Source organism: Aethalodelphis obliquidens, unplaced genomic scaffold (assembly GCF_003676395.1).
Source record: "Aethalodelphis obliquidens isolate GAN/ISIS:26980383/991018 unplaced genomic scaffold, ASM367639v1 scaffold73, whole genome shotgun sequence".
Lineage (NCBI taxonomy): Eukaryota > Metazoa > Chordata > Mammalia > Artiodactyla > Delphinidae > Aethalodelphis > Aethalodelphis obliquidens.
In genome coordinates this window covers 2,037,110-2,181,288 of record NW_020838017.1, presented here as the reverse complement: position 1 = coordinate 2,181,288, position 144,179 = coordinate 2,037,110, and positions in this window count along the sequence as shown.

Genomic DNA, 144,179 nt, shown 5'->3' with positions numbered 1-144,179 from the left:
TACCGCAAAAAAAAAAAAAAAAGGGTGGAAGACCTAAATAGACTTTTCACCAAGGAAGACATACAGATGACCAAGAGGCACATGAAAAGATGCTCAACATCACTAATTATTAGACAAATGCAAATCAAAACTACAATGAGATATCACCTCACACTGGTCAGAATGGCCATTATCAAAAAAGCTAGAAACAATAAATGCTGGAAAGGGTGTGGTGAAAAGGGAACCCTCCTACACTGTTGGTGGGAATGTAAATTGATATAACCAGTATGGAAAACAGTATGGAGGTTCCTTAAAAAACTAAAAATAGAAGTACCATATGACCCAGCAATCCCACTACTGGGCATATACCCTGAGAAAACCAAAATTCAAAAAGAGTCATGTACCACAATGTTCATTGCAGCTCTATTTACAATAGCCAGGACATGGAAGCAACCTAAGTGTCCATCAACAGATGAATGGATAAAGAAGATGTGGCACATGTATACAATGGAATATTATTCAGCCATAAAAAGAAACGAAACTGAGTTATTTGTAGTGAGGTGGATGGACCTAGAGTCTGTCATACAGAGTGAAGTAAGTCAGAAAGAAAAACAAATACCACATGCTAACACATATATATGGAATCTAGAAGAAAAAAAGGTACTGATGAACCTAGTTTCAGGGCAGGAATAAAGAGGTAGACATAGAGAATGGAATTGAAGACATGGGGTGGGAGGGCGAAGCTGGGGTGAAGTGAGAGTAGCACCGACATATATACACTACCGAATGTTAAACTAGTTGGCTGGTGGGAAGCAGCAGCATAGCACAGGGAGATCGACTCGGTGCTTTGCAATGACCTAGATATGTTTTATGGCATGTGATCTACACATGTTTCCTTTGTCTATTCTAATTCTTGTATCTTTGGGGATTTTTAACTACTTTTTATACCAGTCTTTCTATTTCCTTATTTGGAACAATTAAGTGTTGTTTTATAAAATGTTACTCATATTCTACTTTACATTAGGTCTCTGGATAATTTTTTCAATGTTTAGTTAATCTTCATTATTCTGTAAAACCAATTCTAAGTGTTGAGTTCAATACGGTGTACTTTTTATGAATGACATAAGCCGAAATTTGTTTCCTCTTTATTCTACTTGAAGTTCTTCATTCTAGAATCATTCCTAAGTAACCAAGGTTAGAAATATATGCATTATCTCATTAAAGACTTCCTGACATGGCTAAGCACTGAGCTTCTAAAAATCACTTTTTGCTATTAAATGTTTACAGAAATCTGTGACCGGAACGTCAGCGTGCTTTTTGAACCATTTCCTGTTCTTGTTCCCGTGCTCATGAAAAAGAGGAATGCTTTAGATAAACCAGCTGCTGGATTTCCTACAATAGTAAATTATTCTAACACTCCTATTTGAGGTGATCCTGCCACACTTTTTTCTCCAGCAGGATTTCCTCATTTTTCACAACTATTTGTTTCCACTTTAAGTTAGCTTCCTACAAACAGCCTCTTGTCAAATGCATACCTAGCTATCCACACAGTTACCATAAATAAAGAGACCCTCCAATTCACTACACCCATCTCCCTTTAATTATAAAGTCACAAAACACAGCTTTTTCACTGACATTTTGCCTCCGTGTCTTAAAACAGGTCACTGCTATAATATAAAAATATCAAAATTCTATGAGCCCATTTGGAATTCTGCATGATTATTGAGTTACTACACTGTTAAATGCTTTGGATTAAAAAACAGCAATCATGAAAAGTCATTCAAATATCTGGAGAACTAGTATAAAAGTAATTCAGATTTATTTCTAGTTTTTTAGCTTAAGCCATTCTTATCTCTTTTACCTTTCCTATTTTCCCCAATATTGGTTATTTTAATGACATTCTGATGACTCTGTATTAAGTTAGCTATCTGAGAAACTAACAGTTCGATGCACGCTCACCTTCCTGATTTGAGGTAAGCTATGTCTGTGATGATCTACTTATTCTTGGAAACAAATAAACACTCATAATTTTGATTATATAAACTGAAGGAGACAACTTGCACCTGGATAGACCTTTTTACGGTCTCTTTTCTTTTTGCTCCACATCCACCCTGGAATAAGGAAAACATTACCCTTCTTGAGAAGGTAGGTAAGCCTCTGAGGTTGTAAGCATTTCTAGAAGATAACATAAATTCCATCAGTGCAAATTATAATGATGTGATTATATTAATGGCATAAATAAAACATCTGTTAAAATTTTCAACAGCAATTTATTGTTTCTTTGCCCATATAAATGATGAATTCCAGTCTCGTCTATTTCACTACCTGTGTAACTTTACATAGTAAAACAAATATTTGAGTCTGTGGAAATCTTCTAAAGGAATGACACTTGTCTCCTTTAAAAATGCTCTGAATAGAACACTAACATCCAGAATCTACATGAAATTTAGTCATTAAGTCTCAGGAAGTTTGGGTAACAGACACAAACCTTTTCTTCTTATGATGTTGTACTAACAGTTTCTGGGTTTGGGCACCAGCAACCCTGGGTATAGATTTCAGTTCTATGACATATTAGCTTCACGAACCATAATCTCAAAGGCTGTCTCTTCATCTGACAAAAGGGAATAGTATCTATCCTATTGTTAGGAGGATCAAATGACTTAAATGTAAATATGTAAATGAAAAACAAATAATGAGGATGGTCCCTAACATTTTATCTCACTAAACGGGTCCCCACTTTCTTTATACTTTTCTTACAGAAGTCATCAGATGCATGTGGCCTACAGGGACTGGGTCAGAAGTGACTGCAGCTTCTAATGAAAAAGATTTTCAAACTTCCAAATGTTTTGACCCCATATGTAGACACTAATATGGAAATTAAAACAATTGCTTAAACATGGTACAGTGAACTCGCAAAACGCATTTATGTATGCAGTGTTGGGCAGGGAGTGCAGTAAAGTTAGTCCTGCTGTACAAGGGTTGGTGGGAAGGAAAACTGGTATTTTGGGGTATGGGGACTATGGATTAACAGGCAAAACACTTCTCCCAAGGCCAAAGGTATACAAGCAAAAATAAACAAATGAGACCTAATCAAACCAATAAGCTTTTGCACAGCAAAGGAAACCGTCAACAAAACAAAAGACAACCTATGGACTGGGAGAAAATAATTGCAAATGATGCGACCAACAAGGGATTAATTTCAAAAATATAAAAACAGCTCATACACATCAATATCAAAGAGGTTGACAACCCAATCAAACGGGCAGATGACCTAAATAGACATTTCTCCAAAGAAGACATACAGGTGGCCAACAGGCACATGAAAAGATGCTCAACATTGCTACTTATTAGAGAAATGCAAATCAAAACTACAATGAGGTACCACCTCACACCAGTCGGAATGGCCATCATCATAAAGTCTACAAATAATAAATGCTGGAGAGGGTGTGGAGAAAAGGCAACCCTCCTATACTGTTGGTGAAAACGTAAATTGGTGCAGCCACTATGGAAAAGAGTACGGAGGTTCCTTTAAAAAAATAAAAATAGAATTAACATATGATCCAGCAATCCCACTCCTGGGCATACATCCCGAAAAGATGAAAACTCTAGTTCAAAAACATATATGCACCACCAATGTTCACAGCAGCACTACTTACAATAGCCAAGATATGGAAGCAACCTCAATGTCCATGGACAGATGAACAGATAAAGATGGATAGATATGTATAATGGGATATTACTCAGCCATAAAAAAGAATAATGCCATTTGCAGTAACATGGATGGACCCAGAGATTATCATACTAAGTGAAGACAGACAGACAAATATCATATGATAGCACTCATATGTGGAACCTAGAATATGACACAAATGAACTTATTTACAACACAGAGCCTCACAGACTGACAGACATAGAAAATAAATTTATGGTGACCAAAGGGGAAGCCAGGGGAGGAACAGATTTGGAGTTTGAGATTAGCAGATACAAATTACTATATATAAAATAGATAAATAACAAGATCCTACTATATAACACAGGGAACTATATTCAATATCTTATAATAAACTATAATGGAAAAGAATCTGAAAAGCATATACATATATATTGTATATATATACACATAGCTGAATCACTTAGAATTAGTTTTTTTTTAATTAATTAATTTATTTTTGGCTGCACTGTGTCTTCGTTGCTGTGCACGGGCTTTCTCTAGTTGCAGTGCGCGGGAGGTACTCTTCATTGGGGTGCGCGGGCTTCTCATTGCGGTGGCTTCTCTTGTTGCTGAGTATGAGCTCTAGGCACGCGGGCTTCAGTAGTTGTGGCTCACGGGCTGTAGAGCGCAGGCTCAGTAGTTGTGGCGCACAGGCTTAGTTGCTGCGCGGCATGTGGGATCTTCTCAGACCAGGGCTCGAGCCCGTGTTCCCTGCATTGGCAGGTGGATTCTTAACTGCTGTGCCACCAGAGAAGTCTAGCTGAATCACTTAGGTGTACAATAGAAACTAACACAACATCGTTAACTATACTTCACTTAAAAATTTCTTTTTGACTGAGAAATTCTATTTACACAATTTATAGTAGTAAATCTTCATGGATTTATTCATTTATTTAGTAATTAATTAGTGTCTACCGCACAGTAAGCTCTATTCTAGGTTCTAGGGATAGAGCTGTGAGTGAACAAGACCAGGCTCTTTCTCTGCTTCCATGAAGCTTACATTCTGATGAACAGATGTACTGTATAATAAGCCAATGCATGAGTGTTTAAGAAATGGTACATATATGAAGGAAACACAATGTGGAAGTCTGTTTAGAGTGGCTGGAGTGCTCCTTTTGCACTCAACAGGCAGGAAGCCACTGAGAGAGATGACATCCATTGAATCCTTAACAAAAGGGAAGAGGCATCTGGAGTGTGAGGGGACAGCATTCCAGCCCACAAAGACAGAAAGTTGCCAGCTTGGTAGATAAAGAGGGAAAGTGGAGGATGGTGGGAGGAGATGAGAAACAGGCAGGTCATGATCACAGGGAGCCGTGACAGCCATAAAAAAGTTTAGATTGTATTCAGGTATTCTGAAAGCCCCTGCAGCACTGTGAGCAAGTGAGTGATATGACTGACACAAGAGTGGTCATGGGAGAGCAGGAGAGAAGGGACCACCTGGAAGGGTCCAGGCAAGACTGATGGACTAGATGGAACTGGCAGAGTTGGAAGAAAGAGGGCAGATTCACAATGTGTTTTGAAGACTGAGTCAATAAAAGTTATGGATGAACTGAACGTGGGGAATGAGGAAAGAAGAAAAACATCTAGCCTTTGGTCTGGATCCCCTGGGAATAAAGTCTGGAAAAGGGAGATTAGACAGATGGGGGAGAAGCAAGTTTGGGGTTAGGTGGGCAAAATCTACAGAATTTTTTTAAATTTTTATTTTATATTGGACTATAGTTGATTTACAATGTTGTGTTAGTTTCAGATGTACAGCAAAGTAATTCAGTTATACATATACATATATCCATTCTTTTTCAGATTCTTTTCCCATATAGGTTATTACAGAAGGTTTTTTTTTTTTTTGCCGTACGCGGGCCTCTCACTGTTGTGGCCTCTCCCATTGCGGAGCACAGACTCCGGACGCACAGGCTCAGCGGCCATGGCTCACAGGCCCAGCCACTCCGCGGCATGTGGAATCCTCCTGAACCGGGGCACAAACCCGCGTCCCCTGCATCAGCAGGCAGACTCTCAACTACGGCGCCACCAGGGAAGCCCTACTGCAGAGTATTGAGTAGAGTTCCCTGTGTTATACAGTAGGTCGTTGTTGATTATCTATTTTATAAATAGTAGTGTGCATATGTTAATCCCAACCTCCTAATTTATCCCTCCCCCCACCTTTCCCCTTGTAACCACAAGTTTGTTTTCTGAGTCTGTTTTGGACAAGTTAATTTAGGCATTCAAGTAAAGACACCATCTTTGTTGCATGGAATCTTATTGACAGAGAAGGGATCAGAACTGGAACTGTCATCTGAACCTAGACACAGTCAAAAAACGTATGCAAGGGGCTTACGTTACGGGTTCGTGTCCCAGTCTGGGAAGATCCCACATGCAGCGGAGCGGCTGGGCCCATGAGCCATGGCCACTGAGCCTGTGCGGAGGCTGTGCTCCGCAACGGGAGAGGCCACAACAGTGAGAGGCCCATGTACCGCAAAAAAAAAAAAAAAAAAAGTATGCAAGGATGTTAAAGAAAGTTGTAATATAGAATGATTGAAAACAAACTAAAGTATCACCATAACACACCATAACTTATGATATATCCATACAATATGTTATGTAGCCCTTATCTTCTAGAATAATATTTAGAGGAATGCAAAATGGGAATGCACTATTATACTTGTAAGACGAAAAAGGTACAAGTACTGTGATCCCACATTTGTATACATATATATAAGTTTTAGAAGACAAGAATATAAAACTATTTGAAGAGAGACTTTGGCTGACCGCGACTGAGGTGGCAGCTGCGCTCCTTCCTGAGAGCTTCGGGTTCTCCGGACTGCCTTCACTAGTTTCGGTGTCTAGAGCGAGACTGTCTTTCAGTTTGCATACATCAGAAATACATGTACACGTGGAGCAACTCCTACAGAACACCTACTGAATGCTGGCAGGAGACCTCAGACCTCCCAAAAGGCAAGAAACTCCCCACGTACCCGGGTAGGGCAGAAGAGAAAAGAATAAACAGAGACAAAGGATAGGGACGGGAGCTGCACCAGTGGGAGGGAGCTGTGAAGGAGGAAAGGTTTCCACACACTGGAAGCCCCTTCGCGGGTGGAGGCTGCGGTTGGCGGAGGCGGGAAGCTTCGGAGCCGCAGAGGAGAGCCCAGCAACAGGGGTGAGGAGGGCAAAGTGGAGAGAGTCCCGCACAGAGGATCAGTGCCGACCAGCACTCACCAGTCCAAGAGACTTGTCTGCTCACCTGCCGGGGTGGGCGGGGCTGGGAGCTGAGGCTCGGGCTTCCAACGGAGCGCTGGGAGAGGACTGGGGTTGGCGGCATGAACACAGCCTGCAGGGGGTTAGTGCACCACGGCTACCCAGGAGGGAGTCCAGGAAAAGTCTGGACCTGCCGAAGAGGCAAGAGACTTTTTCTTCCCTCTTTGTTTCCCGGTGCGCGAGGAGAGGGGATTAAGAGTGCTGCTTAAAGGAGCTGCAGAGATGGGTGCGAGCCGCGGCTAACAGCGCGGACCCCAGAGACGGGCATGAGACGCTAAGGCTGCTGCTGCCACCACCAAGAAGCCTCCCTTCCGGGGAGACTGTGCAGCCCGCCACTGCCAGGGTCCCGGGATCCAGGGACAATTCCCTCGGGAGAATGCACGGCGCGCCTCAGGCTGGTGCAACGTCACTCTGGCCTCTGCCGCCGCAGGCTCGCCCTGCATCCGTACCCCTCGTCCCCCCGGCCTGAGTGAGCTGGAGCCCCCAAAACAGCGGCTCCTTTAACCCCGTCCTGTCTGAGAAAAGAACAGGCGCCCTCCGGCGACCTACACGCAGCACGTGGCCAAATCCAAAGCTGAACCCCGGGAGCTGTGCGAATAAAGAAGAGAAAGGGAAATCTCTCCCAGCAGCCTCAGGAGCATAGGATTAAATCTCCACAATCAACTTGATGTACCCTGCATCTGTGCAATACCTGAATAGACAACGAATCATCCTAAATTGAGCAGGTGGACTTTGAGAGCAAGATTTATTATTTTTTCCCCTTTTCCTCTTTTTGTGAGTGTGTATGTGTATGCTTCTGTGTGAGATTTTGTCTGTATAGTTGTGCCTTCACCATTTGTCCTAGGGTTCTATCCGTCATTTTTTTTTCTTACTTTAAAAAAAAATTTTTTTTCTTAATATATTTTTATTTTAATAACTTTATTTTATTTTCTTTTATCCTCTTTCTTTCTTTCAACTTTTTCTCCCCTTTTACTCTGAGCCATGTGGATGAAAGGCTCTTGGTGCTGCAGCCAGGAGTCAGTGCTGTGCCTCTGAGGTGGGAGAGCCAACTTCAGGACACTGGTCCACAAGAGACCTCCCAACTCCACGAAATATCAAACAGCGAAAATCTCCCATAGATCTCCAACTCAACACGAACACCCAGCTTCACTCAACGACCAGCAAGCTACAGTGCTGGACACCCTATGCCAAACAACTGGCAAGACAGGAACACAACCCCACCCATTAGCAGAGAGGTGGCCTAAAATCATAATAAGTCCACAGACACCCCAAAACACAACACCAGACGTGGACCTGCCCACCAGAAAGACAAGATCCAGCCTCATCCACCAGAACACAGGCACTAGTCCCCTCCACCAGGAAGCCTATACAACCCACTGAACCAACTTTAGCCGATGGGTACAGACACCAAAAACAACGGGAACTACGAACCTGCAGCCTGCAAAAAGGAGACCCTAAACACAGTAAGATAAGCAAAATGAGAAGACAGAAAAGCACACAGCAGATGAAGGAGCAAGATAAAAACCCACCAGACCTAACAAATGAAGCGGATATAGGCAGTCTACCTGAAAAAGAATTCAGAATAATGATAGTAAACATGATCCAAAATCTTGAAATAGAATAGAGAAAATGCAAGAAACATTTAACAAGGACCTAGAAGAAATAAAGATGAAACAAGCAACGAGGAACAACACAATAAATGAAATTAAAAATACTCTAGAAGGGATCAATAGCAAAATAACTGAGGCAGAAGAACGGATAAGTGACCTGGAAGATAAACTAGTGAGAATAACTACTGCAGATCAGAATAAAGTAAAAAGAATGAAAAGAACTGAGGACAGTCTCAGAGACCTCTGGGACAACATTAAACACACCAACATTCGAATTATAGGGGTTCCAGAAGAAGGAGAGAAAAAGAAAGGGACTGAGAAAATATTTGAAGAGATTATAGTTGAAAACTTCCCTAATATGGGAAAGGAAATAGTTGATATCAAGTCCAGGAAGCACAGAGAGTCCCATACAGGATAAATCCAAGGCGAAACACAAGACACATATTAATCAAACTGTCAAAAATTAAATACAAAGAAAACATATTAAAAGCAGCAAGGTAAAAACAACAAATAACACACAAGAGAATCCCCATAAGGTTAACAGCTTATCTTTCAGCAGAAACTCTACAAGCCAGAAGGGACTGGCAGGACATATTTAAAGTGATGAAGGAGAAAAACCTACAACCAAGATTACTCTACCCAGCAAGGGTCTCATTCAGATTTGATGGAGAAATTAAAACCTTTACAGACAAAAAAAGCTGAGAGAGTTCAGCACCACCAAACCAGCTTTACAACAAATGCTAAACGATCTTCTCTAGGCAAGAAACACAAGAGGAGGAAAAGACCTATAATAACAAACCCAAAACAATTAAGAAAATGGGAACAGGAACATATATATTGATAATTACCTTAAATGTAAATGGATTAAATGCTCCCACCAAAAGACACAGACTGACTGAATGGATACAAAAACAAGACCCGTATATATGCTGTCTACAAGAGACCCACTTCAGACCTAGAGACACATACAGAGTGAAAGTGAGGGGATGGAAAAAGATATTCCATGCAAATGGAAACCAAAAGAAAGCTGGAGTAGCAATTCTCATATCAGACAAAAAGACTTTAAAATAAAGGATATTAGAAGAGACAAAGAAGGACACTACATAATGATCAAGGGACTGATCCAAGAAAAAGATACAACAATTGTAAATATTTATGCACCCAACACAGGAGCACCTCAATACATAAGGCAAATACTAACAGCCATTAAAGGGGAAATCGACAGTAACACATTCATAGTAGGGGACGTTAACAGCCCACTTTCACCAATGGACAGATCATCCAATATGAAAATAAATAAGGAAACACAAGCTTTAAATGATACATTAAACAAGATGGACTTAACTGATATTTATAGAATATTACATACAAAAGCAACAGAATACACAATTTTCTCAAGTGCTCATGGAACATCCTCCAGGATAGACATATCTTGGGTCACAAATCAAGCCTTGGTAAATTTAAGAAAATTGAAATTGTATCAAGTATCTTTTCCAACCACAACGTTATGAGACTAGATATCAATTACAGGAAAAGATCTGGAAAAATATACAAACACATGGAGGCTAAACAATACACTACTTAATAACGAAGTGATCACTGAAGAAGTCAAAGAGGAAATCAAAAAATACCTAGAAACAATGACAATGGAGACATGACAACCCAAAACCTATAAGATGCAGCAAAAGCAGTTCTAAGAGGGAACTTTATAGCAATACAATCCTACCTTAAGAAACAGGAAACATCTCGAATAAACAACCTAACCTTGCTCCTAAAGCAATTAGAGAAAGAAGAATAAAAAAACCCCAAAGTTAGCAGAAGGAAAGAAATCATAAAGATCAGATCAGAAATAAATGAAAAAGAAATGAAGGAAACAATAGCAAAGATCAATAAAACTAGAAGCTGGTTCTTTGAGAAGATAAACAAAATTGATAAACCATTAGCCAGACTCAACAAGAATAAAAGGGAGAAGACTCAAATCAATAGAATTGGAAATGAAAAAGGAGAAATAACAACTGACACTGCAGAAATACAAAGGATCATGAGAGATTACTACAAGCAACTCTATGCCAATAAAATGGACAACCTGGAAGAAATGGACAAATTCTTAGAAATGCACAACCTTCCGAGACTGAATCAGGAAGAAATAGAAAATATGAACAGACCAATCACAAGCACTGAAATTGAAACTGTGATTAAATATCTTCCAACAAACAAAAGCCCAGGACCAGATGGCTTCACAGGCGAATTCTATCAAACATTTACAGAAGAGCTAACACCTACCCTTCTCAAACTGTTCCAAAATATAGCAGAGGGAGGAACATTCTCAAACTCATTCTACGAGGCCACCATCATCCTGATACCAAAACCAGACAAGGATGTCACAAAGAAAGAAAACTACAGGCCAATATCACTGATGAACATAGATGCAAGAATCCTCAACAAAATACTAGCAAACAGAATCCAACAGCACATTCAAAGGATCATACACCATGATCAATTGGGATTTATTCAAGGAATGCAAGGATTCTTCAATATACGCAAATCAATCAATTCAATACACCATATTAACAAATTGAAGGAGAAAAACCATATGGTCATTTCAATAGATGCAGAAAAAGCTTTCGACAATATTCAACACCGATTTATGATAAAAACCCTCCAGATAGTAGGCATAGAGGGAACTTTCCTCAACATAATAAGGCCATGTATGACAAACCCACAGCCAACATCGTTCTCAATGGTGGAAAACCGAAAGCATTTCCACTAAGATCAGGAACAAGACAAGGTTGCCCACTCTCACCATTCTTATTCAACATAGTTTCTAAGTTTTAACTGCAGCAATCAGAGAAGAAAAGGAATAAAAGGAATCCAAATAAAAGGAATAAAGAAAAGGAATAAAAGGAATCCAAATCGGAAAAGAAAAAGTAAAGCTGTTACTGTTTGCAGATGACATGATATTATACATAGAGAATCCTAAAGATGCTGCCAGAAAACTACTAGAGCTAATCAATGAATTTGGTAAAGTAGCAGGATACAAAATTAATGCACAGAAATCTCTGGCATTCCTATACACTAATGATGAAAAATCTGAAAGTGAAATCAAGAAAACACTCCCATTTACCATTGTAACAAAAAGAATAAAATATCTAGTAATAAACCTACCTAAGGAGTCAAAAGACCTGTATGCAGAAAACTATAAGACATGGATGAAAGAAATTAAGGATGATACAAATAGATGGAGAGATATACCATGTTCTTGGATTGGAAGAATCAACATTGTGAAAATGACTCTACTACCCAAAGCAATCTACAGATTCAATGCAATCCCTATCAAACTACCCTTGGCATTTTTCACAGAACTAGAAAAAAAAACTTCACAACTTGTATGGAAACACAAAAGACCCCGAATAATCAAAGCAATCTTCAGAACAAAAAACGTAGATGGAGGAATGAGGCTCCCTGACTTCAGACTATACTTCAAAGCTACAGTAATCAAGACAGTATGGTACTGGCACAAAAACAGAAATATAGATCAATGGAACAGGATAGAAAGCCCAGAGATAAACCCACGCACATATGGTCACCTTATCTTTGATAAAGGAGGCAGGAATGTACAGTGCAGAAAGGACAGCCTCTTCAATAAGTGGTGCTGGGAAAACTGGACAGGTACATGTAAAAGTATGAGATTAGATCACTCCCTAACAACATACACAAAAATAAGCTCAAAATGGATTAAAGACCTAAATGTAAGGCCAGAAACTATCAAACTCTTAGAGGAAAACATAGGCAGAACACTCTATGACATAAATCACAGCAAGATCCTTTTTGACCCACCTCCTAGAGAAATGGAAATAAAAACAAAAATAAACAAATGGGACCTAATGAAACTGCAAAGCTTTTCACAGCAAAGGAAACCATAAACAAGACCAAAAGACAACCCTCAGAATGGGAGAAAATATTTGCAAATGAAGCAATTGACAAAGGATTAATCTCCAAAATTTACAACCAGCTCATGCAGCTCAATAACAAAAAAACAAACAACCCAATCCAAAAATGGACAGAAGACCTAAATAGACATTCCTCCAAAGAAGATATACAGATTGCCAACAAACACACGAAAGAATGCTCAACATCATTAATCATTAGAGAAATGCAAAGAAAACTACAATGAGATATCATCTCACACCGGTCATAATGGCCATCATCAAAAAATCTAGAAACAATAAATGCTGGAGAGGATGTGGAGAAAAGGGAACACTCTTGCACCGCTGGTGGGAATGTGAATTGGTGTAGCCACTATGGAGAACAGTATGGAGATTCCTTAAAAAACTACAAATAGAACTACCATATGACCCAGCAATCCCACTACTGGGCATATTCCCTGAGAAAACCGTAATTCAAAAAGAATCATGTACCAAAATGTTCATTGCAGCTCTATATACAATAGCCAGGACATGGAAACAACCTAAGTGCCCATCATCGGATGAATGAATAAAGAAGATGTGGCACATATATACAATGGAATATTACTCAGCCATAAAAAGAATTGAAATTGAGTTATTTGTAGTGAGGTGGATGGACCTAGAGTCTGTCATACAGAGTGAAGTAAGTCAGAAAGAGAAAGACAAATACCGTATGCTAAGACATATATATGGAATTTAAGGAAAAAAAATGTCATGAAGAACCTAGGGGTAAGACAGGAATAAAGACACAGACCTAGTAGAGTATCAATTTGAGGATATGGGGAGGGGGAAGGGTAAGCTTTGACAAAGTGAGAGAGTGGCATGGACATATATATACTACCAAACGTAAAATAGACAGCTAGTGGGAAGCAGCCGCACATCACGGAGAGATCAGCTCGGTGCTTTGTGACCACCTAGAGGGGTGGGATAGGGAGGGTGGGAGGGAGGGAGACGCAAGAGCGAAGAGATATGGGAACATATGTATAACTGATTCACTTTGTTATAAAGCAGAAACTAATACACCATTGTAAAGCAATTATACTCCAATAAAGATGCAAAAAAAAAAAGAAAAAACTTACTTTGGAGTTTTTCATTGCTAAGATTAGAGGTGTTTGTGTTACTTTTTGTATTTTCAAGTTTATAAAAATATGGAAAATTAATGGTCATAAAAACAAATGTCTTTAAAAATATCAGTTACCTTATGAGTTACAATAAAACAGCTGAAGGTACTAAAAGAGATTTAGCAAAAATAGTTTAACAGTATTTCATTTTGTAAACATTACTGTAAATTTATTAACTAAGAAGTATTGATGCATATTCTAATTAATTTGCTTGTATATCACTTAACAATTTTTACAAAACAAAAATTTTCTATGTTTTGTTCCTGTTGTTCGCATACATAAATGTTTGGTCCCAGGGAATTCTGCATACAATGTGTCATACTTCACCGTTTGTACCTTTTATTATGAATAAGTGGTACGTAGTTAGTTCATCCATCACTCTTAAATTTACTTGGAAAATTGCAATGTGACATCCACTGCTGTTAATTCCAAAACAAACAGACTAGGGACATGCAATGTTTTATTCCTCTTAATGGCTGATTTGCACGCCACATTGGGAATGATCAATTGTTTGAAAACTGGCTCTGCAAGGACAAAAAGGGGGAAAGAGTTGGTAAGGTATATCATAGTCACTGGACTGGTGTTACATATATCTGCAGTTAAGGAGTTAATGCAATATCTTCCTTTATAAAATATACATTCCCATGATCATCCAGTGAAATGTAACAATATAATTAACTCAGGCACAATAAATGTTAATTAGCTTCCTGCACTAACAGTAATGTCTTATTTACCAAATTAACCCAATCACTGTGCTGTCTTGAAATTCTACCTAATTTTTCCTGAAATCTTATGAGGGAAATCTTATATTTATAAAAATCAACCCCTCTGAATTTGGTGTTAAAATCTGATGCAATAGTTTAATACGTCAGCTGTTGGCATTTAATTAAAAACGTTTGACTGTAATGAAGAAATTAGGGAAAATGTGTTATATAATGGTATTCAACATCAAGGTTAAGGTCAAAGTTAAGCTGAAACCCAAGATTTGATTTTAAATATATGTGTTTAGATAAGTATTCAAGCTCATATTAGAACATTCCTTTAGGAAATACACCGTAGGGATACTCTTACCAGACCTATGAATTGGTGAATCCATATAAAAAGATCATAACCCAAGTTCAGAGCTTTCACTGGTTATCAGTGGCTTTCTACAGACAATAACGTAGACAAACTGCTTTGCTTATATGATCTTTTCACAGGTTATAAAACTCACAGTCTTAGGGAAAGAAAGGAAAAGGAAAAGTGATGGGGAATGGCTGTGACTGTTCTTAGATGTTTCTGAGACAAGAATTCACTCAGCCCATGTTTACTGAGCATCCTCCAAGTGTCCAGCACTGTGATAGGCTCTATCTAGGGTTACAATGGAGAACTGAAAATACTTCTGCAGGAGAAGCTCAGAGTCCAATTAGGGACGGGAGGATGAACATACAGACAGCGAAGGATTATCAGTTCCCTACATACTTAGTAAGTAAGAGCAGAGGAGCTGACTCAGGTGACTCAATAGTCTTACATGAGGCAAAACCTTGACCCATATGTTGACGGATGTGTAGTCATTTTCCAGGCATAAGAAAAGGTGATGTTGGGCTTCCCTGGTGGCGCAGTGGTTGAGAGTCCGCCTGCCAATGCAGAGGACGCGGGTTCGTGCCCCGGTCCGGGAGGATCCCACATGCCGCGGAGCGGCTGGGCCCGTGAGCCATGGCCGCTGAGCCTGCGCGTCCGGAGCCTGTGCTCCGCAACGGGAGAGGCCACAACAGTGAGAGGCCCGCGTTCCACAAAGGAAAAAAAAAAAAAAGAAAGAAAAGGTGACGTCATTCTAGGCAAAGAGGAGAACATGCGTTAGTCCACTGGCCGAGTTATACAAAAGACTGTAACTCAGGTAATAGTTTAGAATGCCAACCCAAGTTCAAATGTCTGGTGCATGATAGGGTGTGGCTGGATACATTTGGAGTATATCTTGAAATCAGATATTGTAGGGCATTTTATTCTCATTCAAATGTGTCTGGATTGTAAATTTCAAGGCAAAGGGAGTATGGCTACAGGAGATATTTACCCAAAGAGTAAAATATTCAGATTTGTGTGTCCGAAAGAATCCCAACGGCAAGGGCAATGACATGCTAGTAGGGAGTAGTGCTGGAGTCAGATAGATATTAAAATGTTTATGGCCACAATCTAGGTATAAACTGCAGGGCCACATAGTAGTCATGGCAAAGTAATGAAGAAGATTGTTTTAAAGGCTATTAAGTGATAGAGTCACCTGGGTTGGTCACTCATCTTGATTAAAGAAGCCAGGGAACTGAGAAAATGACTCAAATTCTAAAGTGTAACTGCATGGTGGCAACTGCCAGTTATCATAATAGGGTTTAAGGGAAGAGAAAAAGGGTGAAATTAATAAATAAATTGGCATTTGGACTCACAAAATTGTAGTTCTTTTTAGAATACCATTAATTCATTCCTTCAAACAACAAACATCTAGTGAGCACTTCTTCCAGTTCTCACTATACTAAGAGTTGGCTATAAAGATGAAGACACTGAGAAACTAAAGAGCTACTATCTAAACTGACAGAAAAAAGTAAATGAGGTGAAGATTTTGAAAATGTATGAGTTACAAAGGACAAATTACCCAAGAAAAAAGGCTGAGAAGAATTTAAGCGGATTAGATTAATAACACTGGTTTTCTGTTTTGACTGTGACCCTCAGTAAAAAACACATTTTACCATGTAAGTCAGGCACACATGTATATACAAGTTATTAAAAATAATTATGGAATATAGTCTTTAATTTATTATATTTCATTTTAAAATGCTGATGATAACATACTAAATTGATTTTATGATTGATTCTTAGGTCATCCCTGAAGTTTGAACAACACTGACAGAGAATTTAGATGGCAGGACTAGTTTTGTTCAGCAGCCAGCAAAACAAAGAAGTGTGGGTGTCAGGAACAATGTGATCAAGTCGCCTTTCTCACCTTTCTCATTAGCAGGAAGAAGAGAGTCTGAACAAAGGAAGAGGATTCTCTCTCTTAATTATCTTTTCCTTACTCTGCACAGCCCTTGAGGGCCCCCTAGCCCAACACATGAAGGAAATAATGAGATTGAAGTCCATGACCCAGTTACTTTTTAAGATTAAAAAAAATAAACACTTTTATTAATGTATTCTAAACTTGTAGCTGATCTCTCAAGTTAATAAACAGGAACATCATTCAATTCATCTAACATTTATTTCCTTCTCCTATGTGCCCTGCTTTGTGTTAATTTTCCAGGGAGAGCTATAAAAAAACTGAAATAAACAACCTAGAACTCTTTATATATACAAGGGTTTTTCTTTGCCTTAAATTTGCCACCTCTACCTTGCAACTTACATGCCTCTTCCTTGTGAAAGGTGCAGATGCAACCCTAACCTAAGTAAGGAAGCCTCTGACATTACCATAATCTGTTTAATGTATTTTAATAGGCTTAATATTCAGAGTATTTCAGTCGATTTATTTTTCTGCATTATTGGATATGATTATACAGTTTTGACACTCAAAAAAATTCAGTTTTAATTACTCTATTATTCAAGTGCTACATTTTGCAGGTTGTTAGTACCTAGGGTAGGGACCCAATTTGTCAACAGTTTTTACTTTGGCAGACATTTCTTTATTTTTGCTCCCTAAATGGAGTAATGAAAAACAGCAGAATTAGCAATGAGGCACTATTGGCGTTACTCCACCTCAACACTCTTTTTACCCCATCATCAAAAAGCCATTAGACCTAATCATTTGACATTATTTTCTAACCTAGATTTTTTTTAAAAACTAAATTCAAAAATGAAGTAAGAACAGCTACGAAATCTTTTGTGGCACATTTGTGTATCAAGCACTGATTTTTACATCAGTGGCATTAAAGTTAAATGATCTTGATTTGAGAAAGTCACCAAAACCATGTATTCAGAGTTAAAAAGGAGGTAAGTTTTCAAACATGAACCTGTGATTCATGGAAAGAAAGAAGTATTTTTTAAATGACTGCACTGTTATAAGGTTTTTCGTCTTCCCCCAAAGGAATGGTCTACTTTATCTATCATTGCAATCAAAGTAAACAGAGTTTAATATCCACTTACTTGCTGAGCTTAATAAAGAGGTCATTATATTGTATCCAAAACCACTAAAAATGATTGACTCACTGTCCAGTTGGAAAACTGGCTCGTAACAGTGAATGCACGGCTGACGCTTTGTTTTTCCAATTTTTGAATTGTTCCTTTTGTCACAAGCACTAGGTGCACGTCTGATATCACACTTCTTATTAAATAACCTATATGAAACGAATCTGGTTCCATAACCAACTTTCGTGCAATTAGGTAATACAAGCACAACATGCCCGCATTATTCCGTGTTTCAACACAGAGAGGACTTGAACTTCGATTAAAGAACAAAAAAAATTTAGAAATCGCTTCTCTTCCTTCAGTGTAATTTTTCCCCCTTTGGGTCTCACAGGGTTCAAGTTTTCTGTCCCCCATCAGCCGACTGCACTCTCAGTGCAACCTGGTGATGTACAAAATAGTCTCGGGGATTTCTCCTTTAGATTCTGGAACACCTACAAATATTCTTAAAATGAATAAAGAAAATAAGATAGCAAACATATGAACTATTTAAAAATAATGACTGAGATATGTTATCAGAATTTCCCTTTCTGGAAATGATTAAAATATGAAGTTTTGGTGAGTAAGAATTTCAAACTCTGTAATCTGAAACTGAGAAAAAGTTCAAAACAAGAATTCTTTTTGCTACAGAAACGCTTTAGAAAAAGTTCAAAACAAGAATTCTTTTTGCTATAAAAGAAGTGGCTTTTATTTAAAATTAAATTTATTACTATTTGTATATACATGTATTTAGTGATATATATCACTCTATATAAATATATGTGTATACGTGTGTGTGCGTGTATATATATATATATATATATATATATGCATAAGCGCACACATATTCTATTCTACTTCCTTTCTTTCCACCACCTGCCCCCTCACTCCCCAACGGCTACCTAGAAATATAAACTCCATGAGGACAGGAACTTTGTTTATTGTTCATAGCCCAGGGCCTACTACATAGAAGTAAGTCCATGAATATTTGTTGAATGAATACATGGGATACCTAAGTTCTCCAGTTTCATATATTTAACTAACATAATTTAAAACATGACTTTCTTTTCAGGTACCTGTCAGCCCATTTTCCTCTCTTAAAGATGTCTTTATTAGCTTAATGCTTTCCACTTATCTGTCTACAGCCATCTGTGAAAGCTGAATGGCTTGAGATACCCTGTGCTACTTATAACTCTTCCTAGTCAGCCCATATTGACTCCTCTGTGTATGACTGATGTACACTAAGTAACAAAGATGAGAGTCAGAGTGTTTCCATACTGATTCGGTGGACTTAACGGGCTTTCCTGTTAGAACAGTACTATTCAAGAATATTTAACCTAAACAATTTTAAGTCCTCCTCTGAGTGATATACAGTTACCGAAATAAATTTCAGATAAAATTTCAGTTGGCTCTGTAACAAAGGTTTTGTTTATTGACTTAGAGGGCTTTTGGGGATTTGGTTATGTTTCCCTCTAAGTTTTTTTAAAAAACAGCTTGAACCTATAGGAACCTTTGATTACACTTGATATATTCCTCCTCTCGCAAATAAAATTAGTAGTTGACACCCTCTATGAACATGAAATATGTATGCGTGTATATATATATATACACACACACATATATGTAGTAATGTATTATATACAATTAATATAATAATATAAAACCCTAAGAACTGTTTTATTGTTGTCTTATTAATTTACATGGAGGAAATCATGCTAACTTCAGTCAAGATGAGGTCAAATAATTCTCGTCATTGTTGAAATGTTGTTCTAAAAACAATATGCTTAATGATAAACTACTAAGGAAGTCAGTAGGGTGAGTTATACATTTTCAAAATTCCTGTTACCTTTGGCTAAAAATGTTGAAATGATACAACCTTCATGGTATGCTGAAAGTGACCACTTTTCATTTTTCTGTTTATACTTTTTACTGACTTACATTAATAACAATTTTACTGACAAGACAAGGAGTGCCCTCAATAAACCAAGAATGTAACAGGAAAGATGGATACTGCTATAGACTGAACACCCCATCAAATTCATATGTTAAATCCTAATGCCCAGTGTGAGAGTATTTGGAGGTAGGGCCTCTGGGAGGTGATTATTAGATGATGAGGGCGGAGCTCTCATGAATGGGATTAGTGCCCTTATGAAACATAAAAGAGGCTCAAGAAAGCACCTTTGCCACTTCCACCAGGTGAGGACACAGCAAAAAGATGGCTTTCTAGGAAACAGGCCCTTACCATACATAAAATCTGCCAGTGATTTGATCTTGGATTTCCCAGTTTCTAGAATTGTGATTAAATTTCTGTTGTTTATAAGCTACTCAGTTAATGGTGCTGTTTTAGCAGCCCAAAGAGACAAAGACAGAAATGTCAACCAATTATTGCAAAAGAAGTGAATGTGTTCTATCAAAGAGGCATCTATACAGTACAGAGGTTAAAGAAAAGGAGGCAACAGTCAATTTTAAGAGGATTAAGGAAGTTTTCATAGGTGGCAGAGCAGGTAAAATGAGTCTGGAAGGAAGCATCAGAGTTTGATGGGCAGTATCTGCAAACATTAGGAGGCTTGCGGTGTCACACAGGTAAGGCTGGGGTGCTTCTAGGTAGGGCTTGGTCAGCAAACAGGTGGCCAGCAAACAGGTGGAGGGGTTCTGCAGCAGGAAAAGAAGAGGGGGCCACATAAAGCCCCCCCAGGGCACTCACAACTCATCTGATTCCACTTCCGGTGACTCTGCAGCAGACATTCAACTTTAATGGACTCATCTTGTGCTTGTCCTCGAATACCTCCCGCTCATTCACAACTGTGAATGGGAGGCTTAAACTGTTCCCTTTATCAGGATGATGCTACGCTTAGACTTATAGCCTGACAAAGTGTGCCTGTTGTTAAAGTCCCACTGATGCAGACACTTCATCTATCTCTGTCTCCAAATTACAGGAGACTTCAGTTCTGAATACCCGAGGTCTCCTCCAAACTCTGGTACTTCTCTCTAGTTTTTAGAGATATTGTTTTATGAAGTACTAGACTGACATCTAAGTCAGACTCCTTTAGAAGGAGACATCTAAAGTCACGAACAGTTTTTAAGATTAACATCACAAGTCCATAATGGTCATGGAAATAAGGACACATGAGCATCTATCTGCTCAGTACGAATGTGTTCCAACATCATGACCCTGCTTTTTCATTTTATTACATCCTAAATCCTAATATTAGAGGTCAAAATGTGAACGCTGGCCACATTAAAGGACTGCAAGTATGGAATGAGGCAGGGCCCAGGGGAAGCAGGACAGAATAAGCACCATGGTCATCTCTCACCCGGGGCCCCAAGCAGGGTCAGCAAAGCAGCAGTCCAGCCTAACACCACATCCATGGTTTGTGGGCTCCTACCTAGGAATCCACCTCCAAAACCTTTACCCTCAAAAGCCTCCTCCAGAACCATGATTTTCCATGTCAGGCACAAACTCTATAAAGGTTAAAGGTATTGCAAAAATAAGCAACAAGAATAAAAGGGAGTGCGCACAGAAGCATTCAGTAATGTTATAATCTGAGTTACAGACAAGTCACATTCCATTGACATGCAAAAGACTCTCTGGCTGCTGATTTAGATGGATACAGAGATGGACCAGACCCAACACCGCCATTGTTTCAGATGGTGTATAATTAACACGTGAGAGAAAGAGACTGAGCTTTCTGTTCTGACTGATATATAGCAGCCAGACAATCTACTCTTGGATTACGGCCCCAGCTTATCAGTATTTTCCACCTTGGAAACAAATCGTGACTCATTCGAAAAATGCCACCCATTCCAACCACTGAATTTTGTCCAATACAAACCCAAAAGACAATACTTGAAATTTCTTCATAACAAGAACAAGTAGAGAGTCTGTCTTAGAGCCTAGGGTTATGAAAGTGGAAGTTCAAACCCTCCCTCTCCATTGTTTTGTGACACATATTCTACATTTCCATCTCCTTTCCTCTTTCTTCCTTTTCTTTCCAGAAAGTCATTTTAAATGTGGTAACAGCCCAATCTTCCTAACAAATTAAATAATGAGCTGATGTTCTCTGTTAGGCCTAAAAAAGGCCAATGGATTTTTGTCACCTTTATTTTTTAAATCAGGACGCCGTGTTTGTTATGTTTGTACTTGTAATTTGATTTAAATTATTGTCTGTCTTTTTTGAAATTCTGGATCTAACAAAGCAAATCCTATAATTGAACACATTTCTAAAAGTCCCCTAAATACAACGTATTGCAAAGACACTTTCAGAATCAGAGAATCTCTCATTTACATTACTTTATAATTGCCTTACATAGTAATTTGCAATTATACCTTCACAATTCCCAATGGTGATAGCCTACCCTTTCTTGCCAGATGCTGTGTTCCACCATCCTAACAAAAGCATTATGGAGTATATTGTAATTATTCCCATTTTATTTCTCATAAACCGAGGCTTCAAAAAGTTCAGTAACTACTTTAGATTTCACCATTAATTCATAAATGGTTTTGAACCTAGGACTTTCTGATTCCAAAATCTATAGTCAGCACCAAAATCCCATGCTCATCCAGTGAATAATAATCACTAATGCTGATTGGTTACTTACTGTCACACAGTGCTCCTAAGAGCTTGACCACATTAACTCATGTAATTCACACAACAACCCTATGAGATAAATACTCTTATTATTAGACCCATTTTACAGATGAGCACACTAAGGCACAGAGACGTTAAGTGACTTGTTCAACACTGCAAAGCAGGAAAATGATGAAACTGGGTTGTAACCCCAGGCAATCTGACTCTACCACTCCCTGCCCCACCCCTGGCCCCACCACCATACTTAAGGACTACACTACAATATCAGCAAGTGAATGTATGTTACCTATTTTTAAGATTTTTGTTTCACTTATATGTAAAAATTTTATTTGTGTAATAAACCATGGCCTCTTCAATGGTAATCATAACTAATTTCTGGAAAAGAATTTCCAAACCAGTTTTATTGCACTGACCCGGTTACGTAATAATTTGTTTAATTTTAGTGGAAAAGTCTTTCTCAATATCACTAAATATAGTTGTCAAGATTTTCATTTACAGTCTTTTATTTTAAACAGGCTAGCTGTATTCTGTTGGCTAAAGAGAATGGTCAGATGAGGTGTTAAAGAGATTTCAGTAAACAAAAAAATTAATACATTAAACTGAAGGAGTAATATCTGATCGAATTTCTATGTTGCTCCCTTGGGATCCTGAAATTAAATGATACATAATAAGTATCTAGTGTATCTTGTCTCCTCCAAGAATAAAACACCTAAAAATAAACTATAATAGAGTAAACATCCTGGAGATCAGAAGTAGAAACCTAATTATTATGGTTGGTGGGGATTTGTGTGTGCAGTGTGTGTGAGAAACGTGTTTTTTCATATTTCGTTTAAACATAACTTTCTGAAATACAAAAAATAATTGGGGTCATGAGTTAACGTTAAGTGTAATTTTATCATTTATCTCTTAGGTGAATAACTAATAAAATGTTAGACTCTATTAACCAATTTAAAAAGAACACTGTGGTCACAACTTTATTTCCAGCTCCCTACTTGTAATAACAGTCAGCCACAGACGATATCTATTTTTATGGGGTTTTACTGTTAATAATTTCACATTCATTATCTTATTTGTCCTTTAATCTTGTGAATTAGGTAAAGCAGAAATTCTTCCTCTCATTTTGCAGATGAAGAAACTGAGCCCTAGATATTTAAGGGACTAGTCAGATGATAAATGTTGGAGCTGGAACTAAAATTAAGGGAATTGAGTAGAATTTCCTAATGACACCATAAACAACCTATGTCAATTACCCGTATGATACTTGTGTAAGTGCAAGTGTATTAGATACCCTGTTAGACAAAACTGCAATAAAACTGAACTGTTTCACAATATTAAACTAAGTAAAATTTTCAGGCTTACACTGATTTATATGATATTAAAGAACCAAAAGACACTGAAACTTTTTATTCAGTTAAAAGAGAGGTAAAATTCTACACTTCTAAACTCTGCCTATTTAGATATATATTACCGTATCAATATGCACACATATACATAACAGATACATCTAAACCTATTTTTTCCTTTTGCAGTTGGTTGGTACATAGACTAAGTCTAGCCAATTTCATAACAGCAAAACAAACGCAAGTATTTTGTACACTTCTTGCAAGGTAAGTGCATACTATGCTGAAGATCTCAATATATAACCATGTAAATGGTACTGAATAGAGAATACTTACTAGTGAGGAGCCTTGGTGGTGTACATCATGATGGGAATGGGTACAGTTCAGTCAATCCACAGTCCACTGAGCGACTCATAACTGAAACAAGCGCCATCACTGTTCAGACCTAAGCAGGCACACAAAGAGAGGACAGTCAGTAAACACCATTTCATACCATTTGCACAAGAGCATCTTTCCAACCTGCAGCATTAAAAAAAAAAAGTCTGACAAGCAATCCAATGAAAGGGCTTTAATTTACACACCTCTGTTTTCCATATTATGAGCAATATAGCAGTGGAAACACACTGTACAGTCAGTAAAGAAGTAATACATTTAGTGATTATGTAGCAATTAGGAAGTAATAAATTTAGTAGTAAACTGGTATCACATTACTGGAGGCTATAAACTTATCAATAACAAACTAAACCAAAAAAAATAACATACTCTGATGTATATTTTTTGGGGGGCGGGGCTATGTGCTGAGCATTTATAGCACATCTCTGTACAAAATTTCATTTAGTCTTGACAACAAAACTGCAATGTAGGTAATCTCCTCACTTTACAACACTTAAGGCTTAGAGGAGCAGGGCGGTTGGTCCAAGTCCCTATTCTATAGCTTATGCTTCTTCCCCGTATCATGTGGAGTGTGCCAAGCACACACTTTTTCCTATGCTTACTTGTGCTCCATGTAAATTACAATATGAAAAGCAGATACCAAGAGGATTATATAAAGACGTATCTTTGTTTCCCTGTTAGAAACTGTTAAAACTGTCAGAAGACAAGCACTGTATTCTACTCATCTTTGTATGCCAAAATGTAAAGTGAGATCTTGTTTTGGGATACAGTACCTGGCACACACTAATATTTGCTGAGTAAATAAATGAATAACAGCATCAACAGAAGTAGGAATTGGCAAATATCTTTTGTCCCAAGTCACACTTTTCACTTTGTCAGTCCTTTCACTTACTTGCCAAACTTGTCTTCCTGTTTGCAACACAATCTCAGGAAAAAGTAGGAAGAAACATGTAAAAATCATGTGAATGAAGTTCAAATAGAATCATTCAAAGAATTACAAACTAGTCAGTAGTCAGTTTAATTTAGTTCAATTGGAGAGGTTTCTGAAGAACAGCAAAAGGTAAAGTAACAAAAATTTTCCAGAGAGGGAGAAAAGAAAAAATCCACCTTTCACTTCTAGGTCGGCCATCAGCTGGCTAACAAAACCTAATCCCCTTTCCTGTGGTCAGATCCCAACAGAGGAGAAAACTGAAATGACTGAAGACTCCAGGTAGAAACTTCATGATCACAGGAAACTAAGAAGTGCTGCTTTGGATTGGAGATGCTGTAGAGAAGCAGCCACACTGGAGACTCTGATGGTCAGACCCTAATTTACCCTGCAGACGAACAGCGTCTCAGCACCCTGCCTATGTAGGGCAGGGCCTGGCAAACCATAGCCTGCTGCCTGTTTTGGGGTAGCCCATGAGCTGAGAATGGTTTTTGCACATTTAAATCGTTGGAGGCAGTTAAAAGAATCATATAAGTGTAAATTATTTGAAATTCAAATTTCAGAGTCTATAAATAAAGTTTTATGAGAATACAGCCACAACCACTCACGTACATAGTGTCTCTGGTTACTTTCATGCTACAACAGTAGAGTTGAGAGGTTGTGAAAAAAATAGTATGACTTGCAAAGTCTAAAATATATTTATTATTTGACCCTTTCCAGAAATCATTGGCTGATTTCTGGTCTAGGAAACTGTTAGTTCTCAATTTGGAGGGGATGATACTAGAGAAAGGGGCTGCTTCAGGGCAGAATGGAAGCAGGAGGTAGGAATCCACTTCCCTACAAAGACCCACGGACAATGCAATATTATGAATATAGCAGGAGTTTTTCTGGGGGCAGTGGGGTTCTTCCCTGGAGGAAGCACCAGAAAGGAAGGTAAATTCAGCCACACTCAATCTGGCACACAGGCTGGGCCAATGAGGATGGATGGAGAAATCTGGCTACCAGGATGTCAGTTTTCAATATAGCAGAATGAAGTTCTCATGAAGGAAATCAAACCTCCAGGGCTCTGATTCTCTTCCCATATGTGCCAGCCTCAAGAAAGGCAGATAACTCAGGCAACCAGTTTTGTTTTGTTGTTTTTGCTGAAGGTCTGAAGAAGAAGATTACGAGAGCAAACGGAGAAACCCTACGCAGGTAAAAGACACTCCATCTATCCCACAGAAGGGCAAATGCTGGGCCACATCTAAGGATGGATAAACAGATGATGAAGCAAAACAAAACAAAGCACAAAGACTATATAAAAAAGAATCTGCTACATAACACAAGGAAACCATAGATGAAGTATTTGCATTTGAAAGATATCAAAGAAAGTTAAAATAATGTTTTGTGCTTTTGATGAAGTTTGAGACAACACAGGATAAAATCCCAAAGATTTATCTTTAGAGAAGTTAATTACACCCCAACAAATGGAATGACACTTAAGTGGTTTCCCATTTAAATTTTAATTGCATCTCGATGAAGAGAAGAGGGATTTTGATCTCAAAGACTTGGGTCTGAACATCAATTCCACTTATTTTCTTGCTGTACGACCTTGGACAACTTACTTTCTAAGTCTTATTTCCATCACCTCTTCAACAGGGTTATTCTGAGAGTTGTAGGACAAAATATGCATAAGACTGCCTGTCACATGGGAGGCACAGGATACTCAGCAGCTTCGTATGTTCTTTCTGGCCCTGCTTACTTTCTCACCCTCTTGTTCTAACAGCAATCAACTACCGCGATCATTACCTGTAGGAAAATGGCTGCCGGACACGTAGGTCTCATCTATGCTGTCACATTTGACTTTGCACCTTATTTTCTCTAGGTGGACTACACCTTTTAACTTTGGGCTCTTCTCTATTTAACTGGTAAGACGGTATTCACTTGAAAAAGAATTTAATTCAGAAGGGAATTCTGTAGCCATCCTTAATCCCTTAGGCAGAAATATACAGCCACAAGATTTTGCGCATTAAATCTATTTTTATGATTAATACTGTATTATTATTTATTTACATGTGTCTTTCCCAGGAGGCTATATCTTGGTCAAGTGCATTGATAGGATACATCAAGAGGAAAAACTATGGTCTCATGGGGAAGACAGACATGGCAATGGAAACACACACACACACACACACACACACACACACACACACACATACACTTGGCCTACATTTCTGCCTATTCACTGACCTCGCAGTGGACACTGCCCCCAAGTCTTTTGATCCTTACTGAATGGACAGCACCTCCTTCAGGCAAGATGCAACCTGGAGTCAAACAGTGACTTCATCAGTGCTTGGTGAACAACAGGCTCTATTATTTTCTTAAGGAATAAATAAAGAATGATGGAAAGGTAAAGTTGGTGAGGATTTGATACATAAAAAATGGACATTTAGAACACTGTTGGTGACCCTGACCACTTAATTATCCTGGAACACCATTTGGAAATATGCACAAAATCGTACAAATGTCTTCATTTTACACACTTGGTTATTAAATCATCTTTAGAAGTAGTCCCCAGTGACAAACTTCTCCCATATCTTGAACATCTACCATGTGCCAGACTCTGGTAGGTACAACCTCTAAGTAGCTATTATTATTCTTTTTTTTTTTTTTTTTCCAGAGGAGAAAATTGAAGGTGAGGAAACAAGAGAATTTTTTCTTGACTAGTATCACACAGGTAGTGGAGACTTAAGTATATCAAACTCTAAAGTCTAGGCATTGCCATATAAGAAACTAAGCTTGGTCTCTACATTGTAAAAAGATGTTCTTAACAGAACACTAATTGTGCAAACAGTTGATAAATGGTAGCTGTTATTACTACTATTATTAATACCATAACCCAACAAAAGGGAATCAGTTCAACACTATGGAATGTTACATTGTTAAATGTATATGATGCTTTATTGCTATAGTAAGTATGAAAGTTATGCTGATATAAGGAAATGTGTACATAAATGCAGAATACAAAATATTACATATAGATTCATTAAAATTACAGGCAGTTCCACATAGGGTAGCTTAACAAAAATTAGAAGACAGTGTGATACATATAATAAAATTTTCGATTATAGGTAACTTATTTGAAGTTCATCAATTCATCTGAGAAAGTGAAAATTTGCTTGAGTTCAAATTTATGTTTAAAAAAACAGATATGTATATACATTTCTAAAAGTGGTGATAACATCCTAGACCTTCTCCACATTTGAAAGCTCATTTTTTTCTCCGAGCAAGATAATATATTACTATTGTTTCAGTAAAGAGCTGTTTGTTTGTCCATTTATTTATTTTGCTGTTAGGAGTGGAAACATTTAGGGGCTGATTTAAAAAATAAGAATGACTGAAGTTTTCTTTGAAATGGAGTCATTTAAACCACCTACTCTAATTAAAACAGACATCATTTACTTTAATATTTCCCAATTAGCATAAGCAATCAACATATGATGCTAACTCCTATACACAAAGGTTTTTTATGTATATATTATATATATGTGATACATACACACACATATATATGAGAAAAAGAGACAGCTATTTCAGCAGAACTTCAAAAAGAATAGTGTCAAAAGTCATTATCCAAAAAAGGGTGAGAATATTCGACAAGAGCAACAGTTGAGGCTCAAAAACGTGTGGATTTGTGCTCAGACAGCTATCTGAAAACTAACCCCACCAGAGGCTATCCAGCTCACTGCTCTTTTTAGTTTCAGACTTTCCTCTGAAGGCAGTTCTAATCAGTGTCACCCACTCACGAAGCATATAATGTTCTTTTATTCTCATCACATTATAAGAGAACAAAGGTACAAAAATTCAAAGAATTCTGTTTGATCAAAAGCACCTTTTACCAGTGAAGGTGCAGGAAAGTGACCTTGATTGCAAAGCTATGAAACCTACTCATCTAGGAATCAGAAGCGTCTCCTCCTGTGTGAGTGGGTGGCTTCTCTTCCCTATGATGATTATGTCAAGAGTTTAACTCTTGATTTATCCATGGTTTGAGCAAACTAATGGTTAGGTCTGAGGCAAATAGTGATATTCTGGATGAAAATATACATTTTAGCTAGGTTTTCCATAACTTGAAGACTATTTGAAGAGTATTTTTTCTTTCTTCGTTGACTCTAAAATTATTTTTCACCAGGCTTAACTATTTTAGTAACTGCATTTGATAGCCACAGTGGTAAGGTAGAAAATAATAAACCAAAAAGAATGACAGCCTCGGTGAAAAAGGCTCAGGCATAAGCAAAGTAGGAGGTATATCTCTAAGTCTGGTTTAAATTGCTACTGGGCAGGTTTATATGTGTGTTTACATTTGTAATGAGGCAACTGTCACTTCATGTTTACGTTTATTGGCTATTAGAGTTTAAAGAATAGTTGTACTGAAAATTAACTTCTATGTTTAGTCTACATTTGCTCTCCTAGTGTCCCAGTCATCTTCTCTCTTAAATTTAACTAAAGGACAGTTAAATTAACTAGACAAAAATCAGTGGATTATTTTTCATATGTAGTTTACAAAACAGAGACAGCCGGCCTCCAACTCTATTTAAATTTTAAATCAAACTCCAACGTTATCTAATTGGGTTGACACAACCATTAGACAGACTGTGGATAAAGGGCTCTCTTATGAATCAGTGCTGTCACGATGGTACAGAAGTGGTTAAACTGTCAGACGGAGGGGACAGGGGAGGTGAGCTAATGCAGAAAGGTCAAAAGTTAGGGCAAAGCCAACACAGAGAAAGTGGGAAGCAGTTTCTATTGGCTTCTCCTTTAAAAAAAAAAAAAAAGAGGAAAAACCACCTTTCAGAGTCTCTCATCATGCTTTGTAATTGCACTGTAGGTGAGAACTATGTACATGAAAGAAAGAGATATTTGGAAAGCCCTCCCCAAATGGTACAATCTCATTATTTCAGCCACTACACGCTCCTGCTCTCCCCTTTCTTTTTTCTCTTCTGCTTCTCCCCAACCCTCGCTTCTCTTCCTTTTCCTCTTCTACCTGTCCTTTTTAATTTTCATTTATTTTATTTTATTTTATTTTATTTTTTTTGCGGTACGCGGGCCTCTCACTGTTGTGGCCTCTCCCGTTGCAGAGCACAGGCTCTGGACGCGCAGGTTCAGCGGCCATGGCTCACGGGCCCAGCCACTCCGCGGCATGCGGGATCTTCCCGGACCGGGGCACGAACCCGTGTCCCCTGCATCGGCAGGTGGACTCTCAACCACTGCGCCACCAGGGAAGCCCTCTACCTGTCCTTTTTTAGCAGAAGCATCATCATAATCAGTGTTACTTATGTGCCTTCCCCTGTGCACAACACTTTGATGGGGGCTTTACACGCGTATCTGTTTTCTTTTCAATGTCTTCCAGAATTGCTATTACTATCCATCTTTTAAAAAGCTGCGGTTCTTATCAAGTGAATTTTACAGCCAAATAGCCAGTGAGTGAGCAAATGTAGGAATCAAATCTGATTCAATCTAATTCTTTTATTAGTAAAAGAAAGATTCCTGGGAATAGAACTCTTTGCAAATGCAGAATTTAGCAGAACATCACAGACCCTGAGCATCTAAGGTATTAGGATGTTAGGTGGGGTGGTGGAATCTGGGAGCTGAATTAAGTTATCCTTCAAAACACAATTCCATATCAGAGAGCTATTCACTTAAACATTCTCAAATAACAGCAACAGATAAGTTTGGGAACAAATGAAAGTAATTTCTGAACCTTATTGTTAGGAGGGACAATAGGGTCAATGTACCAGTTAACTTATGGATGATAAAAACAAAGACAGACAATTGTTACTAGACCAACAGATATGTAAACAGGCAGGGTAGTTAAAGGGGTATTTCTTTACCAAACTGCAACAAAATTAGCAGTCTATGACTACCTCGGCCACCTGAAATATGCTAGGAATATTAGAGATGGAACCCAAGAAAAGCAAACTTAAAAGTCACCTTTGAAACCTAAGAAATGAAAGAAAAGAAAAAACAAAGAAAGAAAAGCAAGCTTAATTATTACCTTAAGACCTCATAGGACCCACTATTGGAATGAGGAAGCTTTCTACCGGAATACATCCACAGAGGCAAAATATTCATTTACATTGAGATGGAAATGGCGCCCTTACAATTTCTAAGCTGTCTGCTAGAATGCATAATTACTTTCAAGTACTTGAGAAGCCCGTGCACTCTTGATTCTGAAACCTGAAAAGGCCTTTGGTTTCCTGGAAGCACAGTATGAAGGAAGACAGCCAAAAAAGCATAGAAAATATTCAGGTTGGGGTTTTCTCTTTTCACATTACCAGCCTGGACTTTTAGATGGCTATCTTTGTGCATGTCTTTGGATACTTTCCTAGTTTTGTCTTGAAATGAAATGACTTATGATTCAGAAATCATAGTTAGCTCAAGTGGATATGACGATTTTCAAAAAGTTGAGGGCTTCCTAGTATCTTGGGTATAGAGATGCCTCGGGTATGTTTTGGAGTTAAAATATTTACAAATTTCACAAATGCTATTTAGTCTTTGGAAGTGATCGCACTTCCTTTAATCCCAGGGCACAGTTAAAAGACAAATGCGGTAAGCATTCCTTAGTACTAACATTCAGATCTCTCTTGACTAAGTGAGAAAGACTGCAAGTAAACAGGGCAACAGGATACTGTGTGCTTAGGGCAGAAAGAGGACAACCTCATCACTTAGGATGGCAGCAAGTGTGGCTTTTGCATTCACTACTTCAGATGCATCATTTCATACAGCTGTCTCTCTTAGCCCAAGTCTCCTCTAACCTCTACATTTAAGCAAGGGAAGTATCATTTTAAATAAGGATAAAAAGAGGGCCTTCCCACTTATATATTAGAGAAAGTACGTTTTAGGTTACTTACAAATTGATATCAAGGATATTATTAAGAAACAAAGAATAAGCAATAATCCTAAAGTAGAGGGCACAATAAAGGCTTTGGATAGGAACTCCTCTACCATATGTGTATATACACAGATTGTTCTTAAACTATGCATTTATACAGTGAGGCCAACCATTAAGATTACTGACCTTCCTGGCAGTTACCCGCTGAATTCCATAAGCCTCCAACTTCCTGATGGACATAAGAACACGAGCTGACAGCCCCACCAGTAAACTCTAAGCCAGTTAGTAGAATGCACTCTTCACAAAGTTTCCCTTCTTCCTCAGTCACAGCTCATGAGTATTAATCTTGAAGCTATGTTCCCCATCCCAGTAGAGACTGTTTGCCATTGGAGGAGAATGCCTTTAGCCAAGAGAATGCTAGTAACCATGTCCTCCAGCTAGGACTAGAAGTAAATTATTCAGCCAGAAATAAATTACTGAGATAGAATGGGGAGTAGTCAAACCACGTTCTCCTCTGGACATTCTGGGAACTGGAAAACCAAAGCCAAGGTTAGAATTTAGGTAATTCATCCAACGAAAGGAAACGTGACACCATGAGGATAGTCACATAACCCTAAACCAAATGTTATTCCTGCCTCCTGGACTCCAAATACAGAATGGAGTCGGGAGCAACAGACTTAAGACGCCTCACGGGCTTGGAACTAGCAATGCATTGTTGAAGTCTAAAGCATGCTTTCTCATACACACGGCAGGCTTGCAACTTGAAAACAGTGCATGCTGTTCAAGATACCTAATCTGCCTCAGCCTCATCAGCAGTGCCAGGTGAGGCTGCATCCCTCTGGTTCAAGGTCAAGCTGCAACAGCCTGTACCCAAAGGCCCGGATGACAGCCTCTTTCACAGCTCTTGCCTCTACTCCAGCCTAACCGATGGCCCCGCCCTCAAAAGCCACTGACCTCCATGAGGCTGACTCCTTGATTCTAGGGAACAAGCTTCAGAAGTACCAACAACAGGTCCAGGCCAGGAAAACGGCTGAGATTCCCAAACGAAAAAACAAATGTAGGGATGAGGGGAAAAAAGATCTTCCCAATAGGACAGGATTCTTAGGCCTAAGCAAAACCCAAGGGCAACACAAGGAGCCTGAAGAAGTTGCTGACAAGAGTGTGAAAGTGTTTTCACAAGGTAGATCCCACGCTCAATGCGGGTCTGGGGTTCTAGAAACACAGGGCCTAAGGGGGAAAAAAAGAAATGCAAAGGACTTAAAATATACTAGATAGGAAAGAAAGGTCTCAAGTAAGACCTGGTGACTGGGGTTCCACTGAAAGTTGGTAATATGACAGCAACATGATGAACTTCCCTTTTAGGAGAGAAGAGACAGATAGATTGAGATCTTTTTGCCCCAGATATGCTGAGTGCATAATACCAATATTAACTAACAGAAAGATTTCTCCCAAGTTTTAATCTATCTTCCTTCCCTCAACAAAGATTTGGTGCTGAATTAATTCTACTACTCAGGTTCTGATAAAAGTATAAGCATTTGGTGGAAGAAAGTTGTAAAAGCAGCCCAGGCTGCAAATGCTAAAGACCAACCTAGAATGTAAGCTGCATGAGAGCAGAAGCTCGCTCACTGCTGCCTCTACAGCATGTAGCACAGTTGCCTGGAAGGTAGTGGAATATCTTTGGATGGATAAGCATGTTATAGAAAGACAGCATCTCCTAAGTAAGTCTTCACTGAAGTTTAGCAGCTCCTAGCAGTGGTATTACACCCTTCAATCAATGACAGCTTTACTACAGCACAGATTATTATTTTTATTATTCTGTATCACTTAGTCATCTTCTCCCGCGAACTAGGTAAAATGCTAGCTGTTCCAAATATGGACTGTATCGTTTAATCCTTATCACAACCTTGAAAATATATATTAGCCTCATTTAACAGATTAAGAAACTGATGATTCAAACTTAGGTTGAATTTTGCCAAATTTCATTCACTTTCCACCATACAATAATTTATCTTTTGTCACAGAGAATGTTCCTGAAATCAGAAATAATAGGTAGACTTCTGGAGGTGAGAGGTGGCAGCAAATTCTGGCATCGTGATGATGTTGTTATATGATAGTAATCTAGCCAGGGATTCACTTCCCAATCTATGAAATGGGGTAAAATAAATTAATAAACACGTGAAAATGCTTTGAAGATTAAGGATGTAGAAGCGTATATCAGTGTGTGTGTTCTCTAACGAACATTTCCATTCTGACACTCATGTAACGGTGAGGGAAAGTAGCAGGGGACAACCAGCTAACCAGCCAGAACGGCTAAGTCAGCCTATACTCAATGGGGCAACAGAGGTGGCAGGCAGATTAGCCTCACTGCTAATGTAGTAGTCTACCATCATGGAAGACTGAGCTTAATTACGGAGGTCTTATTCAGTAGGTTTTATTATCATATTCACATAAAAATTGAGGAATAGGAAGAACAGAATGCTTTTCTTTTCTAAAAACAGAGTGATTTGGCCTTTTTTCCCCCTAAAGGAGAATGAAAATGTTCCCAAATATATGACTATTGAAGGCTTTAATTAAGGGGGCATTTTGCAAAAATAAATCTTTTGTTTCATGCAACTAATAGAGTGAAAATTTAAAAGACATAAATAATATCTCAGCTGAATCTGCTTGAATCCTTTTCGTTCTCATTTCGTTAGAGGTGATTCTGCATACATTTATAGCAAAATGATATTAAACTACCAGGCAATCCTTTCTCTTACATTTTTCCAGTATATTCCTGATGACTTTCATACTTAACCTCCCAATTTTCATTACACTTTGCTTTTTTTGTTTTTTTTTTAGGATCTTAACGTTAAACTTTATCAGGTAGAGTGAACTCCTACATATCTTGTAAGAAAAATTCACCTTAGAAGCCCATTCTAGAGCCATTCTTTTCTACAAGACAAAGTAAAAAGGAGACGTATTTTCCTTAGAATTAATTAAGTGCACGGTATCCTGTAACACTTAATCCACAAAAATTCTATTTTAAGTAGAGTCACAGAAAATGCTTCTAACATTTTATGACACCTGACATGATCAAACTATATGAGTTATACTCAATCCCTAAATATAGTCATTGGCTCCATTAAACTATTTTTTAAGTTTCTTATCAGATGCTCTCATGATCCTCTAACATTTTAAAATATAATTTTCCTGTACACCTTAAACTTACACAGTAATGTATTCAATTATTTCTCCATAAAACTGCGAAAAAAATGTAATTTCCCTCATCTAAATTCATCATCTCTATCAAATATGTAGTTTTTTCCTGTTTTTTGGCCCCAAAGCTTTTAAAAAATAATGGTCAAATACAATAATGAGAAACAAATTCTGAAATGAGTCCTATTTATTCTTTTATCATTACTATCAAACTCATTAACAGAGTGGTCCTGGTACAAAGCTTGACTCTAGTCACCCTGAGGCTCATATATGGCTTGGGTAGAGGAAATCTTGTTCTTCTAAAAGTATACTAAGCAATGGACTGAGATAAATTTTGATATAACTTTATGAAGTGACACGAGACAAATAATTCAATGTATAAAAGAAATCACATGCATACAAATTTCCATACATGTGAATGAGGGGGCTACTGAAGAGAATGAGATGATGTGCACATCAAATTGGGTTGATTGAGGAAAGCCTCCCAAAATACATCTATTTGAACTTGGACTTGATGAGAGCAGAAAAATTCGAGAAAAGGACAGCCGGTGCCGTACATGGGAGAGAGGTTTTGTTAGTGATGGCAAGTCAGCTAGTCTAGTGTAGAAAACTAGGTTGCCTGCATTAGAGAATAAGGTTTGGTCAACAGGATAAGCAAAGGGAAAATAAATGCACTCCTTTCAAGCCTTTTATCTTTGAAATGGCAAAAACAGAAAAGACAAATTTAAAAAAGAATCCCTCAACTTTCAATTCTTGTTTTCTATATTTTAAGATAAAGCACGAAGAAAATACAAAATTATGTGCATTTATTTAGAAATAATCTACATACGGTGGAATGCACCCTTTTTTAGTATACGGCTTGCTGAGTTTTCATAAATGTTCACTGTAGTGTATCCATGCCCACAATCAAGATACACATCTCCACTGCCCTAGGAAGTTACCTGTGTCCTTTGTAGTTAGTACCCTTCTACCTCCCCAGCCCTGGCAACCACTGCTCTGCTTTCTACTCTTGCAGTTTTTCCAGAATGCCTTACAAATTAAACGCTTTTGTGTCTGGTTCCTTTAATTGGGCATATGTTAATATGTGGAAGACTCATAATTGTACGAGTTTATCTCTAGATTCTGAATTATGTTCCATTGATCTGTATATCTGTCTTTTTAAAAAACTTTTGATTATTTTGGGTCCTGTGAATTCCCACATAAATTTCTGGATCAACTCATCAACTTCTGCAAAAATCTGAGTGGATATTAATAGATTTTAACTGAATCGACTGATAAACTCGGAAAGAACTACCATCTTAATATTAAGTCTTTCAATCCATGATCACGCGATGGTTCTCCATTTATTCAAATCTTCATGAACTTCTTTAAGATAACATGTTCATTCTTCAGAAAGTTCCCTCAGAAATGTTTTGTAATTTTTGATGTATACATATTGTACTTCTTTTGCTAAATTTAATCCTACATATTAATTTTTTGTGAATAAAATTATTTTAATTTCATTTTCAGAAAGTTCATTGGTAGTATATAGAAATACAGTTGACTGCACATTGATCTTATATTTTCTGGTTTTGCTGAACACTTTACTAGTTCTAATACTACTTTCATGGATTGCATAGGGTTGTCTACATACAGGATCACATCAACTGCCAATAAGCATAATTTACTTCTCTTCTAATCTGGATGTCTTTAATTTACTTATCTCTATATTTAATTTTGGCCTTATTGCAGTTGCCAGAATGTCCTGTACAACTTTGAGTTTTAAATTGAGCGTCTTGTCTTTTTTCCTATCATAGGGAAAAAAGATTGTCTCTCATTCTTTTTTTTGCAACATCTTTATTGGAGTATAATTGCTTTACAATGGTGTGTTAGTTTCTGCTTTATAACAAAGTGAATCAGTTACACATATACATATGTCCCCATATCTCTTCCCTCTTGCGTCTCCCTCCCTCCCACCCTCCCTATCCCACCCCTCTAGTTGGTCACAAAGCACCGAGCTGATCTCCCTGCGCAATGCGGCTGCTTCCCACTAGCTATCTATTTTATGTTTGGTAGTGTATATGTCCATGCCACTCTCGCACTTTGTGCCAACTATCCTTCTGCTTCCCGTATCCTCAAGTCCATTCTCTAGTAGGTCTGTGTCTTTCTTCCCGTCTTACCCCTAGGTTCTTCATGACCTTATTTTATTATTATTATTTTTTAGATTCCATATATATGTGTTAGAATAGGGTATTTGCTTTTCTCTTTCTGCCTTACTTCACTCTGTATGACAGACTCTAGGTCCATCCCTCTCACTACAAATAACTCAATTTCGTTTCTTTTTATGGTTGAGTACTATTCCATTGTATATATGTGCCACATCTTCTTTATCGATGGACACTTAGGATGTTTCCATGTCCTGGCTATTGTAAATAGAGCTGCAGTGAACATTGTGGTACATGCCTCTTTTTGAATTACGGTTTTCTCAGGGTATATGCCCAATAATGGGACTGCTGGGACGTATGGTAGTCCTATTCTTAGTTTTTTAAGGAACCTCCGTACTGTTCTCCATAGTGGCTGTATCAATTTACATTCCCACCAACAGTGCAAGAGGGTTCCCTTTTCTCCACACCCTCTCCAGCATCTACTGTTTGTAGATTTTTTGATGATGGCCACTCTGACTGGTGTGAGATGATATCTCACTGTAGTTTTGATTTGCATTTCTCTAATGATTAGTGATGTTGAGCATTCCTTCATGTGTTTGTTGGCAATCTGTATATCTTCTTTGGAGAAATGTCTATGTAGGTCTTCTGCCCATCTTTGGATTGGCTTGTTTCTTTTCCTTATATTGAACTGCATGAGCTGCTTGTAAATTTTGGACATTAATCCTGTGTCAGTTGCTTCATTTGCAAATATGTTCTCCCATACTGAGGGTTGTCTTTTTGTCCTGTTTATGGTTTCCTTTGCTGTGCAAAAAATTTTAAGTTTCATTAGGTACCATTTGTTTATTTTTGTTTTTATTTCCATTTCTCTAGGAGGTGGGTCAAAAGGATCTTGCTGTGATTATGTCATAGAGTGTTCTGCCTATGTTTTCTTCTAAGAGTTTGATAGTCTCTGGCTTTACATTTAGGTGTTTAATCCATTTTGAGTTTATTTTTGTGTATGGTGTTAGGGAGTATTCTAATTCCATTCTTTTACATGTAGCTGTCCAGTTTCCCCAGCACCACTTATTGAAGAGGCTTTTTCTCCACTATATATTCTTGCCTCCTTTATCAAAGATAAGGTGACCATATGTGCATGGGTTTATCTCTGGGCTTTCTATACTGTTCCATTGATCTATATTTCTGTTTTTGTGCCAGTACCATACTGCCTTGATTGCTGTAGCTTTGTAGCACAGTCTGAAGTCAGGGAGCATGAGTCGTCCAGTTCCATTACTCTTTCTCAAGATTGCTTTGGCTCTTCGGGGTCTCTTGTGTTTCCATACAAATTGTGAGCTTTTTGTTCTAGTTCTGTGAAAAATGCCAGTGGTAGATTGATAGGGATTGCACTGAATCTGTAGGTTGCTTTGGGTAGTAGAGTCATTTTCACAACGTTGATTCTTCCAATCCAAGAACATGGTATATCTCTCCATCTATTTGTATCACCTTTAATTTCTTTCATCAGTGTCTTATAATTTTCTGCATACAGGTCTTTTGTCTCCTTAGGGAGGTTTATGCCTAGATATTTTATTCTTTTTGTTTCAGTGGTAAATGGGAGTGTTTTCTTGATTTCACTTTCAGATTTTTCATCACTAGTGTATACGAATGTCAGAGATTTCTGTGCATTAATTTTGTATCCTGCTACTTTACCTAATTCATTGATTAGCTCTAGTAGTTTTCTGGTAGCATCTTTAGGATTCTCTATGTATAGTATCATGTCATCTGCAAACAGTAACAGCTTTACTTCTTCTTTTCCGATTTGGATTCCTTTTATTTTTCTTCTCTGATTGCTGTGGGTATAAGTTCCAAATCTATGTTGAATATACTGGTGAGAGTGGGCAACCTTGTCTTGTTCCTGATCTTAGTGGAAATGCTTTCAGTTTTTCACCATTGAGGACGATGTTGGCTGTGGGTTTGTCATATATGGCCTTTATCATGTTGAGGAAAGTTCCCTCTATGCCTCCTTTCTGCAGGGTTTTTATCATAAATCGGTGCTGAATTTTGTCGAAAGATCTCTCTGCAACTACTGAGATGATCATATGGTTTTTCTCCTTCAATTTATTAATATGGTGTATCACATTGATTGATTTCTGTATATTGAAGAATCCTTGCATTCCTGGGATAAACCCCACTTGATCATGGTGTATGATCTTTTTAATGTGCTGTTGGATTCTGTTTGCTAATATTTTGTTGAGGATTTTGCATCTATGTTGATCAGTGATATTGGCCTGTAGTCTTATTTCTTTGTGACATCTTTGTCTGGTTTTGGTATGAGGGTGATGGTGGCCTTGTAGAATGAATTTGAGAGTGTTCCTCTCTCTGCTATATTTTGGAAGAGTTTGAGAAGGATAGGTGTTAGCTCTTCTCTAAATGTTTGATAGAATTCGCCTGTGAAGCCATCTGGCCCTGGGCTTTTGTTTGTTGGAAGATTTTTAATCACAGTTGCAATTTCAGTGCTTGTGATTGGTCTGTTCATATTTTCCATTTCTTCCTGGTTCAGTCTCGGAAGGTTGTGCATTTCTAACAATTTGTCCATTTCTTCCAGGTTGTCCATTTTATTGGCATAGAGTTGCTTGTAGTAATCTCTCATGATCCTTTGTATTTCTGCAGTGTCAGTTGTTACTTCTCCTTTTTCATTTCTAATTCTATTGATCTGAGCCTTCTCCCTTTTTTTCTTGATGAGTCTGGCTAATGGTTTATCAATTTTGTTTATCTTCTCAAAGAACCAGCTTTTAGTTTTATTGATCTTTGCTATCATTTCCTTCATTTCTTTTTCTTTTATTTCTGATCTTTATGATTTCCTTCCTTCTGCTAACTTTGGGTTTTTTTTGTTATTCCTTCTCTAACTGCTGTACATGTAAGGTTAGGTTGTTTATTTGTGATGTTTCTTGTATCTTAAGGTAGGATTGTATTGCTGTAAACTTTGCTCTTAGGACTGCTTTTTCTGCATCCCATAGGTTTTGGGGCATCGTGTTTTCATAGTCATTTGTTTATAGGTATTTTTAGGTTTCCTTTGATTTTTTCAGTGGTACCTCGGTTATTAAGTAGTGCTTTGCTTAGCCTCCATGTGTTTGTATTTTTTACATATTTTTTCCTGTAATTGATATCTAGTCTCATAGCATTGTGGTCAGAAAAGATACTTGATAGATTTCAATTTTCTTAAATGTACCAACTTTATTTGTCACACAAGATATGATCTATCCTGGAGAATGTTCCATGAGCACTTGAGAAGAATGTATATTCTGTTGTTTTTGGATGGAATGTCCTATAAATATCAATTAAGTCCATCTTGTTTAATGTATCATTTAAAGCTTGTGTTTCCTTTTTATTTTCATTTTGGATAATCTGTCCATTGGTGAAAGTAGGCTGTTAAAGTCCCCTACTGTGAGTGTGTTACTGTCGATTTCCCCTTTTATGGCTGTTAGTATTTGCCTTATGTATTGAGGTGCTCCTATGTTGGGTGCATAAATATTTACATTTGTTTTATCTTCTTCTTGGATTGATCCCTTGATCAATATGTAGTGTCCTTCCTTGTCTCTTGTAACATTCTTTATTTTAAAGTCTATTTTGTTTGATATGAGAATTGCTACTCCAGCTTTCTTCTGATTTCCATTTGCATGGAATATCTTTTTCCATCCCCTCACTTTCAGTCTGTATGTGTCCCTAGGTCTGATGTGGGTCTCTTGTAGACAGCATATATACAGGTCTTATTTTTGTATCCATTCAGCCAGTCCACGTCTTTTGGTTGGAGCATTTAATCCATTTACATTTAAGGTAATTATAGATACGTTTGTTTCTTTTTTTTTTTTTTTTTTTTTTTTGCCGTACGCGGGCCTCTTACTGTTGTGGCCTCTCCCGTTGTGGAGCACAGGCTCTGGACGCACAGGCCCAGCGGTCATGGCTCTCGGGCCCAGCCACTCCGTGGCATGTGTGATCCTCCCAGACCGGGGCATGAACCCGTGTCCCCTGCATCGGCAGGCGGACTCTCAACCACTGCGCCACCAGGGAAGCCCATGTATGTTTCTATTACCATTTTCTTAATTGTTTTGGGTTTGTTATTGTTGGTCTTTTCCTTCTCTTGTGTTTCCTGCCTAGAGAAGTTCCTTTAGCATTTGTTGTTAAGCTGGTTTAGTGATACTGAATTCTCTTAGCTTTTGCTTGTCTGTAAAGGTTTTAATTTCTCCATTGAATCTGAATGAGATCCTTGCTGGGTAGAGTAATCTTGATTTTAGGTTTTTCTCCTTCATCACTTTAAATATGTACTGCCACTCCCTTCTGGCTTGCAGAGTTTCTGCTGAGAGATCAGCTGTTAACCTTATGGGGATTCCCTTATATGTTATTTGTTGCCTTTCCCTTGTTACTTTTAATAATTTTTCTTTGTATTTAATTTTTCATAGTTTGATTAATATGTGTCTTGGCGTGTTTCTCCTTGGATTTATCCTGTATAGGACTCTCTGTGCTTCCTGGACTTGGTTAACTATTTCCTTTCCCATATTAGGGAAGTTTTCAACTATCATCTCTTCAAATATTTTCTCAGTCCCTTTCTTTTTCTCTTCTTCTTCTGGGACCCCTATAATTCGAATGTAGGTGCTTTTAATGTTGTCCGAGAGGTCTCTGAGATTTTCCTCAATTCTTTTCATTCTTCTTTCTTTATCCTGTTCTGCAATAGTTATTTCCACTATTTTATCATCCAGGTCACTTATCCGTTCTTCTGCCTCAGTTACTCTGCTATTGATCCCTTCTAGAGAATTTTTCATTTCATTTATTGTGTTGTTCATCACTGTTGTTTGCCTTTTAGTTCTTCTAGGTCCTTGTTAAACGTTGCTTGTATTTTCTCCATTCTATTTCCAAGAATTTGGATCATGTTTACTATCAATATTCTGAATTCTTTTTCAGGTAGACTGCCTATTTCCTCTTCATTTGTTAATGAAGTTAACACCGGGGAAGTTGTCCCTGGATCCCGGGACCATGGCAGTGGTGGGCTGCACAGGCTCCCTGGAAGGGAGGTGTGGAGAGTGACCTGTGCTCGCACGCAGGCTTTTTGGTGGCGGCAGCAGCAGCCTTAGCGTCTCATGCCCGTCTCTGGGGTCCGCGCTGTTAGCCGCGGCTCGCACCTGTCTCTGGAGCTGCTTTAAGCGGCGCTCTTAATCCCTTCTCCTCACGCACCAGGAAACAAAGAGGCAAGAAAAAGTCTCTTGTCTCTTTGGCAGGTCCAGTCTTTTCCCCGGACTCCCTCCCGGCTAGCCATCGTGCACTAACCCCCTGCAGGCTGTGTTCACGCCGCCAACCCCAGTCCTCTCCCTGCGCTCCGACCTAAGCCCGAGTCTCAGCTCCCAGCCCCGCCCGTCCCGCCGGGTGAGCAGACAAGCCTCTTGGGGTGGTGAGTGCCGGTCGGCTCCGATCCTCTGTGCGGGAATCTCTCCGCTTTTACCTCCGCACCCCTGTTGCTGTGCTCTCCTCCGCGGCTCCATGGCCTCCCCGCTCCGCCACCCGCAGTCTCCACCCGCGAAGGGGGTCCTAGTGTGTGGAAACCTTTCCTCCTTCACAGCTCCCTCCCACTGGTGCAGGTCCCGTCCCTATTCTTTTGTCCCTGTTTATTCTTTTTTCTTTTGCCCTACCCAGGTATGTGGGGCGTTTCTTGCCTTTTGGGAGGTCTGAGGTCTTCTGCCAGCGTTCAGTAGGTGTTCTGTAGGAGTTGTTCCACATGTAGATGTATTTCTGATGTATTTGTGGGGAGGAAGGTGATCTCGGCATCTTACTCTTCCGCCATCTTGAAGCTCCTCTCTCATTCTTAGTATAATGTTAGCTGTAGGGTTTTTTGTAGATACCGTTTTTCACAGGCTAAGAAAGTGTCCTTCTATTCTTAGTTTGCTGAAAGTTTTTTGTTTTTGTTTTTAAATCAGGAATGGATGTTGGATTGTGTCAAATGCTTTTTTGCATCTACTAAAATGATAGTGTGTTTTCTCCCTTTATTCCATTAATTTGGTACATTACATTAATTGATTTTTTTTCCTATTAAACCAATTTTGCATTCAAACAACTTACACTTAGTTAATTTATACATATTGGTTAATTTATATATTAATTTGGTTTGCTATTTTTGGTAGAAGAAAAGGATTGAGACTAGCACCTGAAGCTAGTACTGAATCTGCATCAGGTAACTTCTGAAGATGGATGACTATAGGGTTGATGTAAAGATGAATGATAAATGGACTGAGGTAGGAAATACATCGTCAGTGAAAGTAACAGAAAATTAACAAGACACCTCATAACTATCAGCTATCTAAGCTTCAAAATGAAAGGCATTTTAAATTAGAGCTTTCTATACTCACTTCTCAGACTATCATATCAGAGCAGATGGTACTCACTAAACTGAAGATATGCTATATTCCATGATGTATTATCCCTGGAAACAGGGCAAGATTTGCAAGTATTTCTTCAGTAACAATTTTTAAAATCTTGTTTTCTTTCCTCAAAGGGAACCATTGCTGAAACACTTCAAGTACTAGAAAAAGACATCAGTGGGTTGAAAAGTGAATGGAAGAGGAGGAAGAAGATCCAGCCAGTGTAGACTAGTCTTTTAAGACTGAATAAGAAGGGGAATATCCATAATGGTTTTTTGAGTTATTCCAGAAGAAAATATGTTGTTACGACTGTCTCCATCCCAAGCTAAATGGAGGCTCTTTTATTTCCATCTCTAACCTCTGCTGTTCCAGGATCTACAGGTCCTATTTGTACCAAAGATTGTCAACTACACTTTTCAAGTCATGTTTTGGCATTTACTGTAGCTGGATCACTAGAATTTAGAGGAGGACACCCTGTTTACTCTGTCATCCTGATGACCTGCACCTTCAAACAGATGGCCAGCCAAAAGCCCAGTGCAGAACAGAAAGGATCTACAGAAAGTGTTTATCCTGTTGTCACAAGAGACATTCAACAAGACGTGCCAAGCCTCTCACTGATCAATACATCACATACTCCCTGCACGACAGCAGGAATCAGTCCTGCTGAGTACTAATGAGACAGAATCTCAAGACTTGTCATATCCCATCACACAACAAGGTCTAGCTAAGAGATGGCTGACATGGACAGCTGTGATCTGCCATCATCTCAGTATAAGACAAAGAAAGCAGCAACATGAAAGGGTTTTACTCCCTCTTGAATTCATCCATCCATTTACTCACTTATTAAATAATGATAGCTACTGACATTTATTAAAGGCCTTCTATGCTAATCAGTTTTACATTTTCTCTTAATCCTCATATCAACCCTATGAGCGTTTTCATTTTGGAGATAGAGAAGTTAAGGAACTTGCAAGAGCTCACAGGTTTCCATTCTGTGCTGAGCACTTGGCAAAATACAAAAGTACAAAATACATGTCATCACACCCATCATTATAGAAATTAACTGTATAGTATGAGAAAACAGATTTTTAAAAAACTATCTACAATGAGATGGTAATAAAAATAGTTAATATTTTAAAAATGCTTTCTAAATAATATGCAGTTGTGTATCTTTCATTATCTATCTTTTAATATTCATAAGCCTCTGAGATAGGTTCTTTGATTATCTTTAACTTCACAGATGAGGAAACTGCGGCTTACAGAGGTTAATTAAATTGTCAGAAGTTTTCAGGTAGTAAGTGATGAATGCTGTGATTGAGATATTTACCGTATGCTGTAAGAACACAGGGAAAAGAGCAATTAACCAACTTGGATGCTCAGTTAAAGCTTCAAAGAGAATAGTTCGACATTTGAACTGAGGCTTGAAATTTGTGAGTGGGAGTTCACCTGGAAGGAGAGAGGAAAAATTTCACACTTAAGGAACAGCACAGGGAAAGATATGCAGTTGTCACAGGTTCAGGGAACAACCAGTAGGTCGGTAGTGCTTGAGGAAAGGGTGGGTGAAAGTGGCAGTGAGTGACAACACAGAAGGATATAAAATGGAGTTTGGGAGTAGGTTGTTTGAGGGCCTTGCATATTTTTTAAGAAGCCCAGTTTGAACAACACAATGGTTAACAATTCAGGCTCTGGGAATAAAATAATTCTAGGTTGGAATCCTCTTAGCTCTATCATTTATTAAATATGTTACCTTGACAAAGAAACTTTATGTAACCCACTGTTTCTTCATCTGTAAAATGGGAATAAGTATAGTAACTATTTTGTAGGTTGTTACAGCAGTAAATGAGATATAGCACTTGTAGAAGACATTTTGGTATGTAAATGTAAAAAGAATCCAATGAAAGTTATTCTCATCATTATTCATATGCTTATTATCATTATGGATGAGACAGACGTAGTTTGCAGCTGGTAGAAAATAAAAGGAAAAAAGGAAAAATCTAATAAATGAAAAGGGGTCCCTTTCCCCTGCTCCCTACTATCTGATAGGAGTCGGTCCTCAAATATAGCATCAACATTTCACTTGCACTTAACTGCAGCAAAGGAATCAGAGCAGGAATGTGTTTGCTGAGGCCAGAAAATGTCTTGCTTGTTAACGCTATGGGAGCCCAACCCAGCCAGGGGCCGCTAGCAATCATTGGTACCCAGGCCAGCCTCCATATTCAACACAGAGGTCAAATCCAGTGGGCAGGGTGTGCCTTGGTACCTGTAAAAACACTGAGACAAAGTAGAGTTGTTGGGACTCTAATGTAAAAATACCAGTTATTCATTGAGAGTACAACTTGAGCCATAATTTGGAGGTTCAGGAAGCAAGATTTAGCTCTGCAAAGAAAAGGAGCAGAAAAAAGTACACAAGAAGAAGATAGACATTGATCATACTGACTATAGAGGAAGAGGGACTACTGGGTAAGGAGCCCTGTCTTATTGGTTATTCCAATGTGGAGACTAGATGGGTGAGGATGTGGACAACAGGAGAAGAGTCTGGGGTGAGGCAGAGTTTGCTTCAGCACAAGAGATCTGAGTAAGGCAGGCAATACCACTTAATTTTGATTGCCCCGTAAGACGGAGCTACGACTACTTCTCTCCTTCCAATCCCCCATCCAACCAAGCTGAAACTCCCGATCAGTGCTTCCTAAACCTGGCTGCCCAGTGGAATATCATCTGAGAAGATTTAATAAGTACTGATACCTGATTACCACTCCTAGGGACGCTGACTTAAGTGGAATTGGGGTGTCTTGAGCACTGGGTTTCTAAAAGGTCCCTGGGTTGATTGTAACATTCAGCCAAGGTGGAGAACCGCTGGGGTGGACAATACGTTATGCATAGTATCTCATCTCCTGCCTACTTGCCATTATTCCAAATAATGATAAAACAGACAGAAAGTTGCCCTGTTGAAAAATGCATCACCCTGAGAGTGAGTAAAGAGCCACAAATTTAATCTACTTTCAGGCATTAAAATAAAAAAAATATACGCTGTCATGAGATAGTGGGTTGGGGGAAGGTGAAGTGGTACATATACGTATATTGCCAGTTAATTCATTTATTTTCTCTAAAGAACAATCTGGGAATATGTTATGATTTGCATTATTCAACTTAAATTGAGCCTTTGAATTAAACCCAAATAAATAGCTGAATCTGTACATAATTGTTAATACTATACATGATTAAAAGTTTTTTAAAAAGAGAGAAAACCAAAATGCCTAACAATATAATAACCGGTAATCAAACTAGGATACAGCAATACAACATCATGTGGCTAGGAAGGTAAACATTAGGCTGACTATCTTAATACATGGATATCTGTATAAGAAAAATGAAGCCAAAAATGCACAATAATGTATTCTGGTTAGTATTTTGTAAAGGATGTTGTGTTGACAGATTGGAATGCTTGAACTTGCTCTTATTTTCATTTTACAAAACTCAATATAAAAAAACTTCTTCATTTATCCAAGTATTAAAATAAGGGATTAGATTTTTTTTCCCTAAAAATATGATAGATTTGAGAAAAATCAAAGAATAGTGATTGGAAGCAATTTTTCTTGATCAGGCCTCTGAACTAAGCCAGGCTACTGGGAAGAATGCTAAAGAAGCTGCCGCTCAAATAATCTACTTACATTTTATCATTTTCTTTTTTCAAAATTTTATGTTTATTTAATCATTTAATTTTATTTATTTTTACTGTTGAGGTAACACATGGTTCACTCTGATTAAAATTTAATAGCCAAGACATAAAAGCAACATAAATGTCCATTAACAGATGAATGGATACAGAAGATGTGGTATATATACAATGGAATATTACCCAGTCATATAAAATAATGAACTAATGCTATTTGGAACAACATGGATAAACCTAGAGATTATCATACCAAGTGAAGTAAGTCAGACTGAGAAAGACAAATATCATATTATATCATATATATATATGTGGTATCTAAAAAAATGATAGAAATGAACTTGTTTACAAAACAGAAACAGACTCGTAGACATAGAAAACAAATTTATGGTTACCAAAGGGAAATTGTGGGGAGGGATAAATTAGGAGCTTGGGATTAACAGATACATACTACTGTATATAAAATAGATAAACAACAAGGTCCTACTGTATAGCACAGGAAACTGTATTCAATACCTTGTAATACACTATAACGGAAAAGAAAAAATATATATTATATATATAACTGAATCACTTTGCTATACACTTGAAATTAACACAACATTGTAAATCAACTGTACTTCAAGTAAAAAAATAATTATTAAAAAATAAAATAAAATTTAAAACTGGAAAGGAAACTTGATTTTCATGCTCAGGTTATGACTTCAGTCTGAGTAATTCACTGATTATATTTAACAGAAAAACCCCTATGATAACAATTTTCTTGGTTACATTTATGAAATTTTAGCTGGATAATAGCCAACCCAAAGGATGGACCTGGCAACAAATAACTGAGTTCTTTGTCCATGTTTTAAAAAAACTATACCTCTATATAGATACAGAGCAATGTTGGCTGTATTGGCTGGGATGTTGGCTCAAGTATTACAAACAGGAGAGGAAGTGACTGAAATCACTTGGGATGTTGGGATGTTGGGATGGGATGTTGGCTGGGATGATGGCTCAAGTATTACAAACAGGAGAGGAAGTGACTGAAATCAAATGCCAAATTGCTGGAAACAACAATGACAAGGAGCTGTCTTCTTGAGAAGATAAAAACATACGCTGTCAATAAAATTTGCACTTAGTTTGAAAGTCATAGAAGGCCTGCTTTTGGAAAAAAAAAATAGCAAATAATAATATGCAAAACTGGTATATACATTTTTTATTTAAATCAGTAGGAATCCAGAATTATAACAGGTGGGGTTATTGGATTTTCAAAACTGTTGAAGGGTAGGGTGCAGGCTTAATGATTTGGGTGGTTTTAACACTTAAAAGCTGAGAAATGTGCCTTGAAATTATACAGGCATTCCACAACTCAGGCCCTCCTGTTATCAGTTCCATCCTATAGATCCTACTTTCTAACAAACTTAACTGATTTAATATACTCATCATGAATATCTCATTTATTAATTTATTCTTTTATTTATTCAATTTCCTGATCTGACCACTCTTTTTCTGATTGTAACTTTTGTACTAAATCACAAAAATCTGAACAGCAAGGTTTTATGTGACACCATTACGCTGTTTCTTGCCATTAATTTCATTCTACCTCTATCACTTCAGCTATACTTTTGGCCCTTCTGAAACACTGTTCTACCAAACAGTGAATAGTTTCTTGCTAATTGTTACTGGATGCCTCTATGGTACCTTTTATGTTCCTGGTTCTATTTTGATCAAGAAAATAAACTGAAATAAGAATTTCAGAAGTAGAATATGACAATAACAGAGACATAAAGTAAGAATATAAAAAAAATTAAGATAAAACATTTTCACATACGGGGGACAATGGATTCAGATTTTTTTTTTATCTTAAACCACATGTGTCACTCTGATTATTTGCATTCATCAGCTTATCTGGAACTGTGAAATGATATTTTCATTTGCAAAACATCACTACTGAGAAATTAATTTCCTATTGCAGTGCTAGCATCTAGAGTAGAGAGTTGTGAGCTTGGACACAAGCTCTTGCTTGGACATATGTTACTTACTAATGATGTGTAATCCTGGGCATTATCTTTACATTTAAGACTTCTAACTCCACCATTAAATGACCAAGCAGGACTAAAGAGATCATAAGGCTACTTCAAACTTCAAGAGTGTAAGTTTCAAGGATTCTTACTATGTTGCCCCTTCCTTAGTAAGAAGGAACAGACCAATATACAGAACTGACTTGTTTACTATAGTATATTCTGAGATAACCAGCTGATGAAACAACAGGCTGAAATAAAAGCCAACTATTCAACAATTCACCAAATATTTAATGGGTACCTACTGTGTGCCAAGCCCTCTGCTAGGAGCTAGGAGTATATCATGGAATAAAATTTACCTGTTCCTGATTTTGTAGAGCTGACATGCCAGTGGGGAAGATAGATGATACCCAAGTAAACAAATACCTCAACAGGTAATTACACTGTGACAACTGCTAGGAAGAAAATAAAGAGAGCAATGAAGCAATGGGGGATGGGATGACTTCTTTTCTAAGGGGGTGACTTTGGGCAGGATCCTGAAGGATGTTAGTGAACTAGTCATGTGCAGAGGTGGAGGAAAAGCTTTCCACGAAAAGGAAACTTGGACAAGTACACACACACGTGTGCCTGTCTCTATGGTGCTATATTCACGCACTGTTATTTAACTGCCCGATCTCATGAAAGGCCCCCAAATGAAAGGTTCAGAAATGCAGGCAATAAAGAAAATTAACTACATCAGAAGAATTGTATTCAATTTCTTAGAATTAAGTTGATCTCATTTTGAAATGCTGAATTTAGTGAAACATTCCAAATGTAACATACAAGTTTTAACTTTTCTAAAAGTTATCTTTTAACATATTTGTGGAAGGCAAAATATGAGAACTCCTAGAGCAGGCTGAAACTGCTGGATGGCAGCAATGATGATTTGCAAATGAAAACGGCACGGCATTTTCACTCAATAATATCCCATTTATTCCACCTTGGAATGCGTGAGAGATTGCTATGGAAAATTTGGGGGCAGTTTTGAATTGCACTGTGTGGACACTGTCCATATTTTTGATAAACCATTTTTGACAATACTTACTCCTATCTGAAATCACTAGAGAAATGTTTTTGATAAAATAATTCATTAATAGCAACTTGGTATAGACAGATATTCTCTTTTCCAATAATCTGTAAAACTCGAGTGCAGGAAACAGTAAAACTAAATGGCACAAATCCTTTGATGACTCTGAAAGAACCTCAGGTCAGCATTAAGAATATCATTATCAATGTTTGCTCAGTTAACAGGCATGGCTGTGGAGTAAGATGCTGTCTGTGATTTACTCTCTAAAAGTTAAGCCTAGGGAACTCCCTGGCTGTCCAGTGGTTAGGACTCCATGCTCTCAGTGCCAAGGGCCCTGGTTCGATCCCTGGTCCGGGAACTAAAATCCCACAAGCTGCTGTGCAGCAGGGCCAAAAAGAAAAAAAGTAAAAGCTAAGCGTAGGTTTTGGGATGATTCTGCTGCACAACTTTCCATTACGCGTGTTTTGAAACGTAGTCAACCCCTCCACAGGTATTCTGTGGATGCCTGTTGCGTACTTGGCACGATTACACTAGAGTTCTTTAATTTATTAGAGGAGACTAATTAACACAATTATTTCTTGATGCTGAGTGATAATACATTTCTGAGGCATAGTGGGAAGATTTTAAAATCAGAGTTGTTTCAAATTATCGCTCTGAAGTTAGTTCTGGGATGGGCCTAGTGCAGACAACTTCTTTAGCTTAAGTTTCTTCATCTATAAAATATGTAAATAGTGGTTATGAAGATTTTTGAGAAAATTTTATGAGGTGACATCTCTGACTTGACACACTGGAAATGGTTATTTATTGTGCATTGTAAGTGGTCGGTAAATGGTTAGAATATATGTATGTATGTGTACGTGTGCATATGTACATATATAGTCATAAATGTTTCTACATGCAGGTACATATAACATATATTACCTACTGTGATAATGAATTTTGTGTCAACTTGACTGGGTCACAGGGTGCCCAATACTTGGTTAAACATTATCCTGGGTGTGTCTGTGAGGGTGTTTCAAGATGAGATTAACACCTGAATTGGCAGACTGCATAAAGGAAAATGCCCTCCCCCCAGTGTGGGACCTGACTATAGCAAAAGTGAGAACTTACTCTCTCTGCCTGAAGGTCTTGAGTTGGGACAATTAATTGTCTTCTCCTGTCTTTGGACCCAGACTGGAACTGGCACCACTGGCTCTCTTGGTTCTCAGGCCTGCACTCAGACTGGAATACCCCATGGGCTCTCCTGGGACACCAGCTTGCCCGCTGCAGCTCTTGGGACTTCTCAGCCTCCATACTGGGTGAGCCAACTTTTTATGATAAATCCATACACATAGTTGACCCTTGAACAACATAGGTTTGAACTTCTCGGGCCCACTTATATGTGGATTTTTTTCAATAAATATGAACTACAGTACTACAGCTTGAATCTGCAGATGTGGGACCACAGATACTGAGGGTCCACTTAAAATTCTATGGGGGCGGGGAGGGTTGGTTCCCTTAAGCTTGTCGTTATTCGAAGGTCAACTATATATGTTGCTTCTACTTCTCTGGAGAATCCTGACTAACCCATCTACATATGCAATCAGCTTGACTTTTGTCATTTTCTGCTTTTTCAGTGCTGCTTTTCACGTGGGTTAGACAGGTGGGAAGAGACCACACGACACCACCCCCTGGGGGCTAGATTAATTCTCTGCTCCCGTTAATCATGATGTCTGATCTTATGAGGCAAGGCTGGAGCTGACTCAGCCTCCTACAGCAGAGCCTTCCTGGGCCCTGGAGTCCATATGGACACCCCCAGATGCAGTTGACACTGCAGACTCAAGAAAGGATTGTACCAGGTCTGAAAAGTTCAAGTTTCTGCTAGAAGGCCACCTTTTCTTCTGTGAGGTTATATAACCTTTCCAGAAGCATTTAAACTAACGATGGATGTATCAACTTTCGTAGGGGAATGATTAGAAACACTGAGAGTGCCTTGTTCTTAAATTAAGCTCAGCATCTGCAAGGCCACATACCTCTTGGAAGGAAAAAATGGACTCAAAGGCCTTTATCCGAACAATGTCTCTACCTCCTGATTTTCAGTGGCCAGAAAGCCCATTTCCCTACAGGCACAAAAGGAGAACATATAATGGATACATATGCCCAACAAAGATCAGTGTCTGCCATCATTTGCTGCAGAAAGTAATCAAAAACATAGTGGCTCAAACAATAATAATGTTTTATTATTCTTCATAGTATTTGTTGGACAGGATCTGGAGAAGAGTTTGACTGGGGATGTCTACTTAGGGTCTTCCATGCAGTGTAGTCATGTGTTGGTTGAGCCTGGAGGCCCCACTAAGGGCTTTATTGGAGCTGGGGCATCAGCTTCCCAGGAGGCTCATTCGCATGGCTGGTAAGTTGGTGCTGGCTGGTGGTCTAAGGCATCAGACCCTCTGCACGGCCCTCTTGCTCCACAGGATGCTTCAAGGTCCTCCTGACATGACACCTGGCCCCGTAATTACAACAATCCAGGAGAGCAAGATGGACCCGGTAACGTCTTTGATGGCATGGAAATCAAAACCTCTTATTCTAAGAATTGGGGCAGTGACAACAGTCTGCCCATGTTCAAGGAAAGAGAACACATTCCCATCTTTTGACAGAGAGTCATCAGCATCACGCTGTAAGAACAGTACTATGGCCAAAACAATATACAACCTTCCCACATACAAAACACAGGGTAAATATGTATGTCCAGCTGTGCAAAAAAAGTTCACTATCTTTTCATAAAATCAATGCATTGAAGAAATCCTTTGACAGTTTAGCAGAATTCACATGGTATATTATTTCAATATTAGAAATTACTTCAAACATTTAGTGAATAACCAAAAAATGCATAGTATATATTCATTCTATTTATGGGAACAATTATTACTATGTCAACACTGGAGAATTTTATAGATTTATGCGAAGCACAAGTTTTCAGTGAATAATCCTGGAAGGAAGCTGTCTTCCAGGAGGATGAAGAAGATCCACTGTTTTCTTGTGTTATTCAGAGACCCACTGTCTTCACAAAGCCACCTGTAGTCCTCTGGCTTTACTGGAGCCATAACTCTGAAGGTCTGTGTCCAGGAAAATAGTTTTCATGTCATAAGAGAGGTGGGAACAGGGCAACACTGCGCTTAGCAACGACCATCTGTCGACCATGGGAGAGCTTCAAACTGGTCTGTGTATTGATTACTACAAAAGATCTTTGGTCTTTGGCTGATAGACAAAGTCTAGGTTATGGCTGTGCTTGGAAGTAAAGCTAATAGATTTCTGGATGCTGCTACAATGTGGGAGGACCATCTAATCCAGTTATTTTAATAGAAATCAGAATAATCAAATACATTCTAAAGGATTTCCTGCATATGTCTATTTTTGCACTCTCACTGCCAACCCTGATTCCTTCAAGTTCATACTGGGTCAGATCACTGTCTTTTCTGTGCTTTACTATTATGTAACTCCAAACAGACAGTATTTTTACCAAGGTGCACTTGAAACTCTTCATAAGTTTGTACTAACAGTATGTCATGTACGTACAAAATGCTTTGCATTGTAGTTGCCTTTTGAAAGTCAACAAATGCCTTGACAAATACCTGAAAGCTTCCCTAAAACAGGGTCAGTATTAGATCTGCTCAAGGGAGCTCACTGCTGCAAGGCCTGGAAGAACCTGGGAAGGTTGCTATTTTAGTTATTGATTTGACTTAAATTATGACAGATCTGCTCTACTCTTAAACACTAGAGTACTTGATGACCATAAAACATTTCTATCCTCAAACTGTCCTGATTTCAACTTAATTTTTTGTGTGCATTTCTTGGATACAAGAATACTAATACACTATGAGAATTAAAATGGTTTTTTCCTCAGGAATAATTGAGCACATTTACAGTTAAACATTTGGTATTTGACCTGTGAGACAATACACTTTGAACCTTAAGAGATGGAGAAAGGAAAAGAATAAGAACCAAGGAGCTAGCTTTTAAGCAGGAGAAAATGACAAAGTAAATTTAAATGGCAAGGAAACTGGGAGAACAATTCTCTTACAGATAAATATTTGAGATGTCAAAATAAATTTGATGAACATTGAATATTCTCTGTTAAAAACCTCTCTGCTGGGGTTTCCCTGGTGGCGCAGTGGCTAAGAATCCGCCTGCCAATGCAGGGGACACAGGTTCGAGCCCTGGTCCGGGAGGATCCCACATGCCGTGGAACAACTAAGCCCATGTGCCACAACTGCTGAGCCTGTGCTCTAGAGCCTGTGAACCACAACTACTGAGCCCATGCACCACAACTACTGAAGCCCGTGAGCCACAACTACTGAGCCCACGCGCCTGGAGCCCGTGCTCCACAACAAGAGAAGCCACCGCAATGAGAAGCCCATGTACCGCAATGAAGAGTAGCCTCCACTCACCACAACTAGAGAAAGTCCGCACACAGCAACTAAGATCCAAAGCTAAATTAAATAAATAAAAATTTCTAAAAATCTTAAAAAAATATATCTCTGCTAATAATAGTTTAGAGTTATTTCAAAATAGGTCTTGTTTTGATGATAAAAAGAATACTTATGCCTACCTTCACCCAATTAATGAACTGTTTAACATATGAATCCCTAACAGTTCAAGTGCCAAACACAGAAAACCAGATTTCTAATATCAGTGAAAGAACTACAAAAAAACTTTGCAAGTTAATTTTGGTAGGTCTTAAAACATATGGGAAGATGCTATATTTGTTAAGACTGCCTCATAACAGATGCATTTTTAAACTAGAATATGTAATCATAAAATTTGAGTTTAAATTACTACAGAGAAAAATCTGTACAAATTTTTATTTATCTAGATAAGTGTGCACCACACACTAAATTTTTATATTATTTACATTGAAGAAATTACATTCCAATTATCCCTAAATTACAGTTAAACAAAAATATAGGTTTATGACTTCTGAGAGGCAAATCATTCTAATGCAAATACCATGAGTCCATCATTCTGTGTCTATAGTAGCCTCTGTATCAAATACACACTGGGCTAAACTCAGAAGAGGGATGAGATCACGCTAGACAGGAAGGCACGCTGTCTTCCTGTCTTCGGCAGCCCAACCACTGTCCCTCGGCCTTTTAAACAAGGGGATTCATCTGCAACAATTGCACATAAACTTCCTCCTCATAAGTACTGGTGTACACAATTTCTCATAATGACCCTAAATCATGCTATTGTCTTCACTGCATTTAACGGTCAACTTCTAGCCCCGGTTAACTTCCTGGAACTAGCTTCTGTTTCTTTCCCCCCAAGCTTCTGATTTTGAAAAATTTCCAACCTGCAGAAAATTGAAAGGGTCTTCACCCAGATTAACAACTGTCCACATTTGGCCGCATCTGCTTTCTCCACCTTCCACCAAGAGCACCTCATGGGATGTGTCTTTTGTGGACCTCAGTTTGGGAGATTGTACAGCATATGTCACTGAACCCAATCAACTACCCTTGTGCTTATATTATGCAACCCAAATCCAGTTGTAAAGCTGAGAATGATTTGGGTTGACAAAAGGGGTGCAGTGGGGTTAAATGATGATTGGACTTAGATAGGGTCAAATCCACATTTACTTGATTCTCTTTTATAAATGGTTGAAATGCTTCATCTGTATTTACTATTCCACTGCATATATTTAATGAGTTTATTACTTTTGCTTATTACAGTTGGCCTAGAAAATTAATTTGACTATTTAGTCTTCCCTCGTGCTCTTTAAAAAGCAATTAAATTAAAACATGTGTGGAAATTATCTTTATCTCATCAGATACACTGATTATTCATCCCCAGTTTGCTTTAGTTAATTGTAAAGTAGAATATATAAGACAATCAAAACAGTGCTTTCTAAAACGTGTCCTTCCAAAATGCTTATTCCTTAAGACAAAAGTAGTCCCTGGAGAAAAATCAAAAATAATTCAGATGATAAAATTTTCTTAACTCCATTATACTCCTAGAAAGTCTGAAGGACACTCTTTGCCTGAGTTTCATTAATATCAACTGATAACTGAACACCCCATGTATCACACTTCACTAAACTCTGGAGCAACTTTATAAGGTATATATTACGTTTATGGTAAACTCACGTTGTTCATTTGTCCATGGTCTAAATGAAAAACACAGCAATGTTCACAGATGTAACATAAATGGGAAAGCTAAGATTTTGGAACTAAGGAAACTAACACTTGGCTTAGTTAACTTATTAACTGAGTGAAGTCAGGCAACTTAGTCTCTTTTTACTTCAGCTCTTAAATCTGTGAATTGAGAGAAATAACCAATCCTAACCTAAGCGTCAAGGTTTTACTGAAATACTGTAGTCAGTGATAACAATAGCTAGCATTTTTCAAGCATTTATAACGTGCCAAGGTTTACATACATTTTCTCCTTTAATTCTCTCAGAAAGCCTAGGAGGTTGATGCACTGGTTTTCCCCAATTCAGAGGAAGGGAACTGAAGCTTTAAGAAGTTATAGATTTTCTAGCATCTCACACTCTAGTAGAAAACAATATGGGCTTAACCAGAGTCTTTGATAATAGGATTATCAAAGTCTCTGACATGAGAATAAGAGCTCAGAAAATACTCAGATGTAGCTGTCATTAATATTTATCAGGCTATGTACGTGCAAAAACATCTTTACAGGCAACATCTGCCCTAATTCTCACAGTAGCCTTGCAAGGTAAGTTTGATGCCCATTTTACAGAAAAGGGAATTGAAGGTTGGAGCTTGTGTTATTTTCAAGCTTGCAGAGAAACTACTTGCAAATAAATCTCTTAGCATATTTCTTAGCTATATCCCTTTACTTAATATGTTTTCATAATTGCTTACAATATTCTTCCTGCTAGGAAGGCCCTCTTACATATGGTGGATTCCCTCTAGAAAGAGAACGAGATATCATACTAGAAGGACTAGCCTACAAATGGTTGCTGCAAATAAGCAAAACATTAGCAAAAACATAAGCAAAAATTAACTCTGAGCTTTCTGCAAATCTAGAGAAAAAAAAAAAAAACGGGCAGGGGGGAAGCAATGAGTTATCTAGCTCTTAATACCATTATAAGGAGGTTATCAGGAATAAGGTGCCCTATGGTTCCAGTTAATAACCAGCCCAAAGAATAGCAGTCTTAATTTCATAGTTCATGTTCCTAAAATGTCCAGAGGCTTTTAATGAGCTTTTATCTTAATAAACATAAAAGTCATAAAAATTTAAAATATAACATGTTTTAGATATCTAACTGGTTATTAATGGTATTACACTTTTATTCATTGTGAACTGAATACGTCAAAATCATTTTGTACTATCTTGGCAAAACGATGACGGAGTTCAGTGTATTCACATTTTATTCATTAGACATACAGACTTCTGCCTGCTTAAAAATCTGATGCAAGGAGTTAAATACATTGTCACTTCTCATTTCTCACAATATTTGTTTATCTGCAATGCTTCTGAAACCATGCAGAATGCTTTAGAAAAATAAATAAGTTAAATCCAGAGAAATAACTCTCCCTTTGTTTATGGCAGAAAACCAGGTTTGCAACAGACATTGCTTTTCATGAAGTATACATATTGTGAAATTCTTTAAGCTAAGAAAACGTATTGCCCCTACCCCATCCTTATCCCAGAATTTTTTTAAAAGTGAACAATTACAAATTATTCTAGATGTTCCATTAAAAGTTACAACGATATGACACATTTTCTGCCTTTTGATTCGTATGTACTTTTTAATCTTATTGTTTATTCATAAAGTCAATATATGATCAGAAGCCACCTGAAGTCTTCCCAATTTTTAGATAAAATCTTAATTTATTTTTTAATAAGAATTTTAAAGAACTTTTGATTTGAATATTTAGTTTATTTGTAGGAAAATATATACAATTATCAAACACTGGCAACATTTTAAGCATTAAAATATGGCCAGTGAATACACATACTGATAGAGAAAACCACTGTATTTCCATGAGCATTATATTTACTCACATTTCTGTTATTTATTTAAAAATAGATGATGTTGACAAAGGAAAATATTTGTAAGTTCTCAAAAATTCAATGGGATAATTTTAATCTTCATTTTTTGGGGTGATATTTGGGTTTAGAGAGGACTTTATGAACTGAGTCTTGCAAATTTCAAAATTTTATTTGTGTTATGGTCCAACACCAAATAATGGAACATTTCCCCCTGCAAATTTTCTTCTTGATCAAGTTCAGCAGACAGCAGTCAGATTTGAGAATTGAACTAAGTAACGCAAGTAAAACACTTAAGTTCTACGCATAGAAAATGCTCAAAATCAGTTAGCTGAAAAAAGGGACCTCATGAGAAACTAGCCAGCTTCCCGGTAAGATCGTCAACAGGCCAAGGATGTTTCCTCCGATCAGATCACTCCTTTTCAACATTCCACTGGAAGTCCTAGCTAATGCACTTTAAAGAAAAGGAAATAAAAGGTATATGGAAGGGGCAGGAAGAAATAAAACTTGGTTTACATATGACATGACTGTCTATATAGAATGTCCAATAAAATAATTTAACTCCTGAACTAATAATAAGTGAGTGTAGCAAGGTTGCAAGTTCAAGGTTAATACACAAAAGTCAGTCACCTTCCTATATACCAGCTACGAACAAGTAGAATTTGGAAGTACAAACAAAATTTACATTAGCAGCCAGAAATGAAAAATTTTGTTATAAATTTACAAAAAATAAAACAAATTCTACCTGAGAAAACCCAAAACTCTGGGTGAATAAAATAAGAAGAACTAAACAAATAGATATTGCATGTCCATGGAAAGGAAGAACCAACACTGTCATGGTGCCAGCCCTTCCAACTTGATCTATAGGCACAACACAATCCCAATCAAAATCCCAGCAAATTATCTTACAGGTATTATCAAAGGGATTCTAAAGTTTACACATGGAGAGGCAAAAGACACACAATAGACAGCTGAACATTGAAGAACAAAGTTGGAGAACTGACACTACCTGACTTCGAGACTTACTATAAAGCCAAAGTAATCAAGACAGGGTGGTACCTGAGAAAGAAAGAATAAATAGATCAATGAGCCAAGAATTAGACTCACATATAGTTAACTGATCTTTGACAGAGGAGTAAAGGAAATCAATGGAGCAAAGACTGTCTTGTCAATAAACAGTGCTGGAACAACTGGGCATCCACATGCAAAAACAAACAAACAAAACAACAACAACAAAAAAACTAGACAGAGATTTCACACCCTTCACAAACACAAAATGGGTCACAGACCTAAATTTAATATGCAAAACTGTAAAACTCCTAGAAGATAACATAGGAGAAAATCTAGAATGACTTCAGGTATGGCAATGACTTTTTAGATACAACACCAATGGTGTAATCCATGAAAGAAATAATTGATAAGCGTGACTTCAAATAAGAAAATGAACAATGCAATGAAAAAAAATAGGCAAAAGACCTGAACAAACTCCTCACCAAAGGTGATATACAGATGGAAAATAAGCATGTGGGGAGATGCTCAACATTCCATGTGATTACGGAATTGCAACTTAAAACAAGATAGACACCTAATAAAATAGGCAGAATCCAAAAACACTGACAACACTAAATGCTGGCAAGGATGCAGAGTGACAGAAACTCTCATCCATTGTTGGTGAGAATGCAAGATGGTACCACTGCCTTGGAAGACGGTTTAGCAGTTTCTTACAAAACTAAACATACTCTTACAATGCGATCCAGCACTCACTCTCCTTGGTCGTTATCCCAGTTAGTTGAAAACTTACGTCCACGTAAAAATCCATACATGAATGTTTATAGCACCTTTATTCATAATTGTCAAAACTTGGAAGCAACCAAAATGCCTTCAGTAGGTGAATGGATCAATAAATTATGGTATATCAGACAATGCAATATTATTCAGTGCTAAAAAGAAATGAGCTATCAAGCTGGGAAAAGACACGGAGGAATCTTACATGCATATTATTCAATGAAGGAAGCAGTCTGAAAAGGCTACATACTGTATGATTCCAACTATATGACATTCTTGAAACAGTAAAACTGTAGAGTCAGCAAAAATATTAATGGTTGTTCGGGGTTAGGAGGGAGTGAAGGATGAACAGGCCGAGCACAGAGGATTTTTAGGGCAGTGTAACTACTCTCTAGGATACTATTATATAATGGTGGGTGAATTATACATTTGTCAGCACCCATCGAATGTATAATCCCGAGAGTCAACCCTAATGTAAACTAAGGACTTTGGGTGATGATGTAGTGCCCATCGATTGCAACCAATATATCACTCTCGTGATATTGACAGTATGGGTGGAGGGCGTGGGGTATGCGGGCACCCACTGTACTTGCCCCTCAATTTTGCTGCGAACCTAAAACTGCTCTAAAAAATAAAGTCCAATTTAAAAACAAACATGCACCTCAAAGTAAGCTGTACCCTGAGGCACAATTTCCAAAGGTATCTTTATTTTCATTCACAAAAGAAATTCTAACTGAAATAAGTAAATAATGTGTTTGCTCCAGAAGACTGTAAATGCTGTGATATCGGAAAGTTTATTAACAACTGAATCTCTAGTGCCCAGAACAGTAACTGTCCACTGCCGTGAATATCTGTTAAATGGCTAATTGATCAGATTGGTTAATTAATATCTTAAATAATAGGAGTAAATGACTTATAAAAAGATCATTTAAAAATTTAGAATTTTGAATATCTACTTTACAGAAAATGTTCTATTTCCAACTGTTAGAAAGTTTATAAAGTTTGTAGAAAATAGGAAAAAACCCAGCATCGATGGATATTTAAATAAATAAGTTATCCTTTTCAGAAAAACAGAGACAAAATTAAAATATACAGATTTAAGTTAATTTAATCAAAGTCCAAAAAAAAAGAAAGCATCAGGTTAAGATGCCAAAAGGCTCATAACTGTATGCTCTTTTTGTTATCTTCTATTGTATTTTTTACAATACCTATTAAAACATTTAAAACATATCACTGGAAAATCAGCTGGTATTGGACTAACTTCCCAAATACGGATTTCTAACATCAGAAATCCTGATGTTTTGTAAAATGTAAAATCTTTTCCAATATAAAATACCTACCTATGCTGGAAAGGGCATGAGAACGTGCATCGCCCAACTGCATGGCTTACCTCACAGCAACATGAGAAAAATCACCAGAGCCTGGGGTGGAAGGGGGACTCTGACAGCCGGGTTGTTGGGCTGCTGCAGAACCACAGATACTCAGAGACACATCCCTGCCTCACTGCTCAACCAGGAATCTCGATTCTAGTAGTTTTTCTTGGGGAAAGAGGTTAAGCCTTAGACTCATACAAGGTATGGAACTGACACCTCCACATTAAGCTAAGTCCCTTAGAGGACTGGATACACATTCAAGAAAATGGGGCAGCAGAAAAAGAATGTCCATCAGCAAAGGGATATGGAAGTAGAAGAGGAAGAGGGGGGAGAAGGGAGGGAGGGAGGGAGGTGACAACGAGCCTCTAAAGAGAATAAACACCCTGAAGTGCTTGTCAAACAGTAGTGGAGTCAACAAGAGGCTGAGGAGGGGGTGGGGGTCAAGGACACAGTCCTGAAGCTCAGGCCTCTGCTACTTCCTGTGCCTTCACTTTTAGCCACTTTCCCATGAGATCTCCCAGACAGACTAGGCATTCATTCAAGCAAAATCTGCTGAGTTGAACTGAAATCCTTTAGCTATCACCTGAGCTCAGAATGCCCCCACATCTCCATGCACCTGACTGGAGCCCTGAATGCTACCTGCGGCTTGAAAACCTGGACTTGGGCATCCCATTTTTTGCATCATGACTGTCTGAGAGTGAACTGGGGTTTCCACCAAAACCACACCCTCTCCAGGTTGGATCGTCCTTCTTCGGGATTCCTGTTTCTCACTCAATCATTCTCCTGCTCACCTGTGAAGTCAATCTTTCACCTCATGCTGGTTCCTTCCATCCAGTTTCCATGCCAGTGTCCTAGCCCAAAACCTCATCCAAAACAAGTCCCTCGTTCCATCTTTCTTCTCTTAGTCTTAACCCTCCAATCCACGTACACATATCATAACCAGTGGGTACTCCTATAACATTCCTCTCTTTAAATAAGTGAATTAAAAATGTACTTGCAATAAAAAGTCAAAGATATCATTTATTACAGTTGTGATTACCTTACAAAGCTTATTTTGCTTCCCTGATCTATGGATTTGGCAATGACAGGATTTTAACTTTTGTTCTCTCCTTCTGAACTTCCCATGAAACACATTTCATTCCAATCAAGAAGTAAATATGAAAGTATCAGTCTGTACTTTATGGAATTAAATTTAATCAAAATATTTGATTGGTTATCTGCCAGGCAAAAATTCTCCAAATTCTTCTCCCAACATAACCTGGTCCAACTCCTAAATAAATTGAGCCTGATTTATTTATTTATTTTTAAATGATTTCAGCTATGAATCCCCCATAGTTGAAATCATTCAACAAAGTAAAGACAAAAATGGAAGAGACATAGCTAATCTTTTTGGAAATTTATTTTTTAAGGAGAAAAATAACCATAGAAATCAGACTTGACACTTTCATTTTTGAACCCTTTAAAACACTTAATCTCACCAGAAGAAAATGAATTTATTTTCAGTTACGGAGTAACAAAATTACAAGAGCAAATTATAAATCTCACCTTTATAATGATTTGATCTTAAATACATCTGCAAGATAACAACTATGAGAAAAATGGAAACAGGAAACAATAACCTCACAGCTGTAGACGACTGATTTACTCCATGTGTAATTAATTTTTCAAACATATTATCCACAGTACTGGAAAGTAATATCCATGGTTCTAGACTGCCCTCATAGTTGTTAATAAAATAAAACTGCATGGAATTAATTTGATGAACACCTCTCTCCAACCTCCTGCATCAGAGTGCATAAGCTATAAACACCGACCATGTGATGATCAACACGGAATACTGTTCAATTAATTGCATCTGGTACTTTTCTTTGATTCGCCTTTGGACATTTCACTCCTCACATAGAATTGTTTCTCTCTTTAATATTCTACCTTTGTTGCTGTAGTTTCATTTTGTTCTTCTGGACTATTCTATCTCACCCCTAAGATTTCATTATCCTTTATCTGTTAGGAGGTTTTCAACTACACTGAAATTTAATGTAATTTAATGACAATTTCAATGAAATTGTCATTTCATTACAGCTGAAATTTATTATCTCACATTACAATAAGTCTAGGGTGTCAGCCAGGGCTCCAGGCACGATCCAATCCAATGATGCCACTAAAGATGCAGGTTGTCCCCCTCTCTCAGCTGTGCCGTTACCTTCTCAGTGATGGTAACAGGATGGCTGCAGCATCTGTATTTCTTAACACCCAGAGAAAGAAGAGGGAACAACTTTTCTTATGTCTCTTTCTAATGAACAAAAAAACTTGGCAGAAGTCTCCAGCTGACTCTGCTCATGTCTCGTAGGCCTGGATTACTGTACCTACTCTTCTCTAAACCAGTATTTGGTAGGAAAAATAGAGTTACCTTGTTTGGCTTACCCTAATAATCTGGAAGTAGGATATATTTTGACAAATCAACCTCAGTGAAAACTACAGCTTTTTCTATGGTATCTCAGAATTCTTACACAGGATGAATAGCTTTCACTTCTTAAAAGTTTTCAAGCGTTGACTAAGCAAATAAAACTCATCAAGACACAATTCCAAAGCAAAATGCATGCTCAGAAATGCACAGACACATATTTTTATGCACTGAATTTATTCTAAAACATAAAAATAATGTTATTCTTATAGACATTACAATAGCATAAATAAAGTTCAGAACAGCATGCCATTCTTTTTTTTTTTTTTGAGGTACACGGGCCTCTCACTGCTGCGGCCTCTCCCGCCGCGGAGCACAGGCTCCGGACGCGCAGGCCCAGCGGCCATGGCTCACAGGCCCAGCTGCTCCGCAGCATGTGGGATCCTCCCGGACCGGGGCACGAACCCGTGTCCCCTGCATCGGCAGGCGGACTCCCAACCACTGCGCCACCAGGGAAGCCCCAGCATGCCATTCTTAAAAAAAAAACAAACACTGTTTCTATCTGCTACCTACAGTATCAACATTTCTCTGTTAACAGGAATGGTTTCACATGATCCCAGAATTTTGTGAATTTCTGGCTGGAGTGATCACTGGAAACCAACTCCAGCTGCACCTTAAGGGAAACATTTGCAAGTATCTTGCATACAGATTTTCCCAGAGTCAAAAGCATGGTCGCTGGAAGAAAATTCTAGGTTAATTTCTTCTTTATATAAATGAAAATAGCCTATAACTGGGTATTCCCATTAGTGGAATTTATTAGAATAATTTCAAGACCACAATAGGATATGTAATTACTCAAGAGTTAAAAAAAAAATCTTCTAGCTGTAACATGTCCAGGAAGAGAGGTAACAAGAAAGAATATTTTTCAAGAAATAATATTAATCAAATATATTTATTCTTCCCCTGTACATTTTCACTGGATGGTTTAGTTAAATCAAGAAAGTAAAATAGTAGCTTGATTCTGAAGAACTTGTGTTGGAACTAAAGTGACAACTTCCTTATCACTAAAATACCTGGTTCAGAGAGTGTTATAAGTGTTTATTACACTAGAGCAATTTATACAGCGTGAGATTAAGGCCTAGTCCTTTAACGGTTTATCCAGTATATTTATTTGGGATTGTTTCTTTTGAAAAAAAATCCTGCTTCTTCTAGTCTTATGCACTGCTGACAATTCAGGCAAAGCTGACTTTTATCACATTTTTCAAATCATCATTTCACAACATAGAACTGAAAGGGCCCTCAGGAGTACACAGTTCAACGGATGACAAAGCCAGAGTTGAAGGAGATTGATGACTTGTCCTATATCACAACTAGTCACAGAGCACTGGAATCATAACAGAGCTTATTTGATACCTGATTCATGGTTCATTTGATCAGTAATTATATGTTGAAGATGTACTACGTCAAAAACACCCAGCTAAGCTTTAGGAGTGATTATAGAAGCATCATACACATGTTTGTGTATTTCTGGAACTTACAATGCAGATCCAAAGAGAATACAAACAGAAGAAAAATATTTGAAGACAAATATTGAATACTGAAGACAAACAGCCAGCTCAAGTTCATACAGGATTAACTTGCCGGATGGTTTTGGAAGTCCTTAGCTACTAACAACTTAGAGGAGGAAAGAGCTACGGAGGAGAGAATTAAGTTTACAGGAAGAAGAACTCCAGAGAGGTGTATTAGGAAGGATAATACATGTATAGGTAAGAGGGAGGTCTGGGCCGGTTATACTAAGAAAGAGGAAGGGCACACTCAAAGGCTTAGTATGGGGCTAAGTTTCTGGACCTCCAATGTTAGAATTGCCTGTTACACTTATTGGCTTCAACACAAGGTTATGATTCAGGAGATCTGGAATGAAGCTTAGAAATCTGAATTTTAAACAAGCAGAACAGGTGTCTTTAATAAACATCAAATTTTAGAGTACCCAAATGTTAATTCCAAGACAATAAGGACCTCGTCCTACTTTGTCAAGTGTTACATCCCACTGTATAAAAATTGTGTTGGCATGTACACTGAAGTATTTAATAAATGTTTGTGGAATGACAGTATGCAAGGAGACAGATGACTGTAGAACATGATTAACATAATTCTTGTTGCCTTTGTTCATAAGAGGACCCATAACACTTTAACTTTCATGCTCTAAAAATAGGCAAAAATACGGGAAACATTCTGGTCCTCTTTGTAAGCTTCTACTCTTTTCCATAAGAATGTGCCAACTGGAATTATAAATAGGAGGTTATGGGTGATTATACTTGAAGTAAAAACAGAGGGCCAGATCATAAGTCAATCATAAGTAAAATCAGAAACCAGACTTTGGTGAGCTGAGAAAGAGAACAGAGACCAACTGTTACCCTAAAACTTAGAAGAGGAAAGAATATTACAAGTATTAGATTGAGAACAGCAAAAGCAAAAGTAATTAAAATACGGCCAAAGTAGAGGTGGTGAAGTTAAAAACATAAACAAACAATAATAACAAAAACAACACAAGGACTTCATTTGTGTCCATATTTGGTGCTTAACCATGTTTTTTTGTATTTTAATGAGAACTTCTGACATTCATGATAATTCACTCAAATTCTAGAAAATATTGAGGGACACAGTTTGAGATCCCATTTCACTGTACAGAAGTGCCCAACTTCATAATAGTCCTTCCATATTCAACTACCAACTACTCTAAAACTGAGAATGTGTAGCTTCACTTCCCATTTGTCTCTGAATACTAACCCGGCGGCGAGAGCGGATCTAATTCTTTTCTTTGGAAACTAAATTTGAATAAAATTGATAGTCATTTCCAGTGACTCTCCAAGATTTAAAGAAGAAGCTTCTCTAGTATCACCTTTTCTGGGAATTCTTCCTCTGTCTTCCCAGTCAGAGGAAGCTGCAGGTTCTGTAGCTTGTGCTTGAAATAATTACTGCACTCTGCCTTGTATTCTTATCAGTCATATACCATGGAGGTCTTCTCAACTGTGTCTTCAATTATCAGTCAAATGTCTGCTCTTCTCATAAGCACAAAGCTCACATTTTCAGGGACTTTTATATAAATTATAGGGATATGCCCCTCATATCCTAAACCCCAGAAGTCCAAAACAGAATTTATCTTTCTCACTCTAATGCCTGTTCTTCGACAGTCCAACAAGCACAGCTGTGCTCGACATACAAAGATAAATGAGACAGGGCTTCCCTGGTGGCGCAGTGGTTGAGAGTCTGCCTGCCGATGCAGGGGACGCGGGTTCGTGCCCCGGTCCGGGAAGATCCCACATGCCGCGGAGTGGCTGGGCCCGTGAGCCATGGCCGCTGAGCCTGCGCGTCCGGAGCCTGTGCTCCACAACGGGAGAGGCCACAACAGTGAGAGGCTCACGTACCGCAAAAATGAATAAATAAATAAATAAATAATGAGACCAATTCCCTGAATTCCGTGAGTTTTAGTCAATTCACACAAACCAGTCCATAAAAATAACATTGAAAATATAACAGAGGAAGCAAGTAGCCCATGTAAAGGCGATCTCTTTGCTTTCATCCCCCTCATCAACACCATCATGATCACTGTCATCATCATCACAACGAACAGATACCGGGTACTTACTACAACTCAGGCACTTTTCTAATTAATTCCACTTATTTACCGACCATTAAGAGGCAAGTACTAGTATGATCCCCACTTTTAAAGTTGAAGAAACCAAGGCCAAGAATTTTCAAGAGATCAAGAACTTTCCCAAAATACAGAGCTGGTAAACAGGTCTGTTTAGTTATTATTAAACTATAATTTATTAATATCATCAATTATAGTATACTATAGTATTAACTATACTCCAAGTATTAACTATGTATTAATAATTAATGCTATATAATAAATACTAAAATTATATATGAATGTAGATGAGTATTAATATAGATTGATGATATAATTAATTAATAAGGCTTAAATCTATTTAATTATCACTAAACTCCATTATAATATGGAGTTACTGAACAGTAACAATCCATTCTTTTAGCTTGGGCAGGGCTCAGTGGGAATGGCTCCTCTCCACCTGGAGCAGCTCAACCGAGGACTGGGGGAGCCACGTTCAAGGTGTCTCACTCACAGGGCGAGCATACTGGTTGCCAGCTGCCAGCTGTGAGCCCAGTGGGTGCTGAGGGCAGGGGGTCTCGGTTCCTCTCCATGTGGGTTTCGTCTTAGTCTGCTTTGGGGCTTCTTCACAGCATGGTAGGGGGGTTCCTAGCATGAGCATTTCAAGAGAACAAGGTGGCAGTGCGTGTCATTTTTACGACTTGGTGTCTGAAGTTACCTCCACTTTATCTACTGGTCAAAGCAGTGACAGAGATCTCCTCAGGTTCAAGGGAAAGAGACACAAACTCTACCCCTTGATGGTGGTGGTGGTGGTGGCAGAGTCCAAGAAGAGTTCATGGGATGGGAGACATGGTTCCATCTCTTTTTTAAAAACACAATCTTTGGGGCTTCCCCGGTGGCACAGCGATTAAGAATCTGCCTGCCAATGCAGGGGACATGGATTCAAGCCCTGGTCCGGGAAGATCCCACATGTAGCGGAGCAACTAAGCCCATGTGCCACAACTACTGAGTCTGCACTCTAGAGCCTGCGAGCCACAACTACTGAGCCTGCATGCCACAACTATGGAAGCCTGTGCTCCTAGAGCCCATGCTCCGCAACAAGAGAAACCACCGCAAGGAGAGGCCCGTGCACAGCAACAAAGAGTAGCCCCAGCTCGCCGGAACTAGAGAAAACCCGCCTGCAGCAACGAAGACCCAACGTAGCCAAAGATAAATAAAATAAATTAATTAAAAAAATAAAAATAAAAACACAATCTTTGGCACTGCCCTGGTGGCTCAGTGGTTAAGAATCCACCTGCCAATGCAGGGGACACGGGTTTGATCCCTGGTCCAGGAAGATCCCACATGCCGCGGAGCAACTAAGCCCGTGTGCCACAACTACTGAGCCTGTGCTCTAGAGCCCGTGAGCCACAACTACTGAGCCCGCGAGCCACAACTACTGAGGCTGCGTGTCACAACTACTGAAGCCCGCATGCCTAGAGCCCATGCTCTGCAACAAGAGAAGCCACCACAATGAGAAGCCTGCGCACCACAATGAAGAGTAGCCCTCTCTCGCTGCAACTAGAGAAAGCCCGTGAGCAGCAACGAAGACCCAAAACAGCCAAAAATAAATAAATAAATTTATTTTAAAAACAAAACAAAACACAATCTTTCACCCAGCCTTGCACATTAAGGTCCCAATTTATTGGGTTGGCCAAAAAGTTTGTTCGGGTTTTCCCATACCATCTTACAGGAAAACCCAAACGAAGTTTTTGGCCAGCCCTACACCTTCCCAAGCTTAACTCCTACCCTCCAAAGCCACTGAAAGCTCCTTGTTGTAGCCATACATATCTCAACATTGTTTCCTTTGCCTAACATATAACAAGTATCCAATAGATGCTTACTGAATGAAGTCATGAGTAACTCATCCTTCTGCCTAAAACGTCTACCTTTTAAACCTGATCTTGAATACTATCTCCTCTGAAAGGTCAATCCTGATCTCCCTGCTAGAAATAATCTCTCAGTCTGAACTACAAAAGTCCTTTATTTGTACCTCCTTAAAAGCCTGTGATACTAGCGAGTGATCTCCTAAATCCAGAAGCCAAATCTTTTCTAAATCATGGGACCGTCAGAGGTAACAGACCAAGTTGGAGAAGTTCCCACTTTGTTTCTAGCCATTCCCCAAGGTGGCCTTCCACTTTACAATCCCAGCCACGAATGAAATTCAGGTCAAATAGTTCCTAAGAGTCTTCCACATTGCTTGGCACTGAAGAGGCTATAAAGATAAAAGTTCTTGAATGCAAGCATGTTTACGTCTACTAGGGAATGTGGATTTCCATAAGAGATTGTGCGAAATAAATTAAAATAGGCATAGCATACTATGGAGGTGGCAGGTACGTCTAAAATGTAATGGTACAGTGGCTTGTAAATACCCAGAAGCTGGAGCTGATCTCTTAGTTTTATTAAATATCTGCTCTCCAGCAGGACAAGAGGAAAAAGATACATTTTACATGCAACTCTTTATTAGTTTACACACAAAATACATCAGGTTTTGCCAGACACCTACATTTCAGCTCATGATATTAGGGTGTTGTCTATTACAACACTGATGAATAATTTATTCATCAGGCAGAGAGAGACAGTTTTCTTAAAATTCTCTGAAAGTCTATACTCATGGTGTATGTTCCTCTATTTTGCTTATTCATAAAGCAACCTTTGGTCTTCTTTGGGTCCACCTGCTCTTTAGAAAACTGAGATTGCACACACACACAAAGCTGTAGAATTCATGCAGTGGAAATCTAATTTTATTTAAATTAAATATATTTTTCACGGAACAAACTATGTCCTGCAATCTGTTTTTGTAATTACTAGGTTATCTTGAATAATAAATACAGTGACTACAAAAGCCAAGAATGCGTGTGACTAATAATCAAATTTAAAGCGCTAGGTAGTTCAAAATCTCTAAATCCCTAGCATAAGTTTAATTCTTATTGTTTACAGTAAAACTTGACGCTTGCAAGATCTTTAGTTCCACCAGGCAAATGTCTTGATATGGACTTATATATGATTAAAAAAAGGTTGAATAAAGCAAATATGTAATTCCCCAAATCAACAGTGCTCAATGTCCATATCTGACTAGCAGTTCTCATCACTGGGACCTCAATCTTGCTCCATTTGCAGCCCTATGACAGAGAGTCATAGCAGTTAGTGAGTTATTAAGACATGTTTATATCAGTTAGTAATTAGCTGTACCCCAGTTGTTCCCATGCTGCCCAGACAGGCCTGGTTCATAACCCAAGACACTCTAGAACTTTTCCACTGGAGACCTAGTGAGTGGCATGGTGGGCTCCCTGCTCCAGCACCATGGCCACATCCCTTCTGACCGGTTGCCGTCTCTATTATTCCAGTTGTCACTCATACCCAGTTTCTCCTCCTGATTTTCTCCAAGCATTGGCAATGGCCTCATTCCTTGCTAGGTCCATCACCATTACTTTGCCCTGGCTTCACTCATACTGCCGTTTTACCTCTCTCCTATCACCTCAGGAAAAAGAAGGCAAGGACAAAAAGCGAGTATTATAGATGTAGAGTATTACAGCCTTAGAGAGTCTCTCCACTTTCTATTATTCTTTAAAGACAGCAACTTCCAGATAAGGAAAGGAAGACCTCGGAACAACACTGTGATCTACTTCTTACTCATCCAAGTAATGTGTTGGGGAAATAGTTCATGAACAAGCAAAGTACTAAGACAATGAAAGAAGCACAAATAGACATTCAACCGACATCCTCAGTGTGTTGCAGGGCTTAGTGACAGTCTCTGGCGCTGCCCTGCTCGGTCACTACTTGCCATCATTACTACCGCATGGAACACTACTTAATAATGTCTTTGTTGACATATTTTTTCCAAAGTCTGTTTAACTGGAATGTATATTAATCAGCCTTTTTACAATCCCTAGAGAACACTGGATAAAATGAAAAGTAATTGCAAAAGCAGGGCCTTGAACCCCTATTCCAAAGCATAAAAGGAATGACCAGACTGACCCTCATCGTCATCACCAACGATCTTCCAAAAAGTTATCACCGTTTCACATTCCTTGGAATAACATTTCTCTCTAAATTTACTCTCCAAAAACAAGATCCTGGTTACTCTTTTCAATAGGCCATATTTGGGAACTTCAATGCAACTGTGTTTTCTGGGTCTGCCTAGGTATTTTAGCATACACCCAAACCAAAATACTCCTCACTAAAAGCATAAGAGGTGGAGTTCAGCAAATGTACGTACACACACAGATAAGAGGACTGGCCAGGGAAAGTGGGTTTTCAAAAGCAATGATGAGGCAGACAGAATGGATTCAGTAGTAGCTTTTCTTCAGCAGAGAACATCAGGGATTCATCAAAACAAAACCCAGACTCAAATGGAACTTAAGATCATAATGAAATGGTATTTTACACCTGTGAAACAGGTTTTTAAAAAACACATCAAACAACAAAAGTTATTGTTGAGAATGTGTATTCATGGAAATTGTATGCCCTGTGCGTGGGTGTGAACTGATTTAACCCACTCTGAAAAGCAATCTGTATTGTCTTATAAAGCTGAACATGTGAATAAACTATCTCTCAATAACTGTCTGCTAAAAAAAGGATCCTGACTGCAGAAGGTTAAAAAAATAAAATTTAAACAAAACTTCAGAGTAATTATGGTTCCCACATAAAAACTGTGTGATGTTCAAAATGCCTCACCTGTGTTGGATAACTGTAAGTATCAAGACAAGGAACTGCTTAAAATTAATTTGTAGTAAAATCTGGAGAAAAAAGAGACAAGTTATCATTGCAGGAAAAATATTTATTATCCCCATGTGTTATATATATGTATACATGTGTATATACATATACACATATATAATATATGATAGATTATGTCAGCCATTATTCAGATTATTATCTTCTTCAATCTCTAACATAATCCACATGGTAGATATTATACATATTTTACAAAGAAACAGGCTTAGTAAGATAAAAATAAATTCATAAAACTAGCAAGTGTAGGGCTGTAATTTGAATGTAGATAATTGGTTCAGTCTCTCCAAGCCTTGGAATTCTAACACATAGAATGGAAATAATAGTATCTGTACTGTGGAAGGCCAGTTCCTGCTAGCCTACCCTCAGATGACACCATTATGCTATTTTCATCTGGTTTGTGCCTTGAATGATTTCTGCATCTACATCCCCAAGAAAAAGTGAAATATAGAGACACATAAGAAAATAAGGCGTGGTGGCGGCATCTTTTTAGAGAATGCATGAAAGATGATGAATGTCCTTAGGTTCCAGCACAGCACAGAACTAGGCACTGGCGGTAGCAGGAAATATTGCTCCAGGACCCCTGGTCCCTCTGACAACCCAGTAATAGCAGATATACTCTCTACCCCTTTGCCCTTGTAATCCTAGTTATTTTATAGGTTGAATTTGGGTAGGAGAAGGGAAATCCAAGACAGGGTGTGCAGGAATGAACAAAAACAAGAGCAGTGGCACAGTCATCATGAACAATAATAGCTAATACTTAATGAGTGCTTACTATGCGCTGGGGACTTTACATGGATTTGTTGATTGATTCTTCAGTATTCTGCAACAGCAGTTATTACTATCATCCCCACTTTACACACGAGTGATCTGAAGCTGAGTGTGACTAGTCTGAGGGCTCACAACTGGCAAAGAACAGAACTGGATTCAAAGGGAGGTAAGGCTGACACCCAAGCGGGACCTGTCTGCTACTTAGGCAGCTCTAACCCCCATTCCACTGTGACCACAGAGAATGTAAGTCCCACCACAGACCAGCTCAGGATAAACAGAAGTATTTCAGAGGTGCGAAGGAGAGGGTGGTTCACAGAAAAGAGTCAAATTTGCACACTGGAGCGAGTGGTTAAGGAGGGCTTCAGCTAAAAGGAAGGTAAATTAGAGGGAAGAGAGATAGGGGTAAAGTCCACTGCCTGCCTGTTTCTTGAGCTGCTCTCTTGGTCTGGGCTTTTGTCTAAGAGCTGATGGTTTAATGCACAGAAAACCCAAATATCTACATGGATTCCAATGAGTTTAATTCTAAGGACACTGATGTAACCCTCCTTCTTGTAGTACAGTTGGCAGACAAACTCAGTAACAATACATGAAGCAACATAAATACTGATGAGTCCTGTACCTATTATGTGAATTTTGCAAAACTGCAGGTAGAGCCACTAAGAATTTTGTATGTCATTAGAATAGAAGCTGTGATATGAGGGACCGACTGCCCCAGTCCAGACAGACATGGAAAAATGGAATAGTGAACAACGGCAATGAATGCTTTAATATCAAGATGATTAAAAAAGAAGACCCGGGGGCAAAGAAATTATTTGTATCTGCTTGGAAGAAACATTTTCCCTAGGGAGGAGATGACGTAAAAAGCTGAAAATATGCAAATATTTTTGGTAACCTATTTAGGTGTCATATGTGCAAATATCCACATATGTATGTTCAATATCAGGTTAACAGTCTACTGAAGTGAACATAACATGAATTCAGCCAGGCTCAACTAGTGCTTTTATCCTTAGTATACAGTCTGTATTTAAGGACCCTACTGGACACTATTAAACCGCAGAACCTGGATTAGTTGACTTTAGAGTTAAATCACATTGCAAGCTGGGGATTTTAATCTTCTGCTCAGTAGGAACCTATTAACTAAATACAAAACCCTTATGAGCCTTAGTGCTTTTCAAATCCCTACTGTGTGTTTGGAAGTCTATCCAAATAATTTTTAAAGCTACTTTTTTTTTAAACAAAGTTTTCAAGAAACTTCAACTATAAATAAACTTCCAGCTTATAAATATGTGGTAAGAGCAACTTCCCACAGAGATTAATTTAGCTGAGATATTTTCAGTACAGGATGGACAGGATTTTTTATAAAACCCATGTAATAATTGGGTTGTGGTTCAAGGTAATAACCTGCCAAGTAAAGCCTGGCCTATTGTGTCTAGTTTAGCAACAAAAACACAGTCCTCCAAATAGTAACTGGGGATCTTTCAGGTGGATCCAGATGTCTTACTGAGAAATTGTATTGGTCATCTTGCATGAGTCTACATAAAAACCATTAATAAATCAGCAATGTATAAGTCCATCCGTTGTAGATTTCTAATAAATTACATGAAACACAATTCCTAAGAGTCTTTTGTTTTTAATATTAGTGGTTCCTTGCAAACTCTTTTTTTTCTTTTTTTGTGGTACGCGGGCCTCTCACTGTTGAGGCCTCTCCCGTTGCGGAGCACAGGCTCTGGACGCGCAGGCTCAGCGGCCATGGCTCACAGGCCCAGCCGCTCCGCAGCATGTGGGATCTTCCCGGACCAGGGCACGAACCCGTGTCCCCTGCATCAGCAGGCAGACTCTCAACCACTGCACCACCAGGGAAGCCCCCAAACTCTTTTAATTACTGGAAGAGAACTAAATCTGTGCCTTAGTTTCAGTTCAGCTACTGTCCCAAATTGTACAAGTTTCTTCATTGCTTTGAACCTCAGTTTCTTCACCTATACACTGAGAGGCTCGCAATGGTGAGTTCTCAGGACTATTTCAGGTCTTGAACAGTATAACAATGGAGTTTTGAGGAGACTCAATAAGTACCATCTGTCTTTTCAGATGAGTTTTGGACAAATGAACAGTAAGACCAAAGAGTCAGAATACGGAGGCCTTCATCCCCCTGATAAAATCTGTCCTGGAGAACAGGCTGATTGAGGTTGACTTCACGTACCTTGTTGCTGACAGCTCTGGACCGGGCAGGCCCCCTCTGCCAAGGTGGGGGCTTTACCCCCCAGTTCACAGCCTGGCCCAGAGCAGCAAACACCCCACCAGGTTATTCTGCCCACATCTCTGCTAACTCATTTTCCCGGGGGCGGGGTAGAGGAAAGAGTGAGAGAGTACAGTGAGGCCAAGTGCGTTTGGGCAAAAATACCTTCCAGGAAATCAGGAGTAGAGAAAAAAAAAAAAAGTTTAACAAATTCAACTGTGATTCCTGCCATACCCAGCTATGAGGCAGGAGGTCCCGAAAATATGTTAAGGTTTAGATTACATTCATTACAGGGATATAAGTGATACTTAGTATGAGAAGCTGTGTTGTTACTAACCTACTAAGTATTTTTCATACTCAAAAATTGCATCCTGCCTTTCTCTAGTGCAAAGTATCTAGGCAAAGCTTGGTAATCTTTATTTGCAACAAGACTATTGTTATAAAAATAGAATATGATTAAATTGAAAATAGATATAAATTTTGATAAATCTAAAATCAATTTCCACACCATCTCCTGACCTACTATAGACACTATGCTACAGACACTAATTTCTTACCAACTCTTCTGAAATTTTTATGCATATCGAGTGCAAAACAACTTATATAGAAGAAACTGTAACAACATGTATAGAACAGTCTACATCTTGCTTTCTTCCCTCTATATTTTGAAGACTGTCCTATATCAATACCTACAAAACTGTCTAATTCGTTTTAATAACTACTTAGTAGTCCAAAGTACTCATCTACCATAATTCAGTGGGTCTCCTATTAATGAACATTTAGGTGTAACCACTGTAATTTCAATAACACCTTTCAAAATTACACAAGTAGGAAATCTTCCTAAGGGGGGGAATTTGACTCTTGGGAAGAGTTGAAGGAGATGCGCATTTCACATTTCAAAGTTAACCAAACTGCCTATCAACAGCTCTATACCGATTTATACTCTCAATCAAGAGGCTGTGAAGAGTGCCCGTTTACCGATACCCTTACTATACTGAGAATTAACAAACCTTTTAATCTTTGCCAATCTGGTAGTTAAAAAAAGTACCTCATTTTAATGTGCATTTCTTTACTTAGTAATGAGACTGAGCTTTATTCCCATATGGTTACTGTCTACTTATTCAAATTCCTTTAACTGTGAGTTGCTCTACGCTTAATTTTCTATTTCGTGGTTTGTATTCCTCTCTTTGTATTTTAAGGATATTTCTCTTCTGTCTATCTGTTGTTGTTGTTCTTATTGTTATTGTTTTTGCAACTATTATACAAGCATGTTTGTCATTTGACTTTGTATATACAGTAGTATGGATTTTTTGAAAGGAAAATATTTTTCCTTTATAGATTAAGATTTATAAATTTGATATGACTAATAAATTTGATATTATCTTAGGTTTATTTTTCTAGCATCTTTGTTAAGTATTCCTAAAATAGTACTCTGTTATTTTGATTGGGAATGCAATGTAGTTAGAGATTAATTTATGGAGACTTGATATTTTCACGATACCAAATCTTCCCACCTAAAATCATGCCATGTGTTTCCATGTATTCAGTCATTCATTTAGGCCAATAGTGGAGGTTTGAAGTTTTTCATGTGGTTCCTACATACTTATTACTGAATTTCTTCCCAGATATGTTATCCTTTTTATTGATATTATACATGAGGGCTCTTCTTCCAAAATCTAAGAATTTATTTGTTGTGTTTATGAAAAAAAAGTTTATACTAGGTTTCCTACAATACTTTAAAAAATTAGACACTACTTAATTCTCTTCTTTTTTAAAATTTGTTTTCACTGAGATTTTCAGGCTTATCATAGATACTATTAATGATAATTTTATAGTTAATTTGAAAGGCTAATGAGATTTTAATTGGGATTTTGAATGTTCTTTACCTAAACTATCATGCACAAAAATCATAGAAAATAGCTTTGTCTATCATACTTTAATGTTTTAAATGAGAGCTTTTTTCCTTACACTTAATTAGAGTTGACTGACGCTACAAAATTCAACACATGTATGGTTTCAATTTTCCTTCCTGGTTTCCATATTTGAAAGGAAGAAAGAGTAGTTTAACTATAACAAGAATTTGGTCTTCCCTGCACTGGTTTTTACTGCTTTTTTTCACTAAGTTCTATCTAAACATTTGGAATTGTGATACATGTCAAAATCCAGAAATTTCAGTGAAACAGAGCAAATCTTTATTTCTAAAATTTTACATCTATTTTTTATTGAGGTAATGCTGATTTATTACATTATATAATTTTCATGTCTTCATATTTTCATTCACTCAACACTGAATGCAGGAGATATAAAGAAGAATGACACTTGACCCTGTCACCCAGGAATCTGCCACCTTGCTGAGGAGGTAACCACTTTGTTACAGTAGATATGATAGAGGCGAGTGCCACAAATCAAAACAAGAATTCTTTTCTGGTGGTGACGATGAGAAAGCATCAGAGAACAGAAAATTCGGCAACACAGACATAGAGGAGGACATTCTAAGTCAGGAGTCAGTAAACTACAGCCTGTCAGCCATCTGTTTTGTAAATAAAGTTTTACTGGAACACGCTTTTTCCTTTACATCTTCTCTGGCTGGTTTCAGGCTACAACTACAGACTTAGTAGTTTCAACAGAAACCATGTGGGCTGCAAAGCCCTAAGTATTTATTCCCTGATCCTTTACAGAAAAAGTTTGCCAACGCTTGTTCTAAACCATGTCATGATCAAGTTCCCATAGATAGAAAAGAACTAGATATTTTCCATTGTTTGTGGGGGACAGTTGGAGGGTAACAGGATGGAGAGCAGATGGGGTTTGTGGAGAAGTAAGCTGGGAGTTAAGATACAAGACTGTCATGTCCGCAGAAGGCACTGTGATAAATGAAGGCTGGAATACAGGGCAGACCACAGCTAGACTAAGAAAAGCCTTCAACTCTAAGCAGTTTAGAATCCATTTGGTAGCAGGAGGGATTTATAGATGTTCTAGAGGGTGGGGCATGATCAATATAGAAACTAAGGAAGATACACCTGATGTCTGTACGGGAGATTTTGCAAAAAAAAAGACAGCTGAATGAGAACCATCACAGCAGTCGGGGAATGTGGCTTATTCAGCGCTGTGTCCCAAGCACATCACACAATGTTCAACACCCACCGACTAATAAATTTCTCTCCTTGAATGAAGAAAAGTAGCCAAGTTATTGCATTTGTTCAGGAATAAGTTAATGATGATAACCCGAGTAGGTGCTTAGTGGAGATGAAAAGGGAAAGATAATTTTGAGAGGATTATGAAGAAAAAAATATAGACTTTGCCTAACAGTACTGAGGAACTTAAAAATAACATTAAAAGGAGCACTGGGGAGGGGTGGGGTCATTAACTGAAATAAAATATTAAGCAGAGGAGCAACTTTTCTAGCTTTAAGAGGAGGTAGTCACTTTAGCATTAGTGAAACCAAACTCGAGGTGAAAGCAAAGACTGCTCAGTGAAAATGTCCATCTCACATCTGCAAACGCAGGGCTAGAGCTTGCGGTCAAGGATCTTAGTAAGGAAACTTCACAGGTGACACACATGCTTTTGGGGAGCAATCTTTTAAAATCAAGAAGTTTTAAAATGAAAACCTAATACCTGCTTTCTCTTGAAATAATCGGGAAATTGGTCCACACTGTGCCCAGATCATGCATGGCAGGGACGAGTAGGAGTTATGTAGGGACTATTGCTCAGGACGGGATGGGTCCCCAGGGGGCCACAGCCCTGCCATCCCCTGATGCTTCCCAACACTGAGGCCAAATCTCATTTGCAATTTATCATTGAGCTGGAATTTATATCCTTCCCTAGTGGAGATATACTTCTCTATTCCCACATCTCTTATCAAAAGAGAGGAGGGCTTCCCTGGTGGCGCAGTGGTTGAGAGTCCGCCTGCCGATGCAGGGGACACGAGTTCGTGCCCCGGTCTGGGAAGATCCCACATGCCGCAGAGTGGCTGGGCCTGTGAGCCATGGCCGCTAAGCCTGCGCATCTGGAGCCTGTGCTCTGCAATGGGAGAGGCCACAACAGTGAGAGGCCCGCGTACCGCAAAAAAAAAAAAAAAGAGACAAGGAAAAGGCAGACCAAGATTGGTGCATGTTTCAGAAAAGAGATGGGAGGTGGCATATGGTCCAAGAATGAAAAGTCTAGCCTTGCCCATTTAACAGCAAACTCCCGGCCTGCTCTGTGACTCCTGTGGACAGGTAAGCTTTGTGCCCTAATCCTACGAATCTGAGACACAGCGAAGACACAGGTGACAGCTGGGTTCCCAGGCATCCTAAGATAATGAAATTTGTCCATAAAGTAATGTTTTCATAGCGGGATAAAATAGATAAACACAATAGATAAAAATTAATAATGCTCCGTTTCAGAATATTAATTATGACCTTATGTCATAATGAACGGGGAAATGTTTAGCCAAGATCAAGTTGACTTCAAGATTGCCAGCAAGATCAGACAGGTGAACATACAGGTTTACGAAAATGTATGCATTGAAGTTCACTTACATTATTTTCTCTTATATGAGGTTTTATTTTACAGAAGGTTTTGCCATAAGATTCCTTTTAGATCTTAACTTTGCTTTCTCAGAACACAGCAACCTGAGGGTCTAAGTTTCACACTGTGAGCTTCGCACCATGTCACTGCCTCGGTCGAGGCAGGATGCCTAGCCCTTACAACACGTCCACTCCTGCCCCCGTCCCCATGTCTGACTCCCTTCCATGCTTGTAACTGTGTTGTTCTTGCCGGAGTGAGATCCTAGAAACACTTTAAAAATAAAGATCTTGGGCTTCCCTGGTGGCGCGGTGGTTGGGAGTCCGCCTGCCGATGCAGGGGACACAGGTTCGTGTCCCGGTCCGGGAGGATCCCACATGCCGCGGAGCGGCTGGGCCCGTGAGCCATGGCCGCTGAGCCTGTGCGTCCGGAGCCTGTGCTCCGCAACGGGAGAGGCCACAGCAGTGAGAGGCCCGCGTACCGCAAAAAAAAATATAAATAAATAAATAAAGATCTTTTGGAGATCCCGAAGAAATGTTTCAAAGCTGAGAAGATTACACATTTTGTTAATAACCTTACGTGATTCAACAACGTCCACTGCAGTGGAATTATTGTTTTCCTTCCTATATAAAATAAGCAACCAAAAGATAGGTCGCTAAATTAATAACTGTGTTACAAGTAGGCAATATCCTGGTCTTATAAGGTCCACATTTGCCGTGATACCAAATTATCTTTTCAGCCAATGTGAGGGTAGACACAGAGCAAGGGCAATGGTCTACCCACAGCCTACTTAAACAGCCAAGACAGGGGCACGACGTGCCGCTACTTTATTCATACCATCTTCTGTTTACGTAGACTCTGTCTCTGAGGTGCTGAAATAAGTTTTCAGACAGTATCCCATTAATCTGTAGCTACGTAGGTGTCAGCATTTCAGATTAAATTATCTTCCAGTCACTCCCTCATTAAAAAAAAGAAAAAAAGATGTCAAGCATGTGACAAAGCATCTTGTCAAAAACGACTTCCCAGCTGAAGAAGCTTTGCAAGAGGAGGGCAAACCACTCCCATTTGCTCCTGCAAACCCGTCCACTCTTTTGCGGGGCGACCATATTCAACTACTTGGGCTCCATCTGATTGGGAAGTCCAACAGTGAACGGCCTCTTTTACGGTGGTGTGCAGGATACGAAAGACCACACTGGGAGCCCAGGCAGGGTATGATTAGCTAATTTCACAGAAGCACAGAAGAGCAGATTAGAATTACAATGAGAGCTTATGACAGTGAGAGCTTCTTAACAGCTTCTGGAAAGGAGCAGTTTTCTACTGGTGCAATATTCTTAAGCCTCATTTTAGTCAGCAAATCCTTAATGCCTTCCTGTATAATAAAGGTTAGAATAATTAGAATGTAGAAGATGTAGAACAGACATGTAATAGCTGGAAGACCTGTAATACTGACTTTCTGTGAAGTGGTCTTTTCAAACACTTTAACAAATCTGTTAATTATTGCTAAGTTCACACTAGTATCCTCAAAATAGTCTCCTTACCCCTCTCAAATTTACCTTCAGAAGGCAATAAACCAAAACTAAAGAATTCATTTGATTCAAATGGTGCCTCTTACAAACATGATTATGAAGTCAGCACAGATATACTGTAGTGTCTTCTGGGGGAAAAAGCAATGTTTTACAATTCCATGAATACAAAAAATGCTAGACATGAAAAAAGTTCTGAGGAATTTAGTTTCAAGAAAACAATAAGGAAATACCTTGCTATATTTTTATATCATGTCATTCATTCATTCATTTAACAAATATTTGCTGAGAGTCTACTAAATTCCAGCATCTAAGCTAGGAAGTGGTCATAAAAGATGAATATGACAGACATGAAACAAAACTGAATGAAATTTATAGCTCAGTGGAGAATTCAGACAAACAGGCAACTGCTCCTCAGTGTAATAACAGAAATGTATCGTTCAGGGTTGTGTAGATGCAACCTGGGTGTGGGATGTCAGGGAAGCCTCCCTAGAGGAAGTGAATCCATTCTGAGAAGTGAAGGATGAGCATGGGTTAGCCAGGTGAACTGAGGGTGCTGGACAGAGTGGGGACGAGAAAGGTATTCTAGGCAAAAAATGTTATTTTTTTTTTGCAGAGAAGAGAAACTGTAGTCTGGTAGGGTATGTGCTACTCCAAGCTCCAACCTGCTACTCTGTGGAGCAGAAATATGAAAACTGTCCCTTTTGTTGGCTTCAAGTCCTGTGGGGGTATTTCTCCCTGAAAGATCCATACTGTTTCCCACCACAGTTTCATGTCCATGTGGACAGAAGTTAAAAAAAAAAAAAAGACATGCAGAAAAGAGAAATGAAAAAAAAAAAAAGAAATGATATATTCAACAGTGGTGTGAGAGAATACTGGTTCTATGAGTAAGCAGAGCAGCTCAGAAAAGCAGGAGGGTGTCACTGGGCTGCCACTGCCATGCCCAGGCAGGGGAAGAAATGCCAGAAAAAGAGAGCAGAGGAAAAGGAAGTGGAGTCAAAACATGGGAGGGGAGGCTGGAAGAGTAGGAAAGGAGAAGAGAAAACGAAGGGAGTCCTTATAATGGCAAAGAGGACTGACTTAAAACTCTGCGTCAGAGAAAGAACTCCTTGCCGATTAATCTTTCTGAAATACTCTTAAGTCTGAGGGACACCCTGTTCAAAACTCATCAATGGAACCCCCTTCGCTCCACATAGGGCACCAACCTACCTTCATCAGCTCATCATTTTCCAAAAAAAGACTCCATTTCACCAACACATATGTACACTTTTCTGCTTCCCCATCTGTGTATCATTCTTGCCTAAAATGATATTATTTCACAGCTCAGCCCCCAAAACACTACCCATTCAGCATCTGTTCAAATATTACCTCCTGCATTATGTATTATTCTAAACAGTCCTATATATTTCTGTGTTTGTCTCTTACACCAGAATTTATTTATTTATTTTTTATTATTATTAGTTTTTGGCTGTGTTGGGTCTTCATTGCTGCACGTGGGCTTTCTCTAGTTGCAGTGGGCGGGGACTACTCTTCGTTGCGGTGCGCGGGCTTCTCTCATTGCGGTGCCTTCTCTTGTTGCAGAGTACGGGCTCTAGGCACGCGGGTTTCAGTAGTTGTAGCACATGGGCTTCAGTAGTTGTGGCACATGGGCTCAGTAGTTGTGGTGCACAGGCTCCAGAGAGCAGGCTCAGTAGTTGTGGCGCACGAGCTCAGCTGCTCTGTGGCATGTGGGGTCTTCCCGGACCAGGGCTCAAACCCATGTCCCCTGCATTGGCAGGCGGATTCTTAACCACTGTGCCACCAGGGAAGCCCTATACCAGTATTTAAAAGAAATTTTACTATTTAATATTACCAACACCCTTTTAATTTAAGGTCAATGAATATTAATGCCTATATACCAGCACATTAAGCTGGGTAAAAAGGAAAGAAGTAATGGCCTCTGCCCCTAATAAGCTTATGTGTGAGTCCTCCATTAATTTAGTGTAGTGAACCAGGCTTTTTAAAATCAGGCGAAGAAATCCTAGTATGTAGTAAAAATTTTAAAAACACCAAAAGTGAGTGCTGTAAAAAAGGAGGTCTCTCTTTCAATCCTGACCCTCAAGTTCTAAAGCACTTCTCCTTAGATTCAAAATCTCTTAGCAGTTCTTATGTATTGTTAAGAGCTGGTCTCTATGTGTATATGTATTGAATGTGTGTTTGTGCATAAAATCATCAAAATATGCATTTTTTTAATTATATATATATATATATATATATATACACATACATGCGCGCATGCACACACACAGACATAAATACACTATTCTCATTATATTCAATCTGGACTTTTTCCACTTAAAATGATGTCATGGATATTGCTCTAGGTTAGCCCACTTAGGTCTCTGACTCCAACAGCTGCATAATATTCCACCAAATGGAAACACAATAATTTATTAAAGTTTCCTATGTATAGAATCAAGTTATTTTCAGTCTCCTATTCATACAAACAATGTTAAAACCTTGTTCATCCATTTTGGAGTATATGAGAGCAAGGGCTGACATTTTTGTTTTGCAACTTAGAGGCTGTAGGGTGTTAGGGAAGTGACTTCACTTATCTGAGCCTTGGTTTCCTAGTCTATAAAGTAAGGGCTATAAACTTGAGCTATATGTATAAAGAATGGTAACCAGGCACACAGGAGGCACTCAATAAATCATATCTCTTATTTTTGTAAGATTGTATTAAGTACTGTGAGATGCTGCTCATATGCTATACATCTCCCACTGCATTGCTATATATAAGCTCTGAATAGTTAAGTTTTACAGATAAATAAATATATATGACACAAGAACAGACAGACAGACATACACCAAAAAGAGCCCTTTGTTTTACCTTCATTCTTTTGTTGTTCTTCATTCTTTTCTACAGATCTGAGTTTTCATCTGGTATTACCTTTCAGCCTAAATCATTTCTTTTATTTTTAGTATTTCCTTTAGTGCAAATAAGCTGTCAACACAGTGCCTTAGCTTCTGTCTGCCTGAAATGTTTTACTGAGTCCTCATGTTAGAACAATATTGATTTCTAGATGTGGAATTCTAAGTAGACAGGTCTTTTCTCATCACTCACTCCATCATCTTTTTGGCCTCCGTCGTATCTGATGAGAAGTTAGCTGTTCTTATCTTTGTTCTCCTGTAGGTTATGCACCTTCTATTCTAGATGTTTTAAGATTTCCCTCCTGGGCTTCCCTGGTGGCGCAGTGGTTGAGAGTCCGCCTGCCAATGCGGGGGACACGGGTTCGTGCCCCGGTCCAGGAGGATCCCACATGCCGCGGAGCGGCTGGGCCCATGAGCCATGGCCGCTAAGCCTGCGCGTCCGGAGCCTATGCTCTGCAGCAGGAGAGGCCACAACAGTGAGAGGCCCGCGTACCGCAAAAAAAAAAAAAAAAAAAGATTTCCCTCCTATCTTTGGTTGCAGCAGTCTGACTATATTGCATATCAGTATGGTTTTCCTTGTATTCCGTTTGCTTGGGTTTACTAAACTTACTGGGTTTGTAGACTGCTGTCTTTGTTTAATTTTGGGAAAAAAAGATATTATTTATTCAAATATTTCTTCTGCCCCATGTGTTTCCCCTCTCTTAAAGGGACTGCACCTACACTAACAGAAGAATGTTTGATATTATCCCACAGTTCTCAGGTATTTTGTCAACTTAATTTTACTTAGCAAATAAATCATCCCATGTTCCTAACAGTTTTGTTGTTCTTCGCAGAACCTCCTCTTAATTGTGTATATCTGTCTGGTACTCTGGTGCCCCAAAGCTAATACAAAAGTAAAAATATAGTTTAACTTTATTCTTGTGAGTAGGCAGTATCACTGGCTCTGCTTATAGCCCCAAATACAATAGCATAGTGTAAGTATTACCAACTTATTATTTTTATTATTTATTTTAATTTAACTTTTTGATGTAAATACGGCATAAAGTTGTAGACTTTTATCAATTTATAAGAAAGGAGTTGCAGTCAAGACTTACCCCCTCCTCTGGCTGGTCGTGCTCTTACACAGCTTTCCGTAACTAGCCCTGGTGCCTTCATTCCTAGGTCTCTTTATCGGAGGCTTTGGGCAATTGTCTTCTTCAAGAGTCTTTGCCAAAACCTCCTCGTGGAGGAGGAGAGCAAAACCCTGAAGACACCTTTCTCAACTCTGACTCAGTCCCAATACTCTTCCACTCCTTTACCCCTTCGGCTACCCCTTCCCCACTCCAGGGTCCATAAATCTGCCGGAGCCTATAGTTCCGGGCTGGCTCCACAGTGAGCCACCTGGGCTGACCCACCTGACGCCCACCAGTGCGCCGTTCCGTAGGGGAAAATGGGTGAGGGGCCGTCAGCACTTTCTCCCACTTTAACCTGTTGCTTGCGTCATCTCGTAAAGTGATTAAAGGCTTAACTCTTTCAGTTTGGGCTTGGCGCTTTGATGGAGTGTTCTGGCAACGCCACACTTGGCAGCTCAGCCCTCTCCCAGCTCAGCTGAGCTCCTGAAGCCACTCTTTGACCAAAAAAAAAAAAGAAGAGAGTCCAGCAACAATGAAATACCAACTAAAATTTAGTCTCATTAATGCAGAAGTTATTTTGAAATTCTTCCAAGTACAATTAAGGAGTCATTGAGTTATCTCATATAATCAGTGTAATATCAGTGTAGTGAATGGACGCCCATTTCTTAGGACTGTTTAAGAGATTATAAAAATGTATAGACTTTATATCTAATTGTGAAAACATGAAACAATGCCATATGGTGTTATTATAGTGCTGGCCTCCACAATGAACTGGGAAGAGATAATGCAGGGAGCTTGGCAAGTGTGACAGGTAGACACTGAGGCTTCCCTGGAAAGAGTGCAAGAAGAAACCACATCGTGGCACAGTCTAAGGAAGGAAGGAAGAACAGGGATGTTTTCTGGCTGGTTGCTTTGGTTTTCAGTTGGTCAAAACTCAGTAACCAAGGTGTTGGCAAGGTTGGTTCCCTGGGGAGGCTGTGAACAAGAATCTTTTCCTTGGATCTCTCCTAGCTTTTGGTGGCTGCCGGCAGCTCTTGCTGTATCCCTCCACCCTCTGCCTCCATCTTCACATCACTTTCTCCCCGTGTTTCTTATCCGTGTCTTTGTAGCTCAGATCGCCCTCTTCTCTCCTTTATAAGGAGAGCAGTTATGGGACTTAGAGAGATCATCTTAAGATCCTTAATGCCATCTGAAAGACCCTATTGCCAAACAAGGTCACCATCACAGGTGCCAGGGGTTAGGACTTGGTCATACATTTCTGGGGACCACTATTCAATCCCTCACAAGGTGAATGGCACAGATAGAGCTCAGTGGGTGGGGTGCAAGGGCCACACAGCCCTGGGGTTTCACTGCAGACTCCAGCCTGTTCAGGAAACTTGGCAAGGGCAGGGGTGGACACAGTCCCAGAAACAGGTGGTGCTTTTGGAAAGGAGGCCATGAAAGGAATCTGAGAAAGTGCTCAAGGTTTGTATCCAGAACATACCCCAAATTTATTTACTTATTTAAAGTTAGTGTGAAGATCTTATGTGATAGTAATGATTAGGAAAATAATGTTAATCACACATTTATTAAGAACTTTCAATGTGCTAGAAGCTGGAGATAAGATGATTCAGAATCAAACCTTAATGATTTAAGGCAGAGAGGGACATGTGAAATAAACGAATAGAATAAACTGCAAGGACAAGGTATGGGAGGAAGGGAGACAAAGACACAAGTATGATCTATTCTACGTGGAAAGAGTCAGGAAAGTGCAAAACACTTTAACATGCACTGTATCATCTGACCCTTCATAACAATTCTGTGCTAAGTGCTAGTTTTAGAGGAGGAGACCCTGAAACCCAGGTTGAATAAATCACCCAGATTTCCCTGTTGGATAGATGTCAATTACAGACTAGAACTAGCACTTCTGACTCCTAGTCAGATTTACTGTTCTCTTTACACTTGCCTTTCACATGAATTAACCACCTCTGGTCTTCCCTTATTAATTCTGGCTTTTATAATCCCAGTATAATTTTTCTTTCTGTAGGAACATGTTAGTAAGTTGATACTGTTTACTAATAATTGTCTGCTAATCAATCTGCTGGACTTGTGTACAGTTGTCTCCTGCTTTACTTGGGCTTCTGGTCCTATCTTTCCTAATCTGGCTAAGAGAGCGGACCTTAGGATCCACACAGTAGGTACCGGAGTTTCATAGTTTGCAATCTGTGTTTGAATTCCCCAGGAATGGAGTTCTCAAAGTGACAGGGTCATACTAAGTCTTTTCAATGTTTTCTTGCACATGAGACTACATCGTTATTACACATTAACCATTTAAAGCATATTTTTGACACTAAATTTGAAGATAGAGTCATAGGAATGACATTCAATTTCCACTGTTTTTATTTTCGGTATGTCAAATGCTAAACAGTAAAATGGCATCGTTCCAAATACTTGAGTGTACCATTTAAAGCAAAGAATTCAAAGATCTTACTGCTGTGTCTAGGAGCGAACAAAGCAGCAAATTTCATTTCCTCCTAAAACAGCAAATTTCATTCATAGAGGACTGGCAACTATCACCCTCATGTTGCCAGAAACATAATGCCAGATATTAACTTCAACAAAATTAATTTTTGTTGAAAAACTATACTTTAAAATTAGTGCTACTGAGTCATTATTTATAGAAAAAATATATTTATCATTTATGTAATGGTAGAAACACACTCTAATGATAAAGACAGCTGAAGACTGAAGCTTCAGAGAAAACTCAGTATTACTCTCATAACCTGCTATACTTTATTTCCCTTCTCAATAAAATTAAGAATCATGGTCACTTCAGAAGTGGCAGTGAGAGTCTATTAAATCATCATTTCTCAACTGCTAATCCAAAATGGACACGCACTCTGGGAAAACAGCAGTGAGTCAGAATAGGGAGAAGCAGAGATTTCTTTAAGCCTTATACAAGAATAGGAAAGCCTATTCCATTACTAAGCCTAAGTTTTGGAGCTCTTTAAAGAAGAAAATTATAAGGGGCCATGTGCTTTTAGCATAATTGGTGGAGAAAATGATCAGTTTTATTTTATTTCCCCGAGTGTCATCCTTAAAATAGAACTGATCTAACCCCCTGAGCCAAAGAAGAGCATGACATTCATCATAATTCCCTTCAACTCAAGATTCAAACTATCTCAGCAAAAGTGTTATGCTTTTTAAATAAAGTCAATAAGTAAAGCTTATAGAATATACCCAGTGTCACAGCAATAATTTTCCCCAGATATGTTTTTTCTTAATTTCTTAATTTCTTATTAATTTTTCTTAATTTTCTTAATGTCTGTGTGTTCTTACTCAAGATCTAAAGGCATTTAACTCAACAACCTGTACGCATTTGCCTATCTCTGGGACTTGTTCATCCAGAGACTTTTTTTTTTTTTTTTTAAATAAAAGAAAAACAAGCACTCATTTTCAAGGCATGCAGCTCCCATGGATGGAGTTCTTAAAGTGACAGGGTCACTTTCCTAATTGCCAACTGTACCTTGTTAAAGAAAAAATACTAAATTACCAGAGGAAAAAAATTCAGTATACTTTATCACCCTTTTTTTTTTTTTTTTTTTTGCGGTACGCGGGCCTCTCACTGTTGCGGCCTCTCCTGTTGCGGAGCACAGGCTCCGGACACGCAGGCTCAGCGGCCATGGCTCACGGGCCCAGCCACTCCATTTAAAGAGGGCAACAGCACAATGTTTCTTTATTATTTTCAAAGCTCAATTTCTCTTTCTCCAGGATTATAATATCTTTAGAGTAACTAGAGACAGCATAGCGACAGAATTCCAAACATGTGAACTTTATTCCTAGTCTTGCACTTAATCAGAGAAGTGACCATGAGAAGCTGATTGAAACCTCTTGGACCCAGTTTCTTCATTTGTTAACTACAGATAATATCATCATCCTGTCCATATTATGGGATTTTTGGTGAATCTTCCAAATTGGAATAGAAGTGTAATTTATAATTTAAAATAATAAATGCTACATAATAATGAACTGAAAGTGAAGAATCTTCCTTCTCAGAAATACATTTCACTACTCAGATTTGAAGGTTTGGAATTATGTAGTCCAACTAAGCATCATCGGAATCTAAGCTACCTGGTCATCAACGTGGCTGTAGTGACACGGAAGAGCAAAACAATGACCCTTAACCTTGCACACCTCCTAGCTTGGCTGTGGAACAGAAGCCACAAATGGCGAACAAAAGTACGATCACCACAGGGGGAAACTGATAAGCAAAGCACCTTCACTACTCCATCTGGAGCCTGCTCAACCACCTGCTGGGCTGTATCTCACATCTATGGAGGGGTCGTCAAGGTCCTCACCCTGTCATTCAAGACTCTCTACTCCTATCTCATCCTTCCAACTTCAGTCCAGTTTTACTGGACACATATCCTATGCTGTAACCAGAATGGACAGCTCACTGGCCTCTAAATGTCTTGGGTCATTTCCAGAGTTTTCCTTTCCCTTACGCCTTCTCACAAGCCTGGAAAGTTCTCTGTTACCTCACTCCTCTCTAGACAGCCCAGAGCATAGCTTTCACTAACGTTCTGTGAGCTGAGAGATGGGACCACAATTTCCACATCTCTGCCACATCGGCACCTAGCCCAGCGCTATGCAGCTATCATGGGTGTTCAAGATTGATTTGCTTGCTGTATAAATAAAGAAAATTCAGAAAATATAAAATCTCCATTTTACATTTTGATATTATGATGAAACGTGTAGAGAAATTATGTAGGCACCTGAAGAAATGGAACTGATTTGGGGAGAATAAATCAAATTAGAGGCATAGATCTGGAAATCTGCAAGGAGAGCCTTTGGCTCACGTCTCCTTTATACGTGCATTCTCCACATTTCAGGGACTTGTAACTCTGCATCAGAAGTTAATTACTGCTCTTTTTCTAGGAGGCACAGGTAGGTACATATACACACAGAGGTCCAGGATTATTTTTACAGACTCCTGGAACTTTGAACACTTTAACAATGCAATTTTTCATTAAAATATATATTATACCTCAAGTAGATGTATATTCATACATAAATCAAAACCATGTATTACATATCACACATTACTAAAATATAAATGATGCACCCAATGGAAATTTAAAATATTCAACAAAAATACTTAGCAATGCAATTTATAATATTTACTTCCTACACCTAAACACACTGTCTTTCACACTGTACTTTGGAGACTACTCTTTTGGGGAAAGTCTCAAATTAAAACATAAGTTAGGGCTTCCCTGGTGGTGCAGTGGTTAAGAATCCACCTGCCAATGCAGGGGACACGGGTTCCAGCCCTGGGCCGGGAAGATCTCACAAGCCGCGGAGCAACTAAGCCCGTGCGCCACAACTACTGAAGCCCGCGTGCCCTAGAGCCCGTGCTCCGCAACAAGAGAAGCCACCGCAATGAGAAGACCACACACCGCAACGAAGAGGAGCCCCCACTCGCCGCAACTAGAGAAAGCCTGCGCGCAGCAACAAAGACCCAATGCAGCCAAAAATAAATAAATAAATAAAATAAATTTATATATATAAAACATACGTTAGAGTCAGGAACCCATTACAGTCCTTTCTTTCATAAAAGAAACAGGACCACCTCAGGGTAGTCAGATTTTCTACACGGAGGCTTGGGGAACGAGCGCTCTAGGAAGACAAAAGCAGCCGAAGCTGCCCATCTCTTAAGGCAGAGTGTCCCTCTGCCATATTGTGTCGGTCAGAGCATCACAGAGCTTGCCCATGGCCAAGGGAAAGGCACACAGACATCACACCTCCCTGGGAAGAAAGTCAAATAATTTGCAGTCATCTTTAATCCATCACACCCAGAATAAACATGAAACTGCAGCTATACTTCTATTATGGCAGAGTCAAGCGTTACATTGGCTTTGGGGACGAGAAAACAGCACTGTCCACACAAGGGGAGAAGTTCTCCCATGGCGGTGGAGGCTATAAGGAGTTGGCAGGAATGGGAAGTAAAGTCCACCACGGGAAGAAGAAACACCAAGCAAATACAGAGAACGCATGCCGATGAGAGGTGGAAACGTAAGATACTTTGGCTTTTAGATTCTAACTGTAAGGGCAAATGGGAGATAGCTGAACATTTACTTGCTGAGAAGAGGTCTTGTGAAAGTACTATTTAAGAAAAATGAATATGGCAGTGATAGATCACAACTGGGAGAGCCTGATTCCGAAAAGTCAGCTAGGCTGCTAACATCAAATAGGATGGCAGAGAAGTGCAGTTCTTCTAGGAAAAGAGCAAAGGAATGTGCAAGGAGGAATAAGGAGAGGCAGAATGGAACACTGTCACAAAAGCCTTGGAAGGCTTTCAGACCTCACCAAGAAAATTTACTAAAATTAGCTTATATATGGAAAAAAATTCTCTCCTTGGTTGAAAATAAGGTCTCATATCATTGCAACACTAATATAATCCGGTTGTATTTTTTTACTTATTCACTTCATTTATTTGCTTACTAGTTACTATCATTATTTATTACATACAAGACTCTGTGCCAGGAGCTTAGTATTATTTCATGTCATCATCACAACCACTACAAGAAGATGTTAATATCCTCCACTTGGCCATCTATGTTGTTCAATTAATGAAGTAATTATGCATAGTCTGGAATAATATCAAAATGTAGTCATGTATATTAGCTACATAAAATAAACTGCTTTTTCTAGGAATCATGACTCATTAATTTTCTCTTTTCCTCTTGTCATATACTTGCTGAATGGTGATCAGAAAATTTTGTCAAAGTATAAGAAATATTATACCAAATGTCCAAAACGGATTCCATAAAATGTACAAATTAAGTTTAGTTCACACTATGGGATTTTAAAACTTTACGTTAATGTAATTAAGAAAAAAGCTGCAGAAATAGTTGTCAACCAAACTTGAGATATAAGTTCAAAACTTTATAAAATTATTTTTAGCTGCAAACACACTATGTACATAAAGTTAATCTAAGACTTTATCTTACACATTTTAAAGTTATCTCTACTAGAGCATTTCTGAGTAGTTTAATATCAATCATCTATGTTGCTATCCTAATCTGCCAGAAAAGTGAACTTGTAGTCCAGTTATTTTTACACATACCCTGCAAGCAGCTGTAAAAGTGTGAATGTACAAAATGAAATGCTGACTGTTTTTTGTATCCCTGGGATGCATTATATTATAAAAAACAAAAGTATTTATGATCTGGAACAAACATAAATACGAAAAACTTTTTTTTTCTTTTGATGACAATGGGCTTTCAGAATCACAACTTTTGAAACAAATAACTTTAGGTAACAAAAACTGGTTCTTGTTAATATGACTAACCTTGTATAACCCAAAATACATTATTTATTTTGCCAGTGAAAAACAAAATAACAATAACAAACCAGTAAACACTTCTGCTCAGAGGAAACGGTTTGTGGAAAAATAAAAGGAATGCCTCCTGAGTTCTCAAATTTAGTATATGCCCCTAAATCTCATTTTCTACTTTAAATAAATTCAGCACTTATGCTTTTTATGTTTCAGAGAAAAGGACAAAAAAATTTCACAATTATTTACTAGTTAAATGGATGCAGGAAACAGAAACTCAACTCATAGCTAAATCAAATTAATTTTAAAAATTAATATTTCTACTTACCTTTGAATAGACATGGTATTATCTGGGGGTGGAGGGGCCCAAGGATGGTTCGACGAAAGGTTGGTTTTTCCTGTCATTTTACTTATTTACTTTTGAAAGGGGAAGGAATTGAGAATGTGAAGTAGAAAGACCTGGTAGGAAGGGAAACAGTGAAGAAAAGTAGGCAACCTGTAAGTGGCAAAGATGTCCCCAGAGGAGCTGGGAGGGGCTGGGATATGCTGGGGATGGGCCATGGTAGGAAGTGGGGAGAGAATTAGGGTAGAAAACGGTTACTAGTGACCTTCCAAGGGAAAGGGTCTATGTTTGCATGTACTGGATGAAACCACATGGTAAATCAACCTGAAATACCACCTGAAGAGCCCATCCTGTCAAGGGACTTTCATACACATATGTACATATGTGTATACATACACACATACATATATGTATTGCATCAATATATAGAGAGACAAGCACATGCTCTAAGGTTTGCTTGTGTAGAATGTTCGCTAAGCATACACCAAAGAAAAACAGATGTAAAGGAACCGTGAAGGTGTAAAGGAAGCCAATTCTCCCACAATGTAATTTGTTTAAAAATAAATAAATAGATAGATAGATAGATAGATAAATAAATAACATAAGCGGGCTTCCCTGGTGGCGCAGTGGTTGGGAGTCCGCCTGCCGTTGCAGGGGACACGGGTTCGTGCCCCGGTCCGGGAGGATCCCACAGGCCGCGGAGCAGCTGGGCTTGTGAGCCATGGCCGCTAAGCCTGCGCGTCCGGAGCCTGTGCTCCACAATGGGAGAGGCCACAGCAGGGAGAGGCCACAGCAGTGAGAGGCCCGCGTACCGCGGGGGGGGGGGGGGGGAATAACATAAGCTTTTGCAATTTCTGTCATCTTTATTTCTCCCTGAGATGGTCTGAGACTCAAACGTCATTATCATCTATGTATATTGAACAGAAAATGCATCAGTTTACATCTCCTCTCAGAGGAAGTCATACACAATTTCTAAATTTGAATGCTTTCATTATACAATAAAAGAAAAACAATTTAATTTTTAAAATAAACATGATCAGAAACTATAACTCATATAAGTCTGTCCTTCTTTATTGGCACATCATATCTAAATTTAAAGCATTTGTCAGAGAATATAATCTTGAACTTTCTTCTGCAAACACACTGAATTTGATCCTTGAATCAAGCCAGAGTAATCAGGACATGCACATGGGAACCATGTCATGTTTGACCCTAGCAGAACTGTTTTGGCTGAATTTTTCTTGGATATTATGTTATAGACCTCAATAAAGGTCATTTTAAGAAACAGTCCAATGTATCTTTTGTATACATTTTTTAATTTACCATCAGTATCACAGATGATACTCATTACTTCACACAATATCTCTATATAAAGAACTATGGAAGTTTCTCTCTGTGGCACACAGATAACTACACTTCTATTAATCTTTTCAAACCCAAAGAACACTGCATTTTACTTTATATTTTCCTTTCTGTGTGGATTACCAGGAGTCTATAATCCTATTTGTTTCCCATCACTTTTAAGTACACATGAATTGATGTTAACTTATTGCCAGTTCTGCTTTTTTTTTCCTATTATTTTCCTTATCTCCTTTATTTCATTTTATTGTGGTATATATGAAGTATTTTTGAAAATTGCCTTAAATCTTTTTTGGAAAAAGGTGTATAGAATCTTTTTTTTGATGTAAAGGAATTTAGGTTAAGGAAAGATGTTTTACTTAGATGCAAAGATCAATAATATATAAAGATGGAGGATAATTGCCCAAAGCATTAATGAAGAAGAAAAAAGACAATACAATATGCAGCCTTGGGTTGAAATCAACCACTAGCTTCCCTAGTTACAAATCATTCTCAAATGGTCTGTGCTGGGCAAACCCATCCCCTAATACGAAGTGAGTTCATTGGTTTTCACCACGGAAAAGATGAATTAAGGTACAGCTCTCTTAATACACTGGAGCATCTCCCCAGTAAGCATCAACCCTTCAGTTACGATGGGAAAAAAATGGGAGTTGGAAGCCCATGCCCAAGAGAGAACAGAGAAGGAGAAAAAGCATATATGGATCCACTTCTTCCCTGAGCCATTTTTTTCTTTTACCTTTCCATTCTTCCCTAATACTTACTCCTTATACTTCCTGACAAGCTAATGGAGAAACAGGGGCCAGCCCTTCTTTCCCAGACAGAGTTTCCTTTTCAGAACATATTCTGGAGCCAGACTCCGTGGGTCTGAATCCAACTCCACCACTGACTAGCTTCGTGACTTCAGCCAAGTTATATAACCATGCCGTGTCTCAATTTCTCCATCTGTATAATGGAGACAGAAGTACCTTCCTCATAGGGCTGCTCTGAGAATTAATCTCAATGAATATGTGTAAAGTCCCTGAATAGTGTGTGACACACAGTTAGTGCTCTTTTAGTAAGAACCATCCCAACATCACCCAGACCATGCATTTAGCTCTGCTTCCCAGCCACACACTACACCCCTAAACCCAGCCAGCATCTTAAAATATGGGCCTTTGGAAAAACAGTCACAGTTTATGGTAACCCTTGTCACTCAAAACCAAAGCCTTCATTTCAGTTTTATTTTTCTCCATAGATTTATCAGCACTCAACATACTATATATTCTACCTTTTCTTTTTTTTTTAATTTTTAAAAAAAATTTATTTATTTTATTTATTTATTTTTGGCTGCACTGGGTCTTCGTTGCTGTGCACAGGCTTTCTCTAGTTGGGGTGAGCGGGGGCTACTCTTAGCTGCAGTGCGTGGGCTTCTCATTGCGGTGGCTTCTCTTGTTGCAGAGCACGGGCTCTAGGCGCACAGGCTTCCGTAGTTGTAGCTCACGGGCTCTAGAGCGCAGGCTCAGTAGTTGTGGTGCATGGGCTTAGTTGCTCCGCGGCATGTGGGATCTTCCCGGACCAGGGCTCGAACCCGTGTCCCCTGCATTGGCAGGCGAATTCTTAACCAACATGCCACCAGGGAAGCCCTCTACCCTTTCTTTATATAGTTTCTTAGGATATATATTCTATTCTTTTTTCTGCCGACTATATGCAAGCTACTAATACTCATCTGTCTCTGTGGTATGTAATTTCCTGGACAAAATACAAGGGCAGCACAACTGAAACCCACAAATTTATACTTTCACACAAGGAGCAATTTCCATAACTGGCAGGGGCCAGTGATAAAACAGTTTCACAAATCACTTGGTTTGGGTCCATACAATACTGTATTGAATCCCACTCTTTATAATTCTCAAAATACTTTACTTTTTAAAAAAATTAATAAATTAATTTTTGGCTGCATTGGGTCTTTGTTGCTGCACGTGGGCTTTCTCTAATTGCGGTGAGCGGGGGCTACTCTTCCTTGCGGTGTGCAGGCTTCTCATTGCGGTGGCTTCTCTTGTTGCAGAGCACGGGCTTCAGGTGTGCAGGCTTCAGTAGTTGTGGCACGTGGGCTCAGCAGTTGTGGCTCGCAGGATCCAGAGCACAGGCTCAGTAGTTGTGGCACACGGGCTTAGTTGCTCCACAGCATGTGGGATCTTCACGGCCCAGGGCTCGAACCCGTGTCTTAACCACTGCGCCACCAGGGAAATCCTTTACTTTTTACACTATCCATCATGCACATTCTCAAGCAGTTTATCATTTTATGGTGAGCATTTCTCACAAAGCAACAAAAGTAACAAAATGTGTATCACTTCTTGATTAGTAAACCAGGTCTCTGAACTGCAGGTGTCCTGGCCTCCATCCAGACAGGTAACACGCTTCCTTTTATCCATAAACCCCAGGGTCCTTGACATTTATTTTTGTTCTCAGAAGTATGAAAGCTTAGTACACTTCATGAAACTTGCATTTTGCTTGCAAATAGGCAAAATGTCACATTTAAAATCTACAGCACTAGACACGGGCCTAATTTGGTACTTTATGGACCTCTGACATCACTTATTCTCTATTAAATATTAAGTTGAAAGACTCAGTTGGAGCTTTCAAAGCAAAGCTCCTCAGCTCAAATGGAAGCAATACAACATATACAGTAACCCAGATATTTCTGGATAAGAGTATGAAATGGATAGATAATAGAAGAAGACTCAAAAATTACAGTCACAATAAAAACTGCTAAAGCTTTAAGGTGCTTAACACATGCCGAGCAGCATCTTGAGAGGTTTATATGTGTTCTCTCATTAAATCCTCACTTTCCATCTTTTATTTTATTCTTACCATTTTACAAGTCGAGAAAACTGAGGATTAAAAAGTTCAGTAACCCTCCTAAGGTCATACAAAAAAGCCAGGTGGAGGGCTGAATCCGAACTCCCACTGACTGCCCTGGTTAGAACCGGGAAAGGATCATACGAACGTCAAAGATGCAACAAGCAGGAGATTCCTGTGGAGTGGCAGTAGCAAGCCGCTTGCTTCACTGCTGGCACTCAGAAACAGGAGGGCTGACACTCAGACACCAAACCACAAAATACACGCAAACATCTATGAACAACAAAACAGGTTTCAAATGCAGCTCATTTGTAAAAGATGAATTTTTACCTCTTACGTATTAGTCATTAAGGTGGCCACAACGTTGCCTGCTCAGAGCTCCCGTTGATAGAACCTGCTTTGGGAAGGGTCGTTGCCTCAGCCCGGAGTTATTGTATTTTTTGATCCGCTGTGGTGTTCACAGCAGGCCACGTGCCCTCCATCAGGCCCAGGACCCCTGTCTCCCCCACCTCCAGGCACTCCTAGCCAGTGGTCAAGCAAGGGCAGGTCCTAGAATCAGGCTACTTCTGCCCATCTCTGTGCCTCGGAGACTTCCTATCAACCTGGCCAAGCTTTTCTCCAAACTGCACTGTAGTCTGAGACTCTCCCATCCTATTACTTCCCTCCCCCTTCAGAGATGCCAGACCTGCACTGTGGTTTGAAGGTCCTCCTGCCTAGCCCCATACCCTTCCTCTTCAGCCTTCACAGACACCTCCCCCAAGAAATCCCTGGTGCATCCATTTTGGTGCCTGTTTCTGAACTGACAGAGTTAGATTTGCTCATGAGACTAAGAATCCTTTGTTTCAGAATCTTTGCAGTATCTAAGATTGTCTAATAGGATGCATAATTAATGTCTTGTCTAGTAGAAGGTATAATTTACATCTATGGGCATCCTTTTTTTAACAGCTAAACTTGTCCTTTCATTTTGGAACGTGTCTGTGTTCAGTGTGCGGAAATATAAGTGGGCAACATCTCGTTTCTAACATGATATGAAATGTGGTCACGCAACAGTTTGCACAACTGTACAGAGATGTAGCTTTGCCATTTAAAACGAGAACATGGATGTTATTGTAGAGATGCGCATATATTTAGATGAAACCACATTAAAAAATTAAATCTGTTTCTAAAAGTAGGCATTTTAGCTTAGCTTTTGCTACAACACATGGGATAGCAACAAAGTCATTTCCATTTATTATTCTGAATTAGCTCTATGTTCACAATGATAAACACTGTGAGGTAGGAATGAAAGATTAACAGCGAAAAGACTTCCTCTTTCTTATTTCTTGGAAGTAGGGCTGAAATAAGATGGAGAAGTTAAATTATGTTCATGACAGTACACTGAGCTTGAACTTCGGGGCTTCTGAGCAGACTTCCTGTCCTCCTCGTCTCTCTTACCATCCTTCTCCCCACCATCGTTTAATTAGAAGCAAGGCTAAATCAAGAGTCTGCTTCATCCTTCCAACTTCACTGCGTTCTGGAATAGAAACGACATTCTTTTCAAATGTAACTGTCAGATATTAATCTAGAGTTTTCTTACAATTTATACTCCCTTTGGGTAATGCATTTTGACACTTCCATTATTTCTTTGTTTGCTGACATCAGGCAATAGACTCTGATTGATCCAACATTATTACAGTGAACTTACATCTTGGTGAAATATCTTGGCTACAGTGAAAATTGATACTGGAAATACTGGAACATATTCAGCAGTTCAGTGGTTTTTTCAGGCAGAGATATTTTAAAACAGGAAATTGTTTTTAAAATCTGGGCTTAATGAAGCGATTAATTTCTAGAATTCCTGGTCTTTTTCTCACTCTAGTTGCAACCCCGTGGAACTGTCATCAGTCACTTATTGCTGTAGCTATTCGTGGCTGGGTAATGAGAGTACTGTTAACTGTTTAATAATAAACACAAACTTTTTAAAGAAACATATTCCGATTAGCTTGAATAAATGGCCAGTGATTTCTGCTACATTTATGGAATCCAAACTCAGGTTAAAAACTAATTAAGACACATGTATTCACAATTATTTTAACTTGTGAATTTTTGTTTCATGTGTCCAAAATCTGGGTAGAATGGGACTTTGATTTAAAACATGTGGGCATCAATTTGTATTACATAGTTATGGGAAATGGATAAACACTATCTTTTAAAGGATGGGCATATTATTTTATGGAAAGTATATTTATGCAAGAATGTTGTATAATGTAATACAATACAGGCCAGTCTGTTTAAATTTCACACTTTCCTTAATTTTTAAGTATATGGCATTTAATCAGTTGATAATTTTATTTCTAAAATCTAATTAAAAAGTTATATTAAAATATAGTATTCAATTTAAAAAGGCAATAGGATTTAGGAAATGAAGATCAAATATTTTATGTATTATGTTCATTTTGACTACCTTATTCATCTATTTTGCATTCAGTAATACTGCATTGTACAGTATATTTTCTTTTATTTTTTCCCATCCCTTGGCTGGATTTTTTTTTTATTGGCTACCAGGTTAAAATCATTAAAACGATCTTACTGAAGTTTGCAACCCTGATTAGAAAATCTGATTAAAAAAATATGTTCCAGGCACTGTTTAAAGTGCTCCACAGGCGCTGAATTCATTTAATCTGCACAACATCTGTGAAGTGAGTCTGTACCATTCCTATCCTTGGTATACCGGAAGGAAAGGAAGGCGCCAGAGCTGGGGTAAGCTGCCCACGGCCACATCTAAGCCAGCATCCAAATCCCCATTCTGTGCCTTCAATACCATGAGAGGCCACGTTTGTGACTTAACACTCTCTTCTTACCTCAATATGCATCCTTGGCAGTAATCTTGGTATTGTCCGGTATAACTTACAAATTTAATTCTGCCGGATTATAAAATATAGGCTGTTTTACCTCAAATTCAGATGGCTAGGGTGTGCTTTCTCCACTCACTGAGCACTTACTGGGCTGATAATATACAGTGCCATTTAGCACCGACACATTCCATCTATCACTTCACCACTATAATGTGATTCTTAGGATCAGATCCACAAATGTTCTATTTTATAAGTAATACCTCAATACTGGCTTGAGAAGAATGATTAAAGGATTTAAGAAGAGACACCTAACCAAAGATAAATTATCAACATCTTGTAATGCCACATGATACAAAATGAATACATCACCACTGCGGGCATTTATGAGCCTGAGTAACCAAGGAAAATTATACCAGCAGCAAGGAACTCCCAAGCATTGTGAAAAAAGTCTATATCCTTTTTTAAAGGATGTTTTTACACCTAGCTTCATGATTTTTTTCTAAACACTCATAATCAAAAGTGGGATAGCTACAAACTCAGTTTTCATGACCATATTTATCCTCTACACAGCTAACACTGTGTGAGAGAGGAAATCTGTCATAGGCTCGAACGAGGCCAGTCCTAAAATTAACATACTGAAATGACAGGGTTGTTCAACGAAGTGACAGAAATGGCAGAATTTCATATTTTTTTAATATCATCAACAATTAAGAATCAACTTATAGAAATACACGACAAATAGATTAGAAACAAAAAGTGGGAAAGTATAATTCATTCTGTAGATTTTAACTCAGCACTTATTTTCCAGAGCAGGCTCTGCGCTAGACCCTAGGATTCAAAATGAATAAGATACAGCCCCTGCCACCTAGAAGTATGTAGTCTAGGGAGCAAGACAGACAAGTAGTAAATCATTAAAATACGGTGTGATGAGTGCTGCCCTTGCAGGAAGAGCTCAGTGAAAACAGGCACTACTGCACTAGGCTAGCAGAAGTGAAAAATGATGCAACCTCACTAGGGGCCCATTTGGCAGTATATTTCAAAAGTATTAGAAATGCACATGCCCAGGAATTCTTCCTCTAGGAATTTGTCCTACAGATATAGTATTAGATGTGCACAAGAATCCTTTGTTTATAAAAGAAAAGTATGTTAAATAGCCTCGATGGCCAACAAGAGAGGAACTCTTACATTAATTACACTCTACCTGTGTGATGGACTATTATGAAAATATTAAAATAATGTTTTCTAAGAATACTTAAAGCTTTTAAAAATGCACATGATCTAATATTAAGTGGAAAACAGAATACAGAGGTATATACATACCAGTTCCTGAGTTGATTTTGTTGTTGTAACTGCCTACTTGTTGGAGGAGGAGAATGGGTGTGCATAAACCAATCGGAAGAAACTACACTAAAATACTAATGATATTTATCGCTAGACATGGAGCTATGTCTAGATGGTTGATATTTTATGGTTGATATTTTTAACTTTTTATTTCTATATTTTTATAGAATGTATTTATATTAATTTTAGAAGCAGTATATATATATTTTTAATTCAAATAAAATTGACTTACAATATTGTGTTAGCTTCAGGTGTACAACACAGTAATTCAGTTATATTTTTTCCCGATTATATCACATTATAGGTTGTTACAGGGTATTGAATATAATTTCCTGTTCTATACAGTAAATCCTTGTTGCTTATCCATTTTATGTATAGTAGTTTGTATCTGTTAATCGCATACTCCTAATTCGTCTCTCCTTCCCTCCCTCTCCCCTCTGGTAACCATAATTTTGTTTCCTATGTCTGTGAGTCTGTTGGAAGCAGTATATATTTTTAAAACAACAGATAACTAAAGGTACCTTAGAGAAAAGCTTTAGGGTAGAGGGGGAATTTGAGATGGGCACAGAAGTATGATAAAACTCTCACCTGGAGGAGGAGGGGGAAAAGCATTCTTGACAAAGGGAACAGCATGTGCAAATGCAGAGCCATGAGACGCTTAAGAGAAGTGGGATCTATTTGGCTGGAGGAAAAGGTAAAGAACAGTGGCTTGAAAGGCACAAAATGTGTAACTTGCAAAGGTCCCTATATGATTAACAGGAACAGGGAACCCATATTTACCATATAATTTTGAGTTTCCAGAATTTGAGAGCCTTAACTAAGCCTCCAACAATTTACTTAGTGTAAGTGGGCACCTACCTGACACATGGCTGAGCAGGGACTTGAATTTGGGTGCTCTAATCCCAAACCCATGTCTCCTTCCACTGCACGTTGCTGCCCTGCCACTTTATGCTACAACTACACACACACACACACACACACACACACACACACACACACAGAGCAGAAAGTGACAAGTCATCCTAAATAATAGAAAGCTGAGAAAATGAAGTTTGGGGAAAAAAACACTGTCATTAAGTAAATTTCTTGTCTTGGTATCTATTCTACTTAATACAGAATAGAATTTAGAACTATCTGCAAATTCCACACCTCTTTTCAACTCCTCCATTTTTACCCTGGGATCAAACCAAAGTTGAAACCAGAATCAATCTGTGGGAAGGAGTATGAAAAATTATTTTTATGTTAAACATCCTTCCGTTTTTCAAGTCTCCTTCAGCCTCACACAGTGATCTTTATAATCACCTTCTTTGCAAGTTTGATGATGTTGGATTATATTGTTCAGGTTTTGGCCCAGTAATTTTCTTTTGTTCTTTTTTCTAAATGATAAAGCTAAAACATTCTTTCCTTTAAAAATAAAAAAGACTTTGTTGGTATTGCATTGCTAAATACCTAAATAGAGTTAAATATGCTAAAATTATACTAATAATGTCTTGGGGGGTTGACCAGATAAACTAAATTGAGCTGTCATAAGCCCTCTTAATTTACTTGCCCAGCAGAATTGTAAATGTAGCAGAAAACAGCTTACTGTAATGTAAACAGAGCTTTCCCTGCACTGCGCGCAGGACAAGTTTATTTAACGTAATATATTACACTCACCCATCATTGCTACCTTTCAGTTTATACTTTTATGGTAACAAACGGTTATAATAAACAGAGCCGTTGTGTTAAAAATCAAATGGAAGGCTCAGTGTTCATCCTCTAGTTGAAAAGAATCTGATATTCCTCAACTTTATACTTTGTGATACCGAAGACCCACAGAACAGAGTATTTTAAAAGTAGAAAGGCTCTCAATTCCTAATATTGACCCACGGAGAATTTTGGTCTAAGTTTGTTATTTCTAGTCCATCCTCTAGTATCCTTTTTCATGGTTTAGATGATTTACAACCACATTGAAAAAACTTAACTATTTGCCTGAAGTAAAATTATTTGGTGTTTTATGGGAAGATTATTACCAATACTTCTTTTAAAATTATCTTATAACAACAGCAATATTTTAGTCATGATAAATAAGTCTGTTGAAACATCATTTTGAATGTTTACGAAAGAACATTTATTTCAATTTTTAGGCAACTTAGGTAATCTCTTCTCTTATGAGGTAAAATTGGGCTAAATATTTGTTACAAACTTGATAAAGTGTTCATGTTCTAAAAAAACAAGTATTTTTACCCCAAGTTTGTAACAAATACTACATATCATTTCTTGGCAAAATAATTCACTATATTTGAGATATCTTTTAATGAAATATATGCTAGGCTCCAACCTAATGTATTAATAACTTGCCAAGTATGTTATTTCATGTATAATTATTTAAAAAATAAAGTTAATCATTTGGCTAAGACTCTGATAGAAAGTGAATTATATAGGAACACTGTGTCCACCTTTCAGAACCTTTCAAGAGCAGAGTAAGCAACACCCTGACAGTGGCTGATCTAGGAAAGAAACATTTCTTGAGCATTTATGATGGGTTGGACGCTTTGCTAAATCTTTTCCTATGTTGTTTCATTTAATCCCACCAAATCACTTTACAAGGCGCCTTTAGTATAAAAACAAGGCTTAGAGAGTTGGAATAATTCCCCCAAGACCTTGTGATGGTGAAGTGGCAGAATCCAGACTGGAATCCAGGTCTGTCTGACCTGAAGTGTGTGTTTTCTCAAGGACAAAGTGTTGGGTGGGGTTTACACCCCGTAGTGTGGCTGGGATGCATCTAGCATTGAATGATGACCCAGCCCAAAACTGAGAAGATACTAAAAAGAGTGTAGAGGCCAAGAAAAACACTCTAATTCATAATGTCAACTCCAAAGATGCCTTCTTGATAAGTTGATTCCAACTTGAAGGCTCTCTTTTTCCTGTTTGAACCAAAAGCTCCTACTATAGTATTAAGAATTTGTAAATGTTTTGTTTGCTTTTCTGGCACTCAGTTGCTCTTGAAAAAAATGCATGCATTTTTTTTTTTTCCTCCAGAACTTTCCTTTCTGCCCTTCCCTCTCTCTCTCCCCAAATTCTTGGAATATTCTAAGAAAATACATATAGAAACTAACTTAGAAAAGCCACTTTCACTTAATCCTGTCTTTCTACATCTTTTTTTGTATAAAGATTCTTAAGACATTTTCTAACATAATATTTTTAGTATTGGGAAGTCATGAATCCCTCTTTATCTCTAAAAAGAAAAATATATTACCAGCCCTATCTTACAAGCTATTCTGAAAAATCAAAGTGAAGTCATTTAGTAAATATTTTAAAATCTTAATCAATTTTAAGTTGGTGATGAAATTGATTACGTACACACATATTCATGAATAGATTCTAATTAAATAAAATTTGTAAAATGTGGAAAAACCAAAAAAGTCACTTGTAGACCTGCTACTCCCAAACCCAATACAATAGCAAAATATATCCTCTCGGGACTTCCCTGGTGGTCCAATGGTTAAGACTTCGCCTTCCAATGCAGGGGGTGCGGGTTCGATCCCTGGTTGGGGAGCTGAGATCCCATATGCCTCAGGGCCAAATATCCAAAACAAAAGACAGAAGCAATATTGTAACAAATTCAATAAAGACTTTAAAAACCTTTAAAAAGATTATCTACTTTTAAAAAAACAATATATATGTCCTCTCTTTTTATTAATGCCTATATTTTTACATACATAATTTTTGTATCCTGCTTTATTTATTTAATATTATATGGGCAATTTCCATGGTATTGAATAATATTACTAACGCCCTTCTAAAAGATCCCTTATAGAGTCACTGCTTACTTAATCATTCCCCACTTCTAAATGAACATTTAGATTACTCCAATTTCTCCTGCTTAAATAGGGCTGAAATGGAAATGCACATCGCTTTCACCACACGTAACAGTATTGCTGTAGAACAGGCCATACAGTATTACACATATTACTAAGTTGTTTTTTCAAGGATTGTACTATTTATACTGCTGTTGGTAATTCATGAGTTAGCCCATTTCACTGCACATTATCAATGAAAATGTCTTAAAAATGTGTGTCTAATCTACAAAGGAAAAGTTAGCTCATAATGGTTTTAATTTATATTTTTCTGATTACTGTTTAAATTGTAGTGTTTTTGTTCTTGTTTAGACATGTTGATCACTCTTTAGCAAATGGTTAGTCACATACGTTGATCGTTAATCTGAGATGTTTACTAATTTCTTAACAGTTTAATTGATACCATTATACACTCAAGACAGTTTCCCTTTATTTTGCTACAAGTTATATTCACAGGTTAATAAGCTCCTAATTTGATTTTTCATTTGGTATAAAAGTTATAAATAAAAATGCATTCAATTCTATTTGTTATATCTTCTGTCTTCAGGGCTTAGAAAGCACACACCACTTAAGATGTTCGATAATTAACTCCATCTTTTATTTTTAAGGGATCAGTACCCTCTGCAGTTGGCTGCTTTGCTTTCCTCCCCCTTGGACTGTTCCTTAATGGCAGGCTCTGTCTTTCATCTCAAATCCCCAGTGCTTAGTAAACAGCACTCCATAGTTACTGGCTCTATGGATGGATGAAAAGATGGATGATGATGCTAATAATAATGGCTAATATTATTTGACTTCTTACTAAGCACTGTTCTAATCACTTTTATAAACATTAACTTGAGGCACTGAGGTTTCTATTCTTAATCATACCTACATAATAATCTTGGAAAGAGTCACAAATCCATGTTAAACAGCCTGCTTTTCTAATGAAGGGGCATTAGAGAATAAACATCAAACTTATGCCTCCACCCTATGCCTTAGAGGGTGGCCACACTATCCACCAGCAACTGTAAAATAAAGCAGTACGCAGAGCGCCATGAAACATTAATGACATTCCAGCTCCTGTTGTTAATCCATATTCTCACTCCTAAACTCAGATGCCTTAGTCTTGAAACGTGTCTGTTATATGCGTAGTCACTTTCCATTACGTTCTATGTGTTTTTTTTCCTTCATCAGTAGAAAGAAAATAATAATACAATCTCTTTCATAAGGGTGCAATGAGGAGTAAATGGGGAAATACTTAGGGCAATGCCTGACCCCTGGAAGAGCTCAAAAACTCTCAGCTATGATCACCAGCATCATTTTTATTAGCCAAGCTAGCATCACCTGTGTCTTCATTCTTTCTCCTTTGCCAAGCTAGACAAGTTTCTGAAAAATTATTATTTCATATCTGTATGGTTCAACTTCCCCAACTTTCACATATTCTTCCACATTACAATCGGATTACCCTTCATGAAGATAACCACCTCCAGTGTCAATCATCTCCTCGGTGCTAAATCTGCTGGCCTGTTGCACAAAATGAAATCATCATCCATCCCCCTAAACCTTCCAAACCTTCCATCCTCCCTGTCACTAATGCCAGAGACCTTGGTACCATCCTAGTTCTTTCTCTTTCCATGTGCCCCTACAAGTAAATCATCATCAAACGAAAAATCATCTAATCCAATCCTTTCACCTTAGAGAGGCTCTCCATCCTTTCCACTCCAACTCTCTTATTTCAGGTCCCTCCTGTATGCCACTAGGACATATGCAACATTCTCTGTTCTCTTTTAATTCTCTTTTTCTTCAACTAAAACATGTTATATTCTTTCATCAGAGTTATCATTCTAACATTCAGTTGACTTTCCCCCCTAAATTCTCTGAGATCAACTGAATTGAACAGACTTTTCAGCGTGACATTCCAGGTGTTCCCTGATCTAGTTCCACCCCACCCCCTACCCCCTGCCTTGCAGTCTTCCATCTCCATCCCTATCTACTCCTCACACTTGACGTCTCTCTCTCCTTAACAAAGATCTACCCACCTTTCAGATCCAAGCTCGTCCATCAGGGCCTCTAATGAAGTCCTTCTTATTCCCTCCAATACAAATTAATTGCTTCCTCTTTTATAAATCCCTAGTATTTTATATCCTCCTCAATTTATTAAAAACACTCTTTTTATTACAGTTGTATATGAGATGCCTCTCTCTCTTATTATAAGGCAAAATGTCTTGCTTACCTTTGTAGGACTGGTTGTATCCAGTAGAATCTGTGTGTGTGTGTGTGTGTGTGTGTGTTATTTAACTCTTTTCATCTTATTTTCTTCTTTTTTAAAAGAGAGAGCAATTAAAAATATATAGAGAGAAGCCATATGGAGTTAAAATATAATGGGCTTTCATATTTTCTCTGGTACATAGGAATTGTGTGACTCTTGAGGGAAGACCCACAACCAGCTTAAGGCTTTTTTTTTCTTTTTTTTTTTTCTTTTAGCCCATCTCTAAAGCAACAATACTAATAACTAAGCTGAAGGGTTCTTGTAAGAATCGAAGAAGACATATACATGACGTACCTGGCATGCTTGGTTCTTAGTACAAAAAGGTCATGATTGCAAGTATTAAAAGTGAATGTTTCACAAGCTCTTTTTTTGGTAGGCATTGCATAACACAGTAAGTGTAGAAAGATTTTGTTAACTATAAAACATGAAACACATTTTATACGAAAGAGCTCAAATAATACAATTAGGAGAAAAGGAAGACTTCAACAAATGTTTAATTGATTCTTCTTTCAGTCTCTCTCAAATTCTCTGTGATGACTCAAGTTTCTACTCAACCAATTTGAGGCATACCTAGCCTTTGACAAGTCAAAATATTATATGACTAATGTTTAAACGAAAAAAATAATAATTTTCTTTAAATTTTCACTTCCTAACCATTTCTTAGAATCTTCATTAAAGTAAATAGTTTCCAACAAAGTACTCTGTATTTATTATATACAACTTTTGATGTCACAGTCAACTTAAAAAAAGTCCCCCAAATCTCATCCTAGCATCTGTTCTTCCCCACAGACACTTTGATGTGATCTTTGCAATTCCAACTTCATTTGTGCTTATGTAAATGTAATAGTTTACTGCAATTTTTTCCAGACTTGATGTTCTCATAATTATTTATTTAGAAGAACTGGTATCAATTTTATACCCGTAACACTACAAAAAAAGTTCTCCTTAGCTGCCGAAGACTTCAGTAAGAAATATTCACTTTGATACCATATTAGGAGACTATATGACTCATGAGAAATTATGCAACCATCAGATTATTCCTCAAATACATGACTCTTCTATAAATGACTTTCAGCCCCTCGAACATCAAAAGCTGCAAGTCACATATGGGAGGAGAAAACTACTGTAAATTCACTTCAAATATTTTTATAAGTGAGAACAATTACCTCAGACTTTTGAAATTCACTATTAAATGGAATAAAGTAAGCTTTGTTATCTCACAATAAATTAAACACAAAATGTTAAAGATAGGTGCATCTATTAAATTGACATTTTATCCTTATTTGTAAATACATTTTTTTAAACCTCAGCCTTGGGTAGAAGGCCTTGTGCGTATTAACAACTGGCACGCCCACTGTTGGGTAGAGAGAGGAAACCAGCACAAAGAATTCACCAGAAAAGAAACTACACAGGTTCTAAGTAGGAAATGAGTATTCTGATTTTCTCTCCCAGGCCAGTTCTTGCTGCACACATTTGTTTCCAGAGACAGTCCATACCTTTCAACCTGAAAAATTCATTAACTTCAAGAACACAGAAAGAAAGAAAAACGTCGTGTCTATCTACGCCGCATCAAGAACTAACATGCATTTGATGTCTTCAATGCTAAACGTCATACAATCTGACAGGACCTGACATTCAGCCCTGCTATGTGAAAGGAAGCATTTGAGAAAACACACAATTATATACACTTTGACAATTAATATATGGGCCGCCTCTTCTCTAGGTATACAATGAAATTCAAATAGCACCGTATGCTAAAGACATAAATGATGTATTTGGAGTTGTATCTTCATTTCTCTTAAGTGTTTGTTCTCGAGGATTTTAAGATTCTTCACCTGTGCATGGTAACTTGAGTTCGGCTAATGAGAAGGGTACGGATTCTTACACACACAAACAGCTTTATAAAATAAGCTGGTCAGGGCAAGAATTAAGAATTTTGTCTTATTTAAAATTATTAATTACAGCTACGAAAAATAAGGAAGAGCTTTAACACCCTGGGAAATCCTTTCCTAGTCTCTCTCCAGAACTTACTTGTAAGGATTTTCACTGCTTTATTTTATCACAGGTCACAAGCATTTCCACTGTCTACGGACCTTTTCAAAATGTCCTGGCACTTGGTTTGGTCCATTTAGTGTCCATCCCCCTCCCCAACATTTGAAAACCGGTCTATTATTGGTTTGCAGACAGATGTGTCCAGCTGTAAATCTACTAATTCTTATACCCTCCATTTGTAGATTCCATTCTGCTCAAATGTAGAGAAATACTGGGAGCTCTGAATGAAAAATGAAGCAAAAGAAATGTCAACTCGCCCCTCTACCTTTTTATAGGGAAAAGAGACTTTAAAACATCTTAGCGATACTGATGAAACGTACAAGTGTCCAAAGCCTTACTCAGAACGACACAGAAAAGCATGAAAACTAGCTCCGATTTAGGTAATGGTCATGGTTTTGCTTCCTTTTTTGTTTTGTCTTACTTCTGCTTAACTCGGCTAGGAACCAAGAGCTCTAATAATTTTTCCAATTATAAATGTTCTTTCACATTTTGTTTCCATTTCAGATCTATTCATCAGCAAATGATGATGCATGCTTAAAATAATAACCAATAATTTGGGGAAACTTTATAAACCTTTCCTCTAGTTAATCATCACTATCAGGAGAATTTATTTCTGCTTATTTTTCCATTTCTGTCCTCAATCTGCTGATTTATAAATTTAGCTGTCAATACCCAGAGGACTAAGCAATGGAATGACTGTCAAAGAGAGTACCGTCTGCCTTACAAAGAGTAAATGCAAATTCAATCACCCAGGGGAGACTGAACTCTTTACGGAGTTTAACCATAAAGACGTCAGAGCTAATAGTACAGGTTTCCAGGCAAGGATTAAGAAATTACTTAATTAGGTACAGTTTGGGTGACGTGCCATTTTAGCACTATTCGAAAGGATACATTTGTTAACTGGCTAAAGAACAACAGAGCACTGAGACCTGTTCTCTGACAAAAAAATATTACATTCAGTAAGTACTGATATGACTATGAGATAGGAATACTTTGACCCTTTAAACATCACTTTAATGATAAAAATGCCTTATGTTCCTCCAAGGTGGAATGACCTAACACATGCATATAGAGTTAGTCCTGCCCTTAATGCCAGTATTTCTCCTAAACAGGACACACACATTGTCTGAGACCAGCAGACCAAGATTTGCTGGTCTCCTGTCCTCTTTTCTTTTCCCCTGTGATTCATTTTCAAGTACTAGCTTCTTCACTTTTCACTCATGTCTAAACCTACCAGCCTCCTGGCCTTGTAGTGAGGTCTTTTAAACTTCCTGACACCATCTTCTTGCACATTATTTTCTAAGATCTAATGGGCAGATGCCTTGTCCTAACTGAAGACACGACTGCCTTTTGCTCCCTAGCAAACCTTCTCTGTACTGACAGCCCCAGCGTCCTAGACATGCCCAGCTTGCACCATTCAGGTGCAAAGGCCCAGGCATAACAATCTCGAAATGACTATAGTAGATCCTAATACCCCAATGAAACCTAAGTTTAAAGGAATTTTAACAACCTGGACATCTTTAAGATCAACTTCGTATAGTATGTTGGTTGACTGCCTTCTCCATTATTCTAAAAAACACAAATAATTAGAATTTGTGCACAAGCCCTCTCTTACCTTTCTTTGTACCCTACTTCAATTTCCCCCTTTCCTGTCCTTACACACTTCCAGGTGTCCAGTGTCCTGGTGCTGGCCAGTAGCATCCAAAGCTCTGACCCCAGCGCCCCCCAGAAGCTACTGTCCTCAGAAGCACCACAAATTCTAATTCTACTTTTCCTTCCTCCATAAATTTACATTTTCCCACAAGTGACTAAATATAAAAATACATTTTCCCACAAAGTGCTAGTGTTATTATTAAAGTCCGTAGAGCCATTTGGATTTAGGTCTCAAAAGACAGCCACATCTTGACCTGACCACCTACGATAACCCAGGAGTTCCAATCCAACCCAGACCCAAGGCACCTGTTTCAAAACTGTATTTGTTACTAACCATGATCTAGTGGCCTTCAATGGAATTGCTGGGCTACCCAGGGCCATGCGCCCTTCTCAGTAACTGCCACTAATGTGTCTGAATCTAGATTTTCACACTAAGTACTCCAAGAGAAGATACTGCTGCAACTATTTAACAAATTGGATAATAAGCTAGGCTCAACTTACACAACTCTTTAGAAGGACGGTGATTATTGTTCATTACAATCAGAGTTGTATTTTGATTCCATATGAGACATTCTTTGTTTCCAGAGTCCCTAAGTTCTGTTGATTTGGTTTTTTATTCTTTGATGAATGGTGCACATTTGGGCAACCTTTTGCTTAGGCCCTTTCAGAATTCTGGAATAGGTTTCAGAAGCCCATCACTACTGAAAAACATTACACTGTGAAATAAGTATGTTTTCTTTGATTGCACACAATCAGAAAGCCTCGATGCTCTTTATAAGAGATTCACAACTTGATAAAAATATCCATTATCTCTTCTAACATATAGATCTCTTAAACCTTCCGTAGCTCAGAAAAGCTTCTCGTAACTCAAATATTGAGTCACTGCTGGGACTGACAAAACAGTTCTATCAATTTCATAGTAACTGCAGGTTCACTATGACTCCATGTCATACAGATAATCTACAGGAAGGAGCTTATATGACAAACTTTGGTGTATCACAGGAAAATATAAAAAATCAGACTCCAGACTCCACCAGGGTCAGCACGCTAAGATAAGCAGCATAATGCCTTGTTCAGCTCGAGCAAATCAAAGCAGAATCTTGTTCTTTATTAGTTAGTTTATAAAGGGCAGCTCCATTTTCAGCTGGATACGAATTTGAAATCACAGAGTTGGCTTTACTTGAATATGTCTGTGTTTATGCATGTGTCGAAAATCTGCACTATTTATAATTTATGTAAGTTTTACATCTCAATTACACTTTAGCTATCATTTGAGAGATTACATCTTTTTTAACTATTAAGAAACATCCCGGGGTAGAAATAAATGTTAATGTACTTAAAATATAATATCATGCAAGACAGTTTAGGTGAGAATGTGTTTTGGTATATTTTAAAATGCAACATGCTTATGGCTGAAGAAGAAATACAGTGCATAAGGAGCCGTTAACGAGCTTTAAGATCCGTGGTTACATCTGCCATTTCTATTCCTTGTGACCTACACCATGTGATTCCTCCATTCCCTACTTCAATGACCCCAGTGGGGAGCACAGTTATTCAGGAAGCAAAGCACCAGGAAGACAATAAGGCCTTAGAAATCTGCAAGCATAATTCCAAAATCCTTCTAGTTTTCATCTCAAACAGATGAAATGCTTTGTACTTTTAGCAGCAGCGATCAAATGCTGTCCATGCTCTCTAGTTTCAGATTCCAGTCTCAGATTCCCTGAGCTGTTTTGGTGAACCTTTTGGACTCTCATTTCTATTTGGTCACCGTTCGTCTTCTGCCACTTCAACAGTCCAATCAGAAAGGCTCTCCATGCCACCACAATCCCCAAGGTCCCCAAGACCACTGGGGGTGGGGGAGAAGACAGTGTCCCAGAGCAGAGATGGTAGTATTATTTCAAAGCTCTGAACGAAGCATGACAAAGGCATCAAGAACTGTTTAACTGGGACAGAAGTTCAAGTTTGCATTACTCAGTAGACTACAGACTATGTGAGGCCACTTATTTAAGAGAAAAAAAGACTTCCTGTGTGAGCTATGTTGTATCTGGTGAGTCACTCACATGGTCTAGAACTGGAAATCCCATGAGAGGTCACTTCATGGGGGCTTCCTTCAGTGATAAGGTCAAACAAAAAACTGGGTAGGCAAAAGCATACCTCCCAATAAAGACGGAGTAAGAGTAACACTCAAGTCTGGGTTTTATCTGAGAAGGTGCTGGAGAAAACAACAAGGCATAAAGACAGAAGCCTATCTTACTACTAAACTTAATATGTCTGCCCTAGAAAAAGGAACCATTTCTTTGACGTTTTTCATCTGCATAACATTTGAAAAAGAGGTGACAAGAAATCCCATATAAAAAAAGTATCTGAGTGCAATTAATGAAGTGAGAGAAATTCATAAGGCTCTTTCACTTTCAAACAAAACAAGGACCAGCGACTTTTCCCTGGCTGGTTCGGACAGGTGGGTGAAACAGAGGAAAGAGTACAGCAGCAGACACAGGAGCAAAGAAAGCTGTGTCATCCCCACACACCGCCGGGCTGCCCACAGTAAAATGCCACGGGGCAGGGGCCACCTGCCCGCTCAGTTCATGGTGGTCTCGCGAGAGCTGCTCAGGACCCACAGCTCTGTTTGCCGCGGGGAAGCACGTGCTCATCCTGGTGCCTCTACCCCCGAACGCTCAGGACCAACGGTCCCTTGGGAACCTCCAAGTTCCAAATGGCTGGTGTCCCTCAAACTAGCCAGTTCAAAGACGCCTTGACTAGCTGAAAGTGGTCTCTTTTAAATTAATGTGTTTACAATCTGCTGGAAAACTTCAAGAAAACTCTTCCAAACCAATCCTACTGTCTTTTAAAATACTAACCTAAATAGCCAAGATTTCGCTCCCTCTCTTTCTTATGCGCCCATGAGCGCGCACATGCACACATGTGCATATACAGATTTTTTAAAAAAAATTTGTCTCATTATTATTTACAGTATCTTTCAAACTTATTTTCAGAAAGTACCACATATCTTTAATTCTCAAAAGAGAAATGTGATCCTCCTAACAAGGCCTTACATAAAGCCCTAGCAGTGCAAAACATCACACTATGGAAATGCTGAAAAAAAGGTAGGACTTCCCTGGTGGTACAGTGCTTAAAAATCTGCCTGCCAATGCAGGGGACACGGGTTCAAGCACTGGTCCAGAAAGATCCCACATGCCGCCCAGCAACTAAGCCCGTGCACCACAACTACTGAGCCTGTGCTCTAGAGCCCGTGAGCCACAACTACTGAGCCCATGCACCTAGAGCCCATGCTCTGCTACAAGAGAAGCTACTGCGATGAGAAGCCCACACACTGCAACGAAGAGTAGCCCCTGCTCACCGCAACTAGAGAAAGCCCAGCATGCAGCAACGAAGACCTAACGCAGCTAAAAATAAATACATAAATAAATTTATGAAAAGTTTAGACTTTCGGCCTAAGTTACAATATATAGCACATAATTTTAAAAAAATAAGGCTATAAAATTATTTCCAGGAAAAGCAAAGGTCCATTTGAGTTCAAAATTAAATCTAGGCACTGAACATGTTGGGATTCACCTTCTAGACTTTATCTGTAAAGCATGAAAAACAGCAGAGCATCTTTTTAAAACTATGGACATTTGCCAAAAATAAATATGAAACTTCCAAATGCCTACCTCAGATATTGATCTGTAGGAAAGCTATAGGTATCAATGCAAACATTCATTCACTTATTCACTCAGGATTTCCTTGGGATAAGAAAATCCCACCAGCAATAGTGGGGAAACTTTTTATGCCCTCCTTAAAAGCATTGAACATTACTAGTTTTCTTTTAAATTTCTAAAAAAAAGTTAAATAAACGTTCATATAATTTTCTTTAAGTTTTATAAAACATTTATTAATTGGAAATACATGGGAACAATACTGCCCTCCACAGGCAGTAAAGTCCTACAATGAAGTCCTAAGGTGGCAGCCAGCATGAGAAAAAAACACGAGGAGATCTCAAGAGGTCTGCTTCGCTTTCTACAGAATGATATTTGGAAATCTCAAATTCTCAACCAAAATACCCATTCCTGTTTCCTTTCAAAGCAATTACAATTCCATCATTTCATCTCAAGGTATCCTTCCTTCCTTCTTTCTCTGTCCTCTTGCTTCCTTCTTTCTCTCTCAATAACAACCAAATATTATATATGCTAGAACATAAATTCATGTATGCAGGGATTTTTCATTCACTGTTTCATTTACTGATGTGTTATAAGCACTTAGTGCCCAGCAGACAGTAGGTGCTCAATATTTGTTGACTGCCACTGAATATGCCCATTCCTATGAAGACAGTGGTAAACAAGACACAGTTCCTGCTCTCAAAGCAGTCACTACATATTTGAGGAAACAGACCAGATTATCATATAAACACACGTGCTATGTGGTAAATCATAAGAGTCATGAACAAAAGGTTCCTGGAATACAGAAGGGCAGCATAGTAACTCTACTCCTATATAGATGGGGGGTCTTAGGAAATATCCAAGAGAAGATGTTTCTCTTAAGAGGAACAGAAATTAGCTATACAGACAAAGCAAGAAATGGCCCTCCAGGTAGACAAAATAGGACGTGTAAAGACTTGGAGTATGAGATCACAATATACTGCCTGCCCAGCTACTGAGAGGCTTGTTTTAGAGATGACGGTGCAGAAGTTACCAGGCATTATCAAGGCTCAAGCGTAACTCACGGGAAACCAAAGAAAAAGTTTAAACAAAGAAGTGATTTGATCAGACTGTGATCTTCAAAAGCAAGTTTTGAGGTAGGGGGAGGAGGAGAGGTAGAAAAGACAAGAAGACTGAAGCCTAAGGATTAAGTGCATTTGTTGAGGCAAAAAATGAGAAGAGCCTGAACTCAGGCCATAGAGGTGCTTTTAAAAGAAAGAGAATGGATAAGAGAGATATTTAGGAAATGGGATTGTCATGACTAAATGACTCACAGTGAGAGCAGGGGAATTTAGGCTGATCTGAGCTTTCTGAATTGAACAACTGAGAGCCTCTGAGTTCCATTCACTGACACCATGGATAAAGGTGGCTGTAGAGGTTCTGATATTTGGGGAGAGATAAGTTTGGGTCCTGGGTTTGAAGTGGAGGTTTGGGGCAACTGAAGGAGCCATGGATCGGACAGTTAATAACACTGGTAGAGATGAAGACAGAGCACTGGGCTGGCTGAAAAGCCTTAACTGATAAAGTCATGTTTGGGGTTAAGGTAACCCAGAGTGCGGTGGGAGAGGGTAACGAAGAGGACAGAACTTAATAAAAAATTGTTGAATTAATAAAAGGACCCAGGATAATATCCTGGGAAGCCCCAGTGCTCAAAAATAAAAGAGCCTATGAAAGCAGCTTAGACAGTGATATTTGTGTATTATTTGACAGACTATCTTTGGGTAGAAAATGCATTCGATGGAATTTGAGTTTCTCTTTCAAGTCTGTGGTACCAAAGAAAACTCATCTTCTTTCTAAATTAGATTATTAAATGATACCATAATTGGCTTTCATACATTCCATTTTCATACATATCCTGCTGTTTATCATACCATATATTCATAAATGAGCATCAAAACCAACTTTTCAAAGTAAACAAAGTAGATATCCTAGCATAGTACTTATAAATGGCATACCATGGGGTCAGGATAGGCCAAAATTAGTTCACCTTTGCAAAAGCAGCTCTGCTTACAATCTACATGCAGAGCATTTTCCCCAGTAACTCTCCTTGTAGCAAACAGCCGCAGTACAGCGGCAGCTAATTAGGTAAGATTAAACGCAAATGAAACCTAGATGACTAAAGAAGAGGATTCATGTATTTCATTATAAATATAGAAGATGAATGCATTTTCACATCTATCACGTCAAATCACTGAAGCACAGACCGGCTGATTGAATGCCCCTGAGAAGTTATCAACCAATAACAAGATGTTCCCAGAATTTTCCCAGAAGATAACAAAACTGCTTATGGAATGACTGAGTAGGTCATCACCTAACAGACCACCTCCAGATGGGATTTTGAATTTGAACTTCTCACTTGTCTTTTTCCCCTTCCCCCTCTAGACCCTCTTGACAGCATCCATAAATCATCTTAGTCCCCTTCAAATCCACATTCTTTGAGGATGAGAGAGATGGTTACAAAAAGTTTGTGTTGGGTTGAGTGAGGACCAAGGGGAGCCATGGTCCCCACTCTCCCCCCAGGGCAGGGGCTTGCTGAGTGTTTATTAACTCACAGTTCATAAACAGTTACAGCTTCTAGCACTCCTGGAGATGTACTCTCAGCAGAAGAATCCCTGACCCTTGGGAAAAAGTATCTGGATACAGTAAAATGGAAATGAAAGTAGTTTAGGATCATGGCCCAGAAGTTTAGTTAGTTAAACAGCAGTTCAAAATCCCACAAGGTAGGAAAAAGGTCCTTGTTAGCTTAATTTCTTCAAAGGGCACAAAACACTATCTCTTTGTATCTCTCATAGTACTTAATAAGCACTAAAGAAGGAAATGAATCATTATACACTCAAGTGGTAACTGATGCTATCCTTGACTTTCAATTACAGCGCATGGGAAAGGCAAGCAACCTCAGGGAACTTCACACTAACCGACAGTAATAAGTCTTTCACTTTGAAAAGCAGGGCCTGACCTTGAACTCCAAGTTTATTTTTGCTCCAACCTAAGTCCACACACAGTACCTTTTAGTGATACTCTTTATTTCCTTGTTCCTAAAGAGGCTATTGTGTCTTGTAGAGCCACTGAACCTTGTTAATTTCATTATTTGGCATGCCTAGTTTTATCCTCAGGCAATTTAATTACTACTTTATAGGCTTTAAAAATCCTTTTCCTGGAAATGAAAATCAATGAGGCAGACTCGATCATCTGTGGAGGACTGACTGAACAAAAACCTGTTACGTGACCCTTATGAACCTATAAATTTATCTTAGGGGGTAAATAAGCTAGGTTGCATAGATTTATTATGTAAATTAATTTTACTCCTATTGTACCCCAGAGCATTTTATAAGCATAGTAGGTACCTATAAATATTTCATGAACAAGTGAATAAATGAGTTAATATCATTAGACTTTTCAATATGTAAGGGTTATGAAAGTCTTATTCTATCATTCACGGTGAAAACTTTGGCTCAGTACTGTAATGTATGGATCAGAAGCAGAGACTCGTTTAAAAGGAACTCCGATGTCCACCAAGAGGAACAGATGTTATGATTTTCGGTATGTTGAAAATGCTTTTCTATTATTCACTGAATATTAAAAGTAACTAAGATATCCTTACTTAGATATTTGAAGATATACGTATATACACACATATTTGTATCTGGAAGGTAAAAAAAACTTATTTTTAGGTATGGAAAGTGTTTTTCTAAAATTCAGTCTTCCCCGCAGATCATATGTCATCAGGGAAATGCAAACTAAAACAAGCGAAATATCACCATACCCATTAGAATGGCCAAAATCTGAAACGCTGACAATACCAAATCCTGGTGAAGGTGCGGAACAAGACGAACTCTCATTCATTGCTGGTGGGAATGCAAAATGGTACAGCTACTTTGGAAAACGGTTCGGCAGTTTCTCAAGAAACTGAGCATACGCTACCCTACAATCCAGCAGTCATGCTCTTTGGTATTTACCCAAAGGAGCTGAAAACTTATGTCCACACAAAAACCTGCACATGGATGTTTATATCAGCTTTATTCATAATTGCCAAAACTCGGAAGCAACCAAGACATTCTTTTTTAATAAAATAAACTTATTTATTTTATTTATTTATTTTTGGCTGTGTTGGGTCTTCGTTGCTGCACGCGGGCTTTCTCTAGTTGCGGCGCGCGGGGGCTACTCTTCGTTGCGGTGCGCAGGCTTCTCATCGCGGTGGCTTCTCTTGTTGCAGAGCATGGGCTCTAGGTGTGTGGGCTTCAGTAGTTGTGGCTCATGGTCTCTAGAGCGCAGGCTCAGTAGTTGTGGCACACGGGCTTAGTTGCTCCGCAGCATGTGGGATCTTCCCAGACCAGGACTCGAACCCGTGTCCCCTGCATTGGCAGGCGGATTCTTTTTTTTTTTTCTTTTCTTTTTTGCGGTATGCGGGCCTCTCACTGTTGTGGCCTCTCGCGTTGCGGAGCACAGGCTCCAGATGCGCAGGCTCAGCGGCCATGGCTCACGGGCCCAGCCGCTCCGCGGCATGTGGGATTTTCCCAGACCGGGGCACGAACCCATGTCCCCTCCATCGGCAGGCGGACGCTCAACCACTGTGCCACTAAGGAAGCCCGGCAGGCGGATCCTTAACCACTGTGCCATCAGGGAAGCCCCAAGATATTCTTCAGTAAGTGAATGGATCAATAAACTGTGGTACATCCAGACAATGGAGTATTATTCAGCTCTAAAGAGAAGTGAGCTATCGAGTCATAAAAATACATGGAAGAAACTTAAAATGCACATTACTAAAGGAAAGAAGCCAATCAGAAGGGGCTACATACTGTATGATTCCACCTGTATGACATTCTGGAAAAGGCAAAACTATAGAGACAGCTAAAAGATCAGTGGTTGCTAGGAGTAGGGGGGATAGGAAGGGGTGAAATAGGCAGAGCCTAGAGGATTTTTAGGGTAGTGAAAATATTCTGTATGATACTATACTGATGCACACATGTCATTTTACATTTGTCCAAATCGACAGAATATACAATAAACGCCAAGAGTGAACTATAATGTAAAGTACAGACTTTGGGTGATTGTGATGTGTCAGTGTTAAGTTCATCAATTGCAACACATGTACCGCTCTGGTGGGGGATACTGACAGTAATGGGAAGTGCTATGCATGTTCAGGTACAGTGGGTATATGGGAAATCTCTGTATCTTCTCTGCAACTTTTCTGTTAACCTACAACTGCTCTAAAAATAATCTCAAGAAAAAATAGTGAGTCCACCAGTTTATCTGTGTCAATATTTTCCCAAAATCCAGCTGAACATGGTTTTCTTCTGATCACTTTGGCCAATGAATGAAAAAGTATCCAGTGGTTACATGAAAATTAACCTATTAACTTATCAATGTTGAGCCTATCTTAGACAGATGCATGGTGGTAGCTTGTGAGAGTTTATGAAACTCTATGCATTTGGGGCATTTACTGACTTAACTTGGGATCAGAAGTGAAAATTCAAAAAATGTGTAAAATTACAGATTTCACCTATTATTGCACAGTGCAAAAATATTTAAAGGACTGTCTGTGCATTTATTTACTCAATCAAATGTTTTTTTATGATCTGAACATGTATTTTATTTAACTGTAATCACATGTTTAATATGTTTAAGAAGTATAAAGATGGCAGAATCCTTGTGTAGGTAGTTTTGGAAAATGCAAAAGAATTACCGTGAGATGGTGAGAAAAACTCATGATAATAAAGACGGGCAGAAAATACTGACAGAAGGGAAAAAATAATTAAATGCAAAGAGAAGAAAAATGCAATCAGACTAGCCAACTAAAAACACCAGATATGAAAAATCAGCACATTCTCAGAAGTGTAAGAGAGCAAAGCACAGAAAATATGTGCCACATGCTTGAGCTCTGCGGTGTTTGCTGGGGCAAGAGTTAAACCCATTAAACAAGTACTGGTTAATAACAGTTACATCACGGTTTTATAGCATATGTTACAGTGGGTATGACTACGGAGATCACAGCTAGCCTTTTTGATCTAGTTTGAAGTGTTACAGCAAATAATTATTAGATGGAAATAAATCACAGATAATGACTTAAGAATCATGTATTCAGACTTAATCTTTAACTTCGTACTCAGGGATAATGGATTTTAAGTCTGTTTGTTAATTTCCCTCTTACCCAGAGCTACTACCATTTGCATTCTACAGGCCTAAAGATTAAAAACCACCAGGTTTACCTGGTTGAGGGACTTGTTAGATATGCAAAGGGCTGAAGCAAGTAAAACTGTATTTATTCAAAGGCGAGCTTAAGCAACAGTAATATCAACTAGCTGTAAATTGCATCAAGATCCCTACCAATGTTTTTGACCCTAGTAAATTGATTTCAGGAATTCCAAAAGATTTCCTAAGGAAACAACCAAATACTCAAGGGGAAAAATTCTGGGTACAAAGTCCTCATCACAAGTATATTGATAATAGGGAAAAACATGAAAAAACACAAACTCCCAGTAACATGGAGAAAGCTAAGAAGACCATCTTGCATCTTCTGGACAGACTATTATTCAGCCACTAAAAGTGATGGCTATAAAGTAATAGAATGCCCATCATATAAAGCTAGTAAGGAAAACTACACATAACTGTATATATAATATGTAGAAAAAGAGGGCAGAGAGAATAACGACCTTGAAAGGAATTTATCAAAGGGATGGCTACGTTTGCCTATTAAAATTTTTGGTGTAGTTGGTTTGCTAATGAAGTTATATTTTGTAATGGAAAAAATCAACTAGAAACATACAGGGCAAATGTTACTTTTGCGGATCCTTTGGTGAGATGACCAACAGTTTAAGAAGAGAACAATTCTCCTATCAAGTATTTTCATGACTAAATGTTTCTGCAACTAAGTTTTATTTTGTTTTACTTAACAAACATTCAGGGAATGTTTTCTATATACTATTCCCTTCCCTATATGCATTTCACTCATAATTCAAAATGCTAGTCTCCTGACATTGCCTACTAAATACAAAGTCTTTTATCTTTTTCCTCTAAACTATCCCATGCAATGATTTGGGATTCCTTGTCCAATTCACAACCAGGTCATACTTTGCATTCTGAACTACCTACTCAAACTGTAGGAGACCAAGCCTAGTACTATTAAACATTTATGTCAAATAATTCACCACCAGTTGTTTTTTTTTTTAAACATCTTTATTGGAGTATAATTGCTTTACAATGGTTAAGTTTCTGCTTCATAACAAAGTGAATCAGCTATACATATACATATATCCCCGTATGTCCCCCCTCTTGCATCTCCCTCCCACCCTCCCTATTCCACCCTTCTAGGTGGTCACAGAGCACCAAGCTGATCTCCCTGTGCTATGCTGCTGCTTCTCACTAGCTAGCTATTTTACATTTGGTAGTGTATATATGTCCATGCCACTCTCTCATTTCGTCCCAGCTTACCCTTACCCCTCCCCATGTCCTCAAGTCCATTCTCTACGTCTGCATCTTTATTGCTGTCCTGCCCCTAGGTTCTTCAGAACCAATTTCTTTTTCTTAGATTCCATATATATGTGTTAGCATAGAGTATTTGTTTTTCTCTTTCTGACATACTTCACTCTGTACGACAGAATCTACGTCCATCCATCTCACTACAAATAACTCAATTTCGTTTCTTTTTATGGAATATGCACCACATCTTCTTTATCCAGTCATCTGTCGATGGACACTTACATTGCTTCTATGTCCGGGCTATTCTAAATAGAGCTGCAATGAACATTTTGGTACATGACTCTTTTTGAATTATGGTTTTCTCAGGGTATATGCCCAGTAGAGGGATTGCTGGGTCGTATAGTAGTTCTATTTTTAGTTTTTTAAGGAACCTCCATACTGTTCTCCACAGTGGCTGTATCAATTTACACTCCCACCAACAGTGCAAGAGGGTTCCCTTTTCTCCACACCCTCTCCAGCATTTATTGTTTGTAGATGTTTTGATGATGGCCATTCTGACTGGTGTGAGGTGATACCTCATTGTAGTTTTGATTTGCATTTCTCTGATGATTAGTGATGTTGAGCATTCTTTCATGTGTTTGTTGGCAATCTGTATATCTTCTTTGGAGAAATGTCTCTTTAGGTCTTCTGCCCATTTTTGGATTGGGTTGTTTTTCTGATATTGAGCAGCATGAGCTGCTTGTAAATTTTGGAGATTAATCCTTTGTCAGTTGCTTCATTTGCAAATATTTTCTCCCATTCTGAGGGTTGTTTTTTCATCTTCATGGTTTCCTTTGCTGTGCAAAAGCTTTGAAGTTTCATTAGGTCCCATTTCTTTCTTTTTGTTTTTATTTCCATTTCTTTAGGAGGTGGGTCAAAAAGGATCTTGCTCTGATTTATGTCATAGAGTGTTCTGCCTATGTTGTCTTCTAAGAGTTTTATAGAGTCTGGCCTTACATTTAAGTCTTTAATCCATTCTGAGTTTTTCTGTGTGTATGGTGTTAGGGAGTGTTCTAATTTCATTCTTTTACAGGTAGCTGTTCAGCTTTCCCAGCACCACTTATTGAAGAGGCGGTCTTATCTCCATTGTATATTCTTGCCTCCTTTATCAAAACTAAGGTGACCATATGTGTGTGGGTTTATCTCTGGGCTTTCTATACTGTTCCATTGATCTATACTTCTGTTTCTGTGCCAGTACCATATTGTCTTGATGCCTGTAGCTTTGTAGTATAGTCTGAAGTCAGGGAGTCTGATTCTTCTAGCTCCATTTTTCTTTCTCAAGATTGTTTTGGCTATTTGGGGTCTTTTGTGTTTCCATACAAATTGTGCAACTTTTTGTTCTAGTTCTGTGAAAAACGCCATTGATAGTTTGATAGGGATTGCATTGGATTTGTAGATTGCTTTGGGTAATAGAGTCATTTTCAAAATGCTGATTCTTCCATTCCAAGAGCATAGTATATCTCTCCATCTGTTTGTATCATCTTTAATTTCTTTCATCAGTGTCTATAGTTTTCTGCATACAGGTCTTTTGTCTCCTTAGGTAAGTTTATTCCAAGGTATTTTATTCTTTTTATTGCAGTGGTAAATGGGAGTGTTTCCTTAATTTCTCTGTCATATTTTTCCCCATTAGTGTATAGGAATGCAAGAGATTTCTGTGCATTAATTTTGTACCCTGCTACTTTACCAAATTCATTGATTAGGTCTAGTAGCTTTTTGGTAGCATCTTTAGGATTCGCTATGTATAGTATCATATCATCTGCAAACAGTGACAGCTTAAAACAGTGGCAGCTTTACTTCTTCTTTTCCGATTTTGATTCCTTTTATTTCTTTTTCTTCTCTGATTGCTGTGGGTAAAAATTCCAAAACTATGTTGAATAGTAGTGGTGAGAGTGGACAACCTTGTCTTCGTCCTGATCTTAGAGGAAATGGTTTCAGTTTTTCACAACTGAGAACAATGTTGGCTGTGGGTTTGTCATATATGGCCTTTATTATGTTGAGGTAAGTTCCCTCTATGCCTACTTTCTGGAGGGTTTTTTTAATCATAAATGGTGTTGAATTTTGTCAAAAGCTTTTCCTGCATCTACTGAAATGATCATATGGTTTTTCTCTTTCAAGTTGTTAATATGGTGTATCACATTGATTGATTTGCATATATTGAAGAATCCTTGCAATCCTGGGATAAACCCCACTTCATCTTGGTGTATGATCCTTCTACTGTGCTGTTGGATTCTGTTTGCTAGTATTTTGTTGAGGATTTTTGCACATATGTTCATCAGTGATATTGGCCTATAGTTTTCTTTCTTTGTGACATCTTTGTCTGGTTTTGGTATCAGGGTGATGGTGGCCTCGTAGAATGAGTTGGGGAGTGTTCCTCCCTCTGCTATATTTTGGAAGAGTTTGAGAAGGATAGGTGTTAGCTCTTCTCTAAATGTTTGATAGAATTCGCCTATGCAGCCATCTGGCCCTGGGCTTTCGTTTGTTGGAAGCTTTCTAATCACGCTCTCAATTTCAGTGCTTGTGATTGGTCTGTTTATATTTTCTATTTCTTTCTGGTTCAGTCTTGGAACGTTGTGCTTTTATAAGAATGTGTCCATTTCTTCCAGGTTGTCCATGTTATCGGCATAGGGTTGCTTGTAGTAATCTCTCATGATCCTTTGTATTTCTGCAGTGTCAGTTGTTACTTCTCCTTTTTCATTTCTAATTCTATTGATTTGAGTCTTCTCCCTTTTTTTCTTGATGAGTCTGGCTAATGGTTTATCCATTTTGTTTAGCTTCTCAAAGAACCAGCTTTTAGTTTTATTGATCTTTGCTATTGTTTCCTTCATTTCTTTTTCATTTATTTCTGATCTGATTTTATGATTTCTTTCCTTCTGCTAATTTTGGGGGTTTTTTCCTTCTTCTTTCTCTAACTGCTGTACATGTAAGGTTAGGTTGTTTATTTGAGATGTTTCTTGAGGTAGGATTGTATTGCTATAAACTTCCCTCTTAGAATCGCTGCATCCCATAGGTTTTGGCTGGTCGTGTTTTCATTGTCATTTGTTTCTAGGTATTTTTTGATTTCCTCTTTGATTTCTTCAGTGATCTCTTGGTTACTTAGTAGTGTATTATTTAGCCTCCATGTGTCTGTAGTTTTTCCAGATTTTTTCCTGTAATTGATATCTAGTCTCATAGCGTTGGGGTCAGAAAACATGCTTGATATGACTTCAGTTTTCTTAAATTTACCAAGGCTTAATTTGTCACCCAAGATATGGTCTCTCCTGGAGAATGTTCCATGAGCACTTAAAAAGAAGGTGAATTCTGTTGTTTTTGGATGGAATGTACTATAAATATCAATTAAGTCCATCTTGTTTAATGTATCATTTAAAGCTTGTGTTTCCTTATTATTTTCATTTTGGATGATCTGTCCATGGGTGAAAGTGGGGTGTTAAAGTCCCCTACTATGATTGTGTTACTGTTGATTTCCCCTTGTATGGCTGTTAGCATTTGCCTTATGTATTGAGGTGCTCCTATGTTGGGTGCATAAATATTTACAATTGTTATATCTTCTTCTTGGGTTGATCCCTTGATCATTATGTAGTGTCCTTCTTTGTCTCTTGTAATAGCCTTTATTTTAAAGTCTATTTTGTTTGATATGAGAATTGCTACTCCAGCTTTCTTTTGATTTCCATTTGCATGGAATATCTATTTCCATCCCCTCACTTTCAGTCTGTATGTGTCCCTAGGTCTGAAGTGGGTCTCTTGTAGACAGCATATATATGGGTCTTGTTTTTGTATCCATTCAGCCAGTCTATGTCTTTTGGTTGGAGCACTGAGTCCATTTACATTTAAGGTAGTTATCAATATGTATGTTTCTATTACCATTTTCTTAATTGTTTTGGGTTTGTTATTGTAGGTCTTTTCCTTCTCTTGTGTTTCCTGCCTAGAGAAGTTCCTTTAGCATTTGTTTTAAAGCTGGATTGGTGGTGCTGAATTCTCTTAGCTTTTGCTTGTCTGTTAAGCTTTTAATTTTTCAATCAAATATGAATGAGATCTTTGCTGGGTAGAGTAATCTTGGTTGTAGGTTTTTCCCCTTCATCACTTTAAATATGTCCTGCCACTCCCTTCTGGCTTGCAGAGTTTCTGCTGAAAGATCAGCTGTTAACCTTATGAAGATTCCCTCATATGTTATTTGTTGTTTTTCCCTTGCTGCTTTTAATATTTTTTCTTTGTATATAATTTGTGATAGTTTGATTAATATGTGTCTTCGTGTGTTTCTCCTTGGATTTATCCTGCATGGGACTCTGCGCCTCCTGGACTTCACTGACTCTTTCCTTTCCCATATTAGGGAAGTTTTCAACTATAACTTCACCACCAGTTTTAAAATGGAAAATACTGAACTCTTGCACATGTGTCTGCTACTGTCAGATTCCAAGAGACTTCAGAAAGGAGTGGCCTACTCCTTTATTGTTGCTGGCAGTTACCACTGTCTTCCTTTCCTGGATAATGTCATGGTGGACTCAAGGTGATACTTCCCCATCTCCCCTCAGGTACCTTTCACAATGTGTGCTTGCAGACACAGGAGCACACATGGAACAGGAGATACTGTGGGGGGAGGAGGGGTCCACCTTTGAGGGTGGCACACTTTCTACCTCTCTCTTCACATTTGACTCAAGAACACTGACATTGGATTTTAAAAATCTGTTTTTGTGCCTACCACCAATTTCATAACTTTGTCTGAAAATCACAATGTGAAGTAAAAATAGTCACCAAGGACCCTAAATGGCTAATTTTATGGGCATTCTTTGGACTTCTGTTATTAGATTGTTCCCTTGCATGTGACAATTGTTTCCTCTTTCTTAGACCACTCTTCCTTTCAGCAAAACTACCCACTCCTGGTTTGCATCTAGTCTTTCTGGATGCCGTTTCTCAGGCTCCTTCTACCTGTCTCTTCAGTGTTGGTGCTTCTTAAGGTTCTGTCCTGGCTCAGTCTCTACATCATCTCATTGGTTATTTTCCACTTGCCATTCTAAATCCACTATCATACTCTCCACCTTTCTCTACCCTGCTCTGCACCCAAGGAAGATGACCTCTATGGAGCCTCAAGGTGTTTCCTTGCCCTTTGGTTTTATTATGGATTTGGCTAATGGGAGGCAGAGGGCAAAGGGCAGAGGGTGGGCAGAGAGGGAGGACATCAGATGTATCCCCCAACCTCTTCTCTTGCTGGGCCAAGTTCTGGCAGTGGCTACATTCCTGTACTGAAGGCTATAGATACTACTGGGCAACTCTCTCCTGCAGCCACTTCTACAGATTCAGCTTCCACTTGTCCATCTTCTTCCCTTTGGTCCCTCAGGCCTGAGTGGTAATAGCTCTCTGCTATTGCTAATCCCAGTGTTTCACCAACTCAGCTGGTTTCCTTAATCCTTCCCATAACCTTTATGAATAGTCTTCTCATCAAATTCTCCTTCATTACCCATTTGAGAATGACATCTGTTTCCTGCTGGGATCCTGACTAACACTCCATCATAGTCTCACTCAGCTTTAATTACCACTACATGGTAATTACTTTAATTCACTAGAACCCAATCTCTTTCCAATTTCCAAATACATATATATTTCAAAGCACCGCCTAAGTATTCTAAAATAACATCAAGTTAACATGCCCCTAATTAAACTCATCTCTTTCACCCACCTCTGCCTTCCCTTCAACCCACATGTCTCTTCAATCCATATCTCTGCCTGCATTCTCATTTTAGAGAAAAACAACCATCCACCACCTGCACCATCTAGGAAATTGGCAATTATCTTCTGTTCCTCACTCTCTTACTGGTTTATCAAGTGCTCTTGGTTTTGTCTCCTATATAGTTCTTAAATCTATTTCCTCCTCTTCATCTGCATGGCCTCTCCTTTAGTTTAGAATCCATCTTCATTATATTGAGAAGGAATTCCTGCTGTCTCTCACCAACTAGTTATAATCAATTTGAGGAAAGAGACAATCGTCTGCTACATTCACCAGTTAAGTGCATTGGTTGAATGAGTGATTGAGTGAGTGAAGTACAAAATGAAGATTAGAATAGAATTTCACTTTTTCCACAGGTCTTACAAATAGCTTCAGGTCACTTCAATTTGCACGTGCACACACACATACGCGATGCACACACACGCGCGGTGCACACACACACATCTGTTTGAGAACTAATTTAATTCACCAAACTTAATTTTGTTTTGTATTTTGAATTCATAGCAATGCTGTGCTAGAAGATAATTAACAACCAGCTTTCTGAGAAAAAAAGCCACATCTCTGATTTATAGCATGTGCCAATTTCCATGGTGAAAACACTGCCATCATTGTCAATTTCAAGCTACCAAAGCAACATCACTGAAGAAGGAGCTAGAAAAAGATGGGCACATCTGGCTCTCCTGAGCTGGCTCCAGCATGCCACTGAAAGACACATCAGAGATTTCTGAAAGAACACAATTACAAGGAATAGAGTATCTCAAGATTGTACAGGAAAAATAATAAAAATAGTACATAAAGCTAGAAGCATCATGGGAATCTGATCATCATTTGGAGAAAATTTAATTTTGCCCCGTGAAAAACTTCCCACCTTTGTTTTCTTTCATTTGACTCATTTGAATAATCATTTAACATATGCCTATATTTTGTGGGTCTCTGTTCCAGTGGAAGAAGCCAAACGTGAAAAAGAAGCTCTTTGACCAAGGTTTACAGGTAAAGTGGAATGACTTAATGCTTGAGACCCGGGCTGTTTCTTCGCGAGGGAAGACAAGTGAGGGCAGCTATTTCTTTCTTTTTTTTTTTTTTAACATCTTTATTGGAGTATAATTGCTTTCCAATGGCGTGTTAGTTTCTGCTTTATAACAAAGTGAATCAGCTATACGTACGCATATACCCCATATCTCCTCCCTCTCGCGTCTCCCCTCCCACCCCTCTAGGTGGTCACAAAGCACCGAGCTGATCTCCCTGTGCTATGTGGCTGCTTCTCACTAGCTATTTTACATTTGGTAGTATATATAAGTCCATGCCATTCACTCACTTCGTCCCAGCTTACTCTTCCCCCTCCCCGTGTCCTCAAGTCCATTCCCTATGTCTGCGTCTTTATTCCTGTCCTAAGGCTGCTATTTCTAACTGGGGAGATCCACGAAGTGCTCTTGGAAGATGAGGCTTTGAGCTGCACTCTGGTGAGAAATATTATAATAAATTGAGAGACAGAGGAAAGGGAAATTAAAGTCAGCCAGGGAACCTGGCATTGTGTTTGACACATAGTAGGCACTCAACAAATATTTGAGAGAATGAATAAATAAGTAAATGATTCACTGAATAAACGACTGAGTGAATGAATTAAGGGGGAAACGTGGGTAAAGGCAGAAATGTGAAAAAGCATTTGCATTGGGTTTCACCTATTGGGCCTAAGGCTGTGTCATTTGGTGCCCATATTAGCTATTTAACCTTGATTCTTAGTACTCCTAATTCACTTGTAGTGAAGTTATTAATTCTTCTTTGTCCCGGTATCCAACTGCTCTGTCTCCATCACCAGCACTGGTGTCTATGCTTCCAAGGACTGCACTAGCCCCTTGGAAACCTCAACCAGAATCCACTCTGGCCCTGCTCCACTGCATCACCCCTGCTGCAGCCAGAGTCTGCTTTTCAAAATGCCAAAATGAACGTCTGGTGTTTTCTGCCACCCTGTCACCGCTCATTTAAGATTTAGGGTCTTTCCACAGAGAACAGACTTGTGGTTGCCAACAAAGAGGGGTGGATTGGGAGTTTGGAGTTAGCAGATGCAAACTATTATATGTAGAATGGATGAACAACAAGGTCCTACTGTAGACTGTATAGCACAGGGAACTATACTCAATATCCTGTGATAAACCATAACGGAAAAGAGTATGAAAACGAATGTATATACATGTGTATATATGTATATAACCGAATCACTGCTGTAGAGCAGAAATTAACACAACATTGTAAATCAGCTATACTTGAATAAATTTCAAAAAAGAGATTCAAGGTCTTTCAGTGGTTTGGACTGTTCTGATAAGTTTGACTCATAAGAAAGTCAATACTCCTTAATGCGGCCTCCAAGGCCCTATCTGCTCCGGCCCCAGTGCCTTCTTCAGGCTGATACCCACGACCCTGTCCATAGATCCCCTTGTGCTGACCCCACAGCCTTCTCTTAGGCCGTCAAGTGGTGCCTGCAATGCTGCTCCTTTTGTTAGGAATCCTCCCCCTTCTCTCATCACCCAACTGCACATACACTCTGTCCTCTCTGACCAGGTCAGGTGCTGCCTTAGAGCTCCATGTACCTCTCCTGTGTGGAATTTATCACAGTTATAAATGCGTACTTACTCTTACAACTGTTTGATTAATGCTGATCTCTCCCACTAGTTCGTAAGTTCCAGAGGGAGAGGCTATATCTGCTTTCATTCAAGTGTTTGGCACAAAATAGCTGCTTAATAGCTATTTGTTGAATGAATGAACAAAATGAGATGTTCATTTCAATCTCCACATCTTGAAAGATTGTTCTCATTCCTGGAGTGACCTTACCACCCTGCACCTTCATGTCCTGCCATGAATGCAAATCTAACATTTCTTTCCATGCCCAGCTCAAAAACCCATTATTTAATGCAACGAATATTAACAAATTCTTCTGTTCCAGGTTTTGTGTTAGGGGCAGGGACTATATGGCTGCATAAGTTCTTACCAGCTCCCCTGAGGATGCCTGGTCTACCCAGGAGGATACACCACTAACTGCCACGTTATGTGTAAGGAGTACTAATATCGGTATGACTAGAATTTATGGAAGCACAGTGGAGAAACAGATTAATACTCTCTGGATATTCAAGATGGCATCACAAAGGAAGAAGCATTCGGACTGCAGTTTTACGGCTTTTTTCTTGAATGTTTTTCTATTTCTTGGGAAAAATATGATAATGACATATATAAGTATATTTTTTTTTTTTTTTTTTTTTGCGATACGCAGGCCTCTCACCATTGCGGCCTCTCCCGTTGCGGAGCACAGGCTCCGGACGCGCAGGCTCAGCGGCCATGGCTCACGGGCCCAGTCGCTCCGCGGCATGTGGGATCTTCGCGGACCGGGGCACGAACCCGCGTCCCCTGCATCGGCAGGCGGACTCTCAACCACTGCGCCACCAGGGAAGCCCTATAAGTACATTTAAACCTACTACTTATTGGGCTTCTATTCTGTACCAGTCACTCTGATCGAAGCTTTTTACAAATTTCCTAATTTAATCCTACCTCATAATAGTTTCTGACTCTAAATTTTAGTAACATGGTTTCATAACAAAATCCCACCCAAATATACATTGCACGATTGTTATTTGTATTGTTTCACTTACTTGGCTTGGCTTTCCCAAATGCTGCTCAAAAACTGTAATCTGATACTGTATCTTCCCTCATCCCCACTCTTCATCCTCCTCCACAGTGCTGTGCTAGATGCAGGGTAACTGATTAATGGATACCTTTGGATAAATGGAATCCAGGTGGTCTTTGAGCATGTGTGGTAGAGTTTCTATTCCAGTCAAAAGTGTTGCATAAACAAGTTATCTTCATCATGAGAATTTTAACTTCCTAATTGCATATGATTTTCTTTTAAAGGCAAAAATATGAGGATCAACATTGCGCACCTGCTGTTCATATTTTTTAATGAATGTCCTAAAAAGACCAAGAAAAGAATGAGAAAGACAGTTTCTTGGGAATTTCAATTAATTCCCCCAAAATTCCTTAGATACAGGCACCATGCAGGTGACACTAACAGGCTTTAGTTCATTTTGTCCTAGCTACAGCCCTTTGGGATTGGTATTATTACGTCCATTTTACAGATAAGAAAACAAAGGATCAAACAAAAGTTACGAAACTTGGCCAAGATCAAACAGAACTGGCACCCAGAATATTTGAACTTAAGGCTCATCCTCTCTGATCACACATTTTCTCAACTGCAAAATGATCTCTCCAATGACTTGCTCTGTAAGATCACAGCTTTCCTGTGTTAAATGGGTATTATTCCCATTTAACAAGTCATTATCATTATAAAAACTTAACCTTCTCAATGGCATGAGACTGTCTTTTAAAAATAAAAAAGTGGAGCTCAACACAGTACAACCACAATCCATATTTTTCTAACGCTTGTTCCGAAGAAAATAAGTAAAATAGAAAAAAGAAAATAAAACAGAAGACTGTTTACTGACTTCCCAGAAAATCTCCAAATACATGCACTGGGCAAGTCATTTCCTCAGGATTTACAGGGTCTAACACAACTTTGTTGTTGTTGAAGTCTGCAACAGAAAAAACGTAGTCTATGTCTAAAAATTGTAATCAGAAAGCTTCCTTATGGTAGTATTATTGAGACCACTGCTTATTTTTGCATTAAAACATTTTGTAAAATATAAAAGGAAGATAAACTCCCCTTTTTTTGGCCATAATTGGTAAGCTGTTTCTTGCCTCATTTATGATCTCTTGGCTAAGGTGTCAACATGGCCTTCACTTTTCTGTAATGTTATCTGTGTTATAATTTAGCAATGGTGACATGTCATCTACAGAGCATAATTACCTGTACACATGTTAAAATTATTGTATTTTGCACATTCCATGGTGTAATATAAATTATAAGCTGAATTCTTCACATGTTAAAAAAAATTAAACATATTCGTTAGTCCAATAAAAAAAAAAATCTGGCATCAGTACGATGTGGTTTGGCAATGAAAACTAGAGACTGTAAAACTAGCCTAATATAGAGAAATGGAGAGATAAAGAATATATTAGAGGTGAAGCATTCCACAGGGTAAGTCTCACACTGATGTTGGAATTTCTCAATAAAAAGTTAAGAACACTTAATATTTCCTAAACTACGTTCTGGAGGTCAAATCAAGAACGACAGCTCAATCTCTGGAGAGCAAAGAAACTTTTATAAATAGAAAGTCACATATTTAAAACATATAAAAGTAATGCATCAATGCAATTTTTAAAACTGACATTATTTACAGGGTATCTTAAAGCAGAAGTCCCCAACCTCCGGATCTAATGCCTGATTATCTGAGATGGAGCTAATGTAATAATAACAGGAATAAAGTACACAATAAATATAATGCATTTGAATCATCCAGAAACCAACACTCCACCGCCTGGTCCGTGGAAAAACTGTCTTCCACGAAAGCGGTCCCTGGTGCCAAAAAGGTTGGGGACTACAGTCTTAAAGGATAGTTTAATATTTAAGTGTAATTAAATGATAAGTACTTATTAGCAAAAAGATAGTTAAGTTTATATAACTCAATGCAAATTTATCCCCCGCCCAAGTTATTCTACTCTAATGAAAAGGTCAAGGACCCCAAATAAAGAACTTAAAACATTGTGGCATTTCATACAAGGCAGTCAGAAAATGAAAAGCATATTCTAGTTATCACTAATAGACACCATGTTTCCAAGGTAACTGCTTACTAAACCTGAAAATCAAAAAGTAATAAAATCAGGAAGAATTCGTTTTAACAAGCATGCTAAACATACAGCATAATCTTGCCATTTCATGACAACCGAATGTGCCTTATAGATTCACAATAAATATCTGCTGAATTATTAAAGAAATTTGGTGTAGTCTAAAAAAATCAGTAAATTGGAATGTTGTATTATCCATTTCCTTTAAAAAAATAAAAAACTAACTCTACCTACACGCCATCTATCTTAGAGGTTTTACTCATTTCCAGTAGACTCTTTTGCCTTTTCTCACCATTAAAAACATGATTTTTTTTTTAAGTAGAATAACTTGTAAGAGATTACATGAAGTTATCAAACAGCCACTAGATCTACATGTCAATATGCGAAGGGGAAACAACTTGCATCATGGTGCCCTGATGTTTCAATGTTTTACTATCATAATACATTTATATAACTTTTGCTTTCTTTGTTCTTAAAAAATAAAGATATATTGAGGTCAAAGATACATTTAAACTTTGACCATTTGCATAAAACTTACTAAAAGAGAATAACTGGGAAAGTTGGCATAGCTGTCCCAGAGGAAATCAATACCTACTTATCAATCTTAAAAGATAGAGGGTACTTTTAATAATTTTATTCAGAATGAGGAAAAACTAGAAAGACCTCATAAGATTCCTTATTCTGAAACTCATTTTTAGGTTAAAAGTGTAAATTTCCCTTAATTAAATTGTGTTGACGCTATTAAGTTTGCCAAAACTTAAACATCAAGCTCAGTGGCTTTCAACTCTGTTGTAAATCAAGATCCCCTGTGAAACTTTAAAAAATCTGCTGGCTCACATCTCCCAGGTAGAGTCAGAGCATCTGAATTTCTTAAAAGCTCTGCAAGAACTTTGAGCATTCCAGTTATGAGTTTATCCATCCAGCGTATGTGCCTACTATGGAAAGCGTTGGGAAAGCACAGATGCAGAAAACATTAAGTCCTGTCGATAAAGAGGGAAACAGTTGTTTGTGGTAAGTGTGGTAAGTTTACCTCAGATAGAGGCAAGCAAACAGAGTGCTCTGGAACAATGAAAAGGAACCCCTAAGCCAGATGTGGTTTTGTGAGAGAGCTCAAGTCTTCAACAATGAGAAGCCTTCTCACTCTCTTCCTTTGACTAAAGGTCCTGATCTTCAGGGAGCCTGAGAATAAAGAAAAGACCTTCCCTAAAACCATGTTAGACCTTTGACCATTAGATGGAGTATACAGTCTAACCACTGAGTTCAGTCCGTGCATCTGACAGGAGGACCAGAAAGTCACTGGACTGTAGATTTTCATTCAGGGGCAGGGAAATGATCAGTCCCACTGAAATGACATGAAGCAGCAATGGGAGAAAGATATAAATACAATTGCTTTCACTGGCACCACACTAGTTGTGCTTGTTCAAGGTAATGGTTCCCTAGTTCAAGCGGTGTAAAATAATACCAGGAAAAATGATGCAAAGCAGAGTGAGAAGGCTGAAGTTATTTCAATTTTAATCTTTCTAATACAATAAATTGCTCCCCATTTGCATCCTGACGATTACATGTGGACATTGTTAACATTTAATTTATTGAATTGCTGGAATATATGAACAATATGGACTACAGACTCAAGTCTGAAAACGTTAATCATATACAGTCTGATCCTTCTTTAAACTATCATCCTTCAAAATAAAAGGTAGATGAATTAAATACTCTTTTATATTCTTCTCTTGTGATTTCCTGACCTCAAAGCTTAAATCCAACTTGTATGTTGTTATAAACTCAAAGAAAAATCTAAATGTCAATACAAATTATACCTACACATGGAAATGTTATGCTGACTCTTCCAAAAAGCATTTCCATCCTGACTCTTCCAAAAAAGTTAATCCATATGAAAAGGTTGGGTGGGAGCTCACAGCACTAAAATTTGTTTGACTTGAATAAGTAGACTATACTTAAAAGAATCCTCTTGAGAACTGGACATATAGAGTCAGATCAAGTCAAATTCACTGAGGCAATACTATGGATTAGAGAGAGAACAGATATCTCTACCGTCAAAAACATAAGTCAGATAGACATCTAACAGACAGAGGTAAAAAATACAAGAACCCTTAGACTAGAATGTGCAGACACCAAGAGTGACTGCACCAGTGTCCCATGAAACTGCAATGAGGAAACCAACCAACCAAATGACTCATTGTCATGGGAGATGTTTCCCTTCTCAAGTGTTACACTTGAGTCCCACTCCAGTATCAATATCAACATAATTTCTCCCTGAGAAACATTGAGGGTAAAAGGAAGAATACATTGAAAATTTCAGTTCCTTCATTTAAAGCAAGCAGATTTTATCTATTGATACTTGGCATGCTACAAATCGGATAACTACCATTATCGTACTTTCCATTACACACATAGATTTTCTTGCTCATCATTTTATTACTAGTGGCTAGCACAAAATAACTGTTCATTTTTGGGGGGCTTTCTTGCAGTGTTTTTCTACATTGAAAAGAAATCCATGTAAGCACTCTTTCATGCATTTATTCACTGACTTTTGGTGTATGATGTATGTTAATACTGGATTTAATAATAGATTAATAATGACCAAGTCCATTCTAGAGTGATGTAGATGGAATTTCTTAAAAAAACAAAAATACACATTACATATGACCATAACCAAGTAGTACAAAGTTGTGATATTTTACTTATTCTTTATGAAGAAAATAAAGGACATTCTTCCTATACATGGTTAGGATAAATAAAAATAATTTTAAACCTTTCAAGGTTTTCAAGAAAAAAAAGATAACCTGAAAAAACCAAATTTCTCCCTAATATATCAAATAGACTAAAAAAAATCACAAATGCTTCTCAGACAATTTATAGAACACTGTGTGCACACACAAATGAGTTCCTTAAGGCAGATTGCAAAGTGCCTGCCACCCAGATAGATCTGATCCTGGTAAATCTTTTGTTTGCTTATGCAATATTTAAAAAATAATACATATAAACATCTATAGCATATAAATATATACATATAAAGCAACATCTAAACATTAGTAAAACTCATGTTAAAAACTTGATTTTAAGCATCCGTTAAACACATAGAACATCTGACAACAGAGGGTCAGCACTGTCGTGTTATAAAGACAGGCTCAGGTGAGCAGTGGGTCACCTTCACAATGGTGTGCACCATCTACTTGGCCTGAGTCCCTACCCTCTCCCAGGGGCTACACTTTACATCCACTTGGCCCACTGCCTCACTGCTGTAGGCATCTGAGTTTAGCATCCCTGCTTCAACACCCTAACGTATATATGTTTTAGCAGTCATTTATGAAACTTTTAACTAATAGAGCAGTCTAGGAAATCTGATACTTAGTTTGCTTTATTTCTTATTAAGGTGTATAGGCATCCTATCTTGTGTAGGTTTTAGCTCAGAAGCAAATATTTGGTGAAGGTAAATTAAAAATCTGTTGAAAAGGAAAAATAAATCTGTTACAATTGGTCATCTGCTGTTAAATAGTTATAACAAAAATCATGACCTGGATTATTTTTTTCTTCATTGTATTCATGTGTCTAGACTTAAAGATTTGTGCTTTTCAATTTGTATTTAGTTACAGGGAAACCTACGGAACTCAAAGTTAATAAGTCGTTGTCAACTTCTAAAATTTAAATTTAGGAATATAGAAAACAGATGTCTTTGGACAGTCAAAAGTCATTTCTGATACCAAATTACATTCTAGGGGATATACATATTATGTGTAAAATTATGGAAAGCAAAAATTAAAACATTAATTTTAATAATTTTCCAATCTCATATGCTGGCTTAAAACATAAATTTACAATGACTGTCTAGGATAATAAACATACCACCATGCACTCATAATTTGTTGTCCATTACAAAGTTAACCTTTTGATATCTATGGCAATCTCCTGAAACAAAGGATGCGACGCCTGGCCAGTAGGATGCAGCGATTGAGAAGCGCAACCAGGAATAACTTTTTTTTTCTTTTAAGAACCAAATGGAACAAGCACAAAGTTTACCCAGAAGCACAGACCGCTTGTTCTAAAATATCCCATATTCTTTATTCAATCATGAAGTCTATGAATTTCATTTCACAAAATCTTTCTCCATTGACACATTTTTTTTCTTTCGAAAACAGCATGTGTGAGCAACACATATTCACAGCTGAAATTGTTTTCTTCACATCTTAGGAGGATGATGAAATGTTAACATGCATCTTTCTTCCCGAAACTCAGAAGCAGAAGGTAAGGGTGACTGCAAAATCACCTAGTCAACCTGTTAGCAGTTGCCTCTGATACCATATGGGTTTCCATCCTTTTCAAGGTTTTTTTTTCTTCATTCTACAAATGAACTTTAAAGCCTCAAATAGTAATAATTTATCCCCTTGTGCAATACCCTTTATCCACGAACTGGAGAAGCCATTTTGGCACCACATTCCTTCCTACTGGTCTCCTGCCTCCACCCTCAACAATGGCATGACCCAGTTCCTCATCTTTCTGAACTGTCCATCCTCGTATCTAAAGGGAGAGCTGAGGTAGCTTACTAGCTGGCGGTAATCTGGGCTGCCAAACCATATCCGCTGGAGGGGAGAAGGGTTATAGATGTACCCTTCTGGAAGGCTTGTAACGTACCAACCATGGAATGAGTCTCACATGTCAGAGCATAATCTTTGTTAAACCTTATACTTTTTTTTTTTTTTTTTTTTGCGGTACGCGGGCCTCTCCTGTTATGGAGCACAGGCTCCGGACGCGCAGGCTCAGCGGCCACGGCTCACGGGCCCAGCCGCTCCGTGGCACGTGGGATCCTCCCGGACTGGGGCACGAACCCGTGTCCCCTGCATCGGCAGGCAGACTCAACCACTGCGCCACCAGGGAAGCCCTAAACCTTATACTTTTTAACTTAAACTTTCCCCCTCTTCTTTTGACTTACAAAGTAGCACTCCATGAAATCACTTTCTGAAAAGAAGAAAACTATTAATTGGCAGCAAAAAGAGAACATAGTTTACACCACTACTGATAACTTGCAGTCATTAGTGCAGGTGGATATTTTTCCTTGGAAAAAAGATACCAGAATATTTCATTCTAGTTCACACTGCTGAATAGTTATCCTTCAAAACAATGAGACTCATTAGGAAGCGAATGAAATGCCTGTCAGAGGTTCTCCTCCCCACCCCAGAGAGGGTGTTCCATAGAGAAAATCTTTTATGAAGGGGAAATATCCTTCTACTTTACCATACATGTCAATGGTTAGTTTATGTATTGATAACATGTTGTAATTTGTTTGAATCTAAACTTTAAAGTCAGTGTAGATAAAAATTATTCTATAAAACTAAAGTATCATTTAATTAAAAAAAAACCTTATAATCACTGAAGACCCATGACCATATGAAATATGGTCTCTAAGATTTTATTCTTTTAAAAACAGATTTTGAAATTCAGAGCAAATATGGTTTCCCCACAATACTTAATTCTGTTCTTGAAGAGCCCTTCTTTTAGTTCTCTCAACAGACTGATAATCAAGGAAGGTAGGTACAATGGCAATGTCCCACTAGCCCATGTTCATATTTGAACAGTCTGCTCTGCTTCCCTTAATTTTCATCTACTTGGAAAATCGATACCAAATATAGAAATTTAGGATTTCTACTTGTCATCTTTTATATCAGTTATGCACTGTTTACATAAGACCACTGAATCAGTTTCCAAGTTGCACAGAGAACATTATACTCAGAGCCCTGGATGATCCTACTTAAATGAATAAAATCACATATTATTGGAATCTGGTTATAAGTCTGACTACTAAAAAAAAAATTTTTTTCCTCTCTAGCTGCTGCTTAAGCAGTTACTGATCTTTCTTCTTTTAGCTTCACTGGTAATGAAAATTATCATGGGTATGCCACAGCAATGCAGCTAAAGAATTATACTTTTAGATATATTAAAATTTTCCCTATCCAAATTTGGGTCCCTTACTTGTTTACAACTTTATTTTTTCCTCCAGTTACTTTCATTTTCCTGCTTTTCGTATTTTTATTGTGGCCTTAATTTTTTAAATTTAATGAGCTGTTACTGTGACACGTAGAAAGGAATATAAGAAGTAACTTCTGTAAAAAGAAAACTTTTTCTCTGATCAGTCTGTGAGATTCATGTTTTTAGTCCAGAGGTTGCAAACGTCTTTAACCAGAACCGAACACTCGTGTGTTTGAAACCTGATCTGGACAAGTCATTTAACCTATCTGTGGTTTACTATATCCATCCATTAAACAAGAGAGAGTACTTATCTTGTATATTGTTTCAAGAATTAAATGATACATTACACAGGGAAGTATTTAGCACTGTTCTAACACAGAGTAAGCACACAATATTTTGTAAATATTAATATTTATATTATTGTCAGTGAATCATTCTCTAGAAAGGCTCAAACTGTGGTTTCCTATAACCTAGTTGTATTTGCACTAAGAGCCATTGTTCCATTAAGGGCAGGAGCTCCCAATAAACTGATCATAAAATAAAATACATTTTCAGCTTCTACTCTATACATTGAATTAATCCTCCTTAATCTCAGCTGGACTGAATTTAAAGAAATATATAAAATTAGGCATACTGTCTATGCTACTCCATTGTCTCGAAATGTCTGTTATGTGATCTCGACTATTTTGTTCTGTTCCAGATTTTTTACTACCTGCTTTGGAGCAAACATAAGGTAGAGGTTGATGCTTGTGTAATGTCACATAGCAGAGGCCAATGGGACCGGATGGAAGATAGTGTGTTCCAAATAACATCAAATGGTTGTAAACCCTTGCCTTAGGTAGATGCAACCTAAATGAATATTCACATTACTTAAGTTTACGAAAAATCAAAGTAAGGAAGGGATTAACCCTTTTTAAAAAAGGTAGGCCACTTGTGTGATTCACTGAAGAAGTATTCTTCTCATTATGTCAAAAACAAGTATTTAACTGTCATCAAAGCCAGTGGGTTCAATACAAAATTAATTATGAATAGAAAGCAAGCAAAGGAATAGATGAAACAGTATAGCAGTGATGAGGTGTGCCTGTGCCCAGAGATTCAGAACGTTTAGATATTCAGCTGACAAACACCACCTGTTCCTAATGGCAACACAGGGGCTGCTTATAAAATTACTGTGGAGGCTCCACTAATGATGAGAACCTAGAAGAGCCTCAAATGCCAATTATTTTTGTCAAGAACCCTGGTTTCTTTTCAACAAACACCTCCCCCTTGGGTTTATATTATTCTGATATCATCAGTATGATTTTAAAGCACCCAAGCAAACATTTGCAATGGAAATAATAACAACGGGAAACAAGCTGGCATTTGGTTATTTGTTTAAAATGTGTTTATACATGTATATGTGTATCCTCTACATCTCCAAACCTCACTAGTGGCAAAGAAACATCTAAATATACTTGATTTTCAGCCTTTCCATTTAATTAATTAGCTAAATACCCTGGACAAGTGAGTTCTCCATTCCAACATAGACACTCACTCTTTCATGATTCAGTTTTCTTCAAATGATATTGATTTTAATATGATTGAAGTTCATAAAATATAGAACACTCCTAAAAGACAGCATACAACTTACATTCAGATTACAGAACGTTCCCACCTTCATAGAAAATGGGCTTGTCTTGTCAGGGCCAGAGTGTAGGAAGGTGAGGGCAGCAGTGGCTAACCAGCAAACCTCAGTCACACTGAAAAGAACTACCCTTCTCTCCTTCAAGTGGTACCTGCTCTGATTGACCCTTGAAAAAAGTCTGCAGTATGGTAGACCATTAATAGTAATTCTAATAAGTATGAGTACATTACCACTGTGCAGGACTCTTAACTTATTCTACGGTAAGCTCCTACTCTACTCATATTGTCCCATAGAAACTTTCCATTTAAGACATGTAATGGAAAAATAAATGAGTATACAAACAGTATACACAGTAGCAGTAAGTTGTTATTACCTTTTTGGGGTGTGTACTACATGCAAGTTCTAAATTAAATTTTTTTTTATTGATTTATTTTTCAGCTGCGCTGGGTCTTTGTTGATGCGTGCAGGCTTTCTCTAGTAGTGGCAAGCCGGGGCTACTCTTCATTGTAGTGCGTGGGCTTCTCATTACGGTGGCTTCTTTTGTTGTGGAGCACAGGCTCTAGAGCGCAGGCTCAGTAGTTGTGGCACACGGGCTTATCAGTTGCTCCGTGGCATGTGGGATCTTCCCGGACCAGGGCTCAAACTTGTGTCCCCTGCACTGGCAGGCAGATTCTTAACCACTGTGCCACCAGGGAAGTCCTACATGAGAGTTCTAATATGTACTTACATATACACTCATTTAATGCTCCTGAGAACCAGGAGAGGCCAGGATAGTAATTATCCTTCTCACTCTGCAGATAATAAAATTGAAGAACTCTGAAGAAAAGAAACAATATGGGGATGGGTATAGTGACGGAAAAATCCTAGAGGACAGCTACCTGGCAGTTCTAGAGAGCAGCTAGTCCTGACTAGAGCAAAAGGCTGGAAGACTCCTGAGGAGATGAAGGACAGGAAGGAAGGAAAGGAGGGAGGGAGAGAGGAGGGAAGGGAGGGAGTGGGAAGGAAGGAGAGGAAGGGAGACTATGAGACACTATTAATTCCAAGAAAACCAAAAAATAATACAAAAAAAAGAAAATATCATAGGTCTCTAAATGGTTCAGTAATGAGTAAAACATATAGTCAAAACATGCTTGTAATGAATTTGATATAACAAAAATTTTAATGATTCTCTTGGGAGTAAAATGATTTCTAACAGGCTAAAACATTTTATGTAGTAAGAAGTAACAGCCCTCATTTTATATAGTAAGAAGTAAATTCTAAAAGTCAAAAAGCAAAACATAGCCGTCTGGGCATGCTATTTAGAAATACGGAAGTAAATAACAGAAAAAAGAGCCTAAAGAGATGAAAATGGTTGCCTCTCATGAATGGGGATCCAGGAAGGGTGGGCACTGAGGATGCTATCATTTTATTGCAGCCTTGGGAACTCTGCGACTTTCTAAAGGCCTGGGGTACTACAAAAGCTTGAAAACTCTTTGGTGGCACAAGAATGCAAGGACTGTGTAAAATCATATTAAAAATACAACAGAGTGGACGTATCTAGGCAGTCCTGTATCTCAACTGCACTTGGGTGCTGGGAACAGGCAGATTTGCCAGGAAGAACACAGCCAGCTTAGGACTCCCTGAGCCAATGGGGCTGAAAAAAAGCAATAAGAAGCAGGAAGATACATGAAATCGTGCTTGGATTTTCACATTTTGCCTCCGAAAAAAATATACTGATCTTTTCTACTGCTCAGAAACCAAGTATTAAGGGACATCCCTGTCGACGTTTTAATGGAAATCCTTCTCTAGGGATAGCTGGTGAGTCTACACAGGGACCAGTCCTGAAGGATCAGAGCATTCAACTAAGAGATGGCCATGGAGGAAGGGGGTGAGAAGGGATCCTGCAGACTTCAGTGAGGGAATCATGTCAACACTGCAGTACTTCTGGGGAGAGGAGAGAGAAAGGGGACTGAGGGACTGTGAGTGCGGTGGGGCATGGAATCACTCCTGCCTTCATATCGTCCTGCTATAAATGATTAAAGCATGCATTCTATGGAGGTGATATCACCCCAAAGGGGGTGAAAATGAGTTCTTAGAGGGTGAAAATGTCTTAGAGATTGCAATGGTTTCTGACTCTCTAAATGGTCACATTTTATAAACAAATACACAATAAATGTATAGCATTAAAATTTTCATGATTAAGGGAAATAAAAGTCTAAAAGGCTCCTAGGATGGGGAGGGCATTAATGAGGAAAATCCACTTGAGAAACACTGGATTAAAGGAAAAGGTAAAAGAAGAAATAATGGTTGGAGAACTTGGGAATGTAAATTGGTAAACACTCAGAAGGACCTTACAAATTCTGGGGGCATGAGGGCATTTTGTGATTGAAACAATTTTTAAGGTTAATATCAGACATCTAATACCATACACCAGAAGCTTCTTTAAAATGTTAGAAGGGAACAGTAGATACCCTCAAATCAAAACTGACCTATTATCTAGATCACTGATTTTGTTTTAACAAAAGACATTCTCTCTTCAGTGAATTCTTTGATACCAACTCCAAGCATCTCATTACCTTTTAGAGATCAATGAGCCAAGCTCATGACCATCCCAAATTCTATTTGACCACTAACCTATGTGATCCCAGAAAGATATCTTCCTAACTTTCCAAATATCTGCTTTGAAGCCACACCTACACAAATATTGTTTTCTGCCTTGATTCAGAGCCCAGACCATCAAAGGTTTTCACATACACATATGGTTTCAAGATCTGAGATGGGAAAAATTCAGGCCCAACTGAGGTCAAGACAGTTTCTAAACTTGAGTGTGTGTGTGATTTGGTG